Below are 130,756 nucleotides of genomic sequence, written 5' to 3'. Positions count from 1 at the left end.
GTGAGTGATATTACTGGCCCAAGCTCCCGAAGAGCGTTCACCTCTACGCACTGTCGTACCACGAGTGCCAGTGGCGCAAGAATGGCGCAAGAAATCGCCGACGATGCCAGCATGTCTTCTGCAGCCCATTTCTCCTTCGACCACACTGTTGCATCAGGGGGGGCGAGGGTGGATCCATTTGTCCTTTTCCAGCATTGACACAAGGAAAAAATGAATAATCGTCGCGACCAATTCTCTCACACGGCACGCCGAGACGAAAGCCCTTTCATCAGGTACGGCTGTTAAAGTTGCCAAGTTTTCCATAGAGTTTATTTTCCTCCGGCACGGCGCACCCGAAGTCCTCAGTACACACCGTGGATCATCGTTCATGGCTCAGCTGACGCAAGAAATCCTTCGCCTCAGCAGCGCCAGCCACCGTCGAACCCCTGCGTACCACCCGCAGGCAACTGCGGGTGGTACGCAGCGGTGGGGGGTACCGCAGTTGCCCGCAGTTGCCCGCAGGCAACTGCGGGCAACTGCGGGTGGCACCCGCAGGACTAACGGAAAGACTAAACAAAACAATCGCCTACATTATCTCCATGTATGTCGGCGTAGAGCACAAGACGTGGAACAAGGTGTCACCCTACTTCACGTCTGCTTACAACGTGGCGGTGCAAGACCACAGGAGTAACACCGTTTCAGCTGGTGCATCGCCCAAACGTAATGACCGCGCTCGGCGCGATGCTGCCCCACAAACCAGCTAACGATGGGTGCCACGACGGCCAGGTGGTTGCCCAACGACCTGAAAAAGTTCGCCAGCTCGGCCGACTCCGGAAGCAAGATCAAGAGAGTGTCGACGCTACCCGGTACAACCTCCGTCGGATCGACGTTTACTTCAAGCCCGGAGACTGTGTGCGAGTTTGGACCAGGACACGACGATGCGGTCTAAGCTAGAAACTCCTGAAGCGCTACTTCGGACCCTACAAGCTACTTCGTCGATTCGAAGATCTGTACGATGAAGCCCGACGGAACAAGAATATCGTCACGCCGCCCACCCCTACCTGAGGTCGTCCACGTCGTGCGCCTCAAGCCGTGCTACGCACGATAATACTCTGAACTGTGATTCTGTGCTACGCGTGATAGGGCTGTGTTTTATTAGCCACCGTATTTTTCCATTCTTTTGCTTGTTTTGCTATGTTTTGTTTTCCTGCACGTTGCATTGGGACGATGCACTTTTTAAGGGGGGAGCAATGCCGCGCAAGCAGCTGGCCAAGTAGTCAGCGCGCCTATGACCGAACGGTTATCGTGTTGGCCTTCCACGCAAAGAGCCGAGGTTCGATGCCTAGTGGCGGAGGTACCTTTGTTATTCTTCTAATTGTCGCATTCTGGTAAATTCGAGAACACTGTTGCATCTTCGAGGTCAGAATGCTCTACGCGCCGAAGCTTCTGCGTCGATTGTTCCAAAAGCCCACCCATGTACAAAAGGAGCTCCGCGTGGCGAGCGGGAGTCAGTCTCGCCCCAGCGCTCGGTCCTCCTCTTTCGCTAACATCGACGCTTGCGACGTTAGCCTTTCTCTATTTTTTTTTTGTGCACAAGTTCGCCCCCCTAAACGTTTAGTTTCTTCAATTATTCACCGCCTCATCCTTTGTCACTCGTGACAGTATGATTCAATGCATGCTAAGCTGTTGAAGCGCGTGATCGCTGCACCATGCATACGAGCTTTATGTTTGAAAGCATGCCGACATAGATGCAAGAAGAGTATGCTTACAAGTCTACAGGCTTATCTCGGTGGGTTTTCCTGTGATTACTGTGAAGCGTTGGTAGTCTCCCTGTTAAAAGTGCTTGAGGGTCGTTTGATCTTAGAGGTTAGGCGAAAACCGGCATGCAGACCAGTGGTGGTGCCCTATGTTCACTCCCATTTTCAGAAAGTCAAATATGTGGCTAACAAGCACAGTTTGCAGGTGGTGTTTTCTGTGCCGCCAATCGATGTGAAACACGTGCCTTTCAATCCGACGTTAGCCTCTCACGCATCCGTTGTCCTATTTTCACACATGTTTTTCACCCGGTCCCCCTCACCTGTGGTGGATCGTACCATGGACAGACGCGTGAATGTGAGGGATTATTCTCTTCCTCTTCATTACTGCCACTCGTTCAATGTTTTAACGATCTTGGCGCATAGCAGAAACAGTACCCCCAGGGAAATTGATGGGGCCTTTTTACTTTTATCGAGAAGGGAAGAGGAATGCGTTAGCGCTCCGTTGGTATACCTGGGTGGTGACGGGTCATGCCTTATCAAGAATTGTGGCCGGTTTGGTTAAAATTATATTGAACATATGTTTGGAATCGTTTCTTTGTTATTTTGTGCGTGTATGTTTTTCGCTTGTGTTTTTTTTTCTGGTTTAATTCAAACTAATCCCTGAATTGAGCGTCTGCACTGTGCCTGTGCACTTGTTTTCTTGTCCTTTGTCAAATTGCGCTGTTCCCACCCTGTCACTTGGTTGGCTTGCTTGATTGCTGGCTTTGGACTTTAGGAGCCTCGGGTTTCTCGCACTGTCCGTAAAATTCCAAGGGCACCTCTGGGGCTTTGTCTGACGTGGAGGCAACTCCATTTGTAGCCCATGACATGTCGGTCCAGTCCTGGTTTCATACTGGACCGCTGTTCCTTGCTCATACTTTTTTGTATCCTCCTAATCCTCAATGCTCAGTATCACAAGCCCTTTCGTTCTCATACGAGCGCTGCTAACCTTAAGTTGAGAACGGGGGCACAAGTCCAGCACTTTTGTTACCCATCGCAAATCTGAAATGCCTCTCAATTAAAGAAGACTAGGCGAGTAATGGAGAAAAGCATTGAACATTAAAGAAGATTAGCCGAGTTAAGGAAAAAAAGAGTGAAAGTTACTGTTATGTGCAACACACTGTCATGCCTAAACATTTTAAACATAAAATTTCATCTCATTAGGAATTTCTGTAATCAGATAAATTCTTAATAGCTCGAGCATTAGTTGTGTTGTTCAGTTTTGGAGGGAAGTTCTATTATAATATCGACACTAGATCACGAGTGTATGGTGCCACTAAAGGGCTTTGAGGGATAATGGTAAGTACAGCGGCCTACGATACGAGTTAAAATGCTTGAATGGCGATCGGGCACTACAGGTCGCGTAGCCCAGTGGGTTGCGAGTGAAAGCCTCGGCAGCGTGACGATGTTCAACTTTGTAGATGCACTCCCTACAGGACTTGGGGGATGCATATATTTATGTATCAATAAAAATACATCCCCAAGTCACATGAACCTACTGAGCTCAAGACCCTAACTGCAAAAACCGACACCCACAAATATTATTAGAACCTATGCTTGTTCTCTAAAAGCGACACTGGTCTTCAGCAGTGTTCGAACCAGGGTGGTTTCAAATATCGGTGTTCCTTTGATCGACAGCCGCAAGGGAGCAACATTGACTACCATTATTATTCAAGCATAAACCAGGGTTGTTGTTTTTTTCCTTGACGCAGTTCTTAATTTAGAGTTCGACCTAACATCAAGACCGTAAAAGGAAGGCCTGTAATATTACTGAGCACAATTTCCGAGCCTATCGTGCTAACCAGGAGCTCCCCCATCCCATCCGATGCTCCTAGCACTACGGTGCAAAGCGGTGAAGCTCGGCGCGCACGCGCTTGAGTGAGGCGTTGAGGCGGCACTTAGGCATGCGATGTACATGACAATCAAGTGATCTTACTAGGAGTACAAGAACCTAGTTCTGTCCTATCACAGTAGTCACCATCCGACTATTATGCAATGTTTTATCGCGGCTTTCAGCTACTGGCTTCGCTGACATCGCATGAAAATTTAGACGATGTCGGGCGATCAACCGGCCAGCGCGGTGGACGAGCAATGTGTAGGCTTCATTTCATCTTAATTAAAAGTGCAGCGAATGCTACGAGCCAATGGGACCAACCAAAGAGTGTCAAAGCGCGACATCGATATTTCATATTCTTCGACCATGTTCCTGTATATGTTCTTTTATTGACAAAATCAAGTGCAGTGTTTGTCCTGCGCCGTGTGCTTAAAGTGCACGTGTTCGTGGTTGTATGTGTTTAAGACTTTGATTGTTTTCCGACCTAGATTAAATAAACTATACGGTGGGCAGAAATGCTGTGAAACACATATTTGTACCATTCTTCTTTCATTCTACTTCTCTGAATATTAGGGTCAACCAATAATAAAATATGTTTATTTTTTACTTTGCTTAAGCCCATCTTGGCGCAGGTGTGGCCCAATTCTGAGCAAAAATTGCTTTTTTGCGCAAGGTGTAGCAGACTTTCCTTCATGGTACAATTTAGTACAAACGGCGCAGCACTTCCATCACTGGGATTGCGAGCTAATTTGCCGAGCTGTGGTTTTCCTCTAGCAAATCTGCCCTCAATCTTCAGCTTCTATGTCCTAAGTGTCCAGATATATTTCAACATTTAAAAATACGGCAAATGGCTAGGCGATTATGTTGCATACCTGAAATGCTCTAGCATCACAAACGTTCAGTGAAATTTGTTTAGCAGCACGTTTAACCTGTTAAAAAAGACGCCTACGTTCCCGGCGCTCTTCATCAGATAATTTAACGTGTGGCATGCATACATTTGAAATTATAAACTTGGTGATCTTCCAGAACCGTCTAACCCAATCCTCATCTCCCACCTCACTACTACCTCTCCTCATGCATGGAACACATGAGTGGTGAAAGGGGGCGCCGCGCGGCATTCGCCGCTTGCCCCTAGGCGCGCCACATGCACAACGCACAGCTTCTACTGTGTCGACCAGATTCGAGTGGCCGCGCTGAAGTCACGCAGGGATGCCAGCACCGGTTGCCATAGGTACTGGTGCGCGCTGTAGCGCGGCGCCCGTTTTCATTGCTCATGTGTCCCCTGCTTCACTCCACCCCTGGTCATGACCTCCCCGCTAACCAATCAGTGTCGAGCACCTCACCCCTTCTCACCCACCCATAAACTAATCATTGTTGCCACGCTTTTATCCAGGCTTCACTTTTAGGCTTTACGAAAGGCCAAACATCTAGTTAAAGGTTGTTTCACACTAAAAGAGGTGATTTACATGACATCTGTGAAGTGCTTGCTGCTGGCTGGGGAACTGAACACGTTTTTGGCACAAGTGCTAAATTTTGCTGTGTCTGAAATATTCAGGGGAAACATGATCATCACACAGCTAAGAACCAAGTCCTATGTCGCTTCTTGAGCTACAAAGAAAGATAACCAAACAAGAATCTGAAACTTTAAAAACCCGAACATCAATAAAAATATTTTGCAGGTTTTCACTCGCATCCTGACATTGACATCCGCGAATGCAGCATGTTTGTTCTTATGTAATTTGCTGCTGCGGCCCTATATGTTTGAGTGTATTGTCAGCAACTCGGACGTTTGTTCATAAATTGTTTTGCCACTCTGATGAAGAATTATATGCTTTCTTTCTATTCTTATTCATAAATTCTTGTTTCTAGTGGAATGTACTTTGCAAATCTGAGTAGAGCAAGCTCGTAATAATTGAAACTGCTATTTTATACTTCTGGTTAATTTAAAAAAATTTCGAAATTTTGGTTGTCCCGCTTAGCTTTTTCGTTAATGTATTCATAAGCCGTTGAATTCATACGGGTTTTCGTCTAATTTATAATTTGTGTTCTTGCGACGTCATTGAGTGTGCTTCTCTTCCAAGCACCCTTGCACTGCAGAGAGGCAACGCCTGCGGAGCTTGCTTCTACCAGGGCCATATATAAAGAGAGAGGTTGGTCATTCATTCGGAAGTAGAGGAGGCAAGCGAAGAGGCGCTATTGGCCGAAAGCGTGCTGGGTTTCGAATGTGGCCAACCAGAAGCTGAGAATAAGACCCGGGCGCGGTCGCGAGAAACAAAATTAATAAGTGCGTCGGAGTAACTTTCACTGACTGATAATATAGTGCACGTGATGTTTCAATCACGGTCGTGCAAAATCATGGCGGTAGAAATTAAAATATATAGAAGATATAAAAAAAACGTGTGCGACTAGCAGAATGATCGGCGTAATCCGTATGCCAGGCGCCGAGGGTCAGGAATCTGCCGTCCGAGTGGTCAAACTCCGTTCAAACTAAACAGAGTTTGAGATAGTGCCGGATTAATATATTTTGGGGCCCTGGGCAAAGATTGTTTTGAGGCCCCTACTCGAAATAACAAAGATGACCACGGTGGTGGAGGAAAGGACAATAACATCATGTATATTTTAACACCTTGTGAAATCTAGATATTTCTTCATCGTATGAGTTTTGTCCAGCCTTTTCTAGATTTGTACATTCAATGGAATTGGTTGTTAACACAATGGCAATGAGGTGGAGGCAATTTTAGATTAGAAACTGCTTTGCAAAAAGTCAGCATATCTAGCACATATAGAGTAATTTTGAGGCACAAAACAGAAATAAATGAAATGTCGAGTAAAATATTTAGATGTGTCCGCCCCATTCAGTAGAGGGTGACCCCCCTCACTTGTTTGACTGGAACTTCAACTCGATTTATAGGGTACACGTCTGGGCCAGCTTACACAAATTTATCATAATGTCGACTTGCTGTACAAGTGACCTTCTTGCTAACATGTAGAGTTTCACAATCACTCAGATATGAACCGAATTAGGCAGCAACCAAAAGGAGATCTACAGAATTCCCAATATAATTAAGCAAACAAAATTTCGCTTTACCTAAATGGCTTGCCTCCTACTTCGACAACTGCCACGAAAAATCGAAAGCACCCATTCTCGTCATTGTTCCGAATGCTTGGAAGCTGTCCGACTAGCCCTTTGTCAATTAATTGCTGACATGACCAGTAAAATAAGCAACACAGGCAGAACAAATAATTCCAATATTAAAAACAGCTTTTGTTCTTCTTTTTTTTTTTTGGGGGGGGGGGGGGGGAGAGATCAAGCTATTAGCACTCATTTGATGAAGTTCTCATGAACATTGAGGATATATTTTCGAATTCTTGTACCTACACGCTGTCTTTTTGAAACGGAAAAGGTTTCAATGAGTTTTAGTAGTAATTAACCATGTTCTTGCTAAATGAAGTATTTTAGACAGCAGCTGTAAGTTCTCTAAAAGGTTGCAAAAAAATGTATGTACCACGCATGCTGCTTGAGCAGTCTTTGACAATACTTGCTCAGCTTCCGACCGTCAATTGTTCGTAAAATATCCAAAGGAACCCCAGTACAAAAAAGGACTCCCTTGCCGTCCTTTTTTCGAGTTTAAATTAGAAGAGACTTCACTATGAGCGCCAACGCCGACAGCTTCACCCTCTGACAAGGGGCATGAGAGGCCACATTACGTTTTGTTAATCTAGCACGCTCTTGTACAACGAGCTCACAAACGCCAGCTTGTCTAAAGACAATAACTTTATAGTCTATCTCTATCTCCCTGCTGGAAAAGGAAAAAGAGGAAGGAAACGAGAAGGCCAAAACGTCAGAGGAACTTCTTAGTTATTCTTCTGCTCTTGGTCTCAGCAGCAGTAAATTAGACACGATTTTTTTTTTCTAATTTTTAAGGGTAAGCACCGGTCTCCCCAAGAGCCTGGGTTTCAAAGCTGCAGCCCCCTTAGCCCGTACCTTAATCCGGCCGTGGATTGAGCGGCACGTTCGTTTCTTACATCTTTTGACATGATCATAATCAAAACAACACGTGCACCATATTTTCAACCACGAAGAGTTACTACATTTAAGTCTTACGCACTTGGCGTGCACCAGACGCAGATAGAGGGGCTGATATGCTCTCTTGGCCAATAAGAAGCCGAAAATAATCCTCTATTGGTGGTCCGCTAGGAGAATATTTTCGGCCTCTGGTTGGCCAAGAGACCATGTCAAGCCCTCTATCTGTGTCTGGTGCAAGCCCTGGCTCCCCCCCTGCCCGCTCCTCATCTCTCTCGCTGTTGCGGGTGTTGCTTCCCCGCAGTGCGATTCTGCTTGCTGAGAAGCGCGCTCAACGGGGCTCACGCGGGCACACATGAGCTATGAAAACAGGCGCCAGGCGAAAATTTCCATAGCACAACACAATTGCGCTCACGCTGTGACGTGGCGGCATGGCCTAGGTCCAAATCACAGCGTCCGCGAAAGTTGCAATTAAAACTGCCGTGCGGTGCACGTTCTCATCGCTCATGTGTTCCCTGCTTAATGGTCTATACTAGACAACTTTTTGGCCCGATGAAGGAGCGTAGTGTCGTTTTGAGTTGTCATGTGCTTTCGAAACAGACCACGATAAACAACATTTTAAGGGATGAAAATTGTTTCGTGATTGGCATGCCTGCTTATGATCAGTAGGATTATGTAGAGGAAATCATCAAATATCTGCATGATCAGTAGGATTATGTAGACGAAATCATCATGCAAATATCTGCTTTCTTTGTGTAGCCATTCATGTGGCAAATCATATTTTTATCTTACATCACATTTAGATAAATTACTGAAAATTCAAACGAAATCCGTGGCTTCCTGTAGTTTGAATTAGTGAGAGTCTATTGCATTTCTGGTGCAATCTCGACAGCTCGGTGTTACTTACCGAAACGAACTTGTCAAAAGTTGATCACTGTTAAGAGTGCATTTTAAAATATGAGCTTACTTGCAGCATTTAGAAAGATTTGAATTGTGATTTTTATTCCAACTATATTTTTTATAAACCTACAACCAGGTTACTTTGTCGCCAATTTGGAAAGCTGCACGAGAGCACAACACAGTTGGCGTACCCGTCAAGCTGCAGTCCCTAAGTGACGGAAACCTGCGGAGGGCATTACGTGAGCATTTTCCACATACATCCTTAATCACGTCTTCACTATAAAACAGTCCGTATAGACGATCATTTCTCTAATCCACTTCTTGTTTCTTGCGGCGTACTACACGGGAGTATTCTGGGTCCTTTTCTTTTCAATATGTATATAAATGACATTGTCTCTGTTCGATCAGATGTCAATACGATTATTTACGCCGACGATACCAGCATATTTATAACCGGAAATATATCTAATTAAATAAACAATAAATATTAAATAAATAAATAAGTATATATATATATATATATATATATATATATATATATATATATATATATATATATATATATACGGAAGAAAACGCACCTGAGACGGTTGTTGGAGTTTTTAAAACATATTATTGGTAAAGTTGATCGTCGTTTTGGCCTGAGCCAGACCTTTATATATATATATATGTATATATATATTAGTAAATAGGGCCAAGAAACTTGCCAGGGTCAACGGCGGGCGGCGACGCAGACGACCAAATCGAGTGGCGGGGCGCGCTTGGTGCTCGTATTGATAGATGGCGCTACGTCCTTATTGAGACGGCTCGCGACCACCGTGGTTTATTAAAAGGAACGTAATAGTTTTGTAATGTACCTTCGGTTAAAAAATAAAGGCGGACAATAAAACCAAAACTCAGAGTAAAAAAAACTCGTCTGCGTAACGACGGCGCTTTTGCGGACAAACGATTCCGTCTGCGTGTCGTCTGCTTTCTTTCGCAGGTCGGCTGCACCTTGCAGCGCCGCTCCCGACGTCATCTATCAATACGCGCGCCCAACGCGCCCACAAATGGACTTGGTCGTCTGCGTCGCAGCCCGCCCTTAACTCCTGGCAAGTTTCTTTTCCCTATTTTTTATAGAAAGGGAGCTACGCTTTCTAATTTTACAAGAAAAAAAACGACCTGTAAAATACACCCTTGACGTAAAGTTTAGATTTCTACCTGTAGGCGTCGATTTTTAAGGTCCATTTTATATCGAGCCTGGTGACTTGGGACACCTATATATTATTAAAATTAAAAAAAAGTAAATTCAGAAAGAAAACCTCACATATGAAACCGTGCAGACATTTTTTTATCGATTTCAATTTTAGCCATAGGGCGTGGGTTGCATGCAGTATCAAATAAAAAAAAAACGCGCCTTGAGTGTTTTAGACAAGTGTGCAAGAGTAAATACAGCTATTTATTTCTGATATACCTTTTGCTTGCAGATATACCGATTGAAAGTCGTTGGCGACGCTTCAGCTTGTAGTTTTCACATGTATATTAGTCTGTTACTCAAATTTCCATGCCTCTCAAGTATTATAATTGTATTCTTAATTAAACAAGTTTATAAGCAAATTTAGTTTACAAGTCAAGACAGAAAAAATGACCATTGAACAGGTATCAGTTAAGTGAATCCTGCAATTGGCTTTACAGCTAAACATATAATCAGCATTTTTTTTTTTTAGTGGGCAGTATATTATTTTGAATGACGCAGCATCTTATGGAGTGCGACAAATTCTGCGGTCGCGCTTGGTTGGGGCGGAAGCTGACCTTTTTTACTTGCCCATGACGTGCGAAAGCTACTGAGTCCGACGCAGTAGATTTTCATGACCGCCATCCGCGTCTTGTTGACATTTGCACCGATCTAGCATAGAGGAAAGCGCGCAGTATCCCTTTGCCACTCGGTTCCAAAGTGAAGAGTCCACGCGTACAGATTTGATAGGTGCTCAAGATGCACAGGTGCATGTGTGCTTTGACAGCTTTGACAGCATGGCCACACAAGTTGTCCGCGAGTATAGGGGCCTCTCGTACAAAACCCTATTAATGCTCCAGTTCCACGGCAGCCATGTTGAATGGGTTCAAGACGGTTTTTAGTTGATCAAAAGACATAAAATTTAACCTCAAACGTTACTTAGCTAGCATGTTCCCTCGGTTCTTGGGGATTTCGGGCAAGCTATTAAAATGAAGCTGAAGAAGTTCTTTAAGAAAAAGGGGGTTAAAGGTGAATTCTAGAAAATCTTTTATCCCGTGAGTCTGAATGTTACGTTCGTTTACCCCGAAGATGCAACTAAACGCGACAAACCACGAAAAACCTCCGACCAGTCACTACGTCATAAAAGGATCTTTCGGCCGCCAAGCCCGTGTCTCTCGCGCGGCAGCACGTGCAGTTGCAAGCTTGCGAGGTATATTCCCCCCAACTGACAGCAGTCGTGCCGTGAATTTCCGACCATATAGAAAACAGCGAGATTGCGCGTGTATATCTTTGCTTGGCGCTAAAGATGCGTGAAAGCAGAGATTCTGAAAACCTCCTGACATAAATTTATTAAAATAAACACGCGGCCCGCGGCCCGCAAGCAACGCGCTGCTGCGAGCCCCCGTTCCCATGGTTTGGACGCCACGTGCGCAATAAATAATGGTTTTATACTGTGGATTTCTTTCCTGTAAAAAGGAGCTTTGCTCCTATATAACGTGTTTGCGCATTTTGCAATACTTTGTTTTATTTAATACCACTACTACGCTTTAAGTGCGAGCTCTTAACTCAAGAAGGTACCTCGGCTGCACCAATTCTTGCTCAGCAGGAGCTACTGCCAAATATAAAGCTATGAGCTCGGGTTTCTAGCTCTCAAAAATACCTTTAAAATTGAAGTGTTTTCCCGTGATACTTTTACAAAAATTGTCAGAAAATCCAAATCTGTAGTGTGAAGAGATATGTTTTCTATATATGGGCCTGCTGAGCCTAGACAAATGTGCGAGAGGGCAAGAACGGTGTGTATTTTCTCGTTTTATTAGAAACTGCCAGCACGTTGGTGTGATGGTGTTCAAAATCTTTTTATAACATCAGGCGAGGACTCAAAGTAGTCGTGCATGCAAATTAAATAAAAAAATGATAAAACGGTGAGCTTACAAAAAGCAGAAAGCACAATGCCCCTGCTCTAAAAAGTCTCTGAGCTTTCACTGGGACAGTCCGCTGCTGTGCAACAGAAAACATTACTTTTGTTTATATAAAATTATTGTACAGTAGCAAATAGCAAACCGGAAGTTCCATAAACACTATCGCCAGCTGAGTCTCTAGCCTTTATTGTAATAGCTCTATGCCTCTTGTTATGATGTCAGGCTCCGGAAGGACTTCAGTGGTACTTGAAAATGGATTTCAAGCAGCCTTCGTGAACAAAATCCGAAACTAATCTCGATATTCATGATCCTCGAGGCTAAATGAAGACGACTTAAGTGTGTTTTTTTTTTTGTTTTTTTTTTTCAGATACAGAAGCGAATCATTTTCCTTCTAAATACATAGTTTAAAAAATATTTAGATAAGATACAAGTGAATATTGTTAGGTACGTTTCGTTTTTCTCCATCAACATTAACGTTAAGAGGATAATAATTTTACACTTTGTTCTAAGTATTATAATGAAGAACGGACGAGACTTTTCTCAAGTTTTTTTAATGTTTTTGGCATGCCAAATTTGGGGATCTTTTTTTTAAATCAAACTTTCAAACAAAACTTTAAAAAGAAAAAAAAACGGGTGAACTTCTTATTTATATTATTAGTACATGGTGTGAACGTATCACCCTCTATACTGGATCATAAAAATGAGAAGCACGTAGTCATATTTAGTCTATCATTAAATAAGTAAACATGTCACCAATCACCATAATAGGTTGTGCCAGAATCCCCAAGAACACAAGGAATATGTTAGCAGCAGGGTTGAAAGCTGGTCTAGTTGGTACTGCTTCATCGTAAAATAAGAATCGCACAAAAAACAAGGACAAAAAAGAGGACACATACAGGACAGACGAACGCTTCTCTGTGACACCTCTTTTTTGTCCAGGTTTTTTGTGCGCTTCTTATTTTATGTGGAATATGTTAGCTCAGCTAATTCTGTAATAAAGCTTTTAGATGCATTTTAATACATTAAAAACTGTTAAGTGGTCAATGTAATTGATATCACGGGGGTTGTTATTTTCTATTTTATTTAATTCCGTGTAATTTTGGCATTTTCTCAACGCTCCACAAATTAGTTCGCAAACGACTGTCGGACCCCATCGCAAATGTCACCCTCATCTTGGCAGAAATCGGAGCTCTTGGCTGTGAAGAGGGATGTTGGTTATTCCTTCGTGAATGTCCATCGAAATTGTCTCCCCTTCCTTGGGCAGCACAGTGAACTTTTGCAACAGGGTCGTCAGGTAGATGAAGATCTCCATGATGGCGAGCGTTTCCCCGGGGCACATGCGTCTTCCTGGAAATCGTGAGTCTTCTCTTGTTACACGGGTATTGTAAACGATAACATTTGTCTGGAATTCAACATACGCGTAACTCCAATGTGCCTCTCCTGTGTAGTATTTAAATCCCATCCGTTGAGTGTCAACGTTAATTGATTTCCATATTTTGACACTTTATATATTCTGCTAGAAACTTGATTCAACACTCTCCTTATTTGATTGACAATAAAAAACATTCCCAGTACTTACATATAATTAAAAAAAAAAAAAAAGAATGCAGAGTGAATAAAAAATGAGCAGTCAATTACCTGTGCTACATAATTATTATGATTATGATTATTTACCAGATCAATGGTTCAACTTAAATGCGTCTGATAAAATACCCAAGTTTCTTTTTAACTTTTCTTAGCATTACTCTGCTGGGTTTTGAGATTCGCATGTTCCTTTCTACAAGGGTAAGAAATAACTACTAAAATTCACGTTTTCTACATAAAAGAAAATAGAGGTTTTAGAAAAATATATTAATAGAATCATTAGCTATGCCCTATCAATATCCAATAGGCACCATCAGAATTGTAAGAGTACTTCATTTTTGCTGCGCTACATACTTAGCTTCGCTATATTCATATAAACTTCGTTTGATGCATTTATATTATCCACTGAAATCTTCATTATAGTCATATCGAAACCGACAAACACAAATCCGCAATACACATATTTAATTACAGCATTCTCAGCTAAAAAAAAAAAGTTCCAATGTGTGGGAAATATTTACTTGTTTGTTTTGTTCATATGCTCAAGGCTAAGAATTAGAGCGGACATACCTGTACTGAAAGGTATGAAAGCCGCTGGCTTCGGCAGTAGTACAGTGTGATCCGCATTCAAAAATCGGGTAGGGTCGAAATCGAAAGGGTGTTCCCACACTTCAGGGTCGTGGTGGACTGCCCAGAAATTAGACAGAACCACAGTCCCGGCGGGAACATGGAAACCACCCATAGTGGTATCGCGTTCAGCCCTGTGAGAAAAACAAACGCACAAAACGCTTACCACTTTAGTTTAAAAAAATGAAACACATAAGAAACCAAAACGCAGTAGGTATCAATCTAAAATAACACAAATGGGGCGCAGAACACCCTTTAAGCAGCTGGGTCACAGCTAATACCTATTGCAACTCCCGGCCCTAGAACATTTAAGTTAAACCTTTGTTAAACCACTATTTGTCCTAAATTACTATATGCATCATTTTTGGGGGATTTCCGACACGCTCATCTCGTTTTTGCATTGGAAGCCACCCGAAACGGATATTCCTGTTTTGTCCTCACGAACTAACAGTGCACCGCGAGCGCCGCCAGCATAAAAACCGCCTCGTCATTGATTCCCTCGTTCTTCCGCCGAAAAGATGCTCGCCTTAGCTCATTCTATAAAATTAAACTTTATAATTCAATTCTACACGATCAATTTCTCCCCCTAACCCCAAATCCGTTTATGCTTTCTCTCATCTCAATCACCAGCACAAAGTTGACATTCAAAGTTCGATCCCGATAATGTTTTATTCAGCTGCCGTTCCCGGTACCTCCAACGACTGGACCTAGATTTCCAGTGCAATTGACACCATCAGGGACACCTGGCAATCGCGTTGTTGACAACTTCAACAATCCGATCCTCACACCATCGACAACGTCATATTCAGCAGCACGTTCGTTTTCAGTTATAATCGTGATCAAGTTTTGCGAAGGAAAGACTAAATGAAAACGTCCGCTTTCGTCCTTGATGTTACGCGAAGACTAAAAGGCTTCTTGGTGAGTGGCGTTCCTTGCGAGTGTACTTGGGTTTCACTAGTGCCTGTACGCTTGGGTAAAGTGAGAAACATTCCTTTCTAAAGGCTGAACTCTATGGAACGAATTATGTGACGAATAACTGGCGAACGCCGCCCGACGGCACGCTCGCTTTTCGCACGACATAGCAGCCACTTTTTTTTATTCAACGCGCAGAGCACAGGCCGCCGGGCAAAATTCGTCGGTTAAAGGTTGAACTCCATGGGACGAATATGCAGCGAAAAATCGACGAATTTTGTTCGGCGGCTTTTGCTCTGCGCGTGGCAGACCAGACCAGACCGATCGCTCGTTGAACAGTGTCCCCGTGGCCCAAAACACAACATCGTCCTTTACGCTAACGGAGCTTACGCAACCGGCGCTTACGTGACCTTAAATACGCGACCTTGCACTTCGGCCACGGGTATTGCGCGACCTTGATTACGCGACCTTGAAAATATGACCATAAGGACATGACCTCTAGGACCAGCACTTGGCCTTGCGCGTGGTTGGGCCTATAAAGCTACCGCTTTATAGCTTGTGGACGAGGGATGAATTGCTGATGTTGCGGGTGTTTCTGTCTCTGATCATTAGTGCAGCTGGCATCGGGGCGGTCCTTTTAGGCCTAGTAGCGTTAGGCGTAGCAGCGGTCTTCGCGACGGTAATCTTCGCGAACTTCGTCAAGGGCTGCTGACGTCTAGCACTTCTAGTGTCAGAAAACAGTGCAGTCCTTAATGTTTTCAAATTCGCGTACCGAAAAGAAGGCTTCGAGCTTTGTGCCCTCTTCTTTCGGGGTCACTAAACAATACGCGATTAGTGAAATTCCCATCTAAATTCATGTATCCCAGCCCAAAATTCATTTCATGGCCCTCTAAATATAACACGCGAGCGTTTCTCGAAACTGATATCACCGCCACCTACCAGTGAAAACGAGTATGCCGCAGATAATAAAGACGCTCTTTCCCAAGATTATCTACACTCTTCAATATAAGTCGCATGTGTCTTACATCCCACACTTACATCCTAATGAGTCCCAGTGGAGTTGGTGTCCTCCAACGAAGCATCTCCCAGATGAAAGCCATGGTGTAGGGCATCCTGTGTCTGTCCTCCCATTCGGGAGCTCGTTCCCGGCCTACAATGTTGTCAACCTCTTGCTGAAGCTTCCTCTGAACACCTTCGGGGTCACGGGCGCAGTAGAGCAAATTCCACTCTATGCTGGCCCTGACTGTGTTCGTGCCGGCTCCGAACAGATTCAGGGCATTGCCCATCAAAGTCCGCACTGCGAGAAGTTCGAAGGTAGCCGGCAAGAAACCATCATTCCTCCTTCTAATTAAAGCAGGCAAATCTATAGTAGTCCCGGACATATTTTAAAAAAAAATGTAGCGAGTGGCCTATCTTGCGATACGTGCTTCGCAATTCGATTTTCGGCCTTTTTATTGGCCGACTCCTCAATCCTATTGGCCGAGGAGCGATAATTAAAAGCCGCCACGTCTTACGTTTTCTAAACTGTTAGTGACGATAACACAAGTAAAAATGTACTCACGATTGAAGCTTTGGTTTGTTCCGTTACTCTCGTTTATCTTCTTCAGATAAGCATCGATAAAGTCCCTATTCACGTCTGGACTTAGCGTTTTCGAACGTTGGTCGGCCTCTTTTCTGGAAATAAAAGTTAGGGTGCCTTCTTTTGCCCAACAATTCACGGTGATACTATTCTAGAGTAGACTTTAGAAATGTAAAAGTAACTGCAGAAACGACAAGATGTACTCAAGCTATCTCTGTCTTAATTTGTTAGAATAAGGAGCCATCAGAAAGAAATCATTTGGTCCATTTTGTGTAAGGATCTTGTCGGCCATTCCAATAGCCGACCCCTGGGCGCTGCCATCTTTGTCTAGGGAGCTGTGGATCGCGCTTTTAGCGTGCGCGCTGGCTCTTCTCTTCGAAGTACCAAACGCCACGCACGCGTACACAAGACATTCACTTGTCATTTCTTTCCTGTGTGACGAACGACAAAAAATATATACTTGCCTTATAAAATCAAGCATACTGTCCGCGAGTGCACGGACGATACTGGATCTGGACGATGGAAGGTAGGAGAGCAGCTTGCGCAAGGCGGGAAAGAAGTCCAAAGGCGATGTGAAGCTACCGTTCCGCGAAACCCCGCTTGCTCTTTTGTCGAGGAACAGCCGCCTCGGATCATCGTAGCTGAAACGTTCTCCGAATACGAGTGCAGTTATGTTGTTCGAGACACTCGACGTGATGACATTTTCTATTTTCCCCGGTGTGCCATTCCACGATTTCAGGACATCGTAGAGCTGAGCTATCTCCTCCTGTTGTCGCCAAAAAGAAGAAAAAAATAAAACAAAAGACCAGTCAATGCAATTTTTTTTAAACAAATTATACACTTAGCCAAAGCAGCCATTAATATCAAACTAGCACGCGATATACGGTAATCACAAATCAATCAGGAAGCGAGGAATGCCATACTTGTTGGTTATCATTTCTCTCTTGGAAAATTTGGTGACTATTGGTGACCATAGCGTGTTTTTCACAGATTTCGGCCTTTAAACAGCTCAAGACTTGTGAACGATTAATATGCCACCTACCCCTATCAAGCACCGGGCCCAGATTTACTATGAGTGCTAGGCCAATGTTCTGGGGGAACTCGTACTGATCGAGGTTTCAATGATTAAACAGAAGTCAAACGCTGTGGAAGGAACAAACAAGCTGTTTTTGTTTGTCGTGCTAAGCGCTGGTTGTGAAGATGGATCAGCCCCACCGTTAGAGATGGTGATTTTCCATCTTCCGCCAAGTTATACCACAACATCATCATTCCCATGGCAGCCCGCTTGATCTGTCCTCAACATTTGTTATTCAGATTGCTCGGCTTTTGTGTTAAGCCATCCCTCTGCCTCGTTTTCTTTTTTTTTTTTTGTATTACTGGTATTACTGGACAATTATATTGCATTCGTGAAACGATCTAGCATCACGTGACATCACGTGACGTGACGTCAATTTCCCCCCTAAATTTTACGGGGAAACTGATTTGGTGGGTAGGTTACGTGACATTAATATTTCCACTAAATTTAGAGGAGAAATTAAATTGCCGTATTGGTCACGTAACATCAGGTAACGTCACTTCAGTTTCCCTGTTAAATTTAGCGGCCAAACTGAATTGGTATGTAAGTCAAGGCACTTCAATAGGGAGATTTCGTAGACCACGTCCCCCCCCCCCCCCCGCTAAGCCCTCCGCAACGAAGAAGCCACTACTGCGCCTGCGCGCGGATGGCCTTGACTGTAAAGTTCCGGAAACTTCCTAATATTTCCACTACATTTAGCAGGGCAAATGACGTCATGTGACGTAACGTTACGTGCACTATATGCCAATGCAACTTCACTGCTAAATTTAGCGGAGAAACTGAATTGATATGAAGGTCTGTGTCGTCCCATATCGCAACACTGCGCGCGTTGCGTTATGGGACGTCCAAGACTTATACAGAAATTCAAAATCCGCGCTAAATATAGTAGAGAACCTAAATTGGGGCGTGTAGGTGTGTGAAGTCCCGTAACGCTATACTGCGCGCGTTGCATTATGGGACGTTACAGACCACGGCTTTAAAAAATGCGGCTTCAAGAAATCTGGAACAACTAGCCAAGGAACGTTTCACATTAAACAGTGATTTGGAGAAATAATAATACACAGAGGAGTTTCCAAGTTTACAAAGCTATATCACCCTACCAAAATCTATCTTAGACTCGCCAGGAGTTTCTGAGAAAGAGTGATGGCCTCTTCAAGATTCTCTAAGGTTTATAAGTACGCGATTGCTTTTCTTAGAAAGTGTTTCGGGCGTTTCAATTTTCGTTTTCCCAAAGAAACTTTGAGCTTTAAAGTTTTTTTTTTTTTTCTAGAGTACCACATAATAATTCCGGAAAATCAATCCAGTGTGACAGTTAGCTTTGAAGAACCAAATAATGAAACTCTGGAACATGGCCCTTGAGAGTAGTCATTTCTTTTAAACAGCGGTGATTAAAGTTTATTTCATTTCATACATCAAAAGATATTGCACCTTTATATGTTCTTCCATGGACTTCTTTCCGAATCCAAGGTCTCTTAACACGTGCATGCAGAATCTGCGGTTGTCGACCCATCTTTGTCCATTCATTGTTGCAATTCCTGTAAGATATTTTAATATTTATTTTCAGACTTGAAAAGAACTACAGGTTAACGTTTTGAATACTCGCTCTCACATGCAAGGTTAACTAAACAAAATGATAGAACATAACAAAGAGTTTCTACGCACTATTATTATCAGCAAACTCTCTTAAGCCTTGGAAAATCCACACCAAATTCATCAATGCCAGATTTGTATCACCATCTTTGGCTACATTACTAAACTCCGCGCATTGACAAGAAATGCACTTCAAGCCCTGCAAGCCCTGTTCATACTATGAATCTGACTACGTAGCGTAAAATTTTTATTCATTCCTTTTAATAAAGGCTTTCAATCAATTAGTAAGAAAATTAGATAGATATACGGAATGTCTAGCTCTCTGCTGTGTCACTACGTTAACTCACTCCTGATTAGAAAATCATGCGTTCTGCAACTAGGCATGAAGTTGGGCTAGTTGGTGCATTATGAAAACTTGAAAAGATCGCAAGATACAGGAAGGACAAAAAAGAAAAGTAAACGAACACAACACTGACTAGCGACTGAAGCTTATTTCTGCACGGAATAGAAAGAAAAACATAAAATGAGAAAAATAGGAAAAAGATAATCAACCCCCTTGTGGCACGTCTGCAAACATTTAAACAAATTTGCCCAATTTCTTTATAAAAGCGACTTCAGAATTTGCCAAAACTCAAACGGGGCGCTCAAACCCGTGTCCGTTCCGTGGGTAGAAAGAAAAACGCCTTGCCAATTTCTCTCGTCACTTTGTCTTGGTGACGAGCCAGAATCGTAATTTCCACGAAAACCGGAGAGCACATAAACCTATCACAGTGAGAAAATATTCTGGTGGGATAGCTGGTTAGACATACTAAATTACAAATAGCGCTAGGACAAGAATAGACGAAGAAGAGGACAGGACTGGCGCCTGTCCCGTCCACTTCTTCGTCTGTCCTAGTCCTAGCGCCAATTGTAACTATCACAGTGAACTGCAGGGTGTCCCGACGGTGAAGAACAAAGGGAAAGGGAATGCTCTCTGGCCCTAATATTTACACACCTCCCCGTATGACCTACGTACATCCCTACCACACGACAGAGGGATCCAATACACGACGCCCGTTACACACGCAACATACCGGGTGCGGTGGCTAACCGCATCACAGATAACCCGACACGGTTAACTGCGGCATAAAGACGGGACAACGTTAAAGGAGCTGAGCACACAACAGGTACGTCAAACTTCCCAGCCACCTGCTTGATCCTAAGTAAAAGGCGTGTACGTACGGCAGAACAACCGGACTACAGGATATCCTCCTCCTTTCCCTCAAACTCCAAAGACCTCTAAGCGCTTTGAGATGTGATGCAAAACACCTAAGACAACAGCCAACGGGAAGCTAGTAGAATGCAACCTGCTTTGCCTGAGACAAAAAAACTATTTCCGCAGCTATGGAAACAATATTTCACCAAAAAGGAACGTAAACAAGACACGGCAATGGCTCTTTTAACAAGTTTGAAATCGCCGAAATGCCGCGGGCGTCCAACGGGACTTATTGTCTTATGGCTCTAACAAAACCAATAACGTATTTTAGCAAAGTAATACATCCAAGACGAAACAAGAATGGTAACATGTCATGACTCTATGGGTTACATTCAACAAACTAACCATCAACTCCGATGCTTCTCAAAAGGAAATGTGTAGGACGGGCCAAGACGGCGTCTTTGTTCAATCCTTCTTTGATCGAGTCCAGGTCATTCAGCACAACGACATCTTCCGATCCCAGTTTGACTCTGTAACAGCACAGATGGAGGTTATTTTCATTTCTGCATTAAGCTTTTATTTCGTAATCTCACTCTCTTCGTGCCACTACAACGCGTGAATAGTACTTTCTACCGCAGTCAGTAAGCGATTCAATATTTACACTAAATTAAAAATGAAAGATCATTCTTCATGTAGCGACTTTTTAAATGGCGCACCATTTTGAAAATAGTCTAGTGTGACATGACTGAAGCTTTTGCCCATCGCTTTAACTTGAGTTTGTAGTTCATTGATGCTGTACCTAGCTGAAGTTTATTGTCGGAGTTTCTTGAAGTCGTTCCTCTCTGCTACAGTTTCTGGTTGCAGTATCGTGCAAGAGTTCCTTTGTTGTAGACGATGATATTTTGTGCGGTGCCCGAATCATCTTATTTTCCCTATAATCCGTTGCAACTCAAGAAAATAGGACGAGGGTAAAACAGGCCGGGGAGGGGGAAGCGGACGGAACGCTGAAGAAGAGAAGGGGAAACCTCCTTCGCTCTTTTGCATTCCGTCTGCTTCCTGCTCCCCGGCCCCTCTTGCCCTCGCCCTTCCTTCTTGATTTGCAACGTACTTTAGGTACCCTATCAGGCAGCCCGAAGCAAAACCTAACGGGAAGAATCGGAAGGGAAATGAGCGGCGACGAACCCAATCCCAATTCGCCAGGCGGTGTCAATTAAGAGCTATACATAGCTGCTTCAATATTCATCGAAATGCAAAACGGCTGCTAGTATTAGCCGTTCTAGTTGTAACTTCGCATTGCAGTCTTATACATAAAACTAAGCAACTTTAAGTACGAATAATTATCAATAAAATTACGGGTTTTATTTCCCTTTCAGGTCTCTGAAATCCAGACTGCATTATAACGGTCAGTCATGTGTAGCTTTTATGAACATTGGCGTCATATTCCATGAGTCAAGACTTGCGCATCATGCGCACTTCTGTAATATGTTATATAGAAGCGTTTTTGAGGGGTTTTGTTTTTCCTTAAAAGCGTTCATACGGCAACTTGACCTAATTACACCGATATAAACCAAGACAATTTGTCTGCGTGTTTTGTTGCTCATGCTGTCTGGCGCACGCGGAAAGTCGAGGCCAAAGTTACAGTTCTTCAGCAACACAGCCTAGCATTGTGGTGCCTTCGGAAGATTCGCGCGCAGTGTATAGTCAACTCTACGTTGAATTCACAGGATCCTGGAAAAGCAGCGCAAGGCCGCTTTACCACAAACAACGTTATTTTAGCTCAAGTGAATGGGCATGTTTCTCGTGGACCTCTTCATTGTTGGTGAGCCGAACCAAACACCCGGTGAAAGGTTGCTTCATGAAGACATCTCTTGGGTATCGGCCAAACATGCGCACCTTTTTGTTTCGCGAGCAGATGCGGCGTCGGTGCTTGGCGACATTGCAAAATACTTTCTCTCTTTTAAAATACCCGAAAAGAACGACATCATTATAAGAGATCTGCGGAAATAAGAATAATTGATGAGTTGAATAAATGCACAATGCCAACGACGCGTATAATGGCGAGGAACACTTTCAGTATACGATGGCGGTTCATAGCGATCTTGGTGGGACTAATTTAGAACAACTTTTTCAAAGCTTCAAAGATCCCAAAAAACCGAAATGATGATTGCCATGGCAACAAAGGCCCATCAGCCAATCACCTTGCGAGGTTTCGGTCCTTTGTACCTTATTAACCCTCCGTAATCGGCCAGCAGGCTGAGAAGGAAATGGCGCTACTTTTCCAAGATCCAGTGACTTTGCTGGATGTCGTTAGGCCTTTTTAATAATCTTTTTTTTCTTTTTTTTACTATTGATAGCATGTTTGAAGAGACATCTTATGCCAGCGCACAAGATAAAGTCGGGGTCACACTGCTCGCACGTCATACAAAAGGCACGGTGTCCGATGCAGTCACGACGACAGAATAGACCGCTTTCAAACGTGAGCGCCATGCAGTAGCCGCTGCGACAATCATTCGAGTCCGCCTTTGTTGGTTGGGCGCGTGCTCTGAGCATGTATGTTGGTCAAGAGGGTTACTGCAGCGTTCGTCATGATATCGGCTTTTCTCGTATAAAAAAAAAAAAGAGTGCCGTGTAGTCTTTCGGCAATGCCTCGGATCAAATCACGCGCTTTGTGCCCCCAAACAAATGACGAGCGTCAATGTTGCTCGATGAACTTTTAAAAAGACCTATTATCTGGGGACACGCCCGTAAGCGTTTTCGAAATATATTCACTTCATATATTTATATGTCTCGTACAAGTCCACAGACACGTCTCGCGCGACTAATGTAACAGGACCTTCGTACAAGGAAGAAACACGCCTTAGACAGTATCAAGTTTTAGGGAACCGTTTTTGCACATCCGATACGGTACGAAGGGCCCTCAGGTACGAACTGCGCATGCGCGAGCCTTCTGGGATAGCGCATGCGCAGTTTGCACAAGAAGGCCCATCGTATCATATCGGATGTGCAAAAATTGTGCTCGCGGCATTGCAGACCGATTTCTGGCTGCACGTTCGCGCCGTAAAATGTTCGCCGCTTCAAGCTTTCCACGCGCAAAGAAATGGCAGTCAGTCCTGCGACAGCGCTGACTCTACAGAGAGAAAGCAGGTCTGCGGTCACTGGGGTGAGACTGACCTCACGATGGGTCCGTATTTTGCCGCGAGTTTCTTGTAGGTAACTTGGGGACTGGATCCGAGAAAAGGCAGGTAACCTAGGACAGGGACACCAGTCGGCCCCGGAGGTAGCGGCCTGTCCTGAATCCTCGCCTTCCCCTTTTTGAGGCACAGCGCTCCGATGACCAGCGTTATCACCAGGCCAAGAGCGATGTCCGTTGCCAACGAGGAATAATCCTCTCGAAAGACCTTTATTAAAAAAAAGATAACCATGGAAGCGCTAAGTATTAGGATGCCCGGATGCACGGAAAAAGAAGGTACCACCAACCTATACTTTTAAATTTCTACTTTGCATGATAAGCAGTATTCAAGCAGCGATCGTTGAAACTCGTTTGGGAATGAAGCGCATATTGTTTATAAATATCGGCGACAAATTCAGCGCGGAACATAAAGCTACGTGACCTATACGTCACACGAGGCCAGGACTGGACGCCCAGACGTAATGGTGTCATAAAACCTACGTCAGTTCATTTGAAGTCGCATGACGTGACGTCACCGTGTGACGTGACCTGGCGTCGCATGACGTCAAGATTCGTGGCGGAAATTTCGCCGCTAAATTTAGCGAAGAAATTGACGTCACAGTTTTAAGTGGTTCCCGCAATACTAGGACGTAACCTGGCTCCCATATCTCGCGAAATTCAGCTGGAAAATTGACGTCACGGGACCCGAGGTCAGGTGACGTGGTGACGTCTGAAGTTTGCGGGAAAATTGACTTCATGGTGGTCAAGTGATTCGATACCCAGTGATCTGATACCAGGCAGAGTTGTCACGTGACACAACATCGCAATCTCAAACAGTGGTGTAACGTGACTTGAGTTCACGTCACACCAATCTCCCTGCGCTAAACTTAGCGGGGAATCGCACGGACCAACGAACGGACAGATGGACGGACGATTCAATTTCTGGGATTAGGGAGTTCGTTTTAAATACATTCGATGCTTTAATTTATTTTCTCCCGAAAATGTTCCAGGTTCTCATCGAATATTCACCGCTGTCGTATATAGTGTGCTTTTCAATATGAAGCATATGTATGTTACAATATAGAATTACATATTAAAGTAAAAACAAATATATAGCTCCAGATAAATGTTGATGGGAAACCCTACGTTTCAAAACCAGTTAGGCTTTTTTGAAAATTATTTCAGGCTGATTAAAAGCACGCGAAGCGGCAGCAGCTCCTAACGTCATCTTAAAAATAAAATATCCAAGAAAATTTGTGAAGAATCAGTTTCGTTTCTATGGAGACGGTCATCTCTTCAGCTCTCTCGTCAAGTCACGGAGGTCATGGACGTACAAAGCGGACAAGGCGCTTATGGACCTGTTTACGTTTTCTGTAAGAGTTGAATACGATCTTGTCGGTGAATAGATACGAGAACTTAAAAAGGTAAAACACCGAGGGCGGGGACGAAAACAGGACTTCAATGGAAGATGTCATGTTTCCGTCCCCGTCCTGGCTGTTTTATCTTTTCAAGTTTTTGTTGGTTTCCTGGCGTATGCTGCATTTTCCATGACTCCAAAACAAGCTTTCTTGAATATATGACCCCATGTCGATCACGTGCACGTACTTCACTTTAAAGTCTGAGTTTTTCAGGGGTGTCAGTGGCACTGCAATTGGTGCAGCTATCTCGGTCACGACGGTGAAACTCGCTATGGAAGCAATCAAACAAAGAGCGTTGGAGTCTTTCCTTAACAACCCCAAAGTATTATGCGCTGTGTGGATGATTTTTTCTACGTTCTCAAGGAATCAGACGTCAATAATTCTCTGGCACATCACAACTCCATCGAGCCGGCCCTTCAGTTCACCGTGGAATGCGAGACGGACGGTTCGTTGCCCTTCCTCGACGTGCTGGTGAACAGGCGGTGGGAAGATCCGAAGTTAACGAGCATAGAAAACCAACACAATCCCAGAGTTGTGACCGTTTCTTAAAAAAATGCAATGGATTGCAATTGCAAATTACCGAGCCTCAAATGTAATGGATTAACGTTACAAGTAACATTCGCTGAAAAGTAACGTATTACTTACTTTCTACGTTACAAACTACTTTCACGTTACTTTTCCCGTGCACTTATAGAGAAAACAATAGAAACAATATTGGCGTTTTTAAAAATGTTCTGCAAACCTCCTTTGCCTTTCATATGTGCCCCGCATTGTGGTAGTCCTATTAAAGAATAAAATAAGAACGTCCGTGCACTCAATTCGACTCCAAGCTGACAAAAGGGCAGCGAAAGCAGCAACCACACCCGCCGTGCTGAGCTTACGGCCACCGGAAATGATCCCAGGAATTCGATAGACATAGCTAGCGGAGATTCGATCGGAGATTCGCACGTAAGAAACTGATCTACGAAAGGCTCCCGCTTGAAAACTGGCTTTCCAAGCGTGAGCCCAGCTTATACATGAACGGAGCATACTTGCCTGCAGTAATGAAAAATGCATGGGTGCTGGCGCTCCTTTTCGAGCTTTGGTCGAGCGGGTGTCCGCACACTCAGATTGTTCCAGCTTCTGCATTACGTTAATATTTTTAAAAATTAACGAGTAATTAAAGTAATCCGTTACCGATATTTTGTAATGAAATTACATTACAAATCACTGTCGTAAAAACGTAACGTGGCAATTACAAAATTACTTAAAAACTAATTAATTACAAGTAATCCGATGCTTGCAACAGATTACTTCCCAAGTCTGCACACATCGAACTTTACCTCGAGCTTGACTCCAACCGCGTCGCCCAACGCATCGTTCGACGCCAAGCACTCGGCAGGCGAACCCAAAAGCCACAAGAAGAAAGGCAGCCCCATCGAGTCGCGCGCATACACAAACGGTCCCCTACACAAAGGGGACCAGGGAATCCCTAGCATGAGTATTGTAAAAAAAAAAAAAAAAAGGAATTCTGGTGGCTTACAAGCCCGTGTCCACACTGGGAACGCTCATGCCAAGATCCAAAGATCGTCTGCCAAAAGAAAGAACTCCAGGCGTAATTTACACGATTCCATGCTCGGAGTGCCCCGCAACCTACATCGCCGAGTCGAAGAACTTTCCCGAGCGACTTGGGAAGAAACAGCGGCGAAACAACACAGACAAGAGTAACAAGAAACATGCATGACAGGACGGCGCTGAGCGCCGTTCGGACGCGCATGTTTCTTTAGTCTCGTCCAAGTTTTTTTTGCCGCTGTTTCTTCCCAAGAAGTTCACCTCAAACGAACTAGCTTAACACGTCACATTGTTGCAGTTTATTTCCCGAGCGAATCCGCCAACAGAAGAACGACGTACGGAAGTTCGACATGAGCGCAGCGCCATCGCCGAGCACTGCGATACCCCTAGAGCAGTGGTTCTCAGCCATTGATGTTTCGCGAACTTCTTATGGATCGGCGGGGATGATGGAGGACACCTTTCGTGGTGAGGAAAAGGAAAACTATAGGGTAATTATGATAAAAAAATACTAAATGGATATAACAAAGTGCTTGTGTGAAGTAGACTTCTCCTATTGACATATACAAGAGAAAACGCACCCAAAATTTGGAACGTTTCTTCTCAATGTAAGGAAAAACAAGTTTTATTGCCGGGCTTGATTGAGGAGGCTGGGTTTTCCAGAACCCTAGAATGCCTTCACGGACACCAAACCACTGCTCTAAACTATTGCAATTTGACAACCACTGCCCTATACTATTGCATCGATTTCGCGAACCCGAACGTGATTGGCGCAGAGCCAAATATCCAAAGAAGGTTTTTCTTAAAGCCATGAGAAATCAAACACACGCTAGGATACCTAAAAATGTCCCCAGGGAACTTGTCCTCTGTGTATCCACAAGGCCTCTGCGACCTGACGAAAAATCTAACAAATAACCGTCTCCATAAAAAAGAAAACACATGTATTTATGTTTTATTTATGTTTTTAATTTTCAAGATGACGAGGTTAGGAGCTGCTGTTACTCCTGATGCTTTCAGTCAGCCCTGAAAGAGAAACCTTGCCGATTTCAAAACGTCAGGTTTCCTTAAAAGATTTGGTTGGAGCTATCTATTTTTTATGCCCACTCAACGAGGAGTTCCTTCTTTTTTTTTGGCGAATTTATTTATTTTAGGAATCCCATATACGTCAAGAACACTAGATGCAAATGTGTTAATGTAGTCAGGTCTGAAAGGCTGATTGCTTTGGTTGAACCGCCTTTGTGAACATGATTAGATAATATTTGCTTTATGGCGAACAGACATGTTCGTCATTTGTAGCGCCGAACGACATTTCATCGCACGGTTGGAGTTTTTCCTGGTGAACAATGGTTTCGCTTCAAGGCAAGGGAACATAACAACTGATAATGGAAGCGACGGGGTAGATTTGTTCGAGGGCCTGGCTTGATTCCAACCGGAGACGAAGGGACGAAGAAGGGGACAAGGGGAAAACACACACGTCTGAATTCACTTGACTCGTCTTATGAAAAAAAAAAAGATCAGTTCTAGAGGCTATTATTATTTTATGCACAACCAACACCCAGCTTGGAACCGAATTAAATATTTTTACTCCGCCAACAAACTACTTTGAACGCAGTACTCTAGGACACAAACAACTTTAAGCAAAGTGAATATTAAAGAAAAAGCTTTATCATCGCAACGTTAAACATAGGCAATATTTTTTTTTTTTTTTTTTTAGTTTGGAGCGAATTTTTGCTAAAATCCGACCCATTCAGGAAAATTCAGTAGAGGGTGTACCCGAAAGGAAATCGTGTTTGTTTTGTTACAAAAATAAACAGTGCATTGCCTAACAGCCAGTCTAAGGGAAAATGTAGCGCTAGCGGTCTAGAACAGGTGCCAAAATTTCAGAGCTTGCAAATATATTATTCAAGAGTTAGAAGTGCATTTCGAAAGGAAGGTTTAAATGGGAAAATAAGGGCCGACGAAATCCACACCTACATAGAGATGAATGAAGCTGGCTAACGGAAACGGGCTCCATTTTTTCATCAAGAGTTTCAAACAAGGATGACTAGCACCGTGAAGATGCATTTTTGGCGGTGTTTAATTGACGTCCTCAGAATGAAGCGTTGGCAGCGGTAAAATTTCAGGAACTAAACTGCAATTTATTTTAGTGCATATTATATTGAAGTTTTCATAAGCTTGATATATTTCCACGTAACAACGATCAAGTTTCTTTGTGTTTTTTTTTTCTTTTTAATATTCACTTTGCTCAAAGTAGTTTATGTGCTGCCCATCTCATGACAATATAAACTAAGTCTCTAGTCCCACATCTACGCCCTGTAGGTGTGAGACACCAAACTACCCTAAACTTAAAAACCGCAGTCCTAAAAAAGCAAACGAATAACTGCAATTAACACCAATCACCAAACAGGAACGAAAAAAAACACGAAAACTCACCTTCCAAACAAAAGATGGTGAATAGGACTCGTGCATCTCGTCGTTCATAAAACAAATGGTTGCAACACAGCTCGTTGTCCCCTTTGGTGGCGGTTGGTTGGCTCGAAGAACCGCTTCGTTCAAACCCCGTCCATCACAAACAAGTCGCTTCGCTGCGACGTCCTGTTAATGTCAGACAGTGGCTATCCCCCCGAGTACCCTCGGCGCTTTGACGATATCACCAAACATGTCGTTATCATTAAAGGGACCTTGATCTGCTTTTGTACAGCCATATCTGCACTCTTCTCGACAAGATATACTTGACCTTTATTACACGAATCAATACGTAAAACAATCGGTTTGCACGACCATTTTTCTCGTACCTTGGGGGAAAACGAAAACAGCAGATGTTTGGCTGCCTGATAAAACTCCTCGCGGAGCTGCATGGTGAGAAAGGTGTTCTCTTACTTAAAGTAGAGTCACTAAATAGGTCCCGCTTAGAGTATAAATCTTTCCATCGCTCATCACCCGGGCGAAAAATTATGAGTCGCTGATCTGTGGACGCATGCGCAGTGTCGGGTATACCGCACAGCAGAGCAACAGCGTATACTCAGGTGTTCCACAGCCAGCAGATAAGATGGCAGCGCGCAGAGGGCGATTTTCTGCGAAGGTCTATAGGCACTCTATCACCCGAATTGTCTGATGATCCCGCCAAGCCCTGAGCTTATACGTACAGTGTTAGGAGTATCAGCCTATATATATATATATATGTATAACTGAGAAGAAAAAAACCCTTAGTGAAAAACAGCAACAACGGACGATTTAATCTTCGACGTTTCGGCCGGAGTCCGGCCTTCGTCAGGAAGGCCGGACAGGCTTCCTGACGAAGGCCGGACTCCGGCCGAAACGTCGAAGATTAAATCGTCCGCTGTTGCTGTTTTTCACTAAGGGTTTTTTTCTTCTCAGTTTTATACCCACGCCTTCGGCCTCCCGCCACCATGCCCTATATATATATATATATATATATATATATATATTCATCTGTCGAAGACTGTTTCAACATTTTTGAAGGACAGAACAACGATTACGACTTTCAGATAAACCTCTATATATCCCTGGAAACAATGATTTAAACTTCCAAAATATGGCTGACGTGGCATTACTTTGAAGCGTAGCTTATAGAGTGGCTCCAGTGTAGAGTACGAGGCACCCAGAGTCACTGAATACCTCCGAGTACCGCATTCGATACAATGCTTGAACTGACGTTACCTCAGCCGTCATTGTGATGGCCCTGCGTGCCTCCTGGTGTCTACGTTTCACGGCATCGTATTAGTTTGCGTCGGCAAGGGCAAGTACGAGTGACCACTAGCATAATGCGATGATCTAACAAGGCTCACGACGTCATCGCATCATGCTGGTTGTCATTTCTACTTGTTCTAGCCTAGAAAAAGTGAAAGCCGCTTACAACTCCCTGTAACGCCGAATTAGAGCGCAGCTCTTGAGGAGGAGGAGGGAAGGGCGCTGGGGGGGGTTAGACTAACCAGGGGGGGTCACGTGACCTTGGGGGGTCACGTGACCCCCAATGCCGATGATGTCATCACTGACGTCACTGATGATGTCATCAGTGACGATGACGATGCGGCTACCGATGACGTCATTAGTGACGTCACTGATGGCTTCACCAGTGATGATGACGATGACGATGCGAATGTCGGTGACGTCATCAGTGACGTCGCTGACGACGTCATCAGTGACGATGACGATGCGGATGCCGGTGACGACATCAGTGACGTCACTGATGACGGCATCAGTGATGATGACGATGCGGATGTCGGTAACGTCACCGGCATCCACATCGTCATCGTCATCATCACTGATGACGTCACCGGCATCCACATCGTCATCGTCATCATCACTGATGACGTCACCGGCATCCACATCGTCATCGTCATTATCACTGATGACGTCACCGGCATCCGCATCGTCATCGTCATCATCACTGATGACGTCATCATCACTGATGACGTCACCGTCATCCACATCGTCATCGTCATCATCACTGATGACGTCACCGGCATCCACATCGTCATCGTCACTGATGACGTCATCATCACTGATGACGTCACCGGCATCCACATCGTCATCGTCATCATCACTGATGACGTCACCGGCATCCACATCGTCATCGTCATCATCACTGATGACGTCACCGGCACCCGCATCGTCATCGTCATCACCACTGATGATGACGTCATCAGTGATGATGACGATGGCGATGTGGATGCCGGTGACGTCCTCAGTGTCGATGACGTCATCGGGGGGTCACGCGACATCGGCGGGGGTCACGTGACCTCGGGGGTCACGTGACCTCGAGGAGGGAGGTCACGTGACCTCAGGGGAGTCACGTGACCTCGAGGAGGGGGTCACGTGACTTCAGAGGGTCACGTGACCTCGGGGGAGGTCACGTGCCCCCCCACGAAGTCACGTGACCCCGGTGGGGGGCTCGCGCGGTGCATTATGGGACATTTCCCATGATGCACCGCGCGGTTACGCCGACGCCGACGCCGACGCCGACGCCGACGGCGACGCCGACGCCGCTCAAGCCGGAAACGGGCCCCTAAGAGCTGCGCTCTAAAACGAATTCAATGGCGTGAAACGTTAGTTGCAAAGGATACGGTCTCGCCAGGTCTCCGCAATGGTCGCTGGTGCGACGTCAGTGCAAGGCATGTGCGAGGCATCTTGCACTAACAACGCCACCATTGGGGCGTCTTTGTTATTGAACGCGCGTGCTTTCCCCTGATAAAATTTCTTTTTCTCGCTTAGGACAAGTGGGATTAACCAGCAGAATGATGTGATGACGTCACGTGCAAGTCATGTATAGACCAACTCAACTCTCTGACGTCACGCCGCTGCGGTGGCGCTGCTGTCGGCACTGGGCATGCGCAGGTGATCACCTACGCCGGCTCTGGTTTCTACGCGCGCGCAGTGCCCTCGCCTGGTGGGCAAACGCGGGCTTGTTGTAAACAATGTGTTGGTCGATAGGTTCGCTTGACCGGAAGTGTTGAGCCAACCAAAGTGTCTGGATTACTGGTCCTCTGGAATGGTAAATGGTGTGTGTTATTAAGGCGGAAGCCTTATATGTCTCATCCTTCAGTCGACCCTTAAAGTCCTTGAGCGAAAAGGCGTTGGTGGCTCGAAAGGTACCAAAACAAAAGGTATTAATGTAACACTTCGTCTCATTCCACGTTCACTGCAAATTGCTTTCGTCATGGTCATTCATGCAATGAGGGTGCTCTCGGGCTGCTACCATCTTTGTGCTCGCCAACCCGATCGGGATTTCATTTTATTTTGACTTACTTCTCTGCTTTAACAAGAGCCGGCAACCGTTTAATGGTATCATTTTTTGTTTCGGATGAACGCGAGTACCGCATGCTCGGTCGTGCGAACTGTTGCAGAATACAGATTTGTTGTAAAGGTTTGAGTAATATCGTTGCGTCATAGTTTAGACCTACGATACGGCATCTCGCAGCGTGCAGTTCAATTTATTAAGTTTGGCACTACTCATAACACAAACAACAGGAGTGAACTTACTTGCACGTTGATGGAGAAGTATCCATTTCTGTTTCGAGAACACTTGTATGTATGTAGTCTTTATTTCAGACGAAAGAGAAGTCTGGGGGGGGGGGGGGGGGGGGAGGGGGGCTGGGATTAAAAAATACAAGCTTGTGTTCTGGTGAAACCCCAGCCCCTAGTCTTCTTTTTTTTTTTTTTACAGCACTCAGCAGAAAACAAAACAATTACTGAAATGAATTATATTACCAGTGGGCTTACGATAACTCCAGATCATAAGAGACTTAAAATGTATGTTTCAAGGTTATCTTTCAATGACCGAAGGGAACCGTTGTTTTGCACTATTTAAGATATAGTAGGGTGCGTATTCAATGCGTCTGGAACGAGATACGTAAGTTGCTGGAAGCCATAATTTCCACAAACTTTGCTTTTTACGTAATGACTACATCGTAGGCTGGTTTTCTGGGGGTTTTGGATGCGTGTTAAAAAAACTGATTGATTCTTTCTTATCTTAGTAAAAAAATAATGATTGATATTTTTAGGGTCATAATTTACTCTACAGTCAATATTTTATACTCCCGAAAAAGTCGCACTGAGTGATCATATTTCTGAAGGTTTCCAATAAATCGAACGACTTTTTTTTCGCAGTAGAAGTAATTTGCTGATATGTGTTTTTGTACTTGGACCCCATAACATTACACAATATTACAGTCATTAAAAAATAAGTGCACAGTATAGCTGCAACTTTCACCAATATGCTAAGTATTTCCCGAGACAATTTAATGACCCCATTGCTCTGGATATACAAATTCTCATTTTCTCAGTGTAAGGAGTCCAATTGAAGGTTTCTTCAAACAAGAAATCTAAAACTTTCCTTCAGCTGGGGCACTTCCTTACACTTGTGTCCTACATAAGTGTGCAAGAACGAAAAAATCTATTTATTTCTGACATACCTTTTGCTTGCAGGCATAATGAGGGCAACTTGTTGGCGATGCTTCATTTTGTAGTTTTCACATGTCTAATAAAGTACGTTGCTGTTGCCATTTTCCCCAACGATTTTACTAGTCTTCTTAAAAATGCTTGTTACGAAATTTAGTTTACAAGTCAAGGACAAAATCCAACTGAATATTGAACTGGTATCAGTAAAATAAAACATACAATCGGCTATAAAATTAGTTATATACAGTTCTTTTGGTGGGTAGTGGCATGTTGAATTCCTAAGCGTCTCCTAGAGTGTAACAGATTGTGCAGCCGCACTGGGTTGGGGCGGAAACTGATCATTTGCACCTGTCACTGACGTGCAAAAGTGACCGTGTTGATGAAGTACAGCTTCATAACCGCCATCCGTGCCTTTCTTCCGCTTTCCTCAACCCAGCAAGAAGGAAAGCGCGCGTTAGCCCTTGCCCACTCGTTTTCAGAAGTGAGGAGTGCACGTGTAGAGATTTGATGGGCGCTCATGATGCACTAGCGCGTGTGTGCAGTTAGATTTGACTGAACTGCCACAGAAAGGTCTCCGCGAGTATGGGAGCCTGTCGTACAAAACGCAATTAAGGCTCCGCTTCGGCGGCAACCATGTTGAATTGGTAGAAGACTTTTTTTTTATTGACCAATGGGACCTTTGAAGATTCATACTCAAAGGTAACTTAGTTAACGTGCTCCCTGTTTTTACGGAGTTCTAGGGCAAACTATTTCGTAGGTTAAATAATTAATTAGGTGATTAACGAGTAAATAATATTATGTACCTGTCGTTTTTCTCGTTAAGAGAGTAATAATTTTACACCATGTGCTCAGTGTCAAAATAGAGATGTCTACAAGAGCTTTTCTCAAATTTTTGTATCAAAGTTTTTTTTTTATATCTAAGTTGCGTTTTTGCCGAATGAATAAATATAATACTGAGTACGCGGTGTAGACTTATCACCCACTTGGCTTTAATATTGAATAAAAAAATTAGAGCACGCAACAATATTTACTCGTTCATTGCATGAGTAAACATTGAATCGATCGCTGCAATAGCTTGTCCTAGAATCCCCCCCCCCCCCCCCCCCCCCCCCCCCCCCCCCCCAAAAAAAAAAAGTTTGCAAACGACCGTCGAACAACATCGCAAAGGTGTCCCTCATCTCGCCAGAAATCGGAGCTCTTGGCTGTGAAGGGGACTGTTGATTAATCCTTGGTGAATGTCCATCGAAATTGTCTCCCCTTCCTTGGGCAGCACCGTGAACTTTTGCATCAGGGTCGTCACGTACATGAAGATCTCCATGACGGCGAGCGTTTCAGCGGGGCACATCCGTCTGCCTGGAAATTGTCAGTGTTCTATCTGCACACGTGTACCCTAAACGATGATATTTGTCCCGAATAAAAACGCACGAGGAACACCAACGTGCCTCTCGTGTGCAGCGGTTAAACACTTGCTTAATTTTGCTCTGCGTTGTTAAGGTTTACAAACTTCGACAAAGAAGGACGGCAGTCACTCACGAAAGGCGCAACTAACAACTGGGGCTCTAAACTCGTCAAACACAAAGTTGGAGCCAAAAGTTCGCGGAGCACGCCGATTGGACATTGGCGACAAAAGTGCCAAGTCATCGTCGTGATTGTCCAATCGGTTCGCTCCATCAACTTCGGCCCCAACTTTGTGTTTGACGAGTTTAGGGCCCCTGGTTTATTTTTCTTTCCAAACAAGCATGCTTGAAAGAAAAAAACACATTGAAAAGATAAAAGAGAGATCGACAGACATAATCAGATCTAACACAGTCATGCAAGTGTAAACACGTCTCTAGATAAGATATTAGCTGCGGCGGCCAATGCACGTGCCCGCTGCCCATCATGATGCGAAATCTTTTTTAGGGAGTCTCTTTCTTTCTTGTTAAGAGAACCCGACGGTTCATTGACGCACGTTCCGCGCTTCCCTCGCGTCATCAAAAGAGCCTCCATAATCTCTCGCTTCGTCCTTTCACTCGATCTTTCTGATTGACGTTGCTCCAAATAACGCATCACAGGGGCATTTAGTACAATGTGCTGCGAAATTTCCTGCGGCTTGCAACTGTTCACACGCGCATTCGTGCTCGCGTGGCCTCTCATTTAAACAACTGCCCGTTTGCCCTCTATAATAATTTACGCGCAATAAAGGTACGTTGTACACCACACCCTTAAAGCACTCTGCAAACTGGCACCGGTGTCGTACTTGACACCTCACTTGACTCCCCCCGTGTGATCTCCCGATTTATTGACCATGTAACATAAACCTTTAAACTTAAAAGTGGCGAATAATACTTCAATTTTTTAGCTTGTAAGAGATGTTGTGGATTTAGGGTAGAACTACCACACTTTTCTTCACCACCAGCCTATCTTAGGTTTTGCCGCTGCCTTTCAGTTCGTTTAGAGATTCTTTGGCTACCGTCACCAGAAGTGTTTTTGGAGGCCACTTGTTCTAGACCAGGGGTCTCAAACACGCGGCCCGCGGTCCGCATTCGGTCCGCGACTCGCTGGGACGCGGCCCGCAGGCGACCTGCTACGTGTCCCACTTCCCATGTATCAAGCGCAAGAAATGGCATGAGATCTCATCTCGTCGATTTATTTTTTCTTGAAAATTAGCGCTGCTCTTTCAACGTATTCACACTGTTTATACTTATCTCTGTTCATTCGCTCTTTGTTTCGATTTAGTTTTTCCTTCCCGACGTTTTTGTACTGCACAATAATTTTACCCCTAGGCTGCAAGTGCAAACTGTGCGTTGAAGGATGCATCTCGGCTGCGCGAACTCTCAATCACCTGGATCAATTTCCAAAGCTAAAGCTACACACTCAAAATTCCCGCCTTAAAAAAAAAAAAAGAAAACGTTAAAGGACAGGTATTTGTTTAGACCGTTGTAATAAATATTGCCATGAAAGCAGAAACTCTAAAATTAACTGATTGTTTTTTTAGGGACATGCTGAGCTCGATTAAGTTCTGAGTGAATTGAGCAACGAGAGCGACAATGTTCTTATCTCTCTTGTTTAATTAAAAATACCAGCACGTTGGCCTGGGCGGTGTCATTTTAATTCTTGTTACTATACATCAAGCAGGGGCCCAAATAGTCATATAAACTAATAAAATCCAAAAATGTCACTGGCAAAACTGTATTTACAAAATGCATAGAGCTCGAGGTCTCTTCAGTTTAAGATCTTTTGAATTCTCTCATGTTAACCCTCGACCTTTCGGCGTAAGCTATGCAGTCCCTATACTCAAATGAGTTTGAGACCTTTGTTCTAGACGTTCAGTCTGCCGTCTCAGGTCGCCATTCACCCTGGGGGAACATGATTTTCTCATGGCCTGCGATAAGCACCATGAGGCGACACTTCTCTTAACTAGCTTAGTGTGGGCAAGTTCGTAAGGTAAAATTCCCTTCTTCCCTCACGTCTTTAAACCTCAGCGGCGAAGTACAAGCATAATGAAAAACCAACCAGCCCAAACCAAAGCTTTATTAAACACTTGCGTACGGTGTCAAAGTTAGTCGGTTGTCGTATGTTTACCGTTCATATTTTCTGCTAGAAACTTGATATAACCCTCTTCTGGTTGAATTGTAAAAACATTCCCATTATTTATTTTAAATAAAAAACAAAAAAAAACTAATACAGAGTCAATAATATACTGGGCAGTCAAGTACCCGCGCCGCATTATTATTATTAGTTTTTACTAGATTATTGGTTCAACTTGAATGTGTATGAGAAAAACACGCAAGTTTATTACTGTTGTTGGTATTACTCTGCTGGTTTGTAAACTTCGCATGTTCCTTACTACAAGAGTAAAACAAATATTAATAAAACACGTTTATCCACAACAGAGGCTATCTAAAATAAATAGAGGTTTTATTAAAGATATTTAGGAAATCAATAGTTTTTCTTTATAAATATCCACAAGGCGTTACCAGAATTGTAAGAGTAGTTCATATTTGCTTCGCTACATACTTACCTTCGCTCTATCCGTATAACTTCGTTTTATGCATATATTTATTGCTTTAATATATTCGTTATATTCATACATATTCTGCCATGTACATACACACACAATATACGTATTTACTTACAACATTCTCAGTTAAAAGTGTTCTAATGTTTGTGAAATATTTTCTTTCTTTTGTTCATATGCTCAAGGCTAAGAATTAGTACTGACATACCTGTACTGAAAGGCATGAGAGCCGCTGGCTTCGGCAGTAGTACAGTGTGATCCGCATTCAAAAATCGAGTAGGGTCGAAATCGAAAGGATGTTCCCACACCTTAGGATCGTGGTGGACTGCCCAGAAATTAGAAAGAACCACAGTCTCGGCGGGAACGTGGAAACCACCTATAGTGGTATCGCGATCAACCCTGTGAAGAGAAAAAAGAAAATGCTTACCATCTTTTTAATGAAACCCATAAGAAACTGAAACGCATTGTGGAGCGTCAGTTTGTCTGCTTTTTTTGCAAGGGGGTTGTGGTGACGTCAGAACACCGAGTTCAGATTGGCTCTGATTGAAGGATAGTAGGTAGACCTCAAGGCAGCTTGCCTTCGTGTCTACCCACTATACTTCAATCAGAGCCAATCAGAACTCTGCGTTCTGACGTCACCTCAACCCCTGCAAACGAAGCAGACAAACTCGCGCACCGCATTAGCACCTTAACAGATTCTGAGCTCTTCACGAGTGCCAAGAAAAATAATAACAATAACAATAATAATTTTAATATCCCCGTTGATTGTTCCTAACTTCTAATTTTAGTTGTGTTATTGTCTATTTTTCCCCCGGTCTCCCCTTTTGTAATGCCTTCGAGCTTTCAGGGAACGAAACATAAAAATATAAATGCATCATACAAGAGATGTATATGTAAAGGCAAATACCCAGTACTAACTGGTCCACATATCTGCAAGTCTCCAGACACTGTCTAGGACGTGTTTCTTCCTCCTATGAACGGTCTTGTCAGATTAGTCAGTTTTAAGGAACCGTTTTTGCCTGTCCGTTTTTTTTAGTTAGCGCATGCGCAGTTCGTACCGGAGCACCTAACGTACCGTATCGGATGTGCAAATACCGTTCCATAAAACTCTGTATTATTCATGCAAAAAACGTCTGCAGGCATTCACGCAGCATACATATGTAGAAAGAAAACATGCTTCGATCAAACTTGACACGTGTCCCCAGGTAATTATGTCACCATCTCCGCAGTAAACACCGTGTCAAAAATCAAAGTCAAATTGGACGTTTTAGTGGTTTATACAGAGTAAGGTTGGTCTGTCAGGTAGAGGCGACACTGGTTTACACTGTAGATGAACAATTTTGCCAGTGGAGTGTGTCTATTGTAGGATGTATAAGCGGTGTTTTTGTTTGTGATCAGTGTTTCTTTGCTTTCATATTTGGCATCTATACACTGTTTTTTGAGCAACAGCGCGCCCTGCATAAAGCCGAATTACTATAGAAACCAGGCCCTTAAATTAATTCGGTCATTTTTATCGAATCCTCGATTACTAAAATTGCGTCGAATTTGGTGCGATAGCTCACCACTAAAAACTTGAGCCCCTCTATGTTCCAGGAGCTTCAAGCTCATTTCCGTTAAACTTTGGGTTTCTTCCCGAGCATGACGGATATCAGCCAATCGGGGAACTTGACTGGCACTATTCTCCAAACCATTCAGAATCCCGCATTGCGATAACGTACAGTGTGCTTAAGTGTTAAAATGTCCATGAAGGATATTGGGTTGGAATGTTTCTCACTTTACACAATTTTAGTGGCCCTGTAAAGACGTAAAATAGACTTCCAAGCGTCACCACTGACAAAGAATCTACTTGGTCGCCTCGTAATTTCAAGCATAAAAGTGAACGTTTTGTGTGAGTCTCTTTTCAGCAAAACTTGATGACGAAGCTGTGGCGTGGCGATTGCAATGTTGGTGTTGTTAACAATGCGATCCCCAGGAGTTCCCCATCAATCTTTCCGATACCAAAGGTTACAATATTTGAAAGGGCGATTCAACATTGTATGTCCTTTCAGTGAATGCCGCGTAAACGTATTTCTTGACATTCATAATCTACAAAAAACGCGTTATTTCTTTTCTTTTTTTTTCTCCAGGCAATGGCAGTCGCAGAAAAATGCGAGAAATACGCCGTTGACTCCCTCAACACGGGGCAAGACAGAACAAGCGGCCACGTGGTCAGGAGCCCAGCATTTGCGCCAATGTTTATCATAGCCACGAGCCGGGGTTGGCAAACCACAAGGCACGCGCAGAGTTCCACACATTTTTAAGGTTGTGCTATACACGTTTGCAAGAAAGGCTCCTGTGCGCTGCCATTTTGAGCGATGCTGGCGCCCCGTACCGTTTCCGCCATGCTGGGGTGCGCCAGGGGCACGTCAGTGGGGTGCGCGATGACAAGATGGTGCCGTTTGCTGCATCGCCGATGGCTTACGTTAGCGGCACACTTACTGTCTCGGAACGCAGGACGAGGTATCCACACAGAACCGTAGCGTCACATATTGTAGGACGGGGCATCTTTCAGGGTTGGAGCTGACTTTATAACGATCGCAGCCTGTGTTCCTGCATGTTGTGGAAGCCAGAGCTGCCGCGAGCGCAGCCATCGTTGATGCAAAGGCCATGCGACTTTTGGCGCATTCTGAAGAGAGCGCCTTGAGACTTTAGATCTTTTTGAAAATTTTCGATTTGTTACCTGTTTAGGCATTTTATTTAATTGTCCTTGCTATTTCACTGTCGAAGACGACACGTGTACGTTTTATAATTATTTTCTAAAATTTCTTTCTGCGCTCAGTGGTGTACGCTTCGGCGAAAGACGCTTGGCAACATTGTACGACAACCAGCGAACGTCCTGGCTGGAGAGTAGGTCCGCCCCAACTTGACGCGCGGTTCGAGGTTAAGCCGGGATCCCGCTTGCAAAGGTGTATAGGAAGTATTCACTGACGGCCATAGCTGTGTGCGCGAATGCTGAGCGCGTGCTGACGGCGAGCTTCCACAGTTCTTTTGCAACATTCATTCCGTGCCATCGAGAATGTCGGTCTTAGCAGCCTATTGATGTGAGCTCGTTCTGGGCATGCGCTCTAAACATCAACCACAAATATGGCGTCCAGTGAATACTCTCTATTTCCGTTGTCACAGCGATTGGGCACGAGGCATTACCCGAAGACGCGTGGAGGGACTGATTGTCACTAGCCGAAATCAAATCTTCACGTAGTGCTCGCGTCCTCTGTCTGATCCACATTTATCTTTCACCTCAGCGGGAATCGCAAACCTTGATAATGATATCCCGGGTATCGCGTTGTCGACAACGTCAACAATGCGATCGCCGCAACGACGTCATTAGGTCTTTAGAAGAAAAGACTGATATAAAACATTTGCTTTTGTCCCTGAGATTACGCGGCGATGAGAAAGCTTCTTGGACGGTGGCATTCCGTGCGAGGATACTTGAGTTACACTAGTGCAAGTAAACTTGTGTAAAGTGAGAAACATTCCTACCTAATACCAGTTCAAGGTCCGTTTAAATTCGTCGTATTCAGTGGAAACGAGCACTGCGTGAGCATTCGATTTGGGCTCGTTTCTGTTATTATGACACGCCTTCGGATAGTGGCTCCTGCCCAATCGCTGCGACGACGGAAATGGATGAACCATAACAATATGTGGGACACAGTGCGTGTCATGTGCACTGCTAACACAAGCGCGTGGTGCTGATAACCGTGATCAGCATGAAATATGCTCCAGGTTACGTGCCCACTTATTCTGGTTGCGAGTTTACGGGGTGAATGAACGTTGGTTCGTTTTCTCGAATTTTTTCTGCGACTTCCACATGGTGGAGAAAAAACAACTATCGCGTGTATTATAGCTAGGGTGTGCATTCTCCGGTTTTAACCGAAAAACACCGATAAACATCCGTCGGTGACGAAAATATAAAATCGGTTAAAACCAAAAAACACCGGTGGTTGGATATTTTCGCCCTGGTTAAAACCGAAAAACACCGGTCGTTGCTAGTTTCCGACCTAGCGAAACCCTTTCCCCGTAGAGGTTCGTCAAACGTGTTATCTCGTGGATCCTGCATTCTTCCAGTGTTTATACATGGCTTGCAGGCGGCGTCAGTCCGCCCTCCTTTCTGGGGGTCAAAAGCGTCTATACTCCGTTTCAAACATCGCGTGCAACGCTGGGAAAGCTACTGAAGTAGTGCGCATGAAAAAACACACAAAATTGTGTTACTCCGCGAGATTTCGTGGACGAGCGGTACAAGGCGCTGCTCTTGCGATTCCGACATCTCGGTGGCGGTGGTTCGAATCCACTTAGGGCGCAAAGTTTTTTTTGTTTTTTTTTTTTGTTTTTTTTTTTCGCGACCGATTTTTTGTGCAAGATTGTGCGTATTGCGGAAGTGCATATTTCAATTCCTCTTTTCTTGTTGATTTTATTTATAAGAAGGTAGACTAGGGGCTGGTGTTCCGCTCGAACTTGCGCCGGCCTCGTCAAAACGGAAGAACGGTCGAGATCCAGGGCGTCTCTATTTAAAGCCGTTTATTTACATGGTAGCGTGAAAATCAGAGAGTACCTTGAGAGTGTGGTGGACGGTCCTTTATATAACGAATATTGTGATTAGGGGACCGCACTGCCATCGTTCAGACGGCTTGGCATTCCCTCACGTGATGTGACTTCATGGAAGTTTCCTCCAGAGTCAGAATACTCGCCGGTGTATGGAAGAAGTCATCCAGACGGCAGTATCTCGGTGCTCTGGTGCCGGCGCCCCCGTGAACCGGGAGTGATTCACAATAGACGCGTACACAACACACGGCACTCGAGATCAGGATCGAGTGTTGTTTCCTTTTCGAGGAAAGCAGGGGCCTCGGAATACAGACACGGGCATGTGCGTCGTTTACTTAGCCGACCAAGGTTAAGGTGCCTCAGGCAGACGGAGCCGACCATGGTTACGGTCCCGCAGGCAGAAGAACCCAGACGCTTCGGAATGCAATCACGGGCACCGCCTGCTGTAAGGTCCCGCAAGCAGACGGAGCCGTAGGCACGATTCATCACCGACACAGTTCCTTCTTGACGCTTGTTTCACTTTGAAGCCATAAGGCCGATTTCAACACCAGAAACAACAGGTGGCAGTTCACAATACTGTCCGCGTGCTCGGAACTTTCACGTTGCGAGGTCTTCGCTTCGGGGACGCCACCTTGCCAGACACTCCGGTGTCGTTACTGACCGTCTCCAGAACCTCACGGACCGACGTCTCCGGGAAACACGTTCTTGAACTCGCGTACACGTTGGCGATCACCTGCTTGCACTTTTGCGATATCTTCACACAACGAATCTTCGAAAATATCCGAGCAGGAAAAGAAAGCTTCCCGCGTAAGACGCCATCTTCACGAAACCGGCGAGGCAGGGGCAGCCGCACAACCCGAAAACCCGAAGCGAGTGCGAGTGCCGCACGAACGAAAACGGAAAATAATTTGGAGTAGTTTACGTTATCTTTTCCTTTTTATTGAAAAAGAATCGGTGTTCCCTCGAAATCATAACGCCACTATTAGTTACTAGCTACAAAGATGTGCACTTTTCGACTTTTTTTTTTTTTTTTTTCAGGGGCCCGCACTATTTTGTGGAGCGAACGTAGTCGCGGTCGGCTGTGCAAACCGGCGCGCTAGCTTTGACTACGTTGCACGCTATGTTTGAAACGGAGTATAGTGAACGCAGTGGAAGCTAAGCTCTCATATGCCTTTCCCCTATTGTGTCTCCCATGGCCCCCTTTTGTGGAAAAATTAACACTAGTGGAGGGTAGGCTCTCTCGTGCCTTTTCCTCATTGTGTCTGGCCAAGTGATGTTGGTGCAAGCCATGTATTCAGAGGTTGCTGTGGTTCCTGGAAGACACTGCCAACGTCCGTGTCGTACGGGAGCGTGCGTTTTCATAATTGCGGGTTGCAAACCACAAGGAACGTGCTGCCATGACGGCAGCACGTTCCTTGCGTGTAGATGCAAGCATGAAAGTATGCTTGCATCTACTATAATAACCAAGTGTGAGAAATAGTTGCTTCCTAGAGAAGAAGTGTATGAACTATGTGAATAAAATTGGAACTCTCTGTCTGTGATCAACCGCTTTTTTTTTTCACCGATAATCACCGTTTTTAGCCTCGTCGTGAGACGTTCCATCGAAATACACCGGAGTTTTTAAAATAAATAAACACCGAAAAACATCCGCCGATTTTTCTCACAAATAAACACCGGAAAGTGCACTCCCTAATTATAGCTTATGAGTGAGAACTAATATTTCTCATCGGCATAGTAAAACAAAAGTGTACCTTTATATTTTAAAGGTGCCATGAAATTAGTTTTCAACTTCTTCGTTATTAGCTTTTCTCTTCATCAACTCACAAATCGCACAGCGTCACCAAAGGTAAAGAGGCGAGAATGTACAGCTAGCAGTTCAAAAGGACAGTAAGAAAGAATGGCTCTCTTGCTCGGACCTTCATGTACCGCACGCCGCCATTCTACCCCTGAGATGAGTCCGTCGCTCAAAATTCGTACTAAAGTTGCTTTCCTTCCTCCACCGCCCGTGTCCGCCGCCGTACGGCGAGCAACTATCCTCCTAATTAAAAACGGCCATGTTGATGAATAGATACGAATACTTGAAAAAAAAAAAAACACATCCAGGACGGGGTAGGAAACCAGAATCTTTCAAGGTCAAAGAAGTCCTGTTTTCGTCTCCGTAATGGATAGCTTATTCTTTTAAGTATATGTAGCTATCCTTCGTTCATTCCTAAGCTAACAGTGCTGTAGATGCTACGTGCTCGTTGGGTCTGCCACTTCTATCTTTCGCCACATGGTCCGACTGGCTCGCAAATAATGGGGTCAGCTGACAAAAGGGAGGCTTCTGATTGGCTCGGCAGACGCGTAGTTCCCACCGCACTGTCAGCTTAGGGGTGAACGGGCTTATAGTGAGATAGTATACTGGCTCAGTGCTCGTGTCCACCGCGTGAGCTGAAGCCGGCTGGCGTGCTTTGGGTACCGCGGATGTATCACAGCGATAAGGCGCAAAGCTTTCGAAGAAAAGAAGGAGCGAAACAGTCCGCTATCTGTTCAAATGTTCGTACCGAAAAGCAGACTTTTGACTTTCTACCTTTTCTTGGGGGGCCCACTAAACATAATGCGATTATTAAAAATCGAATCTATATTCATCTATAACAACCAAAATTTAATTTCATGGCAACTTTATGTATCACACGTGAGCGGTTGCCGAAACTGAGATAACATATCCACCTACCAATGAAATCGAACATGCTGCAGAACATAAAGCGGCTCTTCCCACGTTTATCGACCCTCTCCAATATAAGATCCACAACCTGCTCGTATATTTTAATTTCTTTGTTGTTTTGTTTTGTTTCATAACCTATACTTACATCCTTATGGGTCCCAGCGGAGTCGGTGTCCTCCAACGAAGCACCTCCCAGATGAAAGCCATGGTGTAGGGCATCCTGTGTCTGTCCTCCCATTCGGGAGCTCGTTGCCGGCCTACGATGTTGTCAACCTCTTGCTGAAGCTTCCTCTGAACACCTTCGGGGTCACGAGCGCAGCTGAGCAAATTCCACTCTATGCTGGCCCTGACTGTGTTTGTGCCGGCTCCGAACAGATTCTGGGCATTGCCCATCAAAATCCGTACTGCGAGAAGTTTGAAAGTAACCGACAAGAAACCATTATTCCTCCTTCTAATTAGAGCAGGCAAATCTATAATAGTCATCTTGTAAACCCTGAGATGGGGAACGATAAAAAAACGTTTTTTTATCGTTCCCCATCTCAGGGTTTACAAGATGTCGATTGATTACCAGCTCGCCTGCACTCTCTCACTGCTTACTATAATAGTCCCCCACATCCTAGAAAATACGGGGGGCGGCCTATTACGAGTAAGTTTCAACGCTAGAGCCTTAAGAAGCTTGTGTCACAGAAAACCCGGCGTCGGCGTCGGTGGCGAATGGGAAAATCCCGATTGGTCGATAGGATCATGACGTCACAGCCACATAACCTCATGCGCGAATTTACGTATTACGAATTAAAGGTCGCCGCAAGTCTCACATGATTTCACTTCATAAAGTAATTCATTTGCCTTCAAGAAAAAATCAATGAATCTTAGGCGGAAGAGGGATTCGATCCAAAGACCTCTAGGTTGGAAGCCAGACGCCCTACCCACCACGCTTTTTTTTTTTTTTTACCGACTTAGCTTTTTTTATTATTTATGTAAAACAAGTGTTATTTACATGGTTAAAATACACTCGGGCAAAGACAGCGCACGATGTGGCCATTTAAACAACACTGGTTCGTGTACCCAGTCACATTCATACAGTGGCTTCGAAGTTCCGCACTTATCTCCTCCGATTTCGAGGCGTTTTCGGCATTTTAAAGCGCGCTTCCAATTCAGCCCAGCCAGCCATTTCGGGGTTTCCCACCTCAGCAATGAGGCTACTCGCAATCGTGGAGCCTTCTTCAAAGTGACGCCATGCTGGTTTTCTTTCTTCGAGAACCAGGAGGTGATCTGTGCGGGACTTCCATATTGCGTGCAGTCCAAGCAGTGCCAATACCTCCAAACATTTGCTGTCAGGGCCTGTGCCAAACTCAAGGAGCTTCGCGCTGCGCCAATTCATGTACAATTCAACCTGTAATCTACAGCGAGGTTCCGCCCAGAATAACTCTGTGTTCGGGCAAAAAAAAAAAACATGCTGCAGAGTTTCCGGCGTGCGACATAGCACACAGTTCAAATTCCACGAAACAAAGAAACCTTTCTTTTCCTGCCACGTCTTCACTGGCAGCACTTCGGTGTGAAAAGAAATAAAGAATTCGATTGTGGCTTTGCGAACGGGGTAGTTACGGAGGCGCTTGAAAACCTTGGATTCTACATAAGTTCCAAGAAAGGAGCGATAGAGCGGCGAGGGAAAGACCGTGTCGACTATACCCCAATACAGGGTTTTTCTCTTCACCTTGCTAAGGTACTGCCGAGAAAAGCGTGCTTCTAAAAATTTGATGGAAGCAGCGATTTTTTTAGAAAACCTCAGTACAGCCGCTGATGTAGCTCCTTCCTGGGTTACAACAAGCCATGGTGATAACACCCGGCCGCCAAGTTTAACAAATGACTGCACAATAACAGAGTTCCTCTGGCCGCGGAAAAATAAAAACCTCTGAGTTTAATTTCTAGGTTTGCAACACCAAACCCTCCTTTGGCTTGGTTAACAAAAATGTTAGTGCGCCTCATCCGCGCAAAGCTGGAATTCCAAATGAAGGTTGCGCAAAAGCGGTGCATTTTATGGATTTCGCTTGCGTGACATGGCACAAGTTGAGCTGCATACCATACAGTGAAGAAAAATACTGAGTTGCATACGAAGGCACGATTTAGAATGGAAAGGTTCCGACCGCGCCAGTCTTGCACTTTTGCCCTCAAACTGTCGAGGTGAATGCCCCCTTTACCACTAATAAGCGAATAGGGGTCAAAGCTGACACCAAGATAATTCGTAAGAGTAGAGCTCCAATCAATATTAATAAAGCGCTGTGGTTTCACGTCCCAGTACCCAAGCCATGCGCCTGTAGACTTAGCGTGGTTCATTTGGGCACCGGATACTTCGCAGAAATCAGCAAAGTGCTGCACCGCAAGCACAATTTCTAATCCGGTGGCGGCAACAACAGTGACATCATCGGCGTATGCTAGTATCTTTGTGGCCTTCCTGGCAAGGGGGACGCCCTGAATCCTGGTGTCGCTTATAATTCCTCTACAGACAGGCTCCTAATATAACGAGAACATTATAGGCGAGAGGGGGCAGCCTTGCCTGACCGAGCCCTGAACTGAGATTTTTTTCTGTTACGCTCCCATTAACCAATAATCGTGTCGATATATCTTTGTAACATAGTTTAATGTATTTCGCGATTCTTTTGCCAACGCCACACGCTTCCAGCAGATTGAATAGAAAGGCACGCGATACCCGGTCGAAAGCTTTACTGAGGTCAATCTGCAGCACTGATGCGGAGAGTCCGGTTGCTTCAGCTGTTTCGGAAAGAATCCGGAGCGTGTGAATGTTAGAGGTAATAGATCTCCCCTTGAACCCGTAGGTCTGATGGTCGCCCACTACGAACTTAAGGCCCATCTCCAATCGTTTTAACAGTATCCTGGCCAGCAGCTTATAATACGTCGTTAGAAGGCTGATAGGCCTTAACCTATCTGATGTTAAAACGCTAAAGCCCGTGCTTCTTTTTCCTTTCTTGGAATTAGCACGGTGAGTGCCTGTCGCATAGAGGGTGGTAGTAGGTCCCTCCGGAGAATGTCAGCAAAGATGTAACATAATACGGGAACAAGAACGTCGGCGAACTTTTTATAGAACGCTGATCCTAAACCATCTACTCCAGAGGATTTCCGTGGTGGTAGTTCTTTTATTGCTTTATCAATCTCAGATTTAGTGATTGTTTTGTTCATGCGTTTTTGAATACTTATAGGAATTTCGGGGAGCGCAGTTACCCATCCATCTAGCGCCCCGTTGATCCCTTCGTCTTTGCCGGTGAATAGTTCTCGGAACTCTCTCACGAGTTCCTCTTCGATATTTTTCTGTTCTGTTAAAACTTGGTCACCGGCCTGAAGGGAGTCTATTCTGTTGTGCTGAGCTCGCATTCTTTCCTTTGTTTTAAAAATTTTACAGGGGTTTTCTTCTTTTTCTAACGCTCTGAGCCTGCTGCGAACCATTGCTCCGCTGTATTCATTCTCCATAAGACAAAGCAATTGCGCCTTGCAGGCACGAATATCATCGGTGAAAACGCCCGGGGTTTTGTTTTCTTCGGCGATTAAAGTTTGCAAGGATTGTAGTAATGCATTCTTTGTTTCCCGCGCCTTTCTGGCCTTTGCTTTGCTGTGGTCATAACAGAGTAGCTGAATCTTTTCTTTAATTTCTTCCCATGCCACAGCATCAACATGCCCCTTCTGTGCTGCTTCCGACGTGTTTTCTATCTGAGAACAGAGGGCCTCGTCGTCGAGGAGACTCTCATTAAGCTTCCAAGAGCTCCAGCAGAATGGTTTTCTTGTGGTTTTGTTCACCTTTCCTACCCGCAGCGCAACCATTGCGTGGTCAGAGAAGGCTACCGGAGACACCTGGTACGCGGTGACTGCCCTGATGAGTTCGCTCGACATATAAACACGATCTAGCCGGGCGTGGCAGCAGCCTTGCCAATGAGTGTAGCTAGGACGTGATCCCTGAGACGCTTCGATCGCATCCACGAGGTCAAAGTCTCGCAGTGGTTTATCAAGTTCTGACCGGCTGGAGTCTGATTGCAAGTTGCGTGAGCAATCCTGCGTGTTTAAAACACAGTTAAAATCTCCTGCGATAATCGTCTTTACAGGACTGTCAAGATACTTCCGGAGATTGGTAAAGAAAGCCTTGCGGTCGGCCGCGTCGCAAGGGTCGTGTACTGATATTATTTTAACCGACTCCTGATACCTAATCACTTCCACCAAGCAAACCCGGCCGTTCCTATCTGTTTTCCATCCAGGGTAGATCACAAATCCTCAGTCTTTTCTTATCAAAATTTCGCTGCCGCCACTGTGCCCCACCGCCCTCGGGAGAAAAGAATGATAATATCTTTCGAAAAAAAAAAAGATTCAAGTCATTCACATGGGTCTCGGAAGAAGGTTTGGTTTCCTGAAGACAAATTATATCGACGTTTCCTTTCAAAAGCAAAATTAGAAGCCACTGTTTTCTTACTCTAGAAATTAAACTGACCGAGTTAAACGTGGCGATCTTAAGTTGATTCATTTTGAGGGGCGTAATGTGAGGAGATAAACTGCGAAAAAATAAATAAAAAAAGATCACCGCTTTGTATATGCCTCTTGGCGTCTCGAATTCTTGGCGGCGTCACTGACTACGCTGGGTCTTGTCGCCGGCGGTCTTCAGGTGGGATACGAGGCATTGGGTTGAAGTGTCCTTTATTGGTCAAACCACCCTTCGACTTTTGTTCTACCTTGTGTGGCGTGTCCGGAGAGGGGCTGAGAGAGAACGGGTCGAGGGGTTGCAAGGCTAAGAAGTCGTCAGTCAGAGGTGCGTCGTCGGTGTCGATCTCAGTTTCTTCTTGACGCTCCTTGCTCAGCGGTGTGTCGGAGGTCTTTGCGGCTTGTTCAGTCAATTTGACAGGTGTTCCAACTGGTTCACTGAGGATACCTGCCCCTTGAGCTTTGGGTTCTGGCTCAGCGTTGGACTCGGGGGGACCGGTAGCAGAACTTGACGTTCCGGAATTCTCCTGTTTGTTCGTTGGCGGAGCGGGCGGTGGTCGCTGAGATTCGCTCTGTGTCGTATCCTCTGCTTCCTCCCCGTCCATCTCGAGGTCTTGCACATCATCCGTTGAATGATCCCCGTTGACGGTGGCGTACGTACGCACGCAGTCTTCAAGTGCATGCCTAACCCTGCGGCACTGCTGACACCAGGGTGCCCTGCAATGCTTCCGGATGTGTCCTCTCGATTTGCACCGCAAACACAGCGGTGCGCGTCCGGGAACCACGACCAGGACACCTCTGCCGCAGACTTTGAGCTGGTGAGGCAGGCTATCAATACTGACGCCCTGCTTCAGGCTAAGGCGCATCGTCCTCGTGGACGACTGTATGCTCTGAAAGCCTTCCGTCCTCCAGGTTTCGCGAGTGACCTCCTGAACCTTCCCGTACCGCCCAAAAGCTCAGAAGAGAGCCTCGTCCGGAACGTGGAATGGCACCCAGTGCACTTTTAACCGTACTTCGGAGTTGTCCGGGTCAAGCACTAAGCACTTCTTCTCTTTCACAGAGAGTTCTCGTGCTTCCACTAACCTCTGTTTGGCTCTTGCGGTGTGAATTGTCAGCATCCACAGGTGGTTCATTTGGTAGGCGCCAATCGCCGCTATCTCCTTCATCACGCGAAGGCGTTCCAGTTCGGCCCTGAAGTGGTCTACCCGGTAAGGGCGACCGGTCACGTCGCAATGAAGAAAGACGGTGTTCACAGCAAACATTTCTGCTGGCAGGGGTGGGAGAACAACACGATTATCGTCCGTCAAAGAAATAACAGATAAACCGCGGCCCGAGTTGGCCGTTATCACTGCTCCGTGGGAGCCAGCCATTCTGCGTCCGAGCGGTCCGAACGCCAGATGCAGAATCCGCCCTACCCACCAGGCTACGCAGAGACTTTTTCGTTTTCGGTATTGCATGGTGAAGACATTTCAGCACAGCCAATGGTTCTATTTACAATTTCCCTTGACTATTAATTCTACTTACAACACTTTAATGTTGAGTCTAATTGGGAATTCTAAGCTGATTTTCTAATCGCTGTCCCTTAATAAAAATCCTGTATACACAAGAAACGTCCCGGTCCAACAAAGGCATATGACTAAACAAGATCACACAAGAGCTCGCAAAAACCCTATAAAAACCCACAAGAACACTACAATATAACATAAGAAGATATAAGAAACTTCTTATTCGTTTCTTATAACTACCGTTATAATACTATATGCCCCTAAGGGCCCCTATAAGGTATGCAGGGACAATATAAGGTTGCATGCTCCCACATGAACTCATCCAATCACAGGTGCCTATTGGACTTCCCACACATATAAGATTTTTTACTAGAGTCGCATTTTGAAAATCCGGCCAGTTGAAATATTTCACGTACTTCATTCGAAAACTCTCTTTTTTTAGAAAAAGGTCTTTAGCAGGCTCGGCCATTCGAAGTCTGGTTGATATTCAGCGAAGAATCTTCAGATTTCTTTCTAAATATTTTTATATATTTGGATATAATATTTCTGATATTCATCGTATCAACCTCACACCAAGCAAAAGCCGTTTTACTTCAGGTCCCCACAACGTCGCTCTGTTTAAAAAGTGCAACATAAGGAGCGCTATAGCCCTCGCTTTATGACTTGCATCCAAGGATACGAATCGTCATCTTCTTCTTCTGTACCTGGTGATGCTTGCTCAAGAGTACACTGAATGTCTTGACGGTCAATGTTCATTTTCCCTTCAATTCCGACTGCAATCTTCTGTGCTGCTTCCTGATGGTCTTTCTCACAAAAAGTGTTTCTGTTCACCTCCAGCCGACTCTCATTATTTTGGGAGCCTCGGACGGTTTACTCCGCTGTTGATACTTCCGCCGCCTCGGTTTCCGTGGTAAGTGTAACATGCAACGCATCTTCTGCCTCAGTGGCGTCCATAATATGTTCATTTGGATCTTCGTCTGCAATGATTGCCTCTGAGACTCTGGCGTACGTTCTAACACATACGTTACCACTATGTACGAATCTGAAACACTTCGGACATTTCAGAAATCAACACTCCCGTCTTATGTGTCCTGTGTGTTTACTGCGTAAACAGAGCGGTGCACGACCTGTGATGATGATCAGCGTTGTTTCGACAAATATCTTCACCTGGTGAAGTACAGTCTCCGGCAATATGAAAGACCCACTGGGAGCGCGTGGCCGATGCGGTGGCTGGCGGGGGCGCTGCGAGCGCTCCGGGCAGTTCCATTGTGCTTCGAGGGGAGGACGCTCGCTCGAGGCTCGGCTAAAACGCAACGCGCTTATCAGTTTGTGCTGAGCCCCGAGTGAGCGTCCTCCCCTCGAAGCAGAATGGAATTGCCCGGAGCGCTCGCAGCGCCCCCGCCAGCCACCGCCTCGGCCACGCGCTCCCAGTGGGTCTTTCATATTGCCGGAGACTGTACTTTTTTGATATTTACCCCTGTCTTCAGTTCCATTCGGGTTAAACTGGTTGTCGACCTCAAACCTTCGAAATCTTCAGCATGCATGCATGTTTTCCTTGCAAGTTCAGACACGTTTCCGTAGGGCTCAAAGACCTTACGTACGACCTCGTTGGGTACATGGAAGGGCACGGGGTGAAGTCTGAGGCGCACTTCAGTACGGTTAGGGTCGAGCACCAAACACTTCAGGCTCTTTAGCTTGAGTTGCTTGGCTCCCCATCACCCGCTGTTTTGTCGCTGCAAATGGAAGGGTCAGCATCCATACGTGGCTCATCCGGTAGGACCCAAAGGCTGCGATTTCCTTCAAGACATCGCACCTTCCGAGTTCCTTTCTGAAGTGCTCGATCCGGGAGGGTCGTCCTCGGATGTCAGAGGGTAAAAACAATGATTTTAGCGCAGCGTTTTGTGTGATCAGCGGTGGCAGAATAACTTTGTTTTCACAGTTTGAGGGAAAAGACGATGATCCGCGTCCATGGGAGGCCGTTAAAAACGTTCCTTGGGAGATCAGAACTTTTCGAACCTCCAATTTTCTCGGTGTCTCCAGCCCACGCAGACACGCTTTCACGGGTTGGGAATGAACTGGGGTTTATATTTAGCTGCTAGCGTTCGAATCTTAAAGGCGGAGCTGAAGCGTCCTCCTTTAATTTTTTTGATTCGCGATTCGTTTTTCGGCGTTTCTATTGACCGAGCCTCAACTTTATCGGCTGGGCAGCGACAATAAGATCTCTAGGATTCGCAACGTCCAGCGTTTTTTAAAAGGCCACAAAAAAAGAAAAAAAACCTTTTTTAAGCAGTCTTTCTTGTCGAGAAATAAATTTTACGCAAAGACAATTTAGAGCAATACTGACGGCGCGAGATTTATAAAAAAATTCTTCGCAAAAAGTCCATGACGTCACGAAATGGTCACACACTCCTTCCACCTCAACGAGTAGGTCATATACTCACTCCACCTCAACGTGATGGCCAAGCCGATCCATCTCCCCTCCACGGGCCCGAAATGCCGACACAGAAAACAAGAGGAAAGGAGGTGACTAGCCACGAAAATTCCGCGACGTCAATATTGCTCTAAATATTTTTTTCGCGTAAAATATATTTTTTGACGCCTGTCCCAACAAAATTGCTTTAAAAAAAAACTTTTTTTTTCGTTTTGGTGGCCCTTTAAGCTGTCCGTGACAATAAGACAAGTAAGACTGCACTCACAATTGAAGCTTGAGTTGTCTCCGTTACACTCGTTTATCTTCTTGAGGTAAGCATCGATGAAGTCCCTATTCACGCCTGGATTTAGCGTCTTCGAACGTTGGTCGGCCTCTTTTCTGTAAGCAAGAGTTAGGGTGCCTTATTTTACTTGATAATTCACGGTGATACTAATCTGGACAAAATTTAGAAATGTAAAAGTAAATGCAGAAACGACGAGGATGTTCTCATACTGTCTCGGCCTGAATTTGTTAGAATAAGCAGTGTACATGAAATAAACTCTGTGGTTTCGTTTTGTCCGAGGATCTTATAGACCCTAGCTGCACACTTCTCCTGCTCATACTTGGGCCAGTGTGGCGCAAGCTTAGGACAAGCTTGAGCCAAGTTGGCTCTAGCTCATGCCAATCTGGCCCAAGCCTGGGCAGAAAAAGAGTGCTACCTGGGGACCGTCCCAAACCCGCCCTCTGGGCGCTGTCACCTTTGTCCCCGAAGCTGTGGAGCACGTTGTGTGCATGCGCACAAGCCCTCCTCTTAGAAGTATCGGAGGCCACGCACGCGTTCACAGGCTATTCACTCGTCATTTCTTTCCTGGGCTACGAGCGTGTGACAGATATATACTCGCCTGATAAACTCAAGCATACCGTCCGCCTGCGCACGGACGATACTGGATTTGGACGATGGAAGGTAGGAGAGAAGCTTGCGCAAGGCGGGCAAGAATTCCAAGGTTGATGTCAAGCTAGCATTCCGCGAAACTGTACTTGCTCCTTTGTCGAGGAACTTGCGCCTCGGATCATCGTAGCTGAAACGTTCTCCAAATATAAGTGCAGCAATGTTGTTGGAGACACTCGACGCAATCAAAGTTTCCATTTTTCCCGGTGTGCCATTCCACGATTTCAGGACATTGCAGAATTGGGAAATCTCCTCCTGTTGTCGCCAAAAAGCAAAAGACCGGTCAATGTAACTGAGTTTTAAAACACATAACGTATTTAGCCAACCCAACCGTAAAGATAAAAGTACCACGCGATATAATTACAAATTACGCCCTATTTGGTCAACACGTTTTTTTTTCTCTCTCTTTTGGAAACTTCGGTGAATACTGGTGCTTGTTGCGTGTTGTCCACACAGTTCGGTATTTAAACAATTCAACACCCGAGAACTTGAGTTTTATGTCACCTTTCTCAGTGGAGCACCGGGAGAAGATTTACAGTGAGTGTTAGGTCAACTTTCGAGTGTTTCAATGACTTAACAAAAGTGTCAGTCAAACGCTGTGAAAAAAAAAAAGCTGCTTCGTTTGTTGTTCTTAGAGCTAAATTTGAAGACAAAACAGCCCCACCGTTTGAGGTGGCCGTACTTCGCCTTCTGCCTAGTTGTGCTTCAACATCATCCTCTCCACGGCAGCGTACTTTATCTTCCCTAGAAACGTGTCACTCAGATTGGTTGGCTTTTGTCTTAAGCCCTCCTACCCCCTACTCCCTCCTCCTCTCCTGTTTTCTGCGGGAGAAACGACAGACGTTTCGCTGCGTGCTGAACGTGCGTCATCGCCTGCTCCAACCGATAAAAGGAAGCGCAAAAAAAAAACGCGATTCAACATTGCAATTTTAGTCACCGTGATTGGCTGTATTGTTGAGCAGAAGTGACCTGCGGTGGAGTAACAACGTTTTGTGTCATGTCAGCTCGTATTTTGTTAATTCTGTGTTATTGCGCTTCATCAGCCATTATACTCATAAACAGTTCGTAAGCAGCTTTCTGTTTATGCAGGTACTTCAAAGCTTGAAACATCTCAAGTCGCAACAAGTTACGCAAAATGTTTGTTTAAGATTGAACAATGCAATTGTTTTAAAAGCAATTTTACATTTAGAGTGATACGACGTGTACTATCGTTTTGGAATGAAATTTGAACACTGGAGCCCGCGGCCGTCTACCATTGCTGCGGCTCTTGGAAGCCACTAGAAACTGACAAAACTGTGAGATTGAGAATAAGGCGCAGCAAGGGTGTGCGTTGTACTCCGATGTGTTTGAACCTCGCCCATCCCAACCCAAGCTTCCACTCTGCGCCGGTGTTGTGCTGCCAGTTCGGCCACTGTTCGAATTTAATTCAAACCAGATAGTAGACTCAGGGAAAATTGATTTTTAGCAAAGCTAAGCTCCTACTGACACCGTGTCATTTTTTCGCACCCTCTTGTCAAAGAGAATATTTGCTGTGGTCTCTGAGAGCTGCGAAGCTCCTGCTTTAAGCCAGAGTGCTCTAGCCAATGCACTTTGCCATCGCGGGGTAAAAACAGACTCAAAGAAGTGATTTGGAGGCTACATAGTAATGCAAAGTGCTTGCCAAATCTACAAAGCTATATTGCCACACGCCTCTGCAAACAAGCTGAGCCATGGCCGAATGGTTATTGTCCTTGGCTCCTACGCAAAGGGCTCGATGTTTGACGCCTGGGATCGGACGCGTCTTGTTATTTCGGTAAATGTCGCGTTCTGGTGAATTCGAGGACATTGTCGTTTATTCTGGGTCCGAATATTCTACGCGTCGAAAATTCTACGCCGATTCTTCCAGAAGCTCACGCGTGAACATAAGGGGTTTCTCGTGGCGAGGCAAAGTCAGTCTCGCCCCAGCACTCGATTCTGCTGTCACGCTTATCGACTCCTGCGACGCTAATCTTTCTCTATTCTTGTTTTGGGCACAAGTTCGCCCAAATAAACGTTTAGTTTGTGTCACTTTTTGTCGCCTCATCAATTGTCATTCGTGACAATATCACGCTACCAAAAAGCTTTCCTAGACACACCAGGATTTTCTGAGATAGTGGTGTCCTCCTCAATATTTTCTAAGAGAATTGAGAAGTACGTCATTGTTTTTTGCGAAGCGTGTGGGAGAATCCAACTGTTTTCCAAAAGAGACCTTGACCCTTCAAACTTATTTTAGAGTACCGCATCATAGCACAGGAAAGGCAATCCAGAGCGATAGTTAGCTTCAAAGTGCAAAATAAGAAAACTCGGCAACACGGTCCCTCAGAATAAAAGTGTATTAAAAATGGTGTTGATTAAATTTTGTTTTATTTCATATATCAAAAGATACTGCACCTTTATATGTTCTTCCATGCTCTTCTTTCCGTATCCAAGTTCTTTTAACACGGTAATGCAGAACTTGCGGTTGTCAACCCATGCTTGTCCATTCATTGTTGCAATTCCTGTAAGTTGTTTTATATTTATTTTCAGACTTGTAGAGTTCTCAGGGCAAATGTTTTCAAGGCTCGCTGCACTCAAAAGAAGTTCAGCTTAATCTCGCACTTTCAAGGTTAACTCAGCCGAATGGTGGAGCGTAACAAGTCGTTCCCTCGCATTATTATTGTCAGCAAACTCTCTTAAGCCTTGGAAAAAGCACACCACATTTATCAATGTGTGATTTTCATCACCTTCATTGACTACACTACTAAACTCGGCGCATAGACAAGAAATGCACTTCAAGGCCGAAATTAAGGTGCCTCTGATATTCCCGTACTCAAGCCCCGCTCATAGTTTCATTAAGACGACCTAACATGAACTTTACATTAACTTCTCTCGATAAATGGGCTCAAACAATTAGCAAGAAACTAAGAGAGATCTACGGAATGTCTGGCTGTTTGCTGTCTCACTACGTGTTGATCAGAGAATCATGCGTTTTGAACGAGCTGCCGCGGGCATTCAATGGGTCTTATTGTCTTATGGCCAGTGTCGGCGGCAACGCGTTACAAGTAACGGCGTTACCGGAAGCGCGTTACTTTTTCCGGTAACGTAGTAATGTACTGGTTACATTTTCAGAATAGTAATGGGCAACGTACTTACCTTACTTATTTCGAGTAAGTGTCACGTAGTTGCGTTACTTGTTACACATTCTTCTCAAGAGTTAGATTACACTTCAATTTTTTTCGTGTTTTCAGGCGCCAAATCACACAAATTTCGCGTCTCTTGCATTTTAGAGCGCACCTCTTAGGTGCCCGTTTCCGTGTTTCGCGACATCGACGTCGCCGTCGGTGCCGGCGTCACCGCGCTATATTTAGCGGGGAAATTTGACGTCACGTGACCTCAACGCCGATTCAATTGCCTGCTAAAATTAGCGGGGAATTTCGTGATGTGCAGGAGCGTGATCACAATTTTCCTTCTAAATTTAAGGGGGTACGTTGACGTCCCATGTCCTCAACATATTTTCAATAGACCGATCTCATTAGGTGCTCGGCGCACGCGTGTCGCCGCCATAACTTTAGTTCGCAGGAGGGAGACGGCAGTGCATGCGAGGGCTCGCGCCATCTCGTGCTCTACACGCGCACTCTACACACTCAATGCATTGCGGCAGTGGCGGCGTAGTCAAACTGGTTGGTGAGATCGCTCTATTCCCTAGCGGGGAAACTGAATTGGTTCTGAGGACACGTGGCGTCAATTTTTCAGCTAAATTTAGCGGGAAAACTGTGGGAGGAGGGGAGGGTATGCAGGAGGCGGAGGGGAGGGTACGGAGGAGGAGGAGGAAAGGAGGAGAAGGAGGAGGAGAGAAGAGAAGAGGAGGAGAAGAAGGAGGGAAGGAGGAAAGGAGGAGGAGAGGAGGAGGGGACGGTACGGACCCTCCTCTCCCCACCCTCCCCTCCTCCACCTCAAGAACTGCGCTGTAATTTCGCACTACAGAGACTTGTAAACGTCTTTCATATTTTTTGCGTTTTTGCTCGTGAGTATTAAGGTGGAAGCATAAAAAGATAAGGTAGGTATGTTCAATTTCTGAATGGACATAATGTTTCTTGAAATGTGACGCTTATGCATACCTCTAACATCAGAGAGGAAAATGTGTTAATTCATGATTAAAATATCTCGCAAATTAACGTGCGTTACTTCTTAACGGTAACAGTAACTGTAACGCGTTCCTTTTATTTTTTTATGTAACGTTGGTCGGATGTCCGTTACTTTTATTTGCAAGTGACAAGTATCGTATTTCTTTCTTTTCTTCCCGGTATCGCCTTCGACACAGCTTACGACTTGAACAAAACCAATAACGCCTTTGAGCAAAGGTTAACATATTCAAGACGAAACAAGAATGGCAACACGTCATGAACACTTCGATTACGTCCAACGAACTCACCATCAATTCCGACGCGTTTCAACAGAAAATTTGTAGGACGTGCCAAGAACTCGTCTTTGTTCAATCCTTCTTTGATCGAGTCCAGGTCATTTAGCACAACGACATCTTCCGATCCTAGTTTGACTCTGTAACAACATAGATGGAGGTTATTTTCATATCTGGAGCAAGATTTTATTTCATTGTTTCATTCACTTCATATCACTAGAACGCGTGAATAGTGTTATCTACCGGAGTCAGTATGCGACTCAATCTTTACAATACATCGAATATGAACCACCATTTTCCATGTAGCGACTTTTAAAATGGCGCTCACTTTTGAGAATAATCTATTGTGATATGACTGGTTTTTGGTTCCCTGCTTGTGGTTTCTTGAGGTTGTTCCTTGCACACACACAAATGACGACCGTCAAGGTTCGTTGATGGAGTTTTAAAAACGGTCGATTCTCTGCAGATGCGCCGTGAGCGTGGTCAAAGCATATTTGCTTCATACATTTATGTGCTTCAAACAAGTCTGCAGACAAACCTTGTACGACCAACCAATGTGGCAAGACCTTCGTACAAGGAAGAAACAGGTGACGTCACGTCATGTGACCTCAGATGGAGTTGGCAGACCGTCTTTTGCATGACGTATCGGAAGTGTGGCAGCGGCATTGCAGACCAATTTCTGGCTGTACGTTCGTGTAGGCCACTTCAAGCGTGCCGCACGCAAATAAATAGCAGTGAATCCTGCGACAGCGCAGACTCTACAAAGAGAAAGCACGTTTGCGAACACGGGAGTGAGTCTGACCTGATGATGGGTCCGTATTTTGCCGCGAGTTTCTTGTAGGTAACCTGGGGACTGGATCCGAGAAATGGCAGGTAACCTAGGACAGGGACACCAGTCGGCCTCGGAGGTAGCGGCCTGTCCTGAATCCTCGCCTTCCCCTTTTTGAGGCACAGCGCTCCGATGACCAGCGTTATCACCAGGCCAAGAACGATGTCTTTTGCCACATAGAAATAATCTTCGCGAAAGACCTTCAATAAAAAAAGAAGAACCACGAAAGCGCTAAGTATTAGGATGCCGGATACACAGATGAAAAAAGAAATTACCCCCAACCTATGCCTTTGAATTTCTGCACTGCATAAAAAGAAGTATTCAAGACGCGATCGTGACGAACTTGTTTGGGAGTGAAGCACATGTTAAAAATGTTGGATTAACCTAAAACTGGAGTAGAAAAGAAACATCGAAACGTAGAATAGGCAGAAAATTTATACAGGGGACGCCGTCCTGTCTATTTTCTCTTTCTTCTGCGTTTTCATGTTTCTTCTCTATCGCAGTTTGAGCTTACCAAGCAAGGTTAACATTCACGAGCTCGCCTGCACCCTTACGATATTTTCTCTGAAGCACATGTTGTTTATAAATATCTATGCTACATTTAGCGCGGTACATAACGTTCCGTGACGTGGCCTCACGCGAGACAAGGACTGGATGCCTAGGTGTCATGTTTTCACGAAACCTACGTCACTTGATTTGAGGTCACATGGCGTAACGTCACCGTGTGACGTGATCTGACGTCACATGACGTCAAGATACCTGGCGTCAACTTCGCCGCAAAATTTACCCGAGAAATTGACGTCACAGTCTTAACTGGTGTCTTATGGTATCTCGCGACACTATGACGCTACCTTGCCCCTATTTCTCACAAAATTCAGCTGGAAAATTGAAGTCACGAGACCTGAGATTAGGCGACGTTGTCACGTGACGTGACGCTCGGCGTCACGTGATTTCATATCACGTGATGGCAGGTTCCGGTACTTCAATTTCCCCACTGATGTTTGCGGGCAAGTTTACACCACGGCGTCAAGTCGGGGTGCCACGAGATTTGATACGAGGCAGCCGTTGTCACGTGACACAAAATCACTATCTTAAAAGTTGGTGTAAGGTGACTTGACTTCACGTGGCACCAGTCTCCCCGCTAAATTTAGCGGGGAATTGCACGGACGAACGAACGGACAGACGGACGGACGATTCAATTTCTGGGATTTGGGAGTTCGTTTAAAATGCATTCTACTCTTTAATTAACCTGCTCTCCGAAATTTCCAGGGTCTCATCGAATACCCCTGAATTGGCGTATATTTTTCTTTTCAACAGAAAGTATATGAATATTCCAATATAAAATTTGGTATTAAAGCAAAAAATGTTGCTCCAACCATATCTCGAAAGGAAAACATAGGTTTCAAAACAAGCTGTTTTTTTGTTTTTTCCAGGTTGACTGAGAGCATGAGGAGCAGCAGCAGCTCCTAACGTCGTTACCTTCAAAAAGTAAAATACAAAAAACATTTATAAAAATTAATTTCGTTTCTATGGAGACAGGCATCTTTTCAGCTTTCTCGTCAGGTCAAGGACGTCATCCACGTACAAAGCGGGCAGGGCGCCGAGGGACCCGTTTGTTTTTCCTGGCGTGTTCCGGATTTGCCATGACTCCAAGACAGGCCTTCTCAAAGTTATGACTCTGTCTCCATCCCGTGCACATACTTCACTTTAAAGTCTGAGCTTTTTCAGGCATGTCAGTGGCACTCTATTGTGCGCATCTATCTCGGTCGCGATGGCGAACCTCACTATGGAAACAATGAAACAGAGAGTGCTAAAGTCTTTCCCCAACAGCCCCAATTTATCATGCGCTATGTGGATGATTGTTGGTACGTTTCCAAGAAATCAGACGTTAATAATTTTCTAGCACGCATCAACTCCATCGAGCCGGCGTTTCAGTTAACCCTGGAATGCGAGACGGACGGCACCTTGCTGTTCCTCGATGTGCTGGTGAAAAGGCGATGATGGGACGATCTGAAGTTTACGGTGAACAGAAAACCAAAACATACCCAAAGTTGTGCCTGTTTCTTAAAAAAAAATGCAATGGATTACAATTACAAATTAGACAGCATCAAATGTAATGGAGTGCCGATAAAAATTACTTCCGCTGGAAAGTAACGGATACGGATTACTTACTCGTTACGTTACAAATTACTTTCGTGTTACTTTTCTCGAACATTTTTCAAGAAAGAAATACACAATATTGAAGTTTTCAAAAATGTGCCGCAACATTGCTTTCTATTTTTCATACGCAAGCGTTATATGGTAGTCCTAATAAAAAATAAAATATTTAATGTAAGAGAAAGAACGTCCGTGCATTCAGTTCACCTGCAAGGTGAAAATGCGGGGAAAGCAGCAATCTCTTCCGTCATGCCAGTACCTTGCGGCAACCGGAAATCATCCTTGGAGTTCTGTCGACAGAGCTGGCTGTGCGCATGCTCAGTAACAGTGTCTACCTCCGCTAGGATATTCACAGGCAAGGAACCCATCTATGAAAGTTCCCTTTTGAAATTGACCTTTCGAACGCAAGCACAGCTTATGCATGAACGAAGTATAGTTGCATGCAGTACTGAAAAATGCCTGGGCGCTAGCGCTCGTTTCTAAGCTTTGGTGCAGCGGGTGTTCGCACACTCGGAGTGCTCCAGCTTCTGCATTATGCTCATATTTGTTTTTAATGTAACGCGTGATTAAAGTAATCCGTTACCAATATTTTGTACCGAAATGACATCGCAAATTATTGTCACAAAAAGTAACGCGGCAATTACAAAATCACTTAAAGGTAATAGATTACAAGTAATCCGTTACTTGTAACAGATTACTTCCAAAGTTTGCACAAGCGGGACCTTACCTCGATTTTGAATCCAACGGCATCGCCCGACACATCGTCCGACGCCAAGTTCTCGGCAGGCTAAACTAAAAGTCACTAGAAGAAAGGCGGCCCCATCGAGTCGAGCGCATTAGTGTCCTTTACACAAAGGGAACCAGGAGAGCGTTAGGATAAGTACTGGGGAAAGAAGGAATTCCGGTGGCCCACAAGCGCCGTCTCTACACTGAAAACAATCATGTCAAGACCCAAAGGTCGTCTGCCAAAATAAAAAGCACAAGGCGTGGGTCGCACGATTTATTGCGCAGAGTCGTAAACTACATCGGCGAGTGGAAGAACTTGCCCGAGCGAATCCGCCAACAGAAGAACGACCTGCAGAAGTTGGAACGTGCACGCACAGCCATCGGCGAACAGTGCGATACCCCTAGAAGGTCGCATCGACTTCGCCAACCCGCACGAGATTGACGCAGAGCCAAATGTCCGAAGAAGGCTTTTCTTGTATGCATGGCAAATGCAACACACGCCAGGTAACATAAACATGTCCCCGGGGAAGTTGCCCTCCGTGTAGTACGCACATGGCCTGTATGACCTGACAAAAAGCTGAAGAGATGACACTCTCCATAAAGAAAAAGTATTTATATGTCTTATTTATTTATTTTTAATGTCGAAGATGACGAGGTTCGGAGCTGTTGCTGCTCCTCATGCTTTCAATCACCCCTGAAAGAGAAACCTAGCTGACTTCGAAACGTCGGGTTTCCTTTCAAGATTTAGTTGGAGTCATATGTGTTTTTGTCTTTAATTCTCACCCAACCAGACAGATTTTTGCCGAATGTGTTTGCTTTCAATAATCCCAGACACGTTAAGAATATTTGAAGAAATTTTGTGAATACTGTCTGGCAGCGAAAGGCTGATTGCTACGGTTAAACCGCCTTTTTGCAAACATGATTCGATAAATTATGTTTTATTGCGGATACACAAGTTCGTCATTTGTGGCGCCGAACGATACTCCTTTCGCGTGATTGGAGTTTATCTTGTCAAACGAAGGTTTCTTTCCAAAGCACGTAAACATGACAGCTGATAATACTAGCGGCGAAGTAGATTTGCTCAAGGACCTGACATGATTCTAAGCGGAGGCGAACGGACGACAAAGGAGGCAAGGGACAAACACATACGTCTCAATTGACTTGGCTCGTCTTTTCGGAAGAAGCAATTCTACTTGCTATCATTACGTTATGCGCAGCCAACACTCAGCTTGGGAAACGAACCAAATGTTTTTACTGCGCAGACAAACTATTTTGAACGGAGTATATATAGCACACAAACTGCTTTAAACAAGCTGGATATTAAAAAGAAAAAGAATAACTTGATTGTCGCTACCTTAAAACCGAGCAAACATTTTTTTTTTTTTTTCAATTTCGAGCGAATTTTTGCGAATATGCGACGCATTCGGAAAAACGCGGAACAGGGTGCACCCGAAATAAAAAAAAAAGAGTTTGTTTTTGTTGCAAAAATAAAGAGCGAATCCCCGAACAGTCCGTCTATACGTCAAAATGTAAAGCTAGCGGCCCAGTCAAGATGCAAAGTTTCAGAGTTTGCCATTTTCTTATTCAAGCTTTAAAATTGATTTTCGAATCTTTTAAATGGGAAAAAGGATGGCCGACGACCTCCACGAATACATAGAGGTGAATGACGCCGGCTACCGGAAACGGGCCTAATTTTTCCATCAAGAGTTTCAAACAAGGCCGGCTAGCGCCATGGCGATGCATTTTTGGCAGTGTTAGAATTGACATCATCGGAATACAGCGTTGGCTGCGGTAAAACTTAAAAAAAAAATTGTACTGCTTTTCGTTTAGTATACACAGTATTTAGTTTTTTTTCTGAGCGTGTGGTATTTTGACGTAGTAACAATCAACTCTTTGCGCGTGTGTGTTTTTTAGAGCGCAGCTCTTAGGGGCCCGTTTCCAGCTTGAGCGGCGTCCGCGTAACCGCGAGGTCACGTGACCCCCCCCCCCCCCCCCGAGGTCACATGACACCCCCAGGGTCACCTGACCCCTCCTCCCCCCCTCTGTACCCGTCCCTCCTCCTCCTCAAGAGCTGCGCTCTAATTCAGCGTTACAGGGAGTTGTAAACGGCTTTCACTTTTTTTTTTCAATATTCATTAGCTAAAAGTAGTTTATGTCCTGCCCTTCTCTCGACAATGTAGACTAAGTGTCTACTCTTACATTTACACGATGTAGATGTGAGACAGCAAACTACCCTAAATCTAGAAGAGTCGTTTTTTTCGCCCACAATGTGCGAAGAAACGAAAGAGAAAGCTGAAGCACGGACGCGCAATGCGGGTGGAATGGTGTCGTCACGTACCGGAGGGCGGAGGTGCCGACGTGGTTAATGCTCATAGTCATCGTGCTTGGCGTCGTGGATGCCTCTGACGGCCGTCACAAGTGCTCGGTGATCCGTAAAGTAGGTGGGTAAGCGCGGTGAATGTTTCTAAAACCATCCAATATTACGCGTAGAAACCGGACGCTGCCAAAGTGGGATCTCGCATAACGCGAGTAATGTTTGAAAACAAGTTTTTCAAGCAGACGCCACGGAAGAGTCTCTTTTCGTCGCGTCGCTACTGGTAAGATGCCGGCGTGGCCAACGGGAAAGCCCGACTTCTCTGGCCTCGCGCCAAGAGCTTACAGAAGGGTCTTTCCGTACCGGCGAAGATTCGAGACGAAGTTAAAAATCTCTGCGAAGTGTCGCCCGTAAAGCTGTCGCTTTAAAAACTGCATTTCTCGAGAAAACAGACGTCTGAGAGCGATAAACACAGCAATGACAAGACAGGAACGAATAAAAGACGAATACTCACCTTCCAAACAAAAGATGGTGAATAGGACTCGTACATCTCGTCGTCCATAAAAGAAAAGGATAGGATCACACAGCTCCTTGGCGGTCTGTGGCGGCGGTTGGTTGGATCGAAGAACCGCTTTGTTGAAACCACGAACGAGTCCCTTTGCTGCGACGTCCTGTTAATGTCCTTCCTTCCTTCCGAGTGTCCTCAGCGCTTTGACGATATCACCAAACCAGTCGTTGACATTAAAGGGACTTCCATTTGCCCCTGTAGAGCCGTGTCTTCACTCTTCTGGATAAGATATACACTTTATCACTCGAATCAATGTGTCAAAACAATTGTTTTGCACGGGCCGCTTTCGTCGTATCTTGCGGGGAAGAAAAGACATAAAATTTTTGTGGCTGCCTGATAAAACTCCTTCCGAGGCTGCATGATATGAAAGATGTTCTCTTATGTGGAGTAGAGCCACTAAATAGGTCGCGCTTAGAGTATTGGCACTTCGTTCCCCGAAATGTCCGAGGATGCCGCCATTTTAATGCTTCGTGCAAAGCCGGAACAATTGGCCATCGTTAAGATTCAAAAATGCGAAGTCCTGCGCTTATAAAGACGGCGTTAAGAGGATCAGTTTATATATATATATTTTTTGTACATCTATCGAAGACCGTTTTAACAATTCTGGAGGACAGAATAGAAATTCTTGCGATCCAGATAAATCTTGAGACATAACTGGCAACAATAATTTAAACCACCAAAAGGTGGCTGAAGTGGCATCACTTTGAAGCGTGGTTTATACAGTGGCTCCAGTGTAGAGTACGTAGCACCCAGAGTCGCCGAATGTCTCCGAGCACCACATTCGATACATGGCTTGAGCTGATGTCACATCAGCAGCTATTGTGGCGGAGCCGCATATTGGGAGAGTTCGGCAATTCATGGGTTTGAATAGGCGAGCATCTCAGGGCCAACCACGCGCCGCGAAACAGACCCTAGCAAAGGTCACGATCTCTAAAAATGTGAATCGACTAACTTTAGCCGTCTTAGAGCCAGTTCACACACTTGCGACCTCTTAGAACCGAGTACCTTGGAACCTCTTAATATCCCTTACGACGAGAGGACATACTGGCGCCATCTATTGGGTAGCAGTGTAAACTTGGTGGTAGGGCATATTTTCTATTTCTCTTGCGCGTTATCCTTTCTGTCTTGGCTCGGAAAGCATTTATCAACGTTGCACACGAGCCTTTCTTATAAGTATTCCGCACATTTGATCGCGGAAATCCCGCAAAGCCTTTGATCTTCCGAAATGCAGTTACAAGGTCACAGCATAGATGGCGCCAGCGTGCCAGTGTGTTATTTTGTCCTAAGAAATTTTAAGATGTTTCAACAGGTCTCGTCTCTCTCAGTCGTACTCGGTTGCAAGTGTGTAAACGGGCCTTTAGCATCGCTCGAGTAAAAAGGTATAACCCTTGGTGACTGAAAAACTGGCGCATGTCAGGTTTTCGTCACGTCTATATTCAACGGCAGAACAAACGAATGGGCGCTCCAAACCAGGGCGGACTTGCTAGAAACAGCGTCTCAGCTGAGACTAGGGGAAAAAATGAAAGCCGTGTACAAATCCCTGTAACGCCGAATTGGAGCGCAGCTCTTGAGGAGGAGTAGGGAAGGGTACTGAGGGGGGTCACGTCACCTGCGGGTAGTCACGTGACCCCGGAGGAGTCACGTGATCTCGGGGGAGGGGGTCACGTGACCTCGGGGGGGGAAGGGGGGGTCACGTGACCTGGGAGGGGTCACGTGACCTCGAGGGGGTCACGTGACCTCGGGAGTCACGTGACCCCCCCCCCGGTTACGCCGACGCCAACGGCGACGCCGACGCCGCTCAGGCTGGAAACGGGCCCCTAAGAGCTGCGCTCTAAAAAACACGGCCCAAAAGTTACTAGATTACCTCAGTTGTGGAACTCCCGCGGAGAGGGGTACCTACCCCCCCCCCCCCCCCCCCCGTCACCCACTTCAGTTCGCCTTCCGTCGTTCAAAGCGCCATCTAGACGTTTGTTTTATAACTGTGCGTTCCATAGAGCAGAGCTGAAACGCCATCTACAGGCCGTGCTTGAAAACGTACGCATTCCATAGAGTACACTAGGCATGGAGACATAATTATCGGCGAACACGTGTCACTCGTGTTGTAAGGATGTTTCCTTCGTAGGTATGCATGCTTCGAAAACATCTGCAGTCAGACTTTGTATAACCAGTGACACGAAACCTTCATATAAAAAGCACCCCTCAGAGCAATGGCCGCAGACTGTCTCTTGTATGATGCATAAGCAGTATAAGCGCGACTTCAACGTACAAAACCAACTCATCTGGCCTTTCAGCTGCCTCCGGCCGTTTTTGACGCCTTTTTTTTTCCAAGTTTTCGGGGTAGTTCTAGTTCGCCCTTAAAAATGTCTATAAATAATAATACGTTTTCTCTTTTTTTTCTCGAATTTTGGGATGTCTTTTATCACTTTATTCCCCCTCCACCCTCCCACCCCCCTCCCCCCCCCCCCTTCCCTCCCTCCACTCCCCTCGAAGATCGGTGTTTGTGGTGTCAATTTGAGATCTGGGACAAACAATCGGCCTTCAGTGGTGCTTGTGTTGAAGAAAACAGTACACGGACATGGGATTCCCCACGCTCCAGGCAGCACACGCGTGACTCCAATGTTGGGAAATCGTCCAGGCACTCGTGAGCAAATAAAACGGTACAGTGGACATGTTTTTCGAAGAAGGAAACAGCCTTGCGGACAGTTCCATGGGGCAGCGTTCCAGATGAACACAGAATAAAGCCACAGACAAAGATTCATTTCAACGAAGCTTGCGATTTTCTTATCCCAGGCTCCAATTCTGGGTTCTACGCTGTTCCCCGAATTAGATAAAACATATTCGGTGGTTACTTTTCAGGGTTTACCGGAATTCCCCGAAAACACGAAATGCTAGTTATGAATAGGGTTCCGTGTTCTGGGTATTTTTCGGTTGAGTCCGAGAAATAGGGAGTTTTATACCCTAGCAACACTAGCGCTCTCAACTGTGATTAAGCCAAAGATCGTAAACAACTTCCAAATCTCATTCAGCTCAGCTATGTAGTCCGGTGTTACATTGTGCATAGGTCTAACAACCCCAGTTAAGAGGCGCGTCAAGGGACACAGTTGAAACCAAAACGAAATAAAAACTAGTGTCACATCACCTTTTTTTCAAAAAAGTGATGCGAATTAATTATATGAACACTTTTCATTAATTATAAACGTTTAAAACAAAATAAAATTTCCTTCTTTCAATTTAGATTAAATAAACGATAATCAGTACGTTTCACAGGATTACAAGCAACAGAGACAGATTGAAAGTCTTATCGGCAAAAGGGGCTGAGGTCCTCGAGGGCACAAAACGACGACTCGAGGGCTGGTGGCAGAAAAATAGAGAAGTCTAAGGAATGAATTCTGGCTAGAACGGAGCTCGGACATTGTTTTTGTTGTTGCTTTTGTTATTGGGCTATGAACGCGTTGGCGCATTCCCAAGAAGGGGATTGGCCAAGGATCGACGAGTCCATGAAAAGTAGGGGACGTATATAGTTGTTAATTTAGAAAGACTATTTTGTTCAAGACTGGAAGGCTCTAGCAAGTTAACCGGGTTTGTTTTTTTTCGTAATATATTCATGTATGAGGGAGCAAAGGGCGTTGCTTGTGGATCCAAAGAACGTCGCTCCAAAGGAAAGGATACTGTCAGTCGTTAGGGGGTGGCCCAGTATCAAAAAAGGCTGTGTCAAGAAACGCTGGCGCTGGACAGTGGTCACCCAACGTTAGCTCAACCCATATAAAGGGAAGAGCCAATATAATCCAATACAAATCAAATCAAATTTCGCCGAGATTTGGATTCCGCGAAGTGCCGTGATCGTTGTAGCGGAAGCTCTAGCCTTGTATCATACCTCTTCCGACAATATTTGTGGCACGATACTTTCTAGATACATCCCCCAATCTTCCGCGATAGTAAGTGTTTCGCTGGCGCTGGCCATGGGCGGCGATGCGGCGGACTCCGCCATCTTTAGCTCCATCAGGGCGAACCCTACTCAGTTAATTTTTATTATTAATAATAATAATAATATTTATTTTGGATCAGGAGAACCGCGCCGCCGCAGAAAGGCAAGTGGCCCATACCATGGAGTCCTACTGCACCGCATCTAATGACGATGTGATGAGATTGTGTACAGATGAATGAGAGGTGCTGACGATGTCGAAATGGAGCTTGTGGGCGAGGGTGGCGGGATGATGTTACGGCTGATATGGGCCCAGCGTTTTTTTAGTGAGCTGCTCGCTGGGACAGTTTTCTTTCAGCTGGTCTCAAGTCTGGCTGAACCCAGGGAATTGAGGTAGACCAGCCCAGCTGAACTCAATGATCGTTGTTAGCAAGTCAATTACAGTTGGTGCCGCCGTGTAACTCCGACCGATCGCGATTGAGTCAACTCTCCTTGGCTTAATGACAGTTAAGAACGCTAGTGTAACTAGGGCATTAGTAGATCGTTCCGCCGACTCCGATAACGATATCGGACAGTCCGCCGACGCCTCTCGGCGTGCAACGTATTGTTATCGGGTATCGTTATCGGAGATATCCGAACGATGTCCTCAAACACTTTAACTACACCGGAGCCGCTTCGAGCCCACTTGGGGGAAAACCGATAAACACCGAACTAGAGCCGTCATTGAACGAGAAGAATCCAAGCCTTACTGGAAAGAATCGTCATCTACAGCTTCATGTGCCAATCCAGACACAACCCACACTGGCCTGTCCATGAGACTGCTTATTTTCATTTTTTTTTTATTTGGGAGGGTGGGTTGGGGGGGGGGGGGGCGCAGAGGGAACACGCCCCTTATTTTTGTTTCCTCTCTTATAGGTACCGGGACGTTTTCAAACTATTTGAGCTACGCTCAAATGCCCCTAAAATATCCCGTGCCCATGACATGTTTTCGTCAACATGTGCCCCGATAAACACCGAATTTTCGTGTGACGCCGAAAATGGGCACGACGAAATACCGAATGTGCAGAAGAAATTAACCTCTAAAAAACCTTCCGGAAATTGAAGATAATTAACGCTCTGAAAACGTTGTATCTTACTTATAAATAAGGTCGCGGGACCTTAGGTCCTCGATAGATGCTCTTAAATGCTCTGATGATGATAATGTTGATGGTGGTGGAAACGTTGTTGATTTACATAAAAATTTATACACCCCGGTTCTCTTGACTAGAGTCATCCGAGCCGGAGGACGGTAAAGGGGGGGGGGGGGGGGGGGGGGGGGAGGGTAAATGGAAAAGTGAAAAGATGGGTGACCATACCCGTTCTCAAATTAAGAAATGTTGGAAAAAAAAAAAGTCCGGCTTTTCGATGCGCATTACTAATATTCCCCGTAGTAGATGTTAGGCAGGTTGTTTTCCCCGACCTCGATGGTGGACCACCTTGAAGTTGCCGTCGAGGACCGAAGGATCGTGGATGAAGCTAGTTGCTGGAGGGCTGGATACGTCGGTGGTGGTGCAGAGGCGATCGACAACTCCTTGGGTTAACGAGAACAACAAATCTTTACTTTGATAAAAAAAAAAATCAGTTACATAAAAGACAAAGGCAAACAGATCTCGCGCTGTAATAAACTGCCGGGCACGGCTTACAGACTGCAGGGGACGCCTTGGAGTCAGATGGTCCTACCGCGCACGGTAAGGACGGCGACTACCTTGTAAACGCGAAGACAAAGACCCTTTCGCGTACGACAGGTAACGCGGCGAACCGCGGGAGCTGAACGTAAGTAGGGTCGCCCACGAGCCCATTCCAAAACTCAAAAATTTCCCTGTCCGGCCAGGGTCTAAAACAGTCAGCGTGCTCGAACCCGTCCAAGCCAATCAAGGATCGACACCCTGGTCCCATTGGCTAGAAGAACCAAACTACAACGCCTACACACAACGCACTTTCGACCAATCGGGTGAGAGGTCATTGCTCCGAGAGTGAACCATAACCCAAGCCTTGATTCTCAGATCCCGAGGATAAAATACGACTTATGGCTTTTCTATATGCTCGGAAGTTACACATCCGCAAACGGCGAGAACCACCAAGAAACGTCGGCAGGAGCGCGTCTATGCCACCACGAAATGCCGCTGAAACAAAGTAAAAAGAAAGGCACGCCAAGCATGTACAGAATATATGGGGAGCACATGGTCCCCGGGCGTCACGGAAGAGTTCCGAGACACGACTCAGAGAGCTCTGAAACACTTTGTCTCCCAGCAAACGACCTGGCGACCGGTGACGTGTTAATGTCTCGGCCGTGGGTTCCCCAGCAAACCTTTACGTCTGGCCCCGCGCTTCAGGGTCAAAGGGGTAGAAGTACGCGGCACTGAGATAGCAGCCTCTCGTGGGAAAGTTAAGTGCTTTCACGTGGGCTTGAAAACCGGGGTTCCACCTGAAATGCAACGGAGAGGGTGACATGCCCGCGGCCATTTCTCCGATACCGGGAAAAGCTCATAAACAAACAGAATTCCGATTCGTAACGGCACGGGATCCCCTGAAACGCGACACTCGTCTCCCAAAGCGCCTCCCCAATCCCGACCGAAGCGCCCACAGGCGTATAAAGAAAACAGAGCAAGTGATGCCGTACTGGCGGTCAAAAAAAACATAATAAAGAAAAGCGACCACCTCTACACCCTTTATGTGGGCACTTAAGATATATATAGGTGAATTTTAGATAAGGTATATGTTACCTTATCAAGACGTACGTGATCCAAACGCCAAAAGCATTGCTTTTTCCTCCAACAACCGAATCTCGTAAGAACTACTTCGCGCCGCGTATAAACAGCGCGCAAAACTTGTTTTTTCTTTTTCTCTCTGAAAAAAGGTATAGACTTACTGATAAGACATCTGTCTCTTCACGTAAGTCTGTACGAGAAGCCACACGCTAAGGCGCCCCCTATATTATGTAGGCGGTGCTAAGAGTACTGTAAAGGCCGGTTCTCACATGCAGCGAAGCGCTGATGTAGCGCTCCTCACGTGCCATCAGCTACTTATCGTATGCCATGAGCAACAGTTTTGTCGGTGCGATACAAAGCTGGTGAACGCTGCCGTCAGCACGCGCTTAGCGCGAGGTTAGCGCTATGCTTGTAGCGCTCCGCTGCATGTGTGAACGGACCTTAAGCCGGCAGAAATAGTACTATCGGGCATCCAGATTAACATTTTTTTTTTATTATTTTAGAAATATGTACGTCAGTTACACCTGACAATCTCCAAATTCAACTGTCATCGCTTCGCTCATCTCGGTATAAATCGGATCTCTTGGGAGTGCAGGGGAAGCGTGATGAAACCGTCGAAAATATCCATGGAGACGGTGTCTCCCTCCTTGGGCAGCACCCTGAACCTTTGCATCAGAGTAGCCAGGTACATAAACAACTCCATCGTGGCCAGTGTTTCTCCGGGACACATGCGCCGTCCTGTTGGGAAAGGTAGAGTCAAATAAGAAAACAACAAGTTTTCTTAACACTAGGCTTTTTCCGTGTAGCCACCGTCTGGTGGTCGAGGGAGGGGGGAGAGAGTTGTTTGTGAGCTAAAAGTGGAGGGCACCACTACATTCCTCTGTGGCCGTCAGAAGACATTTCAGCTGTGTTGTTGCATTGAGTTTCATTTATTTTGTGCCATATACTACTAATATGAATACAAGAAAGCGTAAAATAAGAAAAAAATACCCGCCAAGATGGGTGCTGAATCTGTTCGCCGTGAGGCAGGAGCTTTCCGAAAATGAAGATAGCGGGAAGCAAGGAAAAGTTAGTGTAAATCTCGTGTGCAAAATTTTACAAAAAAAAAAAAAAGATTATAAGAGTGACTGGGGAAAAAGGAACATAAAATACGTCAGGATGAAAAATAGCATGAAAAAGGCGTACCTTCGCGGATATGGAATCTTTGATTACGTCTCCAAGAGGTTTCAACGCGCGAATAGATGCCTGGTTCTAACTCGAATGAAGCCTTGGCTTCAACAATTATTGTCCTTAGATATCGTGGCCATGGCTTAGCCGATCCTTTACTGCATCTCGCTAAAATCATTAACACTCACAAGCATTGACGAAGTTACCTTAATAATCACTTAGAGTATCAGTTCAAAATCTCTCGGTCGGGAATATATAATCAAGGTATTTGTATAAAACAAGTGCCACCGGCTTAGAAGGGCATGCGTATTTAGGCGAACTATTTATGCATTGGAACTTCTATCACGCTTTCAATTTCCTATAAATTTTATTATGGTTTCCATTCAATTTTACCCATATCATTTCTAGGTTACTTACATCATACAGGCCATACATATAAACGTGACGCGCATCAAAACTAAAACAGTGACCTCATTTATTTCCTTTTTTTTTTTCCGAGACGCCAAATCCTCGAATGACATTTCCCTAAACGCAATTCTTTTTGCGAATTCATGCAAGAAATGCTTGCAAATTCGCAAATTCTTGCAAAACAGCAGTTAAGCGAAGCCATTTTCCGAGCTGCCTCATACACATTTATTGTGCCGCATTTTACTTGTTTTTTTTGTTTTGTTTTGTTTTTTTTATTTACAATTATCTCTTTCGTGTAAAATTTCAGTTAGGCTGCATTTGTTTTCTATAATTTTCTACAATGAGTGATTACCTTCCCCGATGCTTTCGTCAACGGAGATATTGTCGTTTAAATAATAATAAAAAAAAGATCTGCGGCGCCGACAAAGGCAGGGTTGCGAGGGTGAGGGCTGCGGAAAGTGTCTTTCATGTGCGAGTTCTTGTACAAACAAAACACATTCTACTGAAATACGCTTAGGCCGCTGTACCTCCGTCAGCACTGCGTTCGCCTGTGGCATCGACTCAATATCTTACCTGTAGTGAAAGAAAGCATGGCGGCTGGCTTGGGCAGTAGTTCGGTCTGATCCGCGTTTAGGAATCTGGTCGGATCAAAGTCCATGGGGCGTTCCCAAACGTCTGGATCGTTATGGACCGCCCAGATATTCGGCAGTACTACGGTGCCAGCGGGAACGTGGAAACCACCTATAGTGGTGTCGCGTTCGGCTCTGTCAATAAAAAAAGAAGAAAAACACTGATTCTTTATTCACAATATTGTTCAAGAGCGTCAACGTAAACTCAATAAACACCTTGGCCATGGAGCAGCACTGGCGGTCACCATCTCTTAGTCACGAAGCGTGTGATTGGATCTGAGTCCTCTCCGAACTTTCACTTGGCACTCGTGTCCGGTACACGAGAGTACGAGCACAATTAATGGCAGACTCGGTTCAATGGCACGGCAGAATGCTACTCGATGTCAAAAGCTTTTGGAAAGGGTTACAGATCCTGTATAGACAATTGCAAGCATGGCGCCCGACCGTTGCCCCGTGAGGGCAAGCACGTGCAGCTTGCGCTTGAACATAGCCGTGGCAAGCTTCAAATTGCACGGGCTTCTCCGCGCGAACAAAAACATGGCGGCGGCTAGTGGCCTTGCTTGCGATGGTCTATAGACCTTTCCAGAAAAGGGCTGCTGGCCGGCTTCATTTTCAGTGTTCGTGCGTATCGCGCGTGATTTGCTCGCTTTCCGAAGCGACGCACACGCGCGTGCTGAGCTGTGGAGATCACACGCTGAGCTGTGGATTTGTAAACATTGGAAACACACCAGCTCGGAGCACGTGGAGCGAAAGCTCGCGCTGCAGAACCCAGGGATCCTGGGTTCGAGCCCCACCCCTGCCCGTTTCGATCTGGATGAGCATCGTACCGGCGTGCGGTCGTGTGTCACTACTGCGTGATGCACGTTAAAGACCCCAGGCTAGCGGCTGTACCGCACTGGCTAAATTTCTCATCTACAGCTGGGAGACTCGTCGCCCCTGTGAGGCAGACCAAGTTCTAGGCTGTATAAACATACACACAACCCAATTTTAAACATTGGAAAGGTCTATAGGCTCCATACGGGAGCCAGAGTTGCGCGTCTGTTTTCCACGTGCCGCTGCGCCGCTATCTGTTCGCCGAGATTGATCAATTGAGACACAAAGACGGGGAGCGGCACGCGCACGGAAAACTTTCCCGCTTTCCGTGATGGCGGCGTGCGCTGCGCAGCTATTCGCCGAATTCAATCACGTGACCGGCCGCAATCGAGGGAGCACGGCTCCTACACGAGAGAGGAGTGACTTTCCCGCATAACTTCGGATTTCAAGATGGCTGAACGCGCAACTCTGGCTCCCGTAGGGAGCCTTTGCAGGAACTCCAGAAAGGGTATTCTACAAACATTTCAGTATAAAAAAGTAGCAAGAAAATGAGACTTCTGTTTACTTCCATACATGCAATCACAACAACACTGCGCCTAGGTCTTCAAGGGACGGAGGCAGCGTGAATTCAGCTTGGTGAAAACTTTCAAACAATAGAGAGTTCTAGTAGATCGTGTTTTCAGGCCACGCTAATCGTAGCTGGGGCTAGCGATGTCACTTCGATGCATGTTCTGAAGCGCGCGCTCGTGGCGGTAGCGGGCCTTTGAAAACGATCTACTAAACTCCCTAATCTCTTCGCCTGTCGTTAAATGTTTTTTACTTTTTTTTTTTTTTCGCTAGCACTTCACGTGACCGCAAAATGCATCGTGGTCATTCGAACTAGAAAAATAAATTCGGTGGTGGGAAATGTTTCCTGCACAATGTACGAGCTCAGCAGCAAGGCCACCACAATGACCGTTCATGCGACATCAGTGATAGAGCGCCTTCATGGGCGCTTTGCTTAGGGTGATGACATCTGGCCATTTCATTCCGACGCTTTTGTTTCCGTATTGTTCCTGAGCACAAGCAAGCGCGTCTGCCGGCGCGAGCTCTTTGGCATTGAAAGTACTACGGCCGCATTTTGTTACCGGCTATTTCTTCGCACTTTTCTCGACAGCGCGTGCTGTCGGCATCGCGTACTACAAGAATGGCAATACTATAAGCAAAGTGCACATTAAGGCACCATAATCAGTGCAAACCATGTATTTGTCCAAAATAATTGATTGATTTTTTTTTTTGTTTTTTTACGTCATTTTGGGCTGGTCGGTATCTTTTACGAAAGAAAACATAATTCTTCCCATCCTGTACTTTTTTTTATATCTTCACAATTTCGATGATTCGAAGTACTGCGTGATCATACGCACAACAAAATATATTGCAAACTGCTGGCAATAATTATAAACATGTACTATATTCGCATGTTATTTACGTTGTCTATACTTAACTGTTCAAAACGCAAATTTAATTGTCTTATTCGCGGATTTTGTAATGAGCTGGGGCAACGCCTCCTGTATACTTTATGCCTGTCGGAAGCGCACCCCGAGACCGCCCGTTTACTAAGTTATCCTTCTCTTCTAACGCCCGTGTGCGCCGCGAGACGGCGCTGCCTACATAGGGACGAACACCAACTCAACTCTGTCACGTCACGCCGCGGTGTTTGCGCATCGGGCGCATTTCCGGTCTGGGCGTGTGGGCGGAAGTCGTCATGCGGGCCGGGCATTGCTCTGTTGTTTTGGAAGAAACCAGACTAAAGACTACTTTCATTGTCGAAACACCGGGATAGAACTGCGCCAAAATATCCGGGAAAGGTGTCATAATAGTTTTCCCGTGTTTTCTGCCTGCCCGATTTGTCCGAGAACGAAGATAGGCGCCATGAAAAGGCAAAACCAGACTTCGTTGGACCACACTCGCTTTTCTGAGAAGCGCTATGTCTTTCCTTCCCCCTCTCACTATCCCCGGTGCAGAGTAGCAAACTAGTTAGAACTGACGTTCAAGTTAAAATCTCTGCCTTTCCTTCATAAAGCACTACTACTACTACTTTGGGTTGACTTCACGGAGATTTGTGATCGTCAGGTAGATTTATTTTGTTCCAACAAGAATGCGACAAAACCGTCAAGTTGGCCAGACCACGTGTGTACAACCGCCTGGTCGTTCAAACTGTTGTCTGCTCGTTCAAACTTGTCTGCTTGTTCAAACTGTCGTCAGGCCGTTCAATCGACAACAGTTTGTACACCGGATGTTGACGCGGTAATTGTGATAAGTAATGACGGGTTTCAGAAGGTTACAAATTTGAAGGTTGTTTGGGGCAGGGTTGGGCAGAAATACAAATACCGGGTTACATTACATGAGCAGCTAAATATTGATACTAAAATATATCTGTAAAAATGTATCGCGATATGTACCGGAAATACATTTTAAATGAGGCAAAAAGTCTTCGTAAATACAAATACAGGAATACGTTTTAGGGAGGGCAGAAATACAAATACAGAAATACTGATACTGCAATATATGTTTCAAACTTGTTTGAGACGCCAACTGAGATGAAGCTTGAAGTTTGAAGTGGAAGTATTTGATCCCGAAATTACTTTCCAGTAGGCTTGGCAGTTTGCCTTGAAGGTAGTTGTTTCGGACGACAAGGAGTCTTCAATGGGCTGAACAAAATCGTTCCATCAAGGACTGACCGCGGTTCCTTCCCTGACATCCGGTCTGTCTGACGAGGGATGCGAAAAGACCTCGATCTCTAAATAAATAGTCACCCTAAATCCCATCAAAACGTCACCACGGCCCTGTCCAATAAGGACACCCCTGTCAACATTCATCACATGACGTCACGGTGGAATGGATTTGTATTCTTTATCCGTAGGTGTGGCCTTGAACATGAAACTTTACCACGCTGCTTTATGAAAGGACAATACGTACTTTCGTTGCAGGTTACCTAGTTGAAGATCGTGCAGGCATGTCATTTGGAATTTTCGAGAATAGTGGACCACTTGAAGCATCCTGAACCATATGTCTTATCATCGGTTACGGTTAAAAAAATACACGGTGGCATCCCTGTTCTGGAGGTCTTTCCTGCCGACCCTCCACCACCAACGCAAGGATTGCAGTCCACAAGTTTCGCCTAGCCTGATCCAAACCGAGACCTCGTGGATTGCGAGCTGCTATAGCCGGCAGGGTGCGAGCTCTCCGAAAAACAGCACTCTCGAGACGAGTCGCAGATGTACGAAGTTTGGGTCGGCACAGCGAGGCCACGACTGGCCTCCTTCCTGGGTGTCGGATCATCAGAGCAGCGGGTCACGTTCACGTCGGCTGATGACGTACCCTTGGGCCGTGCAATATTGCGGGCGCAACCGCAGACGCATTCGCATATGTGTTGAACTTTACTGCGTGAGTCGTCTTACTATTTCAAGTCAACCACCAGCAGGCTCGTGCTGCGACGGACCGTGACTCAGCTTTGCCGGCTGGGTGTACTGTGTACGTTAAGGCAAGAAAGACGGTTAGCAACGGGCAAACAATGACTCAAGAAATCCCCACCTAAGGACCTGCGGCAGAAGATGCTCTGATTCCACTCCTGGCACGCCACGTGGTTCGAGTCCCCGACTACGCCACACTTTTCAGAAGAGAGAAGAGGACACATAGAAAAATGGTGTGGAGAATCGGAAGGAACCTTGGTCAGCATAGTAACAATGCCCCAGCATCTCCTTGACCCTGGTGCCCTCAGAAGTAAAAAAAAAAAAGTGCGTTCGGACTTGTATTTTTTTGGGGGGGAGAGAAGAGAGAATAAACTTTATTGTATTTCTCAAGAAATGTAAGGAAATACATTTCATCCTGATTGTATCGCGATACAAAGAAACATTCCAAATGTATTTCGATAAAGGAATACAGATAATGGTAAAAAATGTATCGCGATACAAAAATACAGATACGAAATGTATTTCTGAAATACTATCGCGATACATTTGTATCGCGATAGTGCCCAACCCTGGTTTAGGGTAAGTAGGTTCGGTGCAAACAAGAGATACAAATAGATGTTGATCCTTGTTACCGGTGAAGATCACCGACTTGCTATGATTAATTCACATGGTCCGATTCTCCTAGTGATTTCTAGTACCGATAGTCGAGCATCGCTGCTACCGTCTACGCTTTTTTTTTTTTTTTTTGCAACCCGATCGACGTCGCGACAAAAATAGCGAGCAGAATCTCATCATATGTATCAGGCTTTAGCATCCATTGTGCGGCGTCCACGCGGAATGAATTGCATCGTGTCACATTATTCACGCCAAGGTTTGGGGTATAACTAGCCTCGTCAATTTCGCTGAGGCCACTAAAAGAGTCGGAGACGCAGAATCAACAATTCCAACGCGAAAAAGAGTACGGGGACTCACGCCGAGGGCGACAACATCGCATTCTAATGGTTTGTTGATGCATGACAGTGCGCTTCTTTCTCGCCCATACCTCCATCGCGCATGCGCGGAGCCGGTGGCGTCCTCTAGGGGCGCTCCGTTTTATTTTTTTCTAAACATGAGTAGGTGTGTCAAAAGCCGATTGAAGAGCGGCTCCATCTCAGACCATGGGGACCGCTTGCAATTTAATGGCTGACACCTAATGCGAAGATTAGTCGCAAGTGCACTTGCGCTGCATTTTCGCGTGGCGAGGAGGAAAGCAGGAGGAAAGGCGGAGGCGTTTGCAGACGGTAACGCTTTCGTCACCTTCTCATAGCTCGCATTGCCAATGCCGCCCTTAAACCACGTGTCCCAGACCGGGCAGTTGGAAACTCTGTAATACGGGCTTTTTGGGACAGGAGCAGACCACGCGTCGCGCGCAAAGTCCCGGCGTTAGCCTCCTGAAAGCCTCGATTACAGAGAGTTTCCAACTCTTCGATTGGAGTCACGTGGTTTATGGGCCGCGTTTGCCACACGAGCTGCAAGGAGGAGACGAAAGCGCTGAACGTCTTGAAACGTATTTGCTTTTCCTTCTGCTTTCCTTCTCACCACGCGAAAACGCAGGACATCCGCATTTGCGACCAATCGCCGCAGGAGGTGGCCGCCATTAAATTGCAAGCGCTCCCTTTGTATTGAGATGGACCCTATCTTCAATCAAGGCTGTCTACCCTACCCCAGAGCCGTATATATACACCTTTTTTATGAGGGCGCAGCCATATTGAATGTTGTCACTTCTGGTATGTGGTAAAACATTGTTCTGATCTCTCCACGCCGCTGGAAGATGTTTACGAAAAATGCGCGATTGTCACACATTCTTGTTGGCCTCACCTATATGTTCTCGCATATTCCAGGTTGAAATGCTTTATTGTTTTTTCGCACCCCATAGCAGATACGGAACTCAGGTGACTAAAAGCGACGGGAAACCGAAAACGTCTATAGAGGAAGTTTGATCAATGAGAGGAGCGGGCAGAGCCAGACCGTGCAACAGCCGCAGACAGAGGGCTGGACGTGCTCTCTTGGCCGACCAGAAGCCGAAAATAATTCCGTAGCGGTGGTAGCAAAAAACTTTTATAAAGCACGCAAGAGTTCAAAGTAGTAACTGTTCACGGCTGAAGATATGGTACAGGTGATGTTTCGATTATGATCATTCAAAAAGATGTAAGAAACGAATTTGCCACTTAAACTCTGTTTTGCTCGGGCGGAGTGTGACGGCAGATTCCTTGCGTTCGGTGCCGGCGTGCCGATTATTTCGGTCGTTCCTTTAGTCGCCCTAGTCCACCATGGTTTTGGATAACCATAATTGAAAAATCACGTGCACCATATTTTCAGTAACCGAGAGTTACTCCGATGCACTTATTAAGTTTGTTTTTCGCGACCACCGCCAGGGCAATATTTTCGGCTTCTGGTTGGCCACATTCGAATTTGTGAAGACGCCCTGGAACACGCCCACCCCACTTTCGACCAATGGCGTCTCCTCATTTGCCTCCAATACTTCACAACGAATGGCCAAACTGCCCCACCCTAAGCAATGGCGGCGGCCCTCGTTGTATTTTCCTTTGTTCGACAGGAATGAGTATACAGGAGGCGTTGGTTGGAGCCACCTCAAGCTACACTTGCTGCAACTTCTGTATGAGTAAAAAAAACGTATTGATTGATTGATTGATTGATTGATTCATTCATTCATTGACTTATGGTAATCATAGCAAATTTCCCTTCCCTAAGGAACAATTCACTCACACTCTGATGACACCCAACGGCGCTACTGTCCTCCAGCGCAGCATCTCCCAGACGGCAGCCATGGTGTAGGGCATCTTGTGCCTGTCCTCCCATTCGGGAGCCCTGACCCGGCCCACGACCTTGTCCACTTCTTGCTGAAGCTTCCTCTGGACACCCTCGGGGTCTCGGGCGCAGTTAAGCAGGTGCCACAACATGCTCGCCCTCACAGTGTTTGTGCCGGCTCCGAAAAAGTTCAAGGCGTTACCAGTCAATGTCTGCGCTGCGAGATGAGAAAGTTGCAAGAGAGTGAGATCCTTGCTCATTGACAGACCTCAACTGCACGAACTGTAGCACAGCAGAAGCAGCTTCCCAAGGTAAGAACGCGTCTTCTAGCCTCCGCTGGAGCATGCTTCTAAGAGCAAGACTTGAGTACGGCGCGAATCCGGTGCTTAGTCAACGATAATCCGGCTCCATTCATGTTCTTACTGATTGAACACGTGTCACAGCCGAACGCTGACGAAGTACTCGTGTTCAATTTGAGTCCGGCTTTGGGTAGAAAAGTGAGATCATTTACCGCTACGGAATCTTTACCTAGAGGGTGCTCTATCACTCCATGCAAGAAAAAAAAACGAATGCGAAAAAAAAGGAGTAAAGTAGTTTACCACAGCGGAGAAGCCCGGCAGGCTAAGCATAGGCTGCCGTGCTCAGGATATAACTAGGGTTCCGTGTTTTCGGATTAATTCGAAGAACTACGAAAAAACACCCACGGTGAAATTTTCGTCAACGCGGATCTCTCTGATAGACTCCAAATTTCGATGTACCAATGCCCCCCCCCCCCCCCCCCCCCCACCCCCATAAAAAAAAATGGCGGTAGTTTACAATTAAGTTTGAGCAGACCGCGGGGTCAATGCTCCTGAGAAAATGTCACCACAGTTTTCTTTCAAATTTCGGGCCATTCACATAAGGGATCTTAACTCTTACCTCGTCAGGGTTCATCAGGAAAACGGGTCTTTCGGGTAATGACAAAAGCCACAGTTATGGTTTCTAGTTCAATCTATACCAATTTTGCTTTCAAACAGTGAAAGCCGTGAACCATATAGATTTCATAGAAGGGGAAAGCAAGGGCGCGGGAACTTGAAGCTTTTAAGTTTTACCCTTTATCATTCCATCCAGCGTAGCCACAGGGTAGGTTGATTGATAGGATGGGATGAATACTAGCTTCCCAGCGACTACCTCCAGCAGTTTATTTATTTTCAGGCTTCGACGTTTTTCAAAGCCACACTTGTTTGCAACTTTTGTTGTGGGAAAATTTAGAAAAAATTAGTAATGCCAATGGCAATGGCACCAACACCAAATCCAGCCGAAGAAATATAAATTGATACAAGTTTGTTTTTTTGAATCTAGCTACGTCTACACTCAGATATTATTATTTTTAATAAAAAAAGTACTGCAAATTTAATTTCCGAATTTCAGAGAATGGGGAATCGAAGAAAAATAAACTTCGATAAACTTAGAATTTTCGGCAACTAATAAACTAACAAAAAAAACACCCTCTGAATTTAGTAAAAAAATAAACTCCGAAAACACGGAATCTTAGATATAACAAATAAACACAATACAAATTATTGATTTCTCGGTACGAGAATACAAATGCGAAGCCCTATTGACCAATATGTCTAATGAGGCCCCAGTAACAAACACCCTGGGCCCAAATAATAGGCCCATAGTAAATAAGGACTCGCAACACAATGACTAGGTCGAAGTACGGCCCATGTAAAAGGTTCAAGTAACGCCTAAGTAAAACAAGGCTCACGGCCCAAGTAAAAAGCCCGTCTAAGACCAGAGTCACCACCCAAGTAAGGTTTGAGTAAGACAAGGTTTAAGGTCAAAGTAATAAAATAAGCTAACCATCCAAGCAAGGCCCAAGTAAAACTCAATTCATCGCCTAAGTAATGCGCGAGTAAGGCCCAAGCAAGTCATGGCACGCGGCCTAATGAAAATTCCCAATTATGACGAGGCACATGACCCAAGTTAGGCTCAAGTAAGTCTCACGGTTGAAGTAAATCTAGGTTCAAGGCCTAATTAATAGGCACAAGTAAGATCCAAGTAAGGTAAGACTCCCGGCTCAGGTAATAAGCCCAAGATAGGCAAGGATCAAAGCTTAAATAATATGCACAAGTAACGTCAAGACAAGGTTCACGGAATAAGTAATAGGCCCAAGGCCTAAGTAATAGGCAGAAGTAACGTGGAAAACAAGGTTCCTGTCTCAAGTAATGCGCACAAGTAACGTGGAAAACAAGGTTCATGCCACAAGTAATAGGCACAATTATGGTTGAGTAGCAAAAGACTCCCGGCCCAACTAATAAGCCTAAGAAAGACAAGACTCAATGCCCAAGTAATGACAAAGATGAGGCTCATTTAACAAGTAATAGGCACAACTAACGTCCAAGTAACAAAAGACTCCCGGCCCAAGTGATAAGCCTTAAGACAAGACTCAAAGTTTAAAGGATAGACACACGTAACGCCAAGAGAAGTTTCACGAAATAAGTAATGGGCACAAGTCAAGGGTCCCATAATAGGCACAAACAACTGGCAGAAGTAAGGCCAAACTAAAACAAGACTCACGATTGAAGCTTGCATTTCCTCCGTTATTCTCGTTGATTTTTTTCAAGTAAGCACCAATGAAGTCCGTGTTAACAACTGCCTCCAGGGTTTTAGAGTGCTCTCTCACCTGCTCACTGCAAATTAAAGAGGACAATGCCCGATCGTCACATGGGGTTGAAGGGTTACTGAGGTATGTAGATGTGCCTCATAGTTTTTACTTTCATTTTATGAAACAAAATACTACATGTATCTACAATATTGTCGTGTGCGTACCAGTAGCCGACACGCCATTAACAAATACAAAGTAGGTCAGACGTTTTAGTTCAAACAAAGGTTCCATTTTTTGAAATTAAGGCCATAACACATAATTTTTAAACTGAGTATCTTACGAAAGTAAAGAGTAAACTCGCAGCAAAGAAGCCTCTTGCAGTCGACACTGACCGCCTGCTTTTTGGTCGGCTACAGTAGTACTGTTGGGACGTAGCTCTTCCGACAGTATGACAGCATCACCGCTCTCCTGTAGCTATCATGTGTTCATGACGTAACCGAATAACAATAATCTAAATCTTAGTGGTCAGGGAACACGTTATACAATTGTTGAGAGTACAAAGTCTGACTTAGATTGTCAAGAGATCATTTTCTCTTGTCACGTCGACTGCCGAATACCATACTTGCCTGATGAAATCGTGCACACTCTTTAGTACGTCCTTAGAGATTCCAAATTTTGACGATGGAATGTACGAGACGAGGTTCCGCACAGAGGGAAGAAAGTCCAAGGCCGACACAAAGCTTGCGTTGAGGGCAAACTTGACTGCCTTCGTGTCCAGAAAATGGCGCCTGGGGTCATCGTAGTGAAAGCGCTCTCCAAACAAGAGCGCCGTGATGTTGTTCGAGACGCTTGACGTGAGCACGTCCGTAACCGCTTTCGGCTTGCCGTCCCATGACCGCAGGACATCGCAGAGCTGCAAAATCTCCTCCTGTCGGCGGCCAAAGACAGGCGTCTTTAAGCCACAGTCATACACCTCGTGCATCATACTAAGGACACTGCGTTTGCTGCAGACATGAGAGGCTTATCTGCGGATAGTTTTTGCGTGAATAACGTGACGGGACCATCGTACATAGAAGAAATTTGCCCCAGACAGTGCCAGCAAACTGTATTTTTTATGATGTCTGCTTAGTGCCATTGCGGCTTTCGAGCCTTTTCCGACAAGGCGAGTAGACAACCAGTACCAGTGGATACCTCACTTAGTGTCCTCCGGGCAAGATTGAGTACAATGACTTACTTTGATGTGTTCTTCCATGGACTTTCTCCCGAATCCAAGATCCCTGAGCACGTGCAGACAGAACCTACGGTTATCCAGCCACGGTTGCCCGTTCATGGTAACGATTCCTGGAACGCAAGTTTATATGCTGAATTAAAATTTCGGTTTCGCGATGTTCGGTGCATGACACGTGACGGTGGAAATATTACTGTTCAATTAAAGCATTATGAAGTCAATTATTACAACTCCATGGCCACGTAGCCATGTGCCAGGAATCGCTGCCTGAATAGCCAAGGAAGTGGATGATTGTGATTTATTTAGAACATCTTTACCCCAGACAGACATTTCCTTAGTTCAAGCCTAGGTACTGTCCCGTATCGATGTAACGACTGGAATATACAATTCAGAAATAATAAATTTGTTTTTATACGTATTGACCATAAAAATAAATGGCTCGTGTTTTGCAATGTCATGTGCAACATTTATTTCCATCCTACCTGGGCATGTACAGTCCACAGTATTGAAATGAAAGTAAATAACAAGCCACAGTCTACCCTGGACTCTGGACCTGAGCGTAACGGTTGAAATTTCATAAAAGAAAACGTGTCCTCGGGCATGCATTTTTGTTATTTTGGTTAGAGGTTATGATTTGTTCTTCACACTTTTTAGATGAAAAATAACACCATGCTTCAAGTTCGCAATAACAAGCTAGATTCAAATAAATAAAACTAAAAGAAAGTCCGGGTTGTTGTCATACAAGACAGTTAATCGGACCATATGTTGCTCCTAAGAGACAATAGGTCAGGTAGATAAGATAAATAGAATATAACTCAGTTAGTACTTACCGCTACTTACTTACCTCTCAGTTAGTACGTGTAAGTATGTAAGTTAACCGCTGTTCATTCACTTGATAGCAATTATGTTATTAAAAAGCTTTTCTCACAAAACGTTGCGGACCCCTCCTCTAAATTCTATGCACTATAGAAACATTGCTCCAGATGGAAGAAAAAGAAAGAGCACGCGACATTCGCTGTTCAATATTAACCCATTAAGTTCATACTAACTGATCGAAATGAAACTCAGCAGGCACATCTGTTTAGAGGGCACTCCCCACAGAGAACACGGTTTCTGCCGCACTCAACGAAAAACAATCGTGTCCAATTTTAAAGCAACGTATTCCATTTAGTACGCGCCTACGATTTCCGCAGTTACATATGAACCTCGCTGCCGGGCGCGAAACAGCCCGACTTTTCTCCTCGTCTTCACCATCGCCTCCTCCGATATCCTGTTTCCGGATGGTTCGAAAGGGACAACAGCAGCGGGGGGGTTTGGTTTTATTGGCAGAAGGTGTCAGTCATGTCCAGAACACATTTCAAGGACGCAAGCGGACACCCACTTTACCCTCCAAGAAGATTCGTTGTCAGGCGGAAAAGAAGCGGAAGAAAACCCCGCACTTCGTCGGGCCAAAACTCGCACACGACACACGCAAAAGCGAACCGTAATTCTTTGTGGACGGTCCTTAAAGGCCGACGACCAGACTCGAGATTCTGCAAGGCAGAAGATCCTCCTCATCATGGAAGAGGGGGAAACAGGCAACGGCGGACAGGATAGAGGAGGGAGAGGAAGAAGGGACGGAAAAGAAGAAAGCGCGAACTGGTAGCCGGTCTTTAAAGCAATTGTCACTTTGCTAATGCATCACACAAAAGGCGGTTTGCAGACACTAGAGAGTTTTGGGAACCGTTTTTGCACATCCGATACGGCACGGTGGGCCCTCCGCCACGAACTGCGCATGCGCTTGCACAGATGACTCCCATATGCGCAGTTCGTACGGGAGGGCCCATCGTACCTCATCGGATGTGCAAAAAGGGTTCCCTTAAACTCCCTACTGTCTCATGCACGTTTCTTCCTTGTACGGAGGTCCTGCCATATTGTTTCGTACAAAAACTCTCTGCAGACATCTTGTAAACATACAAATATATCAAGAGAACATGCTTGGGGCGTATCCGCAGATTATTCTATAATCATGTCCGCGGAGAAACTCTGCGTCCTTTTGTACGTTGTATTAGAACTGTGGTCGCGGCTTTCACTTTACTCACCGTCCATTCCTAAGCTTCTTAGACGAAAATACGGCGGACGAGCCAGCACCTCGTCCTTGTTCAGACCTTCCTTTATTGATTGGACGGTATGCAGCACCAGCACGTCTACAGACCCCATCTTGACCCTGCAACGGTAGGGCAAGACATTATCTTTACTGACACGGGGCCTTTGACACGAAGCATGAATTGGCCTTGCGCCAGTCATATAGACAACGACAACGACACGGGTTTGTTGAACTAGGTTATCGTTTGTCGACGCAGTGCTCATAAAGATTAGCAAAAACGCACATGAGTCGGAATTTTTATTGTTCTAGGACGCTTTAAAGCATATCGTTAGGTCACCTAAGCTGCGCAAGTACCGAATTTGCTTAGGAGCTTCTACTGAGATCAATCTGGGCCCGTTTGCTCGAAGCGCTAACCGCGGCTAACTTTAGCCGCGGTTAGCGCTAAATTGAGCCAAGGCAATCCGCTTTCCAAAGACGTTGCCCTGCCGACAATTATCGCGTTCATTTAGGCCTAGGGATTGCCAGAATCGAAATACTATTTAAAAAATGCGGCAAGATCCTTGTTCATGCTTTGCGATTTAAGTGAGGTAAGGCAAAGCGAAAGCCTCCTGCAACATTCGTTGCTGACTAACGCGCCCGATATTGCAGCTACAACGGCATATTAGTTCCAAAGCGAGCGGCGCTCACTCGCCGGGGCACCGCCATGTTACTCCGCATCCCTATCCGAGCCAGTCACGTGATTTCAAAATCCCTCTCCTAGGTACTGCGGCTAACTTTAGCCGCGGTTAGCGCTTTGGGCCAACGGACCCAGGTCTGCAAGCTCCCGTATACAACAGCCTTCCTGAACAAACGGTACTGCAAAGAGCAAGCGAAGCAGATGCTGCAAACATGTAGGAGTGCGCTTACCTTACAATGGGCCCGTAGACTTCGGAAAGCTTTTTGTATTTAACATGGGGTCTGGGTCCGAGAAATGGCATGTATCCGAGGATCGGAAGGCCCGTTGGTCCAGGGGCTAATGTTCTCTTCTTGTCAGTAGCCTTAGACTTAATCTTGAACAGCAGGACTGAGAGTATCAGTGTTGCCACCAGAACAAGGATGATGTCCATCGTTGAAACGGCGTAACCGTCTCGGAGAACCTCGAATTAAACGACAGCGTTAAAAAAGCTGTATCGTGTGGTATCTAGAGTTACTAGATAATGCACGCTCAAAGTATCAGCACTCGATTCACATTTTTCCTTGAACGCATCGCCATTTCGTTGCTAGTGAAGTGCGGGCGCCAAAGTAACATTTTAAAACGCCATCAGGCAACATAGGTGGTCGCCATTTTTGGGCACGCAGCATGTGATTGGATCCGAGTCCTTGCCGAACGCTGACGCAGACCTCGTTTCCAACAGATACTCTGAGTGCGCGTAGAAACAATGGCGGAGTCGGGAAATTGGTGAACCAGCTACTAGATGGCGCGCTCGTTTGAAAAGGGACTATTGGCGATCGATCGTTGCAATACTAAAAAGCAACTTTCGGAGTTTGAGATACAGTGTCAGGAAACTAAGGCGACAACATTTTGCTCTGTCGCTAACTGCTTTAACGTTTCTGCATGACGTGTAACCGTTTCGTGCGACATCAGGTAAAGCTTCAGATGACTGGCAACAATGATATAAGGCACCAAATTGGCTGAGGTATCGTTACTTTGGAGCGTAACTTTTCTTAGGGGTTTAAGCTGGGGTCGCAGCGAAGACTGCGGGTGAACCGTCTTTTCGCCTCTGAATTTACAAGTAACCTATGCAATTTGAAGAATCTTTCAAAAATGAAAATCTGGCGTTCACATCTTATGATAAATTTCGCGCGCAAATTTGGATCGGTCCAAAATCGCCCCTTTTCTGCGCGCGCATCGTCAGCTGGTAGATCATGCTCAAGTTGGTCATCTTCCGCTCGCAGATTAGTGGCAGCGCAAGCTCTGTGAAGCTAGTGTAACTGTATATGCTTTGCTGGCAGAGCCAGAGTAAGGCGTTCCATTTCCTTTCGCCGCAAACTCCGCATTGGTGCAGAAGCGGTCATGTGCGCGGAGATGGATCCACCCTTCATGCGGGAGAGGGACCTTGCAAGCGCCGTGTTTCAGGGAAAGCATGTTTCTCACTTTGCGTGCGTGAACTCTACCTTCTACACTAAGATCAAACGAACTGGAAGGTTCCTTGACCATTGAACATTATGTGAAGCTATTGGCTGCAGTATACTCGATTTGTTTTATAACGCGACCATTTTTTTACAAGACGTTTCCGAAACCTGGCTGTACGTTAAGCATCTCTGATCGGCTGATCATCAACATCATAGATGCTGCATCAGAGATGCGGGCATCAGAGATGCTTAACGTAGCGTAGTCTCACTGGCAGCGCCACTGGTCTCCGCTAGAGCCAATTAATGAGCTGCACTTTGAATATCGGCACTCCATTCCCCAACATTGTTGTGGGCGCCGCCATTTTGGTGCTTGTATAGAGCAGACGCGACTGCCGATCGTCATGATTCAAAACTGCGACTTCCTCACCATTAGATTCTGTGTTAGGAAGCTCATGTAATATTGCTTTTATCTGTCGCGAACTATTTAAACATTTGTGGAGGACGGAAAGGCGTTTTCTGTGATTTCAGATAAGCCTTCAGATAACTGACAACCATGATTTTAAGCCACAATATGAGTGATAGCCGTTACTCTGAAGCATAGCTTATTTAGTGGCAAAAATCTCCACTCTAGGGGGCTCGATGGCGCATAGCTGCTTTCCGAGCCTGGCGCAAGTGAAGCCACCGGAAGTTCGATGCTTGTCCCGGAAGTCCGGCGTGTGCTGGGATTCCTAGTGCATTCAGTCGATATTTAGGTCCATGCCTTTTTGTGTCTTTTGATTGGGTTTTAATACTCCCGTTCTGAACTAAATCCTGAGAATCAGGCATTTGAACGTGGGACATACGCACACATGATCAACTAGAATCTCAAAATCGTCTCATCGAATGGCTTTCTAGAAGACTTCTCGGGTCCGCATGCGCAAGCATGCGGACCCGAGAAGCAGGCAACAAGCAGGCTCTCTTGGGATGACAAGAAAAAAACAAGCGCCCTGAAGCAGTTCGATTCAGCACTCCGAAGAGTTGAAAAGCTTGTCAAGCGCTGACTTCCGAGACAAGCCGCTTACTTTCCGTGGCTTCATACCTGTCTGCTCAATGCGCCATCCAACCCCCTATAGTGGAGATCAGCAGACTGCGCTTATCGGCTTTCTGATAGCAGACGGAATAATAATATATAATAATCTTTATTGGCTCAGGAGAGCCGCGAAATGCCGTCAAGATACCTTGGTGGCAATCATGATTGTACATCGAATATCTGTGTCCGCTCGTCAGGAACCCTTGACGTGCAGACAGACGAACGGTTAGGTGATATAAGGTGTGATGGTACGGGCGTACGACTATTACGTCAAGCGTCAGGCATATTATTTTGAGGGGGAGGGGGGAAGGGGGGGGGGGGAGAAGTTTCCGTATGCACGAGCAAACGGTTTCGGGACATGAGCGAAACCGCTAGTGTTAGAGATAAAACAAGTAGGGCTTTTGACAACCTTGATCAGAAACCACGTTGACGACGCTAACGCTTTTGACTGCGGTGGATTCGTCACTCGTCTTCGCTGTAACTGCTCATCCTGTCGATCCTGTCTGGGAGCTATGACCATTTTAGTGAAGTTCGTCCTCGGTGAAACGCAGTTCATCGTGAGTGTGGATTACGTTAGGAACTTTGAGGGGCGATTTGAGGACGGTAAATTATCCGAAGTGTACTTGACCGGGTATACGCCAACAAAAGGAGGCTTCTACGATGCAAAATATTCTACATGGCAGGTAAGTAGAACTATCGTACAACAATTATTGTATGGAAGCTGCACGTGAATTACACTAGACGGGTGCACATGCAGCTGAATCATTTTTGAGAGCGGTCTGCTCGCGGTCGGAACCTCGCGCCAGGATACTTACAGTACCCGGGCTTTGTCCAAGAGGTTTAGGTCTACAGCACTGGCGTGGGCTACTGGCATTACTACGGTGCCTTATCTTGTTAATATTGCTTAGCCTGCAACACTGGAATGTGGGCATGAGCGTGGCGCAGGCCTGCTTAGCTTGCACGGACAAGCGTACAAACGAGTCAGCGCGTTTTCGACAGCATCTCACGAGGTTCAGACTGCGAGTGCGTCTCTGGAAAAGGCTTCAGGTGCATGTGCGCTCTACTCAGAACCCGTATTCGTAAAGACGTCGGACGTCATCCAATGGACCATCAAGGTGCGTTCCACCAGGGGACATCCTGGCTCCTTGATACATTTTTAATAGGGTAGCTCCGTGCGGGTACACAAACGAAAGTCCGAGCAAAAGGAAAGTTCCTCCTTTCCCTCCTTTTGAACTGTTCGCGGTATACTCTCGGCCCTGTATCTTTGGTCGGCGCTGCGCGCTTCTAGAAAGGTAGGGCATAGATATATATTCAAAGCTATGGTGGTGTGTTTTATTTCTAAACCTTCTTTTTTTTTTTTGCAGTGAAGACGCCGAAAAAGTAAAGTCGCAAAACTAAAAAAAAAAAAAAATCTTGATTTTAAAAAGAAGTTAGGACCCGCTAACGCTTAGAACTCGTAGCCAAGGCAAGAAAATAAACGTAATGCTCCTTAACAGCCACAAGTTATTTAAGACAGACGCGCACGACTAATAGCCTAGATACACGAGCGCACTCAACTGTCATTAAGCCAACGATCGTTTGCATCTACCATTTGTCACTGAGCTCAACTAATGCCCTAGTTACAATCGTGCTGCTAACTGTCATTAAACTAACGATCGCTGGCATATCCCAACTGTCCTTTAGCTCAACTGAGCTGTCCGGTGTTACACGGTACATAGGCCTAACAGACCCTGTTGACCTGAGCGTCGAGGACACAGCTGAATCCGAAACAAAACCAAAACTGATGTCACATTACCTAGGCAGGGGGGGGGGGGGGGCATAGGGCCCGGGCTCCCCCCCCCCCCCCCCCCCCCGCCGAATTCTTCCATTTTGCTGGTGCCTCCTCTCCCCCCTCCACCTCATATAGCATTTTGTCCTGCCCTCCCCCCCCCCCCCCCCCTCTCCCGAATCAAAATCTTGGCTACGTGCCTGATGCAAATGAAGTACTTGCACACTTGTCATTCATTATAAACGTTTAAAACAAAGTAAAATGAGCTTTTTTGTTGTTTTTAGGGTAAAGAAATGATATTCAGAACATTTTACACGAATTCAAGCAAGAGAGACATAACCAAAGTCTTATCGGCACCGACATCACAATGGGCGCTCTTGCCGAGCTTTGGCTTTCGCGACGTGCCGTGATCGTCGTAGCGGAAGCTCTAGCCTTGAATCATACCTCCTCCGACAATAAATTTGCTTCTACGATACTTTCTAGATACACCTCCCTCATTCTTCCGCAATAGTAATTGCTTCGCTGTCGCTGCCCATGGGCAGCGATGCGGGGAACGCCGCCATCTTTAGCTCTATTGGGGCGAACTCCCATCAGTTAAAGTTAACTGAGGAAGACCAGCACAGCTGAGCTAGTAGCTCAATGACAGTTGGCGCCGCCGTGTCCGACTGCAATTGAGCCAGCTGTCGTTGGCTTAATGTCAGTGAAGAGCGCTCGTGTAACTAGGGTATTAGATAACGATATTTTCTATCATTTCATTACAGTTTCTCATTCTCTGAGAAATCACAATCACTTGAAAGAAACTGAAAACAAAGACTAACAAAGGGTAAAAAGGAAAATACTAACAAGTAATAACTTACCTTCCAGAGCGATTGCGATGAAAGAGAATCGGACATGGCGTCGTCACCAACGCAAGAGAAAAGGAGCTTTAAAAGCTTCAAGAACAAAACCTTGCTCCAGCTTTAATAACACTTGGTTAGCTAGAAGCACTCGGATGGCTGGCGTTTGCCAAAAAAGGAACACGCACTTCACATCACGACAGGTAGCATGAAGGACAGATCGCACGCACTGGCCTGTTTCTACCCCAAAGACAAAACGTTTCAAGCCAGTCTTATCGCTGGCAGCTCCCGTTTCCCGGAGCTCTAATCTGCACACAGCAAAAAAAAAGACTTAAGAAATTGACTTCCGTGACCCGCCAGCGCCAAGGTGAAGCGCACCACCGTCCAATCGCGGCCGCGGAATTCCCGTCCGACTTTGTCGCCAAATGTCCAGGTTATCTTATCAGGGGTTACGGCCCCTGATAAGATATACGAATAGCGGGTGTAGGTGAGAGGCTAAAGCGCGGACGTAAACAAGACAGATGGCGGAGACAATGAACCTTTATCCCGGCATTTTTCTTTTTGTTTCTTCCGTCGCTGATCTCTATAATAAAAAACCTTTCCCAAAAGGCGTGTGAAAATGTGCTTCCCATCGAGATTTTTTTAGGTATAGACAAACACGCCAAAAGCTTCTCATGTCATATAACACCTGAGACTGTGATGGAAGAAATAGGAAAATTTTAGTAGAAGGAACACACACACACACACGCACGCACGCACGCACGCACGCACGCACGCACACACACACACACACACACACACACACACACACACACACACACACGCACGCACGCACGCACGCACGCACGCACGCACGCACGCACGCACGCACGCACGCACGCACGCACACACACACACACACACACACCAAAAGCTTGCAAGCCATATTTCCACGCTGGATACGTATATGACGTTTTCAGTGGCATCCGCTTAATTTAAAATATTTTAGAGCGCAGCTCTTAGGGGCCCGTTTCCGGCTTGAGCGGCGTCGCCGTCGGCGTCGCCGTCGCCGTCGCCGTCGGCGTCGGCGTAACCGCGCGGTGCATCATGGGAAATGTCCCATAATGCACCGCGCGAGCCCCCCACCAAGGTCACGTGACCTCGTGGGGGGTCACGTGACCCCCCGAAGTCACGTGACTCCCCTGAGGTCACGTGGCCCCCCTCCTCGAGGTCACGTGACCCCCGCCGATGTCGCGTGACCCCCCGATGACGTCATCGTCACTGATGACGTCACCGGCATCCACATCGTCATCGTCATCATCACTGATGACGTCACCGGCATCCACATCGTCATCGTCATCATCACTGATGACGTCACCGGCATCCACATCGTCATCGTCATCACTGATGACGTCACCGGCATCCGCATCGTCATCGTCATCATCACTGATGACGTCACCGGCATCCACATCGTCATCGTCATCATCACTGATGACGTCACCGGCATCCACATCGTCATCGTCATCATCACTGATGACGTCACCGGCATCCGCATCGTCATCGTCATCATCACTGATGACGTCACCGGCATCCACATCGTCATCGTCATCATCACTGATGACGTCACCGACATCCGCATTGTCATCGTCATCATCACTGATGACGTCATCAGTGACGTCACTGATGTCGTCACCGGCATCCGCATCGTCATCGTCATCATCACTGATGACGTCATCAGCGACGTCACTGGTGACGTCACCGACATTCGCATCGTCATCGTCATCATCACTGGTGAAGTCATCAGTGACGTCACTAATGACGTCATCGGTACCCGCATCGTCATCGTCACTGATGACGTCATCAGTGACGTCAGTGATGACATCATCGGCATTGGGGGTCACGTGACCCCCAAGGTAACGTGACCCCCCCTGGTTAGTTTAACCCACCCCCCCAGTGCCCTTCCCTCCTCCTCCTCAAGAGCTGCGCTCTAATTCGGCGTTACAGGGAGTTGTAAGCGGCTTTCATTTTTTGTTCTTTCCTTTTTGCCTCCAAGGCTTTGGGGATTTTTTATTTCTCTTAGAAAATTTTTGTTACAGGGGAAATTGGAGGCCGAAATTGTTAGCGCACCGCAACGTAAAGCATATGGAGCGAAAGCTCGCGCTGCAGAACCCAGGAACCCTTGGTTCAATCTCCGCCCCCGCCCATTTTGATCCGGATGAGCATCGTACCAGAGTGCGGTAGTGCATCAGTACTGTGTGGTGCACGTTAAAGATTCCAGGCTAGCGGTCATACTGCACAAGATAACTTCCCCCTCTATAGAGTGAGTAACAATGTCCACTCGACATACGCTGGCAGACGAAACTCAGCCCTGTCTAATTTACTAGTCAATTAGTTTCGTTTTGGCTCGGAATTGACGTTCCGTGTTTCTTGGTTTATTTCTCCGATGTTTTCTTTTTTTTTTCTCTTTTTTTAATAGGGGGGTGAGAAGGGGGGGGGGTATGTTTTACTAAAAAAATTCTGTATTTTTCTTTTTTCTGGTGGTGTCGGATAAAAAGAAATGCGTATGGGGCTTATACAAGTGTATGAAAAGAATAGAACAAGGGTGGTGGCAGTGTTCCTTAGCATCCAGAGATTGTGCGTCTGACCGTTGGTCTGACCCGAATTCTGGGGAAACGTCTCACTACAAATAAAAAAAAAAGAAAAATAAGACACAAGATAAGGTCGGTGTCGTTTCCCAGAAAGAAGTGACGCGGTCAGTTCAGTGCGGACGGTGTCCTGGGTCCAAACAAAATAACGCTTTGTAATAAATATTTATTGGCGCACTCTAAAAAATGCACGTGCGTCTGCTTTTCCGCACAACACTTGGAAAGCCAATCAGCGCAACCTACGGAGGCAGCTCAGCGAATGACGATGCCGAAACATATGTTTAGACCAAAAAACGCAGTCTGAGTTGTGACATTAAGCAATGCAAAACGTCACGCTTGGATTGCTTAATGTCACCACTCAGACTGCGCTTTTTGGTCTAAACATATGTTTGGGCATCGTCATTCGCTGATCTGCCTCCGTAAGTTGCATTGATTGGCTTTACGCGTGTTGTGCGGGAAAGCAGACGCACGGGCTTTTTTTTAGAGTGCGGGAATCTTGCTTTTTCCGTGTTAAAATATAAGCTTCAATAGGGCCTCATGCGAAATAGCTTGGTGGTCTGACAACACTGTGAGCGTCGCCATATTGAGTTTGTCAATCGTCGTCAGAGAACACCGAAGCTGCCGAAGCACTGGAAGCATCGGAAACACCCCGTACGGGCAGTGTGCGATGGCAGGGCCGCGGTGTTTTCCGCCTTCCGACCATAGAATGTGGCCAAACAGCCTGACTAACTTGCCTCAGCTATCGGACGAAACTCTCGGGGGATTTTGCACGATGGTGACAACCTCGTCAAAGCAGCGAAGCAAGTCCTACGTCTTTGCTGTGGAAGCCTACACAGTGCCGTCTTCCGTGCGGACGAACATCTGCGATTCAAGGTACTGTGAACTATGGCCTCTTTGTTTAACATCCTTAATAGGTACGGTGCTTAATACTTTGTAATCAAAGAGTTGCGGCTGTATGCGTACGTGTGTGTGACGAGCGCTCTGCGTGCATTTCGTAGCGCGCGCGGGCGTGGTATTGGCGCGTTCACACCGGCGATGCGATCTAGTCGCGTGATTACTTTCATCACAAAAGCGACCATTGCGGGAAAGAAAGCGACACGATTTGAGCAGTCGCTACAGGCGCAATCCCACCGGCCTTTTTTGATGCAATCTAGTCGCGGACCGGCTGTTCGGAGCAAGAGTTTTCGAGAAGCGACTCGCCAAACGAAGGCGTTGAACTGGCTCATCGCGCACGCCAGTGTGACTATCTAATTTTTTTGCGATGTGATCTAGTCGCATCGCGCGACTGCTTTCATCGCCGGTGTGCACACGCCTGAAATCGGACGCATGGGCCCGTGTTTCTTGCGACGCACTGACACACTAGTGACAGTTATCGCATTGCAATTTGCTGTTTTCATCGCCTTTCTTGGTTGTTTTTTTTGGCGGCCGGCCAGCAGACGCTTTCACGTACTGGCACAAGTCTTTCTGCACCCCCCCCCCCCCTCGCACACACGCACAATCGCTCTGTGCAAATAAAGACCGTTATGAGCCATGCGAACACTTGACGCTGTCTCGTATGCTTGTCTGCTCTAGCGTTACAGCCCATGACAAAATGCTGTATGAGGGGTGGAGGAGGCCACGGCAAAAGGGTAGATTTTGGGGGGAGAGCCGGGCCCCATGGGTTCCCCCCCTGGCTACGTGCGTGATTGTATCATTGTTATTAGTAGAAAAGCAAAAAGTGAATTGAGTGCAGCTTGGTAATTTTTTTTTTTTTTTTTTTTTGTATTGTTGCAGTTTTGGGAGTCGGGATCGTCTACGACCGAGAGGTGTGCTACCGGAGCCAGAAAAAGCTGTTCTGCCCTACAACGTCCTCCTGGCGTTCAAGGCTGACAGCGGTGAAGTTACATAATCAAAATGCGCGTGCCCTGCTGGTGCAGGGGGTGCGTGCAGCCATGTACTTGCTGTTCTACGGCTGTTTATTTTGTTGAAGAAAGAGGGATTTAAAGAGGCACCACCTGAGCTCCCATGCACAGAACTTCCCCAGCAATGGGGGCGCCCTCGCCGACAAGGCATCAAGCCGATGAGCGTCTAGGATGTAGACTGGAGGAGTTCTCGGGAGGGTGGCATGGAGATGGCAATGCCAGTGCCGCTCTACGATGCACGAGCTGAGAAGCAGGAGGACGAACAACAACTGCAGTCTTTTCATGCACTAGGAAGGGGCCTCGAGAACATTGGAAACTTAGACTTCGCGTCAGTTCTCCTAGCAGCACGAAGGCAGTCTGTGGAAACAAAACTCGGACCTGCCCCTGCCGGCTCTCCAATGTCCTACCAGCAAGCTCAACTACCTGCAGGCTTCACAACATGGATGTCGGACAACATTGTCATGGGAGCAGGCACCATGAGCTTGGTTCCAGCACCGTCTCTCTTCAACAGAGCTTCACAGCCCACATTCCCTGGCGGGTTGAGCGCTCAAGAATTGAGCCTATTGAAAGTAAGTGTTGTTGATGCGGATGACATGCCATCAAGGGTGTCATCAGCAGTACTGCCACAGTGCCCATGCTGTTCTCTCCGGCGGTGATAGGGTAAATCATTTTGCTGGCTGTGAACAGTGTTCCACAACAACAATGGCACAAGTAAATGCGTCTTACACGTAGTGCACAGATCGTAAAGATAAACCACAGCCGCACTGAATGCACACTCTTTCTTACGGCCTTTAGTACTATTGCGGCCTCTGTTAGCTGTAACACGGCAGCCGTGGCTGATCCCTACCCCTGCGACTCATAGCAGTTGCTCTCTGAAACACCGCACCTAGTCTGTGCGCCAGAATTGTCCTTCCAGGTTGCGACCACACAAGGTCACAACCTGTAGTGAGCATGCGCAGGTGGAACAGTGGATGAGAAGAGCTGCAGCGCCTCATGCAGAACGGCATGCATGCTTCTGCAATTCCGAAGGTGGTATGAAAGCACAGGAGTTCAGTCCGGCCGTGGAAAAACAAACACAAGTGTTGTAACATTTCACTAGTGTATTTCACGAAGCAGAGATCGGAAGGTGACGACGACGACGACACCGTTCAGGGTAACCCCGTTTTGGTTCTTCCATAATTATGCTTCAATAGCCTGTAAATCGTGCTCCTCAGATCAGATTATCACGATCCCCTACGATCCCCTACCACCAGTGAAGCATACGATCCATATGCACAAGGGCCTCCATCGAGGAGGCGAGAACATCTGCAGAAATGTCCGCCGCGGAACCGAAGACACAGATTGCCCTTGAACCAGACAAAGAGCAAGCAAGTCCATGCACGTTTCTGAAAGATGATGATGAAATTCCGCTAATGGAAACCAACTCTGAAGCAATCAACAGCTCCTCATTGACAATTCTGTCCATTCACAATGATGACGGCATAGAATCTGAGGACGGCGAATATGAAATCGTACAAGGAAAGAAACGACGAAAGACGAGCAAGAGCGAAGCATCATCTTCCAAGGATGGCGCCAACCTGCAAGTAGGATGCACAGTACTGTTCACCCCTACTGAGAATCACAAAGTAGAGTCACTCAGCAAGTTAAAGCTCACACACTACCTGAACAACGCTGCACCAACCATGGTCACTGTTGTTCGGATTAACAAAGCCCGAAACATTGTTGCAGTTGATGTGAAACGACCAGCATTCAAAGCCGAGCTTCCCAAGCTAAACAAGCTCTGCACAGTGCCCGTCAAAGCTTTTATACCGAACGACCGCTCAAACTGTTTTGAAGTCCTACGCGACATTGATCTAGATTGCACAGAGCAAGACGTAAAGGCCCAACTTCAATCTTCTATCGGCATAGTACAAGTTAAGCGACTTGGCAAAACATCGCCTGTCGTACGGGTAGCATTTGCAGGAAAACAGGCACCTCAGCACGTCAAGGTGGGACTTGTAAGAACCGAGGTCATTCCCTACAGAGCACGCCCCCTGCAATGCTATAAGTGCCACAAGTTCGGCCACATAGCAGCTGCGTGCTCATCAGAATCACAAGTATGCGTTCGACGTGGAGAATGCCATAATGGCATGTGTGAATCCAAACTCTGTTGTGTGAACTGCCAAGGAGACCATGCCTCTAACACAGCAGAATGTCCGATCAAGGCAAGAGAGACAGAGGTGACAAGATATAAGCTAGAACACAATACGACATTTCGCGAGGCAAAAGAGGCGATACATGCTAGGAAACAAACAAGCAAGCAATCGTCCCCGAAAGAAAAACATCAACAGAACACCAGCATCAAGGCTGTGCCACCAGCAACTGCTGAAGAGTTCCCTCCGCTTGAAAACCGGAACACAACCACTACTCTTGATGATGCCGCAACAGTCACACAAGAAGGTCCCCAAACATCCTCATTTTGGGAGAAGCAAAACATCAAAGCCATTACTTCACGCACACCTCCAGGTCCAAGTGCGTCGGTATCAACCGAAGCAAGCAGTGGAATAGAGCCAACCTTTCCGTTTAAAGCGATAATCACGCTAGTGTTTACCACTCTCCGCAAAATATTGGCTTCAATATCATCATCATCTACGCTTCATCAGGTGATCAGAGCAATCCTTTCATTAGAGTCTCTTATCTCTATGGTATTCTAAACCATGATAGGGGACACTAATAGAGTAACTACAGTTCGACTTCAACTCCATGCCTGTTTTCTCTCCAATGCAATTGTAACAGATAGAACACACGACTTCCAGAGTTCTACGACGACATCATGGCTCAGGCAGTCAATGCTATGGCTAAGCAGGGACTCTGATTGTCAGACATCTTACACATAGTGGGTTACCCCTTCTACTACAACAGGCTTCTACATCCCCAACATGCGCGTTACAGCCGAAAAGTCATGCCCGACCCGGTAGCTTGCAGTCAACGTCCATACACACCCAATGGCAGCCACCAATAAGAAAACTACAAGAAGCAACCAACGCCAAACGCCACTGTCCATCCTTCAGTGTAACTGCAATGGAATTCGGCAACGTTTACCGGAGCTAAGAAAACACTTGCAAGATAACACCTACGGCGCGCTCGCTATTCAGGAACCAAGAATACAACCGAATCTTCTCCGATTATCCGATTACATTTATTACCACGGCACCCCATTAAATGGAAGCGATGTACCAAAAACGGCCCTGTTTGTCCATACTTCGCATGCACCGATCGAACTCGATCTCAGTGACTTCAATACGGATAATTCTGAATTCGTAGCAGTAGAGATGGAGATTGCCAAAACCAAGTTAACCTTGGTCTGCTGCTACATACATCCCTCAGGGCATTGGGATCCTACTGTTCTCGTCGCGATACGTGCCCGCACAAAACATGCGATCGTATTCACGGGGGACTTCAATGCGCATTCGGAAACATGGGGAGACTCTAAAACGGATCAGAGAGGGAAAAACCTGCAACAGACCATCGACAATATGGGACTCAGAAACACGACGGCCGGAACACCGACATTCATTCGCGCCGGGGTACACGGGAGTGTGATGGACCTCACCCTGACATCGCCCAGCTTGCGACTTCCCACCAAACCTGAACTGGACAGCTGGGGGAGTGACCACGTTCCAATCATCATAGGAAAACTTCCGAAGTCCAAGCTGAAAACATGCCACGTTGTTCACTGGGACAAATACCGGGCACTACTCGATGAGCGATTCATGTCAGGGATCGATATCACTGAGCACATCATCTCGAACGCACTTGAAGCGGCCACACAGATTGCACAAGCGCCCAGCTCGAGACCTAACCCGGACCTCAAGTGGCTCGAACTAAGAGCTCAGAGAAGGAGGGCCCAGAGGAGATCCTGGCGCACGGGTCGCCCCGAGGACGTCTTGAAGTACCGACGGTTAGACGCAAAGTTTAGGAGACACGGGAAGAAGCTAGCCCGACGTCAGTGGAGGCTCCTCTGCGGTTCACTTCACAAGAGCGCCGGCGGGAGCAAAGCCTGGAAAATGGCAAACGCACTCGCGAGGCGACCATCTCCAAGAACACCAGTGCTCAGCATTGGGCTAGCGCGAAACCTCACACCTCTCAACATCGCAGAGCTATAGGCGGACGCTTTTATCACCGCTCCTACCACACCAATAACAAACCACACTCCGCGAAATTGGAGTAGTTTCTGCCAGCCTACAGCACCTCCCATGCAAATCCCAGACACTGACTTCAAGCTACATGAGCTGCAAATTGCGCTGCGCTCATCTCCACGGCACCGTTCGTCACCAGGATTGGATGGCATAACCAATCAAGCATTGAAAAACATCGATGAAATGTACCACCCTGCTCTGCTAGAATACATCAACACTATCTGGCGCACAGCACAGCTGCCCGATTCCTGGAAGGAAGCCGTCACAGTACCACTTCTCAAGCAAAACAAGCCTGCCAGGGAGATAACATCCTACAGGCCCATCTCTCTCACATCTTGGTTTGGCAAGCTGATGGAGAGAATGGTCCTGCGTCGCCTCGTTTACCACCTAGAGGCGACGCGAGCGCTTCCCGACTGCTTTGCGGGATTCCGACACCATCGATGTACCGCTGACGCCCTCGGGGACCTGATCAGCGCGCTCGAACAGACGAAGGCACAAAAATGGTCCGCGGTGATGGTCTTCCTTGACGTAAGTAAGGCTTTTGACGCCGTTCAGCACACAACTATCATCTCAGCCCTAAGAACACTTGGCGTAAAAGGAAGGCCATTCCAGTATGTATGTGCCTTCCTGAGTGGGAGAACAATGCGTGTCCGTGTCGGGAGCCTCCTCAGCGAACCAAGAAAGATCGTCAAGGGAGTCCCACAGGGCAGTGTTATACGTCCTTTGCTCTTCTTTCTAGCCATATCCTCCCTACCCACAGCAGCCAAAGTAGGCGAAAAACCCAACTACCCAATCAACATGGCGGTATACGCGGATGACGTTGCGCTATGGGCGACGTCCTCAAGTCACCGAAGACAGACAATGGTGCGAGAAGTGCAGCGCGCAATCACGAACACCATCTACAGACTTGCACAACTTGGGCTTAACACATCTGGCGAAAAATCGGTCGCTATCTGTTATGCCCCAAGAAGAATCAACAAGTTCAGGCCAAAGCTGTTCATTGGCACGAAGCAGATCAATATCGAAACAACAGCAACATATCTCGGGCTGAAAATTGACCAAAGGCTCACCTGGGGGCCAGCAGTGTAAGATGTCATCCTAGCAATGAAAAAACACACAAACATCCTCCGATCACTAGGAGGCAACACCTGGGGCACGTCACAGGCAATGATGCTCCAGATGTATAGAGGATTAATTCTAGCACGGCCTCTCTACGCATTGCCCTTTGTTACACTCCGCCAAACCCAACTCGAAAAACATTGAAAGAGTGCAACGGGTGGCACTCCGTGTATGCTTGGGTGTCCCCCGTAGCGCGTCATCCCAACGTACACTAGTAGAGGCCAACATCAACACCGTCGCCAATGCACTACAGCAACAAGCCTTGACACATCTGGTACGAATGAACAATTGCTTCTCGACCACCGCATTGGCGAAAAGAATCGCGGCACGGGAAGATTCGGAAATTGGCAGACAAGCAGCCACACTTGTGGACATCGCGGGCCAGCCACCTATCATCCCCAAGCTCCCAACAGGACACGATGAACCTGACCCGCTCCTCGTCGATCTCCACATCGAGGACCTGCGAAGCAAGAAAACTGCAGCGACTACCACTGCACGGCAGCTCGCCGAACACCACCTTGAGCGGCATTACGACGGCTGGACGCGCATCTTCACCGATGGCTCTGTACACCCTACCGACAAGACGGCCACCGCGGCCGCGTACTTCCAAACAGAAGCGACCTGGCTCACGGAGAAACTCTTGTTTCACGCCTCATCGACGACCGCTGAGCTAGCCGCGATTGGCCTGGCTGTGCGCGGCATTATCGCAAAGAACACCGCAACAAGAAGGTGGGTCATCCTCAGCGACTCCCAGGCTGCACTTGCGCTGCTCGGGAGCCTTCACCGTGCTCCTCCACTTGCGCTGGTCGGGGCGAATAATGCCATAAGACTCAAACAACTAGGACACACACTGGCATTCCAGTGGCTACCTATGGTCGGTTGCAAGCTAAGAAAAAACCGGAAATGCCTCTCAGAGGAAAATGTAATCCTACGCCGAGAAACGCCAGCCAATCGTTTTCTTGACGTCACGATTTTGTGGACCAATCGCGATCCTTTTGAATAAAAAAAAGCTCAACATGGCTGCTGGCCTTAGCAACGCGACGCTAGTTTCTCGTGACAATTATTCTGCTTTTTTGCACCGTGTTTCACGTGCCCGAGGTTACGCCACGAAATCTTAATGGTATAGGCTTGCGTTTGCAGCAGTTTTTGCGCGACAACGTGAGAATCCAGCGACGCTATCGCCAACGAAAATTTCGAAGCGGGCGCGAGGCTTAGCACTGCTGAGAGGTGAGAAGCTACGCCGGACGTCGTCTGCTTCGTTGGATTGTGCTTCTTGAAGAACCGCTTTGGTGTCGCCGGTAAGGCTGCACCAGGCTGTTTCGTCCAAGAAGAATCAGAGGAATTGCTTTCCGATGTCACCTCAGTGGGATCCATGACGGAAGACAAGGAGAGCGGGGCGCGGTGGTGGTGTCGATGACTTGGGAGGGTGCCGATTTGTCGAAACCCGAGAAGTATAATTATTCTTGTTTTCTATTCATCCAACAAAATAAAGGCACACATTTCGTGCGCAAAGCCCACAAAACTAAGTAAATCACCAAATATTTATTATTTGCAGGAACTATAAGTGCTTCGCTTTCCCCAGCGGCTTTCCCTCAATCGAAGGCGCTGGAAGACGGTATGTTAGACAGTATCTTGGACAGAAAATTAATTGGGAAGACGGTACATTGGACATGACTTTCATTTTTTACTACACAGCTATTTCGTTGACAAAAACGTATTCTAACTTATTTAAATGTCCTGAATGAATTAAATAAATAATGTAGTAGTTTAAGACACGTTTCCTGGAGGGAGAAAAAGCAACGTTGCTAGCAAACTACTTTCTCGACGGCGGAGGCACTTCAGATGGGCGCAATGCGCTTGTGGGTGGAGCTAAAAGATTGTTCTCAGGTTGCATCTGACTATAGTCACTGCGGCCTCTCTGGAAACGAAATTGCCGACCAGCTTTCATCAGAAGCACACAAGGACCTCACATTCCCGACATCCGCGGTTACTCGCTTTGCAGACGCCAAGCTCCTTATACGGAGGAAGATAACCAGCTTGCACCCAGACCCAGGCATCGCGTCGGGGGAACGCCCAACCAGGATCCCATGTGGCTTAGACAGGGCGACGGTCGCCGTGCTGCACCGTCTCAGGACGGGAAGCGCATTCACCCCGGTTTGGCTGCACCGCCTCAGGAGGCACATCGACCCCAACTGTGAAGAATGCAGTGTACCGGCGGACGCAGCACACCTCCTGGCGCACTGCACGAGGCTGGATGACCAAAGAACAGAGCTCCGTGCAAGGTACACCGCCCTCGGATTGCCTTGCAACACTGAGGAAGAAATGCTACGGCCAAGAGGACCCAGAGCAAACAAGGAGAGGGCTCTGAGGCACTTCATTACTTTCTTAGGGGTCACTGGCTTACTAAACCTCCTGTAGTGCTACTAAACCTCCCGCAGTGAGACGAAAGGCCGAACAGAAACGAAAGCGCAGCATTATATAAACACAAGATTCTCAGCACACGACTAAGTCATTGTCGCACCCTCCTGCCGGATTTCCGAACCTCCCGAAAACTGCGTTGCCACAGGACACCTAGAGGGCACACGCCACGGCATCGGCACAGCTGACCACTTCCTCTAGGATGAAGATAAATCACGATCATACCACCTTTCCAGCGGCTTGACGTTGAAGTGTTGGCGGTTCTATTGTTTTATTACGTATGGACATTGCACTTCCGAAAAATTTTTTACCTCTCACATCCTCTACTATACTATCTCTTTCTTACCCCTTTCCCTTCCCTTTGCAGGGCGGTGACAAGAATGCGCATACTAGCGTCCTACCAACTGTCCTGCATCCTTTCCAAGAGTAATTAAAATACATTGCCAAACGAAAAATGCACGAAGCACTGAACAACATTAAAATTTGGGGTCAAAATCAGATTCCATGTAGGGATTATCAGCGTAAACATCAAAGCAAGCTTCGCTTAACACCGATTCCCACATGATGTGGGATCCACATATTTTATTCTGTCCTGCTTTGTTTTGGCGGGGCGGCAAGCAACATTGTAACTGCACGGTGTACGATCGCTCCAAAGTTAGCCTGGTCACGTGCAGCCAAATTTGCGCTTGATGCCTAAGCGAGACCAGCTGCAAAACACAAAGCTAAAATGCATCTTAACGCCTGGAAAGACTTTGATGCACATTGACTTACTTTGTGGGGGTGGTAAAAAGCGTTCACAGTTTAAGAGTGAAAGGTTGTTCCAGCTATCAGTCGCAACAAGTGTAGCGATTGTAAGGTAGAGTAAATTTGCGGGTTTACATGCTGAACCAGCGAATGGCATCTGGCACGCCCCAGTGGGAGACAGGGTTAATTTAGACCACCTGGCAATTTTTGACAGCAACCCAAAACCAATCTGAGTTACACAGTGCCTTTCCGCATTAAGACTTAGTCAAGTTGCGGACAGCTCGGCCAATATTCAAACCCGCCGACTGGGGATCCATATGCTAGCACGTTGCATCTGAGCCACCTAGGCGGCTAGTGTGGCAAGTGTAAAATGCTGTAACCAAAGAATGAGCTGTTAAACACTTGTATCGTCCTCTCATGGCATATTCTGTTTTTCGCAGGAAATCCAGCTTTCACCAGAGGAGGCGAGAGATCTGGAGCGTAATACCAGGCAGGCAGCGACAGAGTCAACGCTGGAAAAAAGCACGGCTGAACAGACTAACTGCATCGCGTTTTGGATGTGTCATCACACGCAAAGAGTGGACGGAGAAGGGCCTCAAGAACCTAATTGAGCCAAAGGACCTGACACGCGTTCGTGCTGTTCAGTACGAGATAAGAAACGAAAGCATGGCCAAGGATCGGTATGTTGCTGTGATGAAGAACTATGGACACAATTTGTCAATTCAGCCCAACGACCTATTTGTAGATCCATCATGCCGCTGGCTAGGTGCAACGCCCGACGGACTAGTCTATGTCCCAGACGAGCTGTCGTCAGACTTGTACACGTTACTGAAAAAAAGTAACTGATTACAATTACAATTACTACAATCAAAAAAGTAACCGATTACCGTTACTGATTACTGCCTCCCAGAAGTAATTGAACAATTACTGCAAAGTAATTGATTACTTTTCAAGTTACTTTCACGTTACTTTTTATTGCGATGACAGAAATACACAAATACACAGTAAAATATTGCGTACACAATTTTGTTTGTTATTGTTCCCTTTTTTGTTTTCAAACCCGGACCTTGTCGTGTAGCTGACGCGTCGACCTAAGGAACAAAGCACACTAAAAAGTCAATAGCGAGTTGCCGCTTCCCGTCGACTTTATCAGCAATCTGCAACGAGATCCGGAACTCCCCAGCCAAGGCTGGTGGCGCGCTTGTAGAAGAGCGTGGCGTAAAAGAAAAAAGGATTTGCCGACTAATCCTAGTTTTATTTTTTTAGATGTTAAAAAAATGTCAATCATTTTTGCTCCATGGCTGAGTGACTATGCTGGTTTTTGTGAGAAAAAAAATTGTGGGATGAAAAATGTAATTGGTAATTGTGTAATTGATGTTGTAATTGATTACAGAAAAAAAGTAATTGAATTACTCCAAGCGTTACAGCTTGACAAATGTAATTGAAGCGTTACAAAATTACACTTAACTGTAATTGATTACAAGTAATCAATTACTTGTAACGCGTTACGTACAAGTCTGGCTGTCGTACAGTATTCTAAAAGTCAAGTGCCCACATTGTCTCAAAGACAGTGAGCCAGACTATGCAAAGAAACAAAAATTTTCTCTAGTTTTTGGAAAGAATGACAAGCCACAGCTAGACAGAGACCACGATCACTATGCCCAGGTTGTGGGGCAGATGGCTCTGACTGGCTGTTTGTGGGGCGCCTACGTTGCTTGCTCGGAGAAATGGATCGGCTGAACCGTATTCGATTTAAACAAAATGAATGGCTCGAAATGCGCAAAAAGCTGGACAGCTTTTTCTTTGCATACAACCTTGCCTATCTTGTCAGGAGGCAGGACACGTGCTAGTGTCTAAAACTAAAGGCAATGAGTAAAAGCCACTTGGAGAGTGGAAATGCTTTCCTCACATTCCACTTGACCGGCGCAAGCTAGAGCCATACCTGGCCCAAGCTTGTGCCGGTCAAGTGTGCTACTTGGGTTATGTTCACATTGTGACATTGTTAGCGCAAACACAACATAAGTGCATTTTCTTATTACTTCGAACGAGTATTAGTGGGGTGCAAAATTTTACCGCCTACATTATAGTCCTAAATGAGCCCTTTTCATTAAATAAGAACTAATTACATCGTTTCGATTTAAAAAAAAACAAAAAAATGTGATGGCTTGTTTGCACTAACAACGTCGCACTCTGTACGGCACCACACATTTCAGCACTATTGTTACGGACTGTAAAGGCGCCCTGGTGTAGCCGTGTGTGGAACCTTACAGATTGCTGTGTTTGCAGTAGTTATTGCTTTCCAACGTTCATGTCCAAGCTGTCTAGTGAGAGGTGTTTGTGCTAAAGATGTTGAGTTACATACATTTCTGAATCTGCATGTTGGTGATATTCACTAGTCGCAGCTAGTGCTGTAATGAGCAGACACTACTGCTGAACTGGAAGTGACATTTTGTACTAAATTTTATTTTGTTCACATTCAATATGGAACCGACAGATAAAGAAGAATCAGGAGCGCCATATTTATCTCTACTTTAAACACCGGTTCATTCGCACAGATTTCTTTCCATTTTAGTTTGTAATAACAGGTTTGCAATGTTTTAACATTATTTGTGTGACTGCTTGTGTGAATATACCATGTCTGCGTCATGCCAGTTTCAACCACCCTGTCGCAAAATAAAGTGTTACTGTAGATTCTACACCAACTCGTTTGTGAATAAACCCGTTAGCTCACAGCAGCTGTGGGCACCGCGCACATGCAGAGTCCTGTTTACGAAAGAGCTACGCATATACGCATGCTCTTTTGCGAGGCCAGTGTCCCCGAATGGATGCGACGTCGGAGACCTGAATTTTCGTATATGGTGGGAACGAAAAAGACGGGCAATACAAAAGTTTCAGAATTTATGCAGTTTTAATATCTTGTCGAACTTTGGCACAGCGTGCTATCGCACTACTCTGCGACCGCTAGGGTGACCACGTTCTAGAAACAAAAACGCATTCAATGCAACTGTTTTCCCCCAAAAAAATGCACAAGCATGGTGTCCAGGATAAGTATTTTTGCTGCGAGGGAGAGATAGGGGTGATACTACGTCACACAACAAGAAAGTTATTTTGTGAAAGCCCACAGGTTAATACATGTATGGCCTCCATACTTGTCACTACTCAGTCCACCGTTTCAGGCAAGCTACCCAAATGCTGAATAAGCGAGCACTGAAAATTGCTGAGGATTGCTGCCACAGTCCAAATCTGGTTAATCAGTGGAGCCAAGGTAAGAGGTATGGGCCGATCAAAAATGTGATACGCCTTTATCCTTTGTATCCTTCGCTCCACATGTATTCGCAGTGAGGCAAACTCTTTGGTTTCTTCGACTTGACTGGGCGAGAATATGCGGCCCTTCAAAAATGGGGGCTAGTTCAGCTTCACACCTCTTTTTTCCAAAAGGTCGTGGATGCGAAACCCTTTATCCGCCATTACGGCATCACCAGCATCAAACTCTAAGTCTAGAAATCCACTCCTTATTACACATTCTCTGTCTGAACTTGAGCCTGTAAAAAGATCTGAAACAAAAGCTACAAGCCCGTTCGGAGAGACACCAATAAGGCCCTTGAATGTGTTTGTGGACTTGTATGACGAATAGGTAGATGACTGGAGAGACAAAGAAGACGGCACCTCACACTTAATTTCAGTGGCATCCAAAATTACTCGTGTCGACGCATACTTTTCAGCAAATTCTGGTGGCATGGTCGCATCATCTGTTTCCCTAGGTGCCTACAGAGGCAACACGCTTAGTTTGGCATACAGAAAGTTCATCAACGATTTGCAAATTCTTGAGACTGTCGATTGTGCGATAAAAATCTATGATCTAAATCTGCCTCGAATAGACCAAGGCGTAGCCGAACAAGAACTAAGAATAGTTCGTTTTCGGTGCTCAGCTTTCGTTTACGCCCCTTCAATGATCCTGTTCCGCTGCTGCTCTCTGCACGTAAAACGTTGCAGCCACCATCCCCGGGGTTGATGCAAAGAAGCAATTCAACAAAGTGTTTGTAACTTGGAAGGCCGGTATAGAACATAACGTCTTCATCACTGTCCTTGAATCGTTGGATGGTAAATGGAGAAGCGTCTTTTTTTTCTTGAGCAAGTTGGCAATCAAAAGAGATCTTCTCTGCTTGCAGTTCCCGAATTGTTTCTCTTGCCATTTCCAACTGATGTCTGAGAAGTCCACACTCATCTCAAAGCCTTCCAATTTCTTTGTTCAAGCCTTCAATGATGCTTGCCAGACGTGCACTGTCTGTTGCGGGTAATGTGCTGTGGTCAGTAGGCTCCAGTGGGTTTTCAGCTCCAGCCCGCACTTCATTTGTGCAACACACAGCTGGATCATCCTGCATAGTGTTGTCTATTTGTTGGGATCTTGGCGCTGGTGCATCAGCCTTTAGCTGTGGCGGTGCACGCTTTTTTGGAGGTTTTCGCACTATTTTCTTTTTGGAAAAGAAGAAAACGGATGGGCACTGCCGTATCACGAAGGAGCTTTCGGCCACTCACAACGCTGGGTATGTAGTCACTTTCATGAAAGTGTTTCGAGCACAGCTTCGTCCACTTGCTTACTTGAAACTCGGGGCCTTCATCCCTTCTCATCGCGACAATCCATTTTTTGTAGACCATGGGATCTTTAGGGAAGCGATGGAAGGATACCTAAAAGGAAAAAGCAGAAGGAAAGTTTAATGAAATATTTCAAGCAGGGCTCATTTTCACTCTGGCTCACAAATAGCCAAGCATAGTTGCGAATCACCAGCAACGTTCGTGAATGAATGCGCGCAAATGCCATCGCAAATGTGTTGAAGTAACCCCACAGGCAAAGTGAGCTGAAACGCTCGATTCGGCCTTAGTCTACGTACGCGGTTTCCACAAGCTCCATAATTTCTCAATTTGTCAAATAGTTCAAAGTACGGCGTCTTAACAATGCATTTCATATCTAGTTGGAACCACAGCTGTATGGAAAACTGGCAGGTAGGCAAAAGAAGCACAAAGGGCTGTTTCAGCTCATGTGCACGATTGCAGAGTCGGGTACGGTCTGTACGCGATCGCGCGGTTCGGCCGCGAGCGTGGGCCGGGCCCTCGGAGGCTAAGGGCCCACGGCAAACGTCTATGTCTCTATGAAGGGGCGATAAACAGCAAGGAACCGCGACACGTTCCCCTCGCCCAGCTTAATCCTTCCTCGTCGGCCTCCGTGACCGCCTCCAAATCGCTCCTGCCACCGCACTTACACAGTAGGAGTTTTCATATACAAAACACGGTAATTAAAAATCTGTATTGTTCCCCACTACACTTTGCGAGTGTAGTTGCTTTGACAAAGCGAAGCCTGGTCTGTCGGAAACATCTAACCCAGCCGCAACGTCGCCCGGCACGCAGAAAACATCGACTACTTTTTATGGCCTTTCATTGCAGTAAAAAGCCGCTACTCGACCTCTACGTTCATCCAGTTAGGCAGACTCCACGTTACCATGCAAAGAGAACGCCCCGCGCACCGTACAAGACCCTCGATCAGCGTGCTTGCAAACACTCGGTCCGGACGAGAGCAGTATGAAGCGACTTCACGCACCGCTTCTTCGGCACTTTCCGTCTGCTTCGTTTACCGCTAAGAAAGCAAATTTTGTGCCACATACCTCATTTCCATTGCTGTCCTTGATTCCTCGCTGTTAGCACAACGGCGCGCAGCAGTGTACAGGCATCTTGCCGGTAACAAACGGAACGGTCTCACAGCACGCAAACCAGACCGGCTCCGCTTCTCGCCAACATCAATATGGCGGACGGGCTTCTTTTTGCATTCACCAGACGGCGCAGCTAATTTCGCATAAGGCCTATTCGGGAATTTTTAGTTTTTTTCCCGATTTTGATAGAACCCGCTCGGGGGTTAGTTTTCGGGGTTTGTCTGTAAATAGAAAATTCACCGAGCTCTGCTTTTACGTAAGGCCACCGGACCTTTAACTTCTTAAAAGTGCTAAAAAATCGTTTCTTGCACGTGGCATTGATCGTGTTTAGGAAGAAGCTGCTAACCGTTCCTATGACATAGGAGGAAGTTTTAGTGGATCGTTTCAAGGACTTGGTCAATACTTCAGCTTGGGCGAGTTGGTTAATCATGCTAATACTTCACACACACCATCAAAACAGATCCACACAAAGAAAACACACCCACGCACGCTGACTGTCAACTCTCGGATGGTGTGCTGTCTGTTGTGCGCTGTGAAGTGTTGGCATTTCAAGGACTCCGATAACGATACAGGATACCCTGCCGCTGCCTTTGCGCATGCATCGTATCGTTATCGGGTGTGTCGGAGGCATCGGAATAATCTGTCAAAACTCTCTATCACCAAGCTGCAGTCGATACACTCAATTAGAGTTCTTGTATATAGCTACCTACGGTTGCAGAGTTGCGGATAGGTCCGCCATCTTGCCCTCAAAAGCATCCAGATGTTTTGTAGGAAAGCGACACTTGTGTCTGCAAGAGTCGGGTACGCTCGGCGCTGCGCCGTCGGTGAGCGCTTGTTCGTTCCGCTCTATTTTTGGCAACCACATTATGCTTTTAATGCACGTGTAAATAAATTTTCGGGTAAATACGAGCCTGTGCACCACGCTCGTGCAAATAAAAAAATATTCCAAATAAAGAGGTTGCAAAGAGATTGGTGGCGGCGCAGTCGTGTTCGGCGTTTCGGCTTCTCTGCAGCGCCTGGATGCTTTTTGAACCTCGTGATCTCGTTCGACGAATAGAGAAGCAAGAGGCGCGGGGAAATCAGATGCGCAGCTCTGCTCCCCGTTCGGGGGAGCATCTACAGGAACGCTTCATTCCTTAGCTCGTTGATCGCTCGGCGAACGGCGCGCGCGCAAAACACAACGGGGCTTTAGTGGATCGTTTTCGGCGCTCCGATAACAATGCCCTATATCGATACAATTCATCCGCGAAGGCGTCAGCGGAGCCACAGATATCGTTATCTCAGTTATAGAAACGATGTACCAAACCTTTCTAATAGGTGGCATATTCTGTGTTAAAAAGATATGTTTTTTGTGTTTTTTTTTTACATAATCTATGCTAATGAACCGGTATTCGGGCATTCGCCGGAACCTCATATTGGCGGAATCACAAGATCAAATTCCATTTCTTCGCCTGCCACGCTTCCCCACGTTGTATGAGGCCGCGGTCCCACTGGCAATAAGGAGTATTCACTGGGCGCCATATTTGTGGGTGCTATCTAGAGCGCATGCTCAGAACGAGCCCACATCAATAGGCTGCTAAGACCGGCAATCTTGAGGCTGCGGAATGCACGTTACAAACGAACTGTGGAAGCTCGCCATCAGCACGCGCTCAGCAGTCGCGCACACAGCTATGGCCGCCAGTGAATACTTTCTATAGATCATACAAAAGGCAGCCTGCAGACACTAGAGACTTGGGGGAAACCGTCTTAGCCCATCCGATACGGTACCATGGGCCCTCCGGTACAAACTGCGCATATGGGTGTCTTCAGAAGCAGCGCATACGCAGTTTGTACCGGAGGGCCCCACGGTACCGTATCGGACGTGCAAAAACGGTTCCCTAAACCTGTGTACTGTGTGAGGCGCGTTTCTTCCCTGCAGAACGGCCCAGTATCGTCGGTCATAAACAAAAACGTGTGCAGACATGTCCGACGCATGTATGAAGCCATCATGCTTCGCACAAGCTTGAGTCATGTCTGCACATGCTTCTGTCATCACGTCCGCAAAGAAGTTCAGTCCTCTTTTCATTGCTGTACGCGCAGTGTGCGCTGCCTTTCGGCTGGTTTCCAATCCTACACTAGTGCCAGGAAATTTCTGCTGGTCACAAGAAACCAGAGTGTCGAACCGATATTTTTATTGGTTCGGTTCGGGTTCGGGTTCACGGCTTCCGGTTCAGTTCCGGGGCGATAAAAATAACGGTTCAAACCGGTTCGAACCGGTTCGAACCGGTTTGAACCGCTAAATTGAGAATATATGTTCCGCGTTGTTCTGTCAATAGGCGCTATTTAGGCTGTGAAACTAACTGCTGTAAACGATCTGATTTTTGCGAGGACCTATTTTTGAAAATTTCGCGAATCGCCTACAATTCGCGAAAAATAGGTCCCGCGAACAATTTCGGTAAAATGTAAACGGATTGAAATTTATAGTGAGATTTCACCGCGTCGAGAAAATAACAACCCGCGAATTATTCCAAAACTTCAGCTTTGACCTAAATCGCGAAATATTGAGCCCACGAAAAATAGTCGTTTACAGTATATAGTCTTTTTTTAATCGTTTGTTCAATTCAGTTTTATTCTCAGGTACCAAAATTATAAAATTCTGTTATTTATTCCTACACAACAAGAAAGGAAAATCAAGATTAACATACAAAACGTCGTGTTTATACGACTCAACATCCCTTCGTTTACCAGAGTCACATATATTGTACCTGAATTGAAATGTTTTCGGAAGTGAAGTAGGTTGCCTAAAATACCCGTGATTGGTACAACTTTGTATCGCAGCATTAGGTGTTGAATCGTGGTTTTGCCCTTGAACTAAGGAATTAATTACAGTGAATAGAATCACGAAATGGGCACCTCGTCGCCATATATATCATGACATGTGTTTTACGGAATACGTTTCACAATATATATATGATGACGAGACGACTGAGCTTAAGGGAATATAATTTTCAAAATGTCACGAAAGTCACGGGACAAGTCCTTCCAGTCCATATTTTATAGAAACACTAAGCGACAATCGCAATGCTTGTTTTTCTAACTAGCATATTGTTTGCTCTCAGCACCATGATGCGGGCGACGAATCATGCGAAAAGGAGTGGCTGAAATTGTTCACTCTAACCTATGAGCACCTTAGTACTGAGATCGAATCTGACCTAAAACAGTGCTTACCCATGTGAACATTTCCTTATATTGGATAAACTGGCATAGCCTGGATGTTGAGGTTTGCTCTTGACAAAATGCAGGTCAATTTAATTTGCAAATAAGCATCACCCTCGCTAATTGATGATTTTTGTTAAATAGAACAAAGTGGTATTTCATGCTCTACTCAATTCGGAAGCTACCTAATTGGACACTTTCTGAGAGTTTAAGTGTGCAATCGTCATAGTTCCACCACTCGTTCCAGTAAAAAAAGGCGATAGTAAAAACACATAAAAAACGCCATAATAAACTTCTATATATTTAAGAAGTTATATATGCGTGAGGAACACAGATAGTTATTTAAATTAGCTTCAAAATAATAAAAAAAAACATTATATCTTTTCAAAATCACCTATAACGTGTCTATAGAGGATAAAAGCGCCGAAAAATATTTGCCGAACATCTTTCAGATAATTTAAAGGCGCATTTACTTATATATCTTGGAGGTGAGAATCTTCTATTTATGCTGCCAAATCTTCAGACAGGAATTAAGTATATTTTTATTATCATCGATAAATTTGACTTTATGAAGTTCACATAACCGCCTGAGACCAACACGGAAGGACGATACTCGAAAATACGCCAGCTGTTGTGTCTTCGGCAACGTGCTTTTGTTAGCTGTTTTGCAGTGTAAAATAGTGGGTTGCAGGGCATGCCAAAAAACACTGTGGTCACATGATATATCGGAAGGCAAATACACGAAATGTGCAGAAATAAGGAGATGACACGCAATTTTTTTCTAAATAATCCCTTAAACAACGCTTTACTGCAAAAAGAAATGCATAGAAATGCATAAAATGATATTCCTAATTAAACATAGATTCCGCGCAGGGCAAACAAAGATTTTTTAGAATCCTAATATAAATCACTTTTGGGCATCAGCTTGCCTCAGCTCGAAACGTCGCGGGATACTACCTCGGGAGGCTAATGTTATCTTAGGTTTTACGCGCACTTGTTTTGAGACCTTACTTCATGACTCTGTTCTTTATCAGTCATGTGCTCCAACATTTCATTAGGCTGCCGTATATCATCGCGAGACTACTATAAATACTACACAACTTTACACATTGGACGTCTAGTGCTGGTGTTGCGAACGTCGCACTTCACCAGAAAGCTGAAGTATTTAACATGGTTTGCACGTGACGTAATCGCACTAGATACTGGTTGTCATTGCGAGTTGTTCTTGCTGAGAAAATCAAATCCGGTTTGGCAAAATGCACGCTGCAAAAGTTTCGCGCTCAGTGCAAGCTATGTATTTGAGAGGCACACATTTTTCTTGTTGGTACATCGTCGTTAGGCACGGCGCGAGTATCTGGCACGACGAAAACGTGCTTTCTGGCAAGAGTGTTTTTACAAATAAAAGTTGTACCAACTACCCATCTGTCACTATCGTTTCCAGGCCACGCTTTCTAGTCTGCGCCGAAAATGTGGGGCAGAGGAATCTTTACGACACAGTATGCATTAAAGCTACCCCCCTCCCCACTCCCTTTTTTTTTGTAGTTGCTCCTCAAGATACTTTTTATTCCTCAGGGATTGCCTGCTCCGTATTGAGTGGTGTTCACTCGACAATTATATTTGTGTCACTTGTTAACAGTAATTCTTCCTTGCTTTAACTTTGCACCACACTGTGAAGTTTAAACAAAATACAGGGCGGTCGAAACTTGGAGAACTTGAGAGCGACACTCCTGTGAGACTTAGAGCGGCTGCCAACGTTCGGCTATCCCCGTGAGGCCACTAGGATCTTTCTTTTCAGGTATCCCTCCCGTACACACTAATAGTTCCATGTAACGTCCGACTAATACGTCACATTTAGACCCTTTAACACTTCTATTCTCGGGACAACTTTCTGAGGCAGTTCAGCAATAGCGAAAACATGTTTGGGAGCCTCAATGGTGTGCATACATGTAAAATCGGTCGTGCAGCATCTTTTTTTTTTTTTTTACCTTAAGTTCAATAAATACCGCTAAGTTGTAATCCTTGACGTTGATAACTTGCAAAAGCATCCATTAGTTTGCCCCTCCGCGAAATGGCAGACAGTCGAAAGAAAGAAATGAAACAGCTTTCCCCTCCTCAACTCACAATTAGAACTATCAGCCACGTGATCTGATCCTAATATATACACCGTCAGTGTTTATCATAGTCATACGCAGGGTTGGCAAAGCCCCACTAAAGCGACAAACAGAAACAAGCGACAGCGGCTAGCCTTAAACCAGAGTATTTCGCGATTTGACAGGCTTTGTAGAATAAAGAAGGCTATGCTCAAACACGAGTATCATGCACACGATGGTACCATTTGCAGGCTTGTAAACACTCGTGCTAACTTCGCGAGCACCGAACAACTCAAAGCCGTATAAAGGTACCATCGCGAACATGCTGCATGTGTCTGAGGCTTGTCGCTTTCGTTTGTTTCTGTTTCTAGCTCTAGCGGGACTCGGGCCCATCATAATCTTTGAGTTGAACACGAGCGTTACCCGAATGTTTGGCGATACTGGTTGTCATGAACCAGAGCATTTGACTCGGGATCATGACAATCGGGTACATCATGGTGTCACGTGACTCTCAGTGTGAAGTTGTGATGTCATGTGACGTCACGGTATCAACAACGTTAATAGATCTAGCGACGTCCTCAATTCGAATCGACTTAACGCGGTGAGTCACGTGACGTCACGGGGTCACGTGATGTGACATTACTTGACAGCATGTCTTGACATCATGACGTCACGTGACATTGTGACACATGGCTAATCATAGTGCCAATAAGAAAGCGCCGCAAAAAACCAGGATTTATTATACATTGCAATTCTGTATATGACGATTTGATCAATACGTAGAGGAATACACGTGCCAATAATAATAAATTTGTAATACTAACAAAAAAAAATACCGTGAACCGTTTTGAACCGGTTACCGTTATATTTTTTTCCGGTTCAGTTCCGGTTCAGTTCCAAGATGACGGCGAAGATTTCGGTTCGGTTCAGTTCCGGTTCGGCTAAAAATAACGGTTCTGTTCCGGTTTTCGGTTCGGTTCGGTTCCGGTTCGACACCCTGCAAGAAACAATGAATGAACAAAGGAAGAATGATAAAACTTTCAGCCTTTCCACTCTGATGAACAAGGAAAACCAGCGAAGCTGTGCATTTCAAAGTAATGGCCGGCCGCAAGTCGGCAAGCCAGAGTGGAAAGGCTGCCGCCATCTATAAGTGACGGCGGCAACCAGATACGTGGCTTGCCGCAGTCGCTCATAGATGGCGGTAGGTGTCCAGAGTTCGGTGTCTTCATTTCTTCGCGGGAGACACGATCCTGGGGAAACTAGCCCTCAACAGCTCCGCTGTAAAAATTGGTGCCACCATAGCGCGAGCTCTCTGTTTTAGCAGGCTTCCATTGCGCACTCCAATCACACCCATGCGTACGATAGTAGCGGGTAGCAAAAAACTACTTTTGGACCATGGTCTCCGAGATCCCCGGTGCGTAAAGCTCTTTTCTGGCCTCTCCATTCGCTCGGCCGTCCCGCGAAAAGAGCGTGATTATACTCTGTTCCTCTAGTCGCCCGTCGAAAAGCGGTGCTTTCTAAAACAAACACTGCCTCGGCATCCGCACGAACAATGTTCAAAACCGAAGAGCCCCTAGCGGCTCCAGCGCGCATTCTTTTCTTTACGTGCCACTGAGCATCAAAAAAGACGAAGACAAAGCAGACGCCGCCTTCCTTTAGGTTAAGAGCGCGTGGATATATCGCTAAAACCAAGTTGTTGGTTCAGGCAGTGGAGTCTGAGTCATGGCGGACGAACACGGTCTTGTTTCTGATCCCTCAGGTAAGGAGGATTTGGCAGACAAGTTTGTCTACCTTAGGCGGGCGTGACTTCCATCCGGGAAGCCGTTATTAGCTATGCATTGACCATGTGAGTGTGCCTAGCGTCCCAATACAGTCCAGTGATGCCTGTGGTAATGGCAATCCTGAGAGCAATGTATCTTCATTGCAAAAAAAAAAGGATAGAAAGGCCTGTTGTTTCTAAAAAAAAAAGAGGAAATTAAATGTATTTACACATAAGATCGTAAGTTCTATGCATGGCATGCATTAGCGTTCTATTAGCGAAAAGCCCTGCAGCTGGGCGCATATTGTCTGCATCATCATACTTTTCACACCAGATATTACAGAATCTTAGTAGATCGTTCCAATGGCTCTGCTAACGATACCCGACAGGTGGTATCGCAGGTATCGGAATGACCTACTAAAACGCTCCAATTTGTGTTTCCCGACAAGAGCGGCATAACCATCATTATTGTGGGATGACGTCACATTCTAGCCATGGTGCGAGTAGTTATGCTGTGTGCTTGTTTAGAGAGCGGGAAGTTACTCAGCCTCACTAACCATCTGATGCCTCCGGTGTACATGAGCACTTTAGCCATCGCAGTGCCACGGCTAGCCTGGGGTTGAACCAAAGCAGGGCAAATAATTCAACCCAAGATGGTCGGGTTTCGCAGCGCGAGTTTTCGCTGCACGAGCTCTGAGCCCCGGAGCGTTAGGACGATCTCCACAGGAGCGATCAAGTGAAATAGCAGACGGCACTTCTGTTGGCTGTTTTTGCAGCTCGCGCATCCGCAGGACTAGCGTCGGCCACCCTCTTCAGACGTGCAGGCCTCAAGGGAAAGAACAACGTTCCCCCAAATTAAGTTTGTACATGACGAACACTGGGTGCTCTCTCTGCTCAGAATGAGTAAATCCGGGGGCAGGTCAATTGTTGAAACTTAAAGCATTGGCCCGGTGATATTAGCTACCTTTCGTATGATGCATGATCTGTGCAACTTGGGCTTTAGGGGTTTGACTCCAGTCATCCGTCCATCGTATCGTTACTGAAAGACTCGGGGACTTACAGGTGCAACTGACGGCGGCTCTGCGTCGCGTCTTGCACGCGTGGCAGGCAAGGGGAGTTCGCTCTCCTCTCAGCTGCACCCGCCGGCGCATCGCGGCTTCACGGCGGCCTCTCTCCGAGCCCACGACTCCCCGTCCGGATGTCGGAGCACGTACTCGTTCACGTCATTGAACGCCGGACCCGGGAGGTCTTCAAACACCGGCGAGCCTCTAAGACGGACGGGCAGCGGGGACATCATCATCGGTCGGTTTTGCCTCGTTGTTTCTATGCAGGTTGGCGTGTTACGGCCTCTGAGCGCCGCCACCTTTCTCGCTTGGGGTGCGCTCGGGCGCGGCCATAATCCAATCACGACGCCTGCCTCGAGATCAAAGTAAGGCCACATCCGAGCGCGCCCCGAGCGAGCAAGATGGCTGCGCCCGGAGGCCGTACTTGCAAAGATGTATTAGCGCGAAAATGTTACGGTGGCGCCCTCTTACTCTTTTGGTCCGCGACGTCACGGCCAGAAATTGCCTCGCCGTGAGGACATGAGTTGTGATGCTGGATATTTATGCCCAGTAGCTCGAGAGCGACAAAAACAACGGTGTGTGTAAAAAAGAGGTAAAAAAAAAAAACACGGTGGCAGTTTAGAATCATCGCATTCTAACACCACCCCCGTGAAAGTGATCTGTCTGATATTGTACTCATTTCCGTCAATACAATCTGAATTAATCCATATAAAGATGTCCTAATGAGCGTTGGCCAATCGCGAATGCCGACTACAGCGAAGCTTTTGGCCCTCTGCGTCGCCAATAGTTGTTGGTGTTAATCTTGCTTCGCCAGTTGCAGACGGATATGGTGTTAAATTTATAAGAGTTACACGGAACGACCATGGAACAAGTGATGTTTCTTTATAGTCACACACACCGTCTCCAAAGAAGCGCGCTTTGTGGGCACTTTGCAGAAACCAAAATCGAGAGAAGTGAAGTGTGTGCGCATCCGCAGAGCCGACAGCAGCGCCACCGCAGTGCCGTGACGTCAGAGAGTTGAGAGCGTGGCGAGTTCCAGCATGTCATTATCGATGTGCAGCCAATCAGATTGTGACGTTGTCCAACAGAGGCGCCGAAGGACTAATCACGACGTCTTGAATATTTAACGTGAAAAAAAAAGAAAATTATTCTTCACTTCGGGACATATGTAAACCAAAATTGGTATTGGAGGATTTTTTTTTTTTTTAATGTGCTTTTACGAGATGTTTACAAGAGCCGAATTCTACCGCCCGAGTAAAGGAACCGGGTAACTACATTCAGATGCACTAATAATTTTGGTGGCATCTTTTTTTTTTTTTTTCTTAAAATACATTTAAAAGCACGCGTTATCTCGTTCACGCGAAATGTGCCACGCTCTTTACCGCGAGTAATAGATTTTGACGATTCTACAACTAGCCCATTCCGAATCTTTGTCAATCAAATATATTCCTTTTAAATCCCATCAGCTGTTATGAGTTTAATATTTTATTTTTGTCTCTGCTGCAGTGTACATAGGCACGAATCGGTGTATATAAATGTGAACACCGTGGACTTGCATAAACACCTCTACACCCATACGCAAGACCGAATGTTATTAGCAAAAGCTGCGGTGCCTACCGCTCCAGGTTCGCTTAGATTCGTACCGCTGCTTTCTCCTTGGCTTTATGCTTTTGCATATTTAATACGCAGTAGAATCATGAACACTGCTAATGCGGAGCGCAAGTTCGTCTGCTTCTTTTGCAGGGGCCGGGGTGACGTCAGAACGCCGAGCTCTCATTGGCTATGACTGAAGGATAGTGGGCAGACCTCAAGGCAGGTTGTTTTAGATCTGCTCACTATCCTTTAAGCAGAACCAATCAGAGCTCAACGTCTTTCTGACGTCACCGCAATTCCTGCGGAAGAAGCAGACGACTTGCTCTCCGCATAAGCATCGATAAATGCACTTCAGTTTTATTTTAGCAATGGAAACGCCAATTTATTTCGTATACATTTGCCAAATACAAATACCGAAAACTAAAAACTGCACGCGTAAGAGGTACCAGCAAATATATATTTCCCGGCTCTTATAAAGCTATCCGTCCTTACTTCTTCAATTCTTCTTGTGGCTTACAGTTAATCAATTCTGGTTGACCAGCTTTCCTTTGCCTCTGGAGATTCCCGTTTGTCGCTGTTCAACATGAAACTTGTCCTTATTGTTGAACTTTTTGACCGGTCCTGCGACGTGCCCAGGAGAGGTACTCCTAATGAAGCCGTGTCGTCGGATGGTGGCATCCGGTGATCTCTTGTCCGACATGGTTCAAGTGGAGCTGGAATCTAAGGCCGACATTACCGATTTCCACGGAGCCCGAAGTCAGGCCGAGGAGGAAACTCCTGCTTCTTGGTAAGTGCGGTGAACCTCCAACTCTCTCTCACGCTCTCTTTTTGTCTTTTATTTTTAAAGAGAAAGGAACAAACTTTCTGTTTTTCACAACATTGTTTAGGGCTCTTCAAACCCTAGCCATAAGTAAAAAGTGCGTGGGCTCCCGTCAAACTACTTTGGGCAGATGACCAATTCAGGCGAGTCTCTCCTGACATCACGTGGCCACGTGATCGGGCCATATGACGTCATTGTGTCAAGGAACAGCGTGACATCAAGGGGTCACGTGGCCATATCATCTGCGGGCGGGAAGCTCTGTGCATGACGTTTTCTCCCTTCAAGATCAAGCACAGGGCCAAAACCCCTTATTCTCAGACTTAAATAACAGATAAAATTTCCTTTTAAATGTATTGTTCTTATTATTAAACGTGTATTTAATGAAATGGTTCTCTCTTTATTTGTGAACAACGTCAATGTAAAGTCGTTATGACCTTCCCGTGAGGCGTTGGTCCTTTTACGTGGGCACATACAGTACCGAAATGCCATATTAGGCTTGATTCAAGTGGATTGTATTCGGCAAGCGTAGCCTCCACGAGTTTATTTAACTTAAACTTGGATTGAGCGCGTTGGTAATAGATTCAAAAATACGAAAGAGTTAGACAAAACAAAAAGGAAAGGAAAAACATTTTTCGTGTATTTAATCAAATGGCTTTCTCATTTCTTGTGAACAACGTCAATGTAAAGTCGTCATGACCTTCCTGTAGGGCGTTGGAAAGATGTTTGTCCTGTCCGTCGTTTTTGTCTAACTCTTCCGTAGTTTTGAATTTATTTAACTTCACCTCCTTTTACTCCCGTCATGACTCTTGCATCTACCCTTTCATTACCTCCCTTCTACCGCAGCATGTACACAGCATATAAGGAAGAATGGTTAAAAAATCAATTGATTTTAAGTGGATAGATATGACGATCTTTGGTTGCTGAGCCAACGATTTTACTGGGTGCCTTGTTATGAAAAACGTTCAGCCTTTTCACTCTAGTGAAGAAGGAAGACCAGCGAAGCTGTGCGCACGTCCCGTGTGTTTTTTCTTTGTCCTCGTCTGTTTTACGCGCTGTTTCCTACGATGAATTCCTACCAACTCGCCGAACTATCCACTCTTTTATGACAGCTGGAAAGGTTGCCGCCATTTATGAGCGACGGCGGCAACCAGACTCGTTGTCTGGTTGTCGCCGTCACTCATAGATGGCGGTAGCCGCCCAGAGTTTCGCGTGGTTTTGAGTCGACATTTGTTTGGGACCGGACACGAAAGTGGGAAAACTAGCCCTTAACAGCTCCGCTGTAAAAATCGGGTTTAGCAACACGCCCCAACATTTTTTGCCCTTAGTGATTACAGTTCGTGTTATTTATTCTTTTGCGGTGGAAGAAATAAATTAATTGTCTATTAACTTTTATATTTGCATATCGTAACACACCTGCGATGACAACGACCCTCTTCAGCGTCAAAAGAGGCAAAGCGTTTGGCAAGATGGCCGGTCTCATAGTACTTGTCGTCGGCTGGCTTGTTCTGGTGGCCGGCTTCAGCACTTATTATTTCCTGAGTGAGTTGATGCTAAAAGTTTCATGCGGGGCTCTTATTGTGGATTAACTCTTTGTCAAATGAATAAATAACGTCCCTGACTTCGCCTTTTGTCTTAGCCCTACTAATGCGGCAAAGGCAAAAAAAAAAAAAAAAAAAAAAAAAAAAAAAAAAAACACCGATCAACCTCAAATTCGTTAAGTGCGCACGCGAAGATACCTTTGGCAGGATTGCAGTCTCCCGGTTCTCGTTAAATGAGCAAGAGCGATTGAAAGCCTTCCGAAGGTACAGTGCTTCTCAAGCTTAACTCCGAAGCTCAACTACCCGAATATTGATTTATTGCGAGACACTCAAAACTACATTTGTCACGGCAACCGCTGGAATGTTTTCTTCAGACTGGGATCTGATTGAGGAATCAAAACGTTTGCGTACGTTTGCGTGTGTACATTTGCGTGCATTATGCAAGGGCTTCAGGTTGATCGGTGCCGCTTGTTTTTCTTTGTCGCCCTAGTGGATTTCAGGCATTACGGGGCGTTGACTTGATCTAGGCTGCTCAAAAGAACTAAGCAAAAAGAGCAAGTTTGATCTTTAAGACCAATGTTCCAGAAAAAAAAAAAAAAAAAACCCGCCGCCGGATGGCTTTAAAAACAGGCGTTTTGTGCAAGGCTCGTCAAAGTATTAGGCAGCGAAAAATATAAGTAATCGGCGCTAAGTCTTCATTTCCAACTCTTTTTCCTCACGTTCCTCTCATTGTAAACCGCGGCGAAAGAGCCCAAAAACCTAGTTGATTTTGCCACGCCGTCGCCTCCTTTCGTATGATAAATGCTGTCCTCTATGGTCACCATAACCATGCTAACTAATCTGCTGAATAAGCGCACAAGTGAATGCAACGTATGACGCCATCAACAGCTGAAGTCATTTACCTGATATTTTGACAAGCTGGCAAGGTCAAACGCTACACACAAAAAAAACTTGAGATCAGTAGCTCGAGGTGGTATCAACTCTTCCATGTAGAATGTTCTAGTTGCTAGTGTCGTGCATATAACATTCAGTGGCGCATATTTAATTACGTTATTAAATATCCCTATGTCATTGGCCAGTTCGACTATGCCACCGCTGCCTCAGTGTATCAAGGGAACTTGTCTCAGCACGTGCGACAACCTCGCTAGAGCTCTGCGAGCGTGGAGCACGAGAGGGCAGAGCACTCTCGTGCGTTGCCGTATGTCCCTTGTGAACTGAAGTTATGGCGGCATCGCCCATGCAATGAACGCCAACGTGGCTAAGGCACTCAGTTGAGATACTCGCCTTTGAAACTCTGACCGCTCGCGTCCACCGAGACCGAAAGCGATACGATTGCAGCGCCGCCCTTTGGCGGCGCTGCAGTCATGGTGCTGCGAGATGACACTAAAGTGAACTAGGGGAGGGGTAGTGAGTTTAGCGAGCGCTCACGGCTGCCGCACATCGTGTCGACGGCACGAGAGGGCGCCACTAAAGCATAGGCTGTCTACGTCGCCTCAGCTGAAGTCCAGACGCAGCCAATGCTACAAGCGCGAGATGTGGCCCAGAACGGTGCTTGCACTGCACGAGCCCGCGTGCTTAGCAGGGATGCTGAAATCCCCGAGCTCGCGCTTGCAGCATTGGGTGCGTCTGGACTTCAGCTGAAACGAAGTGTAGTAGCCCGTAGCATTTGCTGCACTACTGGCGTTATCGTTGTCGTCGCAGTCCATTCGGCATTGCACTTCAATACACATAAGCGACAGAAAATAAGGGGAAAAGATCTGAACGGGAGCCGATTCGGGCTACCAAACCGCCAAGCCAAACATGTTCGCCGAATCCCGTGGGAACGCTCGGATCCTCCAGCCCAGGCTACTGCAGCGCCGCTGCGTACATCCGGGGCCTTTCCACGCTCGCCGCTTTGCAGCGATGAATGGCGCGCGTCGGTTGCTGATCTCACTACCCCTTCTCTAGTTCCTTGTAATGACGCCACCGGCCCTTGCGCGACTTGACGGAGCCAGTACCGTCAGTCGTGCAATTCCCGGAGTGGTCACTGCGGGAGAAATGTCGGCGTTGCGATCGCGTTTAGTTCGGTTCTCGAGTACGAATCGGGGGGTACTTTTCGAAGCAAGCTCCTATGGCAGTTCCTTACCTGTGTTGTTCTAGTAACATTTCCGAACGCTTAGTGAGATCGTTTTATTGTATCTGTAGATGTACAAGGTCGAACAAATAATATAAATCCCAGTTTTCAGACCGCATACGTAAAATACGCAACGCAGAAATCTACCTGAAAATCCATGAATCTGGCGCAGCCGGTGGTGTTCGGCTCCCAAAATTTGAAAACATGACAATACCTAAAACCAAGTACGAAAAAAAAAAAAAAACTTTCTATCAGCAGACGTCAGCGCAGATATTCGTCAACCAGGAATATACGCTGTGTGGATGCTTGTGACGTTTAGTTCAATAAATATCTTGCCGGTTAAAACAATACTATCTTACTTATTGTATAGCTCACAGGTGGTTGCTTTTTTTGCGTGTGTGTGCAATAAATTCTGGAGGACCTCACAATGTCATTTTTTGTTTGACGAATATAGTATACGTAGACGTCGGCCCTTAAAAAATTTCGTTTCTCTGTATTAACCTTTGATACTTTGGTACTGGTCACGTCAGCGTTCCCGACCTCTTGCGTTCTATCACCACCGTTAGTGTCACATCCACAGATCTTCAGCTTTCTTTTTAGAACAAGTCGATTACTTATACGGGCAGGCGGAACAACCTGTAATAATTTTAATTTTGTTTCTTGATCTCTTTATTTACATTTACGTTATTGCGTGTATGATCAACATTCGGTACCCGCCATATAATAAAAAGAATTAGCAAACCGTATCCGAGTTCTGCGTACAACCGAAGCCTTTGAAGCTTGCTTTTAAGCGCCCGCCCTGCGTTGACGGTATCACCCAGGCGCGCGCTTAAAAGCATGTTTCAAAGGATCCGGTTAGGGTGCCTTCATGCGCGCTTTGCTTAGGGTGGTGGCATCTCGCCATTTTGTCACACACGTTTATTTTTATTTTTTGTTGAGAAGCGCGTGAAAGAGCGTGTCCCTGCACGCGCTTGTGGCGCTGACTGTGCTATGGCGACATTTTGTTTTCGTCGATTTCTTTGTATTTTCCTTGTGAGCGCGTGCTGTCGGTATCTGGTACTACAAATTGTGGCATCACTCTAAACAGAAGGACATTGAGGCACCCTAGATCCGGTAGTGCGGTAGGCGGTACACGCTTAAGGCCGGTTCAGACACTTGCGTTTGAGTGCGTTTGACTGCGTTGCGTCGAGTGCGGAAAGCTAGTCACCAGCACATCTGTGCTTCGTATGAAGCGTGGAATTCAATCCAAGGAATCATCTTGGCACGCGATATAAGCAGCAGGGATGTCCTGGTTTCTCGCTGCCGCAAAGCAGTCAAACGCAGTCAAACGCAACTGTCTGAACCAGGCTTTACGGTTTGCTAAAAGTCCCTAATAATCGCATCTCCCGTTCCGCAGGTTCAAAGATGTCCGTGTTATCCACGGACAGGACGCTGAATCTTTCGACGGTACTTTCCGTGGATTCTCCAGCCGGGCTACATCACCAGTACTGATGTCGTCCTCATTAATGATTTTGCCTCCGTCAGAGCACTTCGGTTCCTTCTTTGGATTATATAAAAAACGAAGAAAGTGGATCACAGCAATAAATAAGACACCTGCTCGTTGTATATCGTTTTGTTTTCTAACGCCCAGCAGAATTTATGAGCATTTATTTTATCGGCATGCGACGTCCGAAAGATTGTTTTTTATATCTCAGCTCTTAGGGAGCCAGTTTCCACGTATAACGGCGTCGCCGTCGGCGTATCGTGCGTGTTGCTTTATGGCACGTCACAGACCTATACACCAATTCAATTCCCCGCTAAATTTAGCGAAAAAACTGAATTGGTGTGTAGCTCTGTGACTTCCCATAATGCAACACTGCGCAATCAGTTTCGCCACTAAATGTAGCGGAAACGCCGACGTCACATGATTTCAACACCAATTCAGTTTCCCCTCTGTTTCACGCGCCCCCACGCGCACGCCTTCTCCGTATAAAAGATTCGAAGTAAATAACGAAAATAAAGCATTCACGAACGCGCGTGCAAGATGCCATCTGTTTTAGGCGTTTGCTTTAGGAGCGTTCCTACTGTTGAGGCCACCACGTTCGGCGCATGGAACACCAATCCCTGCATTCTCCTTGGTGCTTGGTTAATATAGCAATAGGTCTATTGGTGATGAGGTCACGGGACGTCAATTTTACCACTAAATCTAGCGGAGGAACTGAATTTGTTGATGGGTGGCGGAACATGAATATTTTATGTAATTTTCTCTGCTAAATTTAGCGGGGAAACTGAATTGATGTTGAGGTCACGTGTCGTCAATTTTCCAGCTAAATTTAGCAAGGAAACTATGGGAGGAGGGGAGGGTATGGAGGAGAAGGAGGGGGAGGGTTCGAAGGAGGCGGAGGGGAGGGAAGGAGGAGGAGCATAGGAGGAGGATATTGTACGGGATAGGAGGGGCATACCCTCCCTTCCTCTTCCTCAAGAGCTGCGTTCTAAGTTCGCGTCAAAAAGATTTGTAAACGTCTTTCATTTTTGTTACATAACTCAGTTTCACTGGAGCATAAAGCGATATTGGCTTCGATTGGTTCTGTCGGCTCGGTTGTAAGAACGAAAAGGTTCCACCCTATCTCACAACTCTTTGAAAAAGCGTGACTTGCGCGAGCAGCACAAGCTTGTTTTCAAAGTGAAAATGCCGTTTGGAAGCGGTCAATCACGGGTATATTCTCGCTTTTTTTTATTTATTTATTTATTTTTTTTGTTTCGCTGTTATTCAAGAATAATTGTGTATTTCACCTTACATGCAAGCATTAAGAAAGTGAAGTTTAAGTAGGGTTATCCGATGTTTTCCTCTCCACTTGACCCTTGGCACTTGTCTCTCCGCACAATTTTGTGTCGCTTCACACAAAATGCCAGACAAGAAGAACTAGTTAGACTAACACGCCCCAAGCCAGCCTCGCTAAACGCTGCCTGACCGGCCTTCGGGCCCTTCTGTGACTGGCTGCGCCACCCCAGGCGTCCGCAGCAAGATTGGGCCGCACCGGGGCGCCAGTATTGCCGCTCTACCTTTTCATTTTTGGGCGCCGCGTCTCGTGGCGATCTGTCAGGCTTTCTCACTATAGACGCTTTACACACGCGCCAAATTACAGCCGCCATTGCTGACCTTCTCTTGTCATACCGAGATGCCGAGTCACTGAAACGGTAGTTGACGATCCTCTACAAAGGCCGATGCTTTACAAAAGGACACAGTTGAATCTAGGATGGCAATAACCTGGCCTGCTATGGTAATGATGAAGTGAAGTAAACGAAGTAAGAGGAAGCAAAAACTGAAGGTCAGTTATGGCGGCGTCCATGCACAGCTGCTGCAAAGCGTCTATAGAGGAGGCTATGTCTGAAGACACAAACGCACGAGCTCGCTCTACCAGCGCGTGGTAACGTGGAGCCAGGTTCGCAACCCAGGCGGAGAAAAGAGAACGACTGGTCCTGTTTGAGTCACCTTTGTGAAAGACCCAAACATCATTAAAGCCCCTTGATAAAGGGGCTTTAGAACATCATGGCAGCCGAACGCCAGCGACGGCGAAACGCCGCCGCCAAGCGTACCCAGTCTAGGACTCCTAGCTGCTCTGGCCTCGACTACGCAACATCTGACAAAGAATCACCGTTGAGTATACCCTCGCTGCCGTTCTTTGTTCTAAATGCATGGCATTCATAGGGCCAGCTCCAAAGGCACAGAGTAGCACGGAGCACCGTTTCCTTACGTTGTTCTATGTTGCAAAAGCTTAACGTCGTATTACGTTGAAAGAAAGTCACCGAGCCCTAATTTGTATAAGCATGACAACCAGTTCAATAGGTAGACCTGCAAGCGACATTCGAGGCACGGAGGTGCCAGTGACTCATACGTAGCGTAAGCAAACATGAGCAAACGCTCATGAGCGAATGGTCCTTTAGCGCTTTCGTGTCCGTGGCTTGTTCTGCATGTGTCCTCCATGGCGAAGTCACTCTGATGACGTCACGACATTAAAGTGACGCCATCCACGCGACACCTTAACGTCACACAAAACTGTATTTCGTGTAACGTCATCATTTCACTGCTATAAAATCACGGGACGCCGGGACGACGTCAAGTGACACTGTGACCTGACATCGTGACGTCACGTCACGTGACCCCATAACGAAACTATACACACGCTGTGGTCCATAATTTACTCGATCCGACTCTGGACTAAAGGTTTCGTACCGCCGAGTTGAAGAAATTTACTCGCGTTTACTGGATGACGTTAGAACTCGCGTTCCAGAAGCGGGTTGTTTACTCCTAATTACTCAAGCTACACTTCTCCGATCGGTGGATAACGTCGGATAAAATCCAGTAAAGACGTCACGTGATCTGTTCGCCATCTGCTCGTCGTCTGCTTTCTGCGTTCACAGCCGTCAAAGCGTGTCTGCTACGTCGGCTTTGCTGACAGACGCTCTAAATGGCAGACAATGATGCCTGCTATGGTAATGATGAAGTGAAGTAAACGAAGTAAGAGGAAGCAAAAACTGAAGGTCAGTTATGGCGGCGTCCATGCACAGCTGCTGCAAAGCGTCTATAGAGGAGGCTATGTCTGAAGACACAAACGCACGAGCTCGCTCTACCAGCGCGTGGTAACGTGGAGCCAGGTTCGCAACCCAGGCGGAGAAAAGAGAACGACTGGTCCTGTTTGAGTCACCTTTGTGAAAGACCCAAACATCATTAAAGCCCCTTGATAAAGGGGCTTTAGAACATCATGGCAGCCGAACGCCAGCGACGGCGAAACGCCGCCGCCAAGCGTACCCAGTCTAGGACTCCTAGCTGCTCTGGCCTCGACTACGCAACATCTGACAAAGAATCACCGTTGAGTATACCCTCGCTGCCGTTCTTTGTTCTAAATGCATGGCATTCATAGGGCCAGCTCCAAAGGCACAGAGTAGCACGGAGCACCGTTTCCTTACGTTGTTCTATGTTGCAAAAGCTTAACGTCGTATTACGTTGAAAGAAAGTCACCGAGCCCTAATTTGTATAAGCATGACAACCAGTTCAATAGGTAGACCTGCAAGCGACATTCGAGGCACGGAGGTGCCAGTGACTCATACGTAGCGTAAGCAAACATGAGCAAACGCTCATGAGCGAATGGTCCTTTAGCGCTTTCGTGTCCGTGGCTTGTTCTGCATGTGTCCTCCATGGCGAAGTCACTCTGATGACGTCACGACATTAAAGTGACGCCATCCACGCGACACCTTAACGTCACACAAAACTGTATTTCGTGTAACGTCATCATTTCACTGCTATAAAATCACGGGACGCCGGGACGACGTCAAGTGACACTGTGACCTGACATCGTGACGTCACGTCACG

At 46.1% G+C, this 130,756-nt stretch overlaps 5 protein-coding genes across 9 annotated transcripts; 2 read left to right on the top strand and 3 right to left on the bottom strand.

Moving 5' to 3' along the window:
- Positions 1-12,729: 12,729 nt before the first annotated feature.
- LOC120836147 (cytochrome P450 2J4) lies at positions 12,730-29,032 on the bottom strand. Of its 2 annotated transcripts, XM_040213347.3 has the most exons (9): positions 28,796-29,032; positions 23,399-23,625; positions 20,633-20,757; positions 18,871-18,977; positions 16,832-17,133; positions 16,350-16,462; positions 15,827-16,085; positions 13,820-14,010; positions 12,730-13,012 (listed from the first exon to the last, which is right to left on the bottom strand). In XM_040213347.3, exons 1-9 carry the CDS (start codon positions 28,841-28,843, stop codon positions 12,834-12,836), a joined length of 1,551 nt encoding a protein of 516 aa, XP_040069281.2. In that variant the 5' UTR covers positions 28,844-29,032; the 3' UTR covers positions 12,730-12,833. The 2 variants fall into 2 exon arrangements, with proteins under 2 accessions (XP_040069281.2, XP_040069282.2); XM_040213348.2 differs by lacking the exons at positions 23,399-23,625; positions 28,796-29,032 and adding an exon at positions 22,034-22,121.
- Positions 29,033-33,919: 4,887 nt separating this feature from the next.
- LOC120842300 (cytochrome P450 2J2-like) lies at positions 33,920-65,119 on the bottom strand. 3 transcript variants are annotated; one of them, XM_040213350.3, is made up of 9 exons: positions 64,860-65,119; positions 59,122-59,348; positions 58,335-58,459; positions 56,315-56,421; positions 53,859-54,160; positions 53,243-53,355; positions 44,711-44,969; positions 37,492-37,682; positions 33,920-34,636 (listed from the first exon to the last, which is right to left on the bottom strand). In XM_040213350.3, exons 1-9 carry the CDS (start codon positions 64,905-64,907, stop codon positions 34,458-34,460), a joined length of 1,551 nt encoding a protein of 516 aa, XP_040069284.2. In that variant the 5' UTR covers positions 64,908-65,119; the 3' UTR covers positions 33,920-34,457. The 3 variants fall into 3 exon arrangements, with proteins under 3 accessions (XP_040069284.2, XP_042145823.1, XP_042145824.1); XM_042289889.1 differs by having other exon boundaries at positions 34,424-34,636; positions 56,315-56,423; positions 58,391-58,459; XM_042289890.1 differs by lacking the exons at positions 59,122-59,348; positions 64,860-65,119 and adding an exon at positions 58,858-58,877 and having other exon boundaries at positions 34,424-34,636.
- A 6,940-nt stretch (positions 65,120-72,059) lies between these two features.
- LOC120842301 (cytochrome P450 2J4) lies at positions 72,060-92,957 on the bottom strand. The gene is made up of 9 exons (XM_040213351.2): positions 92,570-92,957; positions 87,670-87,899; positions 86,759-86,883; positions 84,684-84,790; positions 84,076-84,377; positions 83,422-83,534; positions 80,818-81,076; positions 73,731-73,921; positions 72,060-72,320 (listed from the first exon to the last, which is right to left on the bottom strand). Exons 1-9 carry the CDS (start codon positions 92,603-92,605, stop codon positions 72,142-72,144), a joined length of 1,542 nt encoding a protein of 513 aa, XP_040069285.2. The 5' UTR covers positions 92,606-92,957; the 3' UTR covers positions 72,060-72,141.
- On the top strand, positions 90,291-126,978 carry LOC120842302. 2 transcript variants are annotated; one of them, XM_040502011.2, is made up of 5 exons: positions 90,291-90,627; positions 119,341-119,580; positions 121,572-121,722; positions 123,194-123,294; positions 126,803-126,978. In XM_040502011.2, exons 1-5 carry the CDS (start codon positions 90,621-90,623, stop codon positions 126,895-126,897), a joined length of 594 nt encoding a protein of 197 aa, XP_040357945.1. In that variant the 5' UTR covers positions 90,291-90,620; the 3' UTR covers positions 126,898-126,978. The 2 variants fall into 2 exon arrangements, with proteins under 2 accessions (XP_040357945.1, XP_040357944.1); XM_040502010.2 differs by lacking the exon at positions 90,291-90,627 and adding an exon at positions 90,913-91,059.
- LOC121045525 lies at positions 95,840-106,099 on the top strand. The gene is made up of 3 exons (XM_040502012.2): positions 95,840-96,045; positions 96,946-97,046; positions 105,973-106,099. The coding sequence occupies exons 1-3, from the start codon at positions 95,840-95,842 to the stop codon at positions 106,014-106,016; spliced, it is 351 nt and encodes a 116-aa protein (XP_040357946.1). The 3' UTR covers positions 106,017-106,099.
- Positions 126,979-130,756: the final 3,778 nt, after the last annotated feature.

The sequence above is a fragment of the Ixodes scapularis genome, unplaced genomic scaffold (genome assembly GCF_016920785.2).
Source record: "Ixodes scapularis isolate PalLabHiFi unplaced genomic scaffold, ASM1692078v2 PGA_scaffold13__105_contigs__length_92229423, whole genome shotgun sequence".
Lineage (NCBI taxonomy): Eukaryota > Metazoa > Arthropoda > Arachnida > Ixodida > Ixodidae > Ixodes > Ixodes scapularis.
This window is presented reverse-complemented; position numbering and strand designations above follow the sequence as displayed.

Bases quoted from the DNA above. Each gene is read 5' to 3' on its own strand.
- LOC120842300 (XM_040213350.3), bottom strand. From the start codon at position 64,907: ATGGACGACGAGATGTACGAGTCCTATTCACCATCTTTTGTTTGGAAG. The intron at 59,349-64,859 runs GTGAGTATTCGT...TTTTTATTGAAG, and splicing joins CACCATCTTTTGTTTGGAAG to GTCTTTCGCGAAGATTATTT. The intron at 34,637-37,491 runs GTATGTCAGTAC...GACAATTTCCAG, and splicing joins TCTCATGCCTTTCAGTACAG to GCAGACGGATGTGCCCCGCT.
- LOC121045525 (XM_040502012.2), top strand. From the start codon at position 95,840: ATGGCAGGGCCGCGGTGTTTTCCGCCTTCCGACCATAGAATGTGGCCA. The intron at 96,046-96,945 runs GTACTGTGAACT...GTATTGTTGCAG, and splicing joins ACGAACATCTGCGATTCAAG to TTTTGGGAGTCGGGATCGTC. The intron at 97,047-105,972 runs GTGAAGTTACAT...TGTTTTTCGCAG, and splicing joins GGCGTTCAAGGCTGACAGCG to GAAATCCAGCTTTCACCAGA.
- LOC120842302 (XM_040502010.2), top strand. From the start codon at position 90,996: ATGTGCGCTCTACTCAGAACCCGTATTCGTAAAGACGTCGGACGTCAT. The intron at 91,060-119,340 runs GTGCGTTCCACC...GGGGACTTACAG, and splicing joins TCATCCAATGGACCATCAAG to GTGCAACTGACGGCGGCTCT. The intron at 119,581-121,571 runs GTCGGTTTTGCC...CGACGTGCCCAG, and splicing joins CAGCGGGGACATCATCATCG to GAGAGGTACTCCTAATGAAG.
- LOC120842301 (XM_040213351.2), bottom strand. From the start codon at position 92,605: ATGTCCGATTCTCTTTCATCGCAATCGCTCTGGAAG. The intron at 84,378-84,683 runs GTAAGTCATTGT...GGCCGCCGACAG, and splicing joins CCATGGAAGAACACATCAAA to GAGGAGATTTTGCAGCTCTG. The intron at 73,922-80,817 runs GTGAGTGAATTG...TTTTATTGACAG, and splicing joins CCGTTGGGTGTCATCAGAGT to AGCCGAACGCGACACCACTA.
- LOC120836147 (XM_040213347.3), bottom strand. From the start codon at position 28,843: ATGAACGACGAGATGCACGAGTCCTATTCACCATCTTTTGTTTGGAAG. The intron at 23,626-28,795 runs GTGAGTTTTCGT...TTTTTAATAAAG, and splicing joins CACCATCTTTTGTTTGGAAG to GTCTTTCGAGAGGATTATTC. The intron at 20,758-23,398 runs GTCAGTCTCACC...GTGCTGTTACAG, and splicing joins AAATACGGACCCATCGTGAG to AGTCAAACTGGGATCGGAAG.